This window comes from Podarcis bocagei (genome assembly GCF_964188305.1).
Source record: "Podarcis bocagei genome assembly, chromosome: 5".
Classification (NCBI taxonomy): domain Eukaryota; kingdom Metazoa; phylum Chordata; class Lepidosauria; order Squamata; family Lacertidae; genus Podarcis; species Podarcis bocagei.
This window is the reverse complement of record NC_138129.1, coordinates 2907648-3048746: the sequence shown is the minus strand read 5'-3', so window position 1 is coordinate 3048746 and position 141099 is coordinate 2907648. Positions and strand designations below refer to the sequence as shown.

General features: G+C 47.5%; 6 protein-coding genes across 9 annotated transcripts in view; 5 read left to right on the top strand and 1 right to left on the bottom strand.

Moving 5' to 3' along the window:
* Positions 1–16232, top strand: part of BPIFB2 (BPI fold containing family B member 2) — a 22413-nt gene extending 6181 nt beyond the window's left edge. Inside the window, exons 6-16 of the mRNA XM_081196446.1 lie at positions 333–390; positions 1753–1813; positions 4708–4799; positions 6937–7131; positions 8301–8342; positions 9455–9631; positions 11674–11741; positions 12371–12416; positions 14094–14157; positions 14306–14382; positions 15847–16232. Coding sequence (XP_081052572.1) covers positions 333–390; positions 1753–1813; positions 4708–4799; positions 6937–7131; positions 8301–8342; positions 9455–9631; positions 11674–11741; positions 12371–12416; positions 14094–14157; positions 14306–14382; positions 15847–15888 — 922 coding nt within the window. The 3' untranslated portion in view covers positions 15889–16232. The remainder of the gene's footprint in view (positions 1–332; positions 391–1752; positions 1814–4707; positions 4800–6936; positions 7132–8300; positions 8343–9454; positions 9632–11673; positions 11742–12370; positions 12417–14093; positions 14158–14305; positions 14383–15846) is intronic.
* Positions 16233–17125: 893 nt separating this feature from the next.
* LOC308587750 (BPI fold-containing family B member 4-like) lies at positions 17126–43794 on the bottom strand (the record flags this gene model as incomplete). Its single annotated transcript, XM_081195516.1, has 15 exons — positions 17126–18365; positions 20312–20388; positions 22250–22313; positions 23828–23870; positions 25454–25521; positions 25648–25815; positions 27164–27220; positions 31104–31280; positions 32417–32508; positions 34183–34246; positions 35081–35144; positions 36234–36389; positions 37180–37284; positions 41461–41569; positions 43677–43794. The coding sequence occupies 15 exons, from the start codon at positions 43792–43794 to the stop codon at positions 18342–18344; spliced, it is 1386 nt and encodes a 461-aa protein (XP_081051642.1). The 3' UTR covers positions 17126–18341.
* A 7789-nt stretch (positions 43795–51583) lies between these two features.
* Positions 51584–75686, top strand: LOC308588118 (BPI fold-containing family B member 6-like). The gene is made up of 16 exons (XM_081196412.1): positions 51584–51658; positions 54583–54763; positions 55979–56078; positions 61244–61348; positions 61964–62110; positions 63552–63615; positions 63760–63820; positions 65089–65180; positions 66697–66873; positions 67618–67662; positions 70228–70386; positions 70834–70907; positions 72036–72081; positions 73000–73063; positions 74278–74357; positions 75337–75686. The coding sequence occupies exons 2-16, from the start codon at positions 54634–54636 to the stop codon at positions 75421–75423; spliced, it is 1431 nt and encodes a 476-aa protein (XP_081052538.1). The 5' UTR covers positions 51584–51658; positions 54583–54633; the 3' UTR covers positions 75424–75686.
* An 8886-nt stretch (positions 75687–84572) lies between these two features.
* On the top strand, positions 84573–106046 carry LOC308588070 (BPI fold-containing family B member 3-like). Of its 3 annotated transcripts, none has more exons than XM_081196281.1 (17): positions 84573–84638; positions 85792–85916; positions 87539–87637; positions 87806–88004; positions 88121–88225; positions 89644–89784; positions 89881–89944; positions 90774–90834; positions 94959–95053; positions 95909–96085; positions 99619–99672; positions 99776–99943; positions 100602–100669; positions 102733–102775; positions 103634–103697; positions 103802–103878; positions 105730–106046. In XM_081196281.1, the coding sequence occupies exons 2-17, from the start codon at positions 85805–85807 to the stop codon at positions 105766–105768; spliced, it is 1566 nt and encodes a 521-aa protein (XP_081052407.1). In that variant the 5' UTR covers positions 84573–84638; positions 85792–85804; the 3' UTR covers positions 105769–106046. The 3 variants fall into 3 exon arrangements, with proteins under 3 accessions (XP_081052407.1, XP_081052406.1, XP_081052405.1); XM_081196280.1 differs by having other exon boundaries at positions 87692–88004; XM_081196279.1 differs by having other exon boundaries at positions 87539–88004.
* A 3772-nt stretch (positions 106047–109818) lies between these two features.
* LOC308588053 (BPI fold-containing family B member 4-like) lies at positions 109819–130728 on the top strand. 2 transcript variants are annotated; one of them, XM_081196246.1, is made up of 16 exons: positions 109819–109942; positions 110131–110262; positions 111995–112532; positions 114269–114373; positions 116049–116192; positions 117078–117138; positions 117496–117556; positions 118783–118874; positions 123024–123236; positions 124456–124509; positions 124972–125142; positions 125496–125563; positions 125908–125950; positions 127744–127807; positions 129607–129683; positions 130378–130728. In XM_081196246.1, the coding sequence occupies exons 2-16, from the start codon at positions 110151–110153 to the stop codon at positions 130399–130401; spliced, it is 1827 nt and encodes a 608-aa protein (XP_081052372.1). In that variant the 5' UTR covers positions 109819–109942; positions 110131–110150; the 3' UTR covers positions 130402–130728. The 2 variants fall into 2 exon arrangements, with proteins under 2 accessions (XP_081052372.1, XP_081052373.1); XM_081196247.1 differs by having other exon boundaries at positions 110128–110262.
* Positions 130729–140440: 9712 nt separating this feature from the next.
* Positions 140441–141099, top strand: part of LOC308588169 (uncharacterized protein) — a 17613-nt gene continuing 16954 nt past the window's right edge. The window contains exon 1 of the mRNA XM_081196533.1: positions 140441–140581. The gene's annotated coding sequence lies outside the window, so the exon portion shown is untranslated. The remainder of the gene's footprint in view (positions 140582–141099) is intronic.

Sequence of the window (141099 nt, the reverse complement as noted above, 5' to 3'; positions counted from 1 at the left end):
AAGAGGTACCACTCTGGCGGGAAGGTAAACGGCATCTCCGTGCGCTGCTCTGGTTCGCCAGAAGCGGCCTAGTCATGCTGGCCACATGACCCAGAAGCTGTATGCCGGCTCCCTCGGCCAATAAAGCGAGATGAGCACCGCAACCACAGAGTCGTCCACGACTGGACCTAATGGTCAGGGGTCCCTTTACCTTTTTATTGTGGATGATTACCCCTTGATTCTCTTCTAATGGAAAAAAAAATATGCATATGAAAGTTGTATGCAAGAGAAAAATGGAAAGTGCTTGAACACTTGCTCTTTCTGATTCTTCTCCTCTGTGTCCTGTTCTCCAGTTTGCTGGGCTTCCTGAAACCCCTTCAGAACCACATCCGTGCTGTCTTGGTTGACAAGGTAAACTGCTTTGCTCATTCCTGTCCATTTTAGCGCGCACACACACACACACACACACACACACACACACACACACACGAAAGGTCTTTGCTCTGGACCTGATCATGAGGCAATATGAGGCAGTCATCTCAAGCAACCGAGTGTCTTGCAGTGTTGCTGTCGACAAAGTGTGTTGGGATGTGAGTGGCAGGACGCCTTTGACTAGGGTTACCAGACGCCCCCGTTTCCCGGAGACAGTCCCCGGATTTGTGAATAAGTCCCCGGACAAATTCCATCCCCGGAATGTCCCCGGGTTTCATCTAATGTCCCTGGGAAACGCAGCAGCGGCAGTCTCAGCAGCCCAGAGCAGTTGGTTCTGGCTGGCTTCAGGAGCTGCTCAGAAGTCCCCATATGACGGTGGTGCAGGAGCTCAAAGACGCAGCTTCCGGGCTGCCTACACCTTCCCTGACCCCAGCAACTAAGCTGTGGAGGGAGGCTTCACGCTGCCTATCAGAGCTTGCATGCAAGCAGGAGGGGACAGGGATCTCTCAGTTAGGCAATGGGGAGCCTCCCTTCCCAGCTGAGGGATCCCCACCCCCTCCTGCTTGCACACAAGTAGGAATGAGATTCGGGCTGCTCCGATGGGAAGGGAGCCATTACGCTACCTGAGCCTCGCCACTGCCACCACTCTCTGCCCTCCTTCTCCACCTTCCATGCCTGACCCATCGCACACCGCTTCCCCACCACAAGCACCACTGAACAACCAACAACTCAGGGGCTGCCCAGGCTCATGGAGACAGGAGATAGAAGCCTCGGAGGAAGGGGAAACGTGGAGGTTGAGGTCAAGGTGGTGGCCGCCCCTCTGGCACTGCCATCACTGCAGCATCAATGTCCCGAACGTGTAGTAATTAATTAAAGTGTCCCCGGATTCGTTAAAAAATAAATAAAATCTGGTAACCTTACTTTTGACTTGCCTCTTTTCCTCCCTCACCTCCCTCTCCCTAAGGACAGTAAGACATGGACGGAAGGGTAAAGCAATCAAAGATGTAGAAGGGTTGGGGGAAATCGAGTCAGTGGCCTTATGACCCCCTCTAGCTCCCACAATTTAAGAAGGATACAGACAAGCTGGAGGGTGTACAGGGGAGGGTGACCAAGGGTCTGCAAACGAAGCCTGATGACTAACGGTTGAGGGAGTTGGGTATGTTTAGCCTGGGAAAGAGGAGACTGAGAGCAGATATGAGAGCCATCTTCAAACACATTGCCACAAGGCCCACCTGATAGTGACCTGTTGATGAAACTCCCGCGTGACGAGACAAAGAGCTAACCCCTTGCAGCTGACTCACTGACCCTCCTTCCCCACCCCTCACTTTCCCTTTCACACAGATGTGCCTGAGCCTCTCCAGCGTGGTCCTGGGACTGAATGCCAAGCTGGGCACTTTGGTTGGTAAGTTGCCACACGAAGGGAGGAGCTTCTGGGTTCCCCTGCCCGCCCATCCCATAAAACTCATAGCAGAATCGAGGGCTATCTGTGCACCACACATTGTGGAAACGCAGAGTAAAAAAATATTCTATTATTTTCGATAACATCATCATCATCATCAACAACAACAACAACAACAATAATAAATTAAGAAGTGCGCCACCTCCCAATGGTGAAACAGCCATGCCATGCATTTCAATGCATTTAAATTGACAAGTGTGAATGCAAGGCCCATTACAAAATGCACCAGAGAAAGGACTTCTTCACAGCTTAGGACCCTCATACCTATGGGGCTGCCTCTCCCGGTATGCCCCGTGGAGGACCTTAAGGTCCATAAATAGTAGCACCCTAGAGGTCCAGGGCCCTAAGGAAGTCAGATTAACCTCAACCAGAGCCAGGGCCTTTTCTACACTGGCTCCTGCCTGGTGGAACGCTCTGTCTCACGAAACCAGGGCCCTGCGGGATCTGATTTCTTTCCGCAGGACCTGTAAGACAGAGTTGTTCCATCTGGCCTTTGGCTTGGAATCAACTTGATCCCCTCCCCCTCTTTCCTTCTTCCTTCTGTGATGGAACTCCTATTTGGGGACTTCCCTGGCTTTTTTCTGGCCCACGTAGGACCAGTCTGGATAGTTGGCCTTGGTGAAGACCTGACATTTTCATCCCCCCAAAAGTTTTTGAGTTTCTGCTGAAATGAGGCTGCATTTTAATGTTGTATTTCAATCTTGTTTTTAAGTTGTATTTCAATCAAGGGTTTTATATCTGGTATTAGCCGCTCTGAGCCCAGTCTTGGCTGGGGAGGGCGTGGTATAAATAAACTACTACTACTTCTTCTTCTTCTTCTTCTTCTTCTTCTTCTTCTTCTTCTTCTTATTATTATTATTATTATTATTATTATTATTATTATTATTATTATTATTCTGAAACGCATAGTTAAACTATGGAGCTCCCTTCCACAGTAAGGGCTACTAGCCTAGATGGCTTTAAATGAGGACTGGGCAAATTCATGGAGGAGGGGAGGGCTATTGATGGCTACTAGGCAGGATGGCCTTACTCCACAGCTGGAGGTAGTGATGCTTCTGAATTCCAGGCGCTAGAAGCCACAGGAGGGGAGGATGCTCAAATCCTGTTCAGTTGCTGTGAGAAGAGGATGCTGGACTAGATGGAACAAAGGCCTGATCCAGTGAGCTCTTTATATATCCTTAGAATTTCTCATGATGGCATCGGAAAATGCCAATGATGAGAGGAAAGGTGAAGAAAGGGGGAACAGCCTGAGTCTTTTACATAACTTGCTTGCAAAGGGATTGGGCAGAAAGCCAACTCACCCGATAGGTGTGGAGACCTTGTTGATGCAAGGTAGAGCTCAGTTTACCTGTTGGAGGAGGAACGTCCTCTTTGCTCCGCTCCAGAGCCCAGTGTCGGTTTCTCCTGAGCCCCTCTGTCCTGTTTTGATCCCTCTTAATGGGAAAATTAAATATGCTTTAAGGGCCGTGTAAGGAGGAAGGTCAATATTGACCAGCACATGCTCAGTCAACAGAAGATTACAAGAGCCACCTTCCTGCAACAAGGTCCTGGAGCTGAGCCAGCTGGGAAGATATTTCGGAGAACTGCAGTGGCCTGTGTGTTTATGTGTGTTCCTGGTGAATGTTAGGGAGCCTTGAAGGCTCCTTTTCTTTTGAATATCAGAGATATTTTGCTGAGAAAACAGCTGCAAGGTTCATTCCCTGACTGGCTCTCTGTTGGCCTACTGGCTTTGACCAGGTCCATACTGGTTCTCTTGTGAGATCTTGGGGCTGTGAGGTTTTGTGTGGGTTCTCATAGGCAGTTCCAACAGCAAGCCGACAGATCTGGGCCAAGGGCAGAGCTTCTCCATGTTCAGGATGCCCACACAGCCCCATTGGGTAGATCTCATGCATCCCTTATAGAAGGTTCAACTTCACTCCTCCCTTCTGAGGCTGCTGAGATAGCAAAGACCACTGCAAGGCAGAGTAGAACCTAATTTGTTATCAACACAAAAATATGATGCTTCAGTGTGCAGGGTCAGTCCACTGAGCCGTCTAGTGGCTGTATGATTATAGTTCGATAACAAATTATTTTGCATTCTTTCTTATTTCCCCAGTTAGAGATTGCAAGCTAGGCAGGGATTCTCCCCACCGTTAAAAAACCCCACAACTTTATTGAAAATTGTAAAAACATTTGCCAAACACAAAGTGTTGTCTCCCAAGACGAATGCATGTACAGATGTTACGTCTTGTATGCAGCCATCCATACGGCATCAAAACAAACTTTTCTATTACAGATTAAGCTCACATCCACAGGATAGGCTTCAGTCTAAAGCGTTCAGGTCATTTCTCCATAGTGGTGTACTTTTAAATCTTACTCTTCTTACTCACAACATTTATACCCTGCTCTGCAGTAAAAAAAAAAAGGCCAGAGTGGCTTATAAAAACCAGTACTAAGTCCGCGGTCCCTGACGTCAAGCTCTAAAAAGGCACAACACACAAGGAAAGAGGAAGGTGCGAGAAGGAGGAAAAAGCAAATTCATGCAGAAGTTCTTAAAAGTTGCAGCTGATGCCCGTGGCAGTTCTTAGTGTCTTCACAGAATCATAGGACTTTGGAGTTGGGGGGACCCCAAGGGTCATCTAGTCTAGCCTGCTGCAATGCTGGATTCTTAAATTGCAATTTAACCTGTATTTTAAATTGGTCCCCCCCCCTTCTCCCTCTCTTTCCCCCCTATTATGTTTTTACTGTGATTTTATTTTATTGGTGTTAGCCGCCCTGAGCCTGGCTCTGGCCGGGGAGGGCAGGATATAAATAAATAACCCAATGTCCTTTTTGTGCCATCATTTTGCCCCCTGCAGGCCTGAATTCCATCAACCCCATGTCAAGCCTCCAGTACGCCATGATGGAAGATCCTGAGATCACCGAAGATTACATCGATTTGGATTTAAACGTAGGTTCCCTACACCCCACCCCAAGCCTGCAGGGCTCCCACTTAGCCCGGGAACCAGACCTCGCATGAACACTGATGTGCCATATAGCTCAGGAGCAGGACAGCTGCCCTGCATGTAGAAGGTCCCAAGAAGATCTCCAGTTAGGAGCAAGGAAGTCTTCTGCTAATGGGCATTGTAGACCCGCCTTCCCCAACCTGGTGCCCAACAGATCTTTTGGACCACAAGACATATCTGACATAGCCAGCTGGACTCATAGTCCAAAATGACCAGAGGGGATCAGGTCGTAGAAGATGGATGGAAACAATATTGATGGATCCTCGGTTTGTCTTGCAGGATAACCTGGAAAATGATGACCAAAAGTCCAGATGTAGCATTATTATCAATTGACGATGGGGTGGGAGGTTCACAGGACGTGAAGGACTTGCTCACAAATGTATTGACAGCTGCACAAATCATGATAGCCAGGAAGTGGAAGGAGCAAGCAGAATATAAAATGGAAGAATGGTACAAGGAGGTGTGGGATATAGCTATTAATGATAAATTAGTGTGGGCCATTAAGGTAAGACGGGGAATATGCAGGAGAGATGATTTTGAGGAGATATGGAGAGTGTTTGGAGAATTTGTACTGTTAAAACGGAAAGGGGTCAAGCCATCGCAAGAGGTGTTGAAATTTTGGGAGGTTGGATAGTTACAATGGAATGGTCTTGGTGGTGGAGTACACGATTTTATTCTTATATATGTATAAGAAAAAGGAAGAAAATGAATAATCCCCTTGGCTAAGTTTTTGCACAGCTCTTACAACTCTGGCACATGTTGCCATACAACTCTGGTCCTCTCATTGGCTTGATCTAGCAGAACTCTTATCATGTTCAGAGAATGGCAACCAAAATCACCCAGGGAATGGAGAAACTCCCCCATGAGGAAAGGTTGCAGCACTTGAGATTTTTCCCCCTTCAAGTTTAGTTTAGAGAAAAGGTGACTAAGAAGCAGGTGTGATGAGGCCCTAACTACTGAAGGTAAAATAAAGGTAAAGGGACCCCTGACCGTTAGGTCTAGCCATGGCTGACTCTGGGGTTGCTGTGCTCATCTCGCTTTACTGGCCGAGGAAGCCGGCGTACAGCTTCTGGGTCATGTGGCCAGCATGACTAAGCTGCTTCTGGCGAACCAGAGCAGCGCACGGAAATGCCGTTTACCTTCCCGCTGGAGCGGTACGTATTTATCTACTTGCACTTTGAGGTGCTTTCAAACTGCTAGGTTGGCAGGAGCAGGGACCGAGCAATGGGAGCTCACCCCATCACGGGGATTCGAACCGCCGACCTTCTGATCGGCAAGTCCTAGGCTCTGTGGTTTAACCCACAGCGCCACCCGTGTCCCGTACTGAAGGCAATGGGGCCCTTTATATGTCCAGCTGTCCTTTGTCAACAACAAATTGTCACTGTTTTTTGTGTTGAATATATGCTATATGGTAATTTATGGACCTAATAGGTATCTAAAGCCATTTGCACATGTTGCCCTGCAACCAGTCCATGCAGAATGTAGGCACCCTATATATAGAAATGAGCAAACTAATGATATTTTAGGGAGCAGGCTAGCAGGCGGGCCCATGACTTACATCATAGGAGCCTACACAACACAAAACACTGTTGCTGTATGTAGGTTTTATTTTATTAGTTTTTTAATCTTATATTTTGGAAATGTTCGTTCATTTTCTTTCCTTTAAGTGTTTTTTGTTGCCCCCAAGAGAGTGGGGCCCTAAGCTAGAGCTTGTTTAGCTTATACGTAAATCTGGCACTGCTAAGAAGCGACATGATGGAAGCTCATTAAAAGCTCCCCCCCCTTTCATAACACAAGAACACCCAACGAAGCGGAACGAGATTCAAGACAGATAAATGGAAGTCCTTCCATTGTGTAATTGTGGAACTCATTGCCACAGGAGGTCATGATGAACCCAGATGGCTTCAAAAGAGGATTGGGCAAATCCATGGAGGAGAATAAGGCTACCAGGACTATTAGCCAGGATGGCGATGCCGTACACCCACAACTGGAGTCAGGAAATGTTTCTGCGTACCAGTCATTGGAAAACGCAGGAAGGGAGATGGCACTTAATTCTCTCTGTCTCTTTCCAAATCTCCGCAGGCTGTCATTGCGCTGATGGGGAAGCCAGTCGACTTCGAACCTGCCGGCCCTCTGCCCCCTTTCTCTCTGCCACCCCCAGAGACGGTTTCCGACGACTCCATGGTGAACATGGGCCTCTCGGAGCATCTCTTTGCCAGCCTTTTCGCCAGCCTGGAGCAATCGGGAGCCCTGAACCTCCAAATCGGAGGCCAGTCGGTCAGTAGAGGGAGTGTTATTTGTGCGTAGTGAATGCCACCCTAAGCCGAGGCGAGCCCAAACCTGTTTATTTATTTCCCAACATTTATACCCTCCTTGATTGCAATACACACGCACTCACACTCAAAGTGGTTTATGGAAAATATAAAACAATGGAATCGCCAATGAGAAGAAGTCACAGCAATAATTTAATTATTTAAATACCCTTTATTCATTAAAAAAAAAATATTTGCCTACTGCTGTGTGATTTTAAAAAATCTATCAAAGCAGTTTTTTGTTGTTGTTGTTGATGATGATGTTTATTTAAATCCCTCCTTTTCCCCTGTCAAGTGGCTTACAGATAAAATAGAAACTGCTAAACACAGGAAAACAATATTTAAGAAGGAATTAAACATCACACACACACGTTTAAACTTCCATGTATGTTTGTTTGTGTTGTTGTTGTTGATGATGATGTTTATTTAAATCCCTCCTTTTCCCCTGTCAAGGACTCAAAGTGGCTTACAGATAAAATAGAAACTGCTAAACACAGGAAAACAACATTTAAGAAGGAATTAAACATCACACACACACACACACACACACACACACACACACACACGTTTAAACTTCCGTGTGTGTGTGTGTGTGTGTGTGTGTGTGTGTATCTACACACTATTCTAAAAGAAAAAAAAGTGTTTGGAGATAATGCAGAAATGAATCATAGAATCATAGAATCATAGAGTTGGAAGAGACCACAAGGGCCATTGAGTCCAACCCCCTGCCAAGCAGGAAACACCATCAGAGCACTCCTGACATATGGTTGTCAAGCCTCTGCTTAAAGACCTCCAAAGGAGGAGACTCCACCACACTCCCTGGCAGCAAATTCCACTGTCAAACAGCTCTTACTGTCAGGAAGTTCTTCCTAATGTTTAGGTGGAATCTTCTTTCTTGTAGTTTGGATCCATTGCTCCGTGTCTGCTTCTCCGGAGCAGCAGAAAACAACCTTTCTCCCTCCTCTATGTGACATCCTTTTCTATATTTGAACATGGCTATCATATCACCCCAATGGGACAGACTTCTGGAAACAGACAAACCTGGCATGCCCTGGACTCTCAGAGCAGGGGGACAGAGGAGAGACCCAAGCTGTTCCTAAGGCCCGAGACTGAGAATTCTTTGCTTCTTTTCAGAGCCATCTCACCACCTCCATGCTGGAGCAGGCCATCCCCTCGGTAAGTGATGCCCAGGAACCGATGCAGGCCTGGCGAACCCTTTATTTGATATGAGAGGTATTTTAGCTGGGTGGAAGGATGTCAGGGGCCGCATTCCAGTAGTGGGTGGGGCCAAACCCACTCGCAATAACACCCCTCTTTCTCTCTCTCCATCACACACCTTTTCTGTGGAGAGACTGAATTGCTGTGGTTTTTTTGCGCTTTAGCCTTAAAGAGCAGTTTTTTTTGCAGAAAAAGCTCTGCAAAAGAAAAAGGGAAAAAAAGGAGGGGAAAGGAGTGCTCAGATGTGGAGTTTTTAAGTTTTTAAGAGCAGGCCAAATGGTAAGGTGGAATAAGTCCTTAAGGGAGTCTGAGGGAGAAGGTAGAGGCAGTGGTGTAGCAGGGGTTGCCAGTGCCCAGAGACCATAGCTGTCAACTTTTCCCTTTTCTTGCGAGGGATCCTATTCGGAATAAGGGAATTTCCCTTTAAAAAAGGGAAACGTTGACAGCTATGCCAGGGACGGGGTACGCATGTACCTGCAACTGCCTAAAGGCATCCGCGTCACCCAGGAGATTGCAGCTGCAGAGATAAGAAAAGAAGAAGAAGAGTTTGGATTTGATATCCCACTTTATCACTACCTGAAGGAGTCTCAAAGCAGCTAACAATCTCCTTTTCCCCTTCCTCCCCCACAACAAACACTCTGTGAGGTGAGTGGGGCTGAGAGACTTCAGAGAAGTGTGACTAGCCCAAGGTCACCCAGCGGCTGCAGGTGGAGGAGCGGAGACACGAACCCAGTTCCCCAGATTACGAGTCTATCGCTCTTAACCACTACACCACACTGGCTCTCAGTGGAAGAGTTGTTCCATTGTCTGGAGAGGTCACTTTCTGGTTCGCATGGAGAAGCCATTTTCAACGGAGCCCAGCGACGGAAGCGTGCAGCTGTATTGAGGCAGCGCCGGGTGTTGACATTTTGCGCCCTGAGTAACCGCCCCTTGTGGTTCCCCCCACTACGTCATTGGGTAGAGCGTCTCTGCCAGGGCTAAAGGGGCCTAATTCAGCATAAGGCAGCTTCGGGTGTGCGATGGGCCACAACAATGCAAATAACAACCCCCTCCTTCCACTCCCACTATAGATCTCAAAGCGTTACCCCCAGGCTGTTGCCTTGATGCTCAACGTGGTGGTCAGCAAGCTCCCCATCATCAGCTTCCATGAGGGCGCAGCGATCCTGCGCCTCAGTCCTGTCATCCAGGTGGGCGTGGCTGAATCCGGATCTTTCCAACAGTCGCAGGCACTCTTCACCTTGGGCGTGGTGAGTAAAAACACCTAGCGTTTGTTTCCTTGTTCTCCTGCCTTGGCGACTTGCAGCTCTCAGGGAGATGATGGCTTGCTCGGCACGAAGGTTGGATGTCGAAGCTCTTCCTGGACACCAGCCGTTGTGCTGGGCTCCATCTGAATGCAGCTGGGACGAATCTCACAGTGCAAATGCACATCTTTGTGTGAAGCTCATCTACAATGGTTGTACATCCATATGGATCTCCTAAGGGACCATCTCACCTCATACAGTGGTGCCTCGCAAGACGAAATTAATTCGTTCCGCAAGTTTTTTCTTCTTGCGAGTTTTTCGTCTTGCGAAGCACGGTTTCCCATAGGAATGCATTGAAAATCAATCAATGCGTTCCTATGGAGACCGTCCGGGGACAGAGGGGAAGCGCCGCTCTGTCCCCTTTTGAAGCAAGGGGCGGAGAGGAGAAGATCGCTTCTCCCCCTTGCCACCCCTTGGTTCGAAAGGGGTCCGGGGAGAGAGGGGAAGACGCGCTGCGCTTCCCGCTGTCCCCGGAGCTTGCGGGGCAAGCTTCGTTTTGCGAAGCAAGCCCATAGGGAAATTCGTCTTGCGAAGCAACTCGAAAATGAAAAAACCTTTCGTTTTGCGAGTTTTTCATCTCTCGAGGCGTTCGTCTTGCGGGGCACCACTGTATATCCCTGCGCTGCAGCTATGCTCCTCAGATGAGGGCACTGCTGAGACCACCATGTGACCTAGGGATGTGCTTAGTATGTACTAGAAGCTGGGCTTTTAGTGTTGCAGCTCCAGCCCTCTGGAACGAGTTGCCAGCTCAAATAAGACAAATGTGTAGCACATTTATATTTTATGCATTGTCCTCTTGAAAATCAAGCAAGCGATGCATTGAAGAAGAAGTCTTCTCTTGAAATCTGACCTGGTCATTTTAGGGAAAATTAATTCTACTATTGTAGAAACGGGGCTATTTCTTTTAGTTTACCAAGTCTGCAATTTTTATTTGCAGTCTGCTATCTGTATTTTACCTTACTACCCGACTCTTTGGCAGCTTTCAGTTGTCAAGTGGTTTATAAATATTTGCACTTGTCCATCGACACTCTGGAGACTGAGTGTGCCTGCCCATGTAGGATTTTAAAATATAGGATTTCTGCTCTCAGTGGGCAATGGGTTGGGCGAGCTGTGGGTGGGTCAGGGAGCTGAAGCAAGCTGCACAGGTGGGGTGTGTGTGTGCGGCAGGTTGGGTGAGGTGTAAAAGGAAGAGGGTTGGCAGTGGGTGGGGTGGGTTCGGCAGGGTGTGTGGTGTGTGTGACAAGCAACACAATCACAGCTGGCAGCTCCTATTATTGCAACAGTTGTGCCTTGGTTGTGGAGCGCCTTGGTACTCGTACGTTTTAGCCCGAACTTTCGAAACCTGGAAGTGAGTGTTCAGCTTTTAGAACTTTTTTTGGAAGCCCAACGTCTGATGCGGCTTCCGCTATTGTTTCCGGTGCGCCTGCGCAATCGGAAGCCAATCAGAAGCCGCGCCTTGATTTCGGAATTCGAACGGACTTCCTGAACGCATTCTGTTCAAAAACCAAGGTACGACTGTACAGTCATACCTCGGGTTGAAGTTGCTTCAGGTTGAGCACTTTCGGGTTGCGCTCCGTGGCGACCTGGAAGTAACGGAACGCGTTACTTCCGGGTTTCGCCAGTCGCGCATACACAGATGGTCAAAATGATGTCATGCGCATGTGTGGAAGCAGCAAATCGCAACCCATGCATGCACAGACGCGCAGTCGCCAGTTGCGTTCGCTTCAGGATGCGAACGGGGCTCCAGAACGGATCCTGTTCGAATCCTGAGGTACCACTGTATATTACTATTACTATTACCATTACTATTACTATTACTATTGCTATTACTATTAAAATTTGAATACCACCCTTCATTTGAAGATCATAGCATGGTTCACAACATAAAAGTATTATAAACAAACAAGGAAACAAACAAACAAACGAAGGATAGAGCCTTTGTAGCTTTCTCTCATGAAAACGATCCCTTCCCGGTCTTCTGTTTGCAGGACCTGACCTTAGCTGTCAAGCTGGATGTCACCATTACAAGTCTCCATCTGACAGTTGCCGTCCATGGGTGAGTTCAGCCAGACATTTTACTTTCCTTTTTTATTATTATATAATAATATTTATTCCTTTTACAACAATTTAAACACTTACAAAAAAAACAACAAAGAAAAAACAGTACATTAAAATACAAAAACACTACATAGAAATTAACAAAACAAAACGAAAACAACTTACAAACACATCAAAAAAGAAAAAAAAAGAAAAAACTTCCAATATCTTATCTTTCTTTCACATATTTCCACGGCCTCCTCACACCTCCCTTTTTGTATTCCACTTCTATTAATTATTTCAGCAATTCCTTTCCATCTTCCCCTGTTTTCTATCCTATAATTATCTTAACACATTTTAACCTTATTTTCCTTTAATACTCTATTAATCTATTTATACTTAATTCCTTATAACATTTCTACTGAAGCCATATAACTTCATTCCAACAGACATTTTACTTTCCTTACCATTTTACTTCCTGCCTCACCCCCCACCCCGCCTGATGGGGGCCAACTGTTTTCTGCTTTCATTGTGGCGAAGGATGAAAGGGACAGCCCAGTCCCCGTCCTTTCCTGATGGTCCTGAGTGTCCAGTTCAGTGGTGCAGCTGATGCCATCATGGCTCATGTCGTTCTGCTTTGTCTTGCAGAGATGTTGGTCTGGAGGTGGAGTCTTCTAGCGTGGAGATAACAGAGGTACGCCACCCGCCGTTTGCCTTCCTTGCTGCGCTCCATGGACGCAGCCAGGATTTTTGCTTGGGGGGGATTTAGCTGGGGTGGTGGTGGTTTGCTGTGTATTTTACGCCCATGTTGTGCTCCCAAGTGGGTCCAATAGATGTTCTGAGCCTGTTTAGGCCATGTCTTCTGCAGCATCCCAAGACTCTAGGGGGCTCTGGGTGCCTGAGCACCCACAAAAAAATTGTTGTGGGTGCTCAGCTCCCACACCGCAGGGTCCCTGACGCAACCTCTGAGGTTCTACAGCAGGGGTCAGCAAAATTTTCTCTGGCCGGCTTTCAACAAAATATTAAAATACAGCAATGCACCAAACATTAAAAGCTTCCCTAAACAGGGCTGCTTTCAGATGTCTTCTAAAAGTCTGGTAGTTGTTGTTCTCTTTGACATCTGGTGGGATTCCAGATGTGTAAAAGTTGTGTAAAAGCCCCAGGTCTGACCCTTAGAGTCATCTCTAACCTTTGGCCTCTCCTACTGTATGTTGATCCTCTGTTGTTTCACCAGTAATGAATTGTAGCCTCTCTGTAGAGAGTTGTTTCATTCTTACTCTATGTGCAAGTGTATCCGGGGGTCAGGCAGCCCAAACCTCCCTTGCTTATGGGGGAAGGACCACAGGGCAGTGGGTGGCACACCCGTTTTGCTTGCAATAAGTCACAGGTTCACTTCCTGGCAGAATAATAATAATAATAATAATAATAATAATAATAATAATAATAATAATTTATTTATACCCCACCCATCTGGCTGGGTTTCCCCAGCCACTCTGGGTGGCTCCCAACAGAATATTAAAAATGCAATACAGCATTAAACATTAAAAGCTTCCCTAAACAGGGCTGCCTTCAGATGTCTTTTAAAAGTAAGATAGTTGTTTATTTACTTGAAATCTGCTGGGAGGGTGTTCCACAGGGTGGGCACCACTACCGAGAAGGCCCTCTGCCTGGTTCTCTGTAACCTCGCTTCTCGCAGGGAGGGAACCGCCAGAAGGCCCTCGGAGCTGGATCTCAGTCTCCGGGCTGGACGACAGCATCTGCTGGTAGGGCTGTGAAAGAGCCATGAGTCTACAACCGCTGCAAGACATGGAAGAATCTGTCCATTTCGGCTGCTATGGTTTCTCTTTCTTCCATTCTTAAATTCAGTTCTCCACATTTTGCAGCAATTTGTGATGTTTCATAAAGTGAAACTTCTCTAGCGTCTTAGTGCAAATTTTGCCTAATAAACACATTTGTATATGCAGTTTTGACTAAAGAGGCATTTTTTTGCAAGCAATTTCCCCACATGCAATGTATTTTTTGCCTCTTATATCTTCATTTTCATGCACTCTTCCCCTTCAGCACATGCATTCTTGTAAACGTTGGTTGCTTTGAGAACTGCATTGCAAAATTCAGGCGAGCGCGGATTTCAAAGCTTAGTCCCGTGTATCATTCTGCCATTTGTTTCTGAACGTGTGAATTGGATAGAATAGACTTTCGGTGCTTCGTCAATCAAATTTCTTCCCCATCCCTAGTTGCTGTCAGTCAGAGCAGATGAAATTGTGCTAGGAAGACCGGCGGTCTGACTCTGCGTAAGGGAGCTTGCTTTGCTCCTCTGTGATCACTCATGCCAAGATCTGGGACCAACCCATTGCCTTTTCTCCCCTGGCAGATCTCCTATTTGAGACGTGTGGTCCTCTCTGAATTTCAGGATGCTTTCCTGGCTCACGTGAACGGTAATGCAGGCAAATCGCTTCAACAGCAGCTCCACTGAGGAGCTCAGCACCTAGAGGGAGGGGGGCTGTATGAAGAACATGGGCCCTTGCCCCACAGTTGCCCCATCAAGTTGGGGGTGTTGACCATGTTGTCGTTTTTGCTTTGCAGCTGCTCTGAGACTGGGGATCTCTCTTCCCAAGCTCAACAACGTCCAGTACATCGAGCCCGAGATCGAGATTCATGAGGTGAGACTCCTTGGGCTGTGCTGCCTCCGTCCTTTCCTTCAGCCCCACTTATTTAGCTAAGACTGACCTGCCTGAGGGTTTCCCCACAACGGGCATCTGGTTGGCTACTGTGAGAACAGGAAGCGGGACTAGATTCTGGGCCCATTGGCCTGGTGCAGCTGATGTTCTTCTGAGTGGTCCATGATGAACACAACAGCTGAAGATACTCAAGGTCTTCTCCTTAAACTCTGAGCATAACTGAGGTCAGATTGACCCACCTTTGGAAAACATGGGAGCCTGTCCATAGTAGTAGCAATAATAATAATAATTTATTATTTATACCCCACCCATCTGGCTGAGTTTCCCCAGCCTCTCTGGGCAGCTCCCAATCGAGTGTTAAATACAATACAGCATTAAATATCAAAAACTTCCCTAAACAGGGCTGCCTTCAGATGTCTTTTAAAAATAAGATAGCTGCTTGTTTCCTTCACATCTGTAAGGGAGGGCGTTCCACAGGGCAGGCGCCACTACCGAGAAGGCCCTCTGTCTGGTTTCCTGTTACATTACTTCTTGCAATGAGGGAACCGCCAGAAGGCCCTCGGCGCTGGACCTCAGTGTCCAGGCAGAACGATGGGGCTGGAGATGCTCCTTCAGGTATACTGGACCAAGGCCGTTTAGGGCTTTAAAGGTCAGCACCAACACTTTGAATTGTGCTTGGAAATGTACTGGGAGCCAACACAGATCTCTCAGGATCTGTGTTTGTGGTTTTGGCGGCCGCTCCCAGTCACCACATTCTGGATTACGTAATTGCAGTTTCCAGATCACCTTCAAAGGTAGCCCCACGCAGAGCGCATTGCAGTGGTCCAAGCAGGAGATAACCAGAGCATGCACCAGTCTGGCAAGACAGTTTGTGGGCAGGGAGGGTCTCTTCCTGCGTACCAGATGGAGCTGATAAACAGCAGCCCTGGACACAGAATTGACCTGCGCCTCCATGGACAGCTGTGAGTCCAGAATGACTCCCAGGCTACACACCTGGTCCTTCAGGGGCACAGTTACCCCATTCAGGACCAGGGAGTCCTCCACACCAGCCCGCTTCCTGTCCCCCCCTCCTGTCTGGGCAGAAGGATGGGGGTGGAGACGCTCCTTCAGGTATACAGGACCGAGGCCATTTAGGGCTTTAAAGGTCAGCACCAACACTTTGAATTGTGTTCGGAAACATACTGGGAGCCAAATGTTGTTGGACCACATACGACTCCCATCATTGCTGCCCCTTGGCCATGCTGGTTGGGCCGATGGGATTTGGAGTGCAATGCCATCTGAAGGGGCACTGCGCTGGCTCCTGAGTGCATCTTGCACCCGGTCTCCTGAGCCCCAGAAATAAACTGCGTCTGTGTAGGATAATTTGAACACCTTTCCATATTGTTCCTCTACCCAAGATCCCTCTGGCAGTATGTCTTGACTCCCCCCTTGCCTTTTAACTTACAGGGTTATGCTCAGGTCAACTGTGACCTTGACTACCAGCCCTGAGCTGAAAAGAAGAGCACAGAGGCAGCCAAGTCCTCCTCTGCAAGGCACATTTATCTCTGCTCTTTGCACCTGCAAATCCTTTCGCTTTTGAATGAAGGAGAGTCTACCTTTCTTCGCTGCATGAAACAGAGGAAACACACCTGGTGGTTTGGCAGCAGGCAATGAACAGGGGTGCGATCTGGAACCCATTCGCTCAGAAATAAGGCCTGCCAATTTAAAGGAAACTTACTTCCCAGTAACGCACGGGTTCATGCATTCATTAGGTGTTCTGCTTTCTCATTTCTTTTCCTGTAAATGTTGTTGAGTGAAATAAATACTATGGGCGGCAATAGAGCCAAAGCAAAGTGTGTTGATTTCAATGGATTCTTAACTTTTCTTGAGGAAATCAATGGGATTTGCAAGTGCTGAAATGCAACTGGATCATGTCCATCATTTTGCCTCATTAAAATACTCTTTCTGATCTCAATTGGTTGGGGTGTTGCAGCCGTTTTCAGAATGAAATAGGCAACCTTCATGCCCTGTAGGGTTTTAGCCAATGAAGTTTTCCAGTTACAGCACAAGGGCTTTCGCCTGCACAGTGGGACTTCCTCTTCCCATACACCCCATATCTATTTTAGGGGTTCCCCCAGTCCCTAGTTTTCCTGGTGGGAGATGTATAAGGCCCAGAGTTAAAATACGAGAGGGCCACGTCCGGCTCCTTTGCAGAGGGTGCTCAAGAGGAACCCTTGAGCGGATCTTGGCCATGCCTGATCCACAAGTTGGATTATAGCAGCTATCTCCCTCCACATGCTGCTCCCTCCTTACTTTTAAAAAGCGCACGGTGGCATTTTTATTTTCCAGGTGTTTTAGGGGCATCACAACCGCCTCCTCCCCTGGGTCTCCTTCCACTTTAATTCCAGCATCTTTCCCCTTCGTCTTTGCTTACAGCAGCCCTTGCGCCAGACAGTGATGCAAAGAGTTGCTGTATAAATGACGACATTAGTCACGTAATAGTGAAGGGCGTTTATGGTTTAATACCCCCCTGGAGCCCATAGCCGGGAGAGTAACTGTCCGCAGGGGCCCACAGCAGTCGTTGCCTTGATGTTTTATGGATATCAGCCCTGAAATACTGAATGGAGCAGCTGTTTCTGGTTGCGGCCAAAGGAGCCAAAGCAGTCGCAAGTATGACGGGCAGCATCACAAAACAGAAACACTCTCTGGCCATTGAGAAAAGCGAAGAAGTTTTATTGTGAAGAGAGACACCATGAGCGTAGAATATCACCCACAATCCAGTGCTCAAAGCTTAAAAAGCATCTGAATTGTACGGGTGACTGTGGGACAGGAAACCTTAGCTGACACCTGTCTATCTCGGGAGGCAGTGGAGAAGTGTGCCTTTGGGCATGAAGTTTAACAGTGCCTTTGAATAAGGTCATTTGAAAACTGTGCATATCAAACTATTGTTTTCTCCCTCTGGGGCGATTCCTCTGATTCATAGAGTGGAGTGGTGAAGGTCATACCTCAGGGGGAGGCTTGCATGTTTGAATGCCGCACCCCCCCACAAAATTGTGCCTCCCTCCCTGCACACAGAAATGTAGCATGCCAAGAAGAAGCCTATGCTGAACTCTTCGTTTCAATCTGCTATCTTTCTATGCCTAGGGAGATGCTCTGTTTCCATAGGAGAGCTCTAAGATGTGAGATCTTTCACCTGCAATCTGGAATAATTGAGCTACCTGGTCTCCTGTGTTTTACGCTTCTGCTCCTTTGCATTCGACCCGCAGCCTAACACAGAGAAGATGAGTTTGGATTTGATATCCTGCTTTATCATTACCCTAAGGAGTCTCAAAGCGACTAACAAACTCCTCACTCTGTGAGGTGAGTGAGGCTGAGAGACTTCAAAGAAGTGTGACTAGCCCACGGACACCCAGCAGCTGCATGTGGAAGAGCAGGGAAGCGAACCTGGTTCACCAGATTACGAGTCCACCGCTCTGAACCACTACACCACACTGGTTCCCTGAAGCACACTGAAGCACATTCAGACCCAGACTCATGCTAAAATTCAGCATGGGTTTGCAATGCCAAACTTAAGAGTCCACTCTTACCTTTCTAATATTATTTTTTGTATCCATCTTTCCCGTTAATGGAAAACACCCAAGGCCTAACCACCTACAGACTATGCAAAGGCTCCTGCCTCCTATTTGAGAGTGTCCTGCTCCTAGCATCTAGCATTTGTGCAAATCACCCTCAACTTGACCCCAGGCAGGAAACAAAGTGCAAAATGTTATTGTTGTTTTTATTATTATTATTATAATTTATATACTGCCCTATACCCGGGGGTCTCAGGGCAGTTCACAGTTAGGAAAACAAAGGATAAGATAGGTATAGGTTCTTCTTTCTTGCTAAGATATCCCTCTTGACTTTCTGCCGCAGCCGAAACCAGGTGGAATGTCTTCGGATGCGAGGTCCCCTTGGCCATCTCACACACACAATGCCAGCATCCCCTGCAGACGTTGGAAAAGCGAAAAGTTTAGCTCATTGTTGCCCATAAATAACAGATGGTGACATCTGGGAGAAAAGCATTTTCTCTTGGGAAGAAAAGCAATGACAAACCTAGACAGCATCCTAAAAAGCAGAGACATCACCTTGCCAACAAAGATTCGTATAGTTAAAGCTATGGTTTTCCCAGTAGTGATGTATGGAAGTGAGAGCTGGACCATAAAGAAGGTTGATTGCCGAAGAATGGATGCTTTTGAATTATGGTGCTGGAGGAGACTCTTGAGAGTCCCATGGACTGCAAGAAGATCAAACCTCTCCATTCTGAGGGAAATCAGCCCTGAGTGCTCCCTGGAAGGACAGATCCTGAAGCTGAGGCTCCAAGACTTTGGCCACCTCATGAGAAGAGAAGACTCCCTGAGAAAGACCCTGATGTTGGGAAAGATGGAGGGCACAAGGAGAAGGGGACAACAGAAGACGAGATGGTGGGACAGTGTTACAGAAGCGACCAACATGAGTTTGACCAAGCTGCGGGAGGCAGTGGAAGACAGGAGGGCCTGGCGTGCTCTGGTCCAGGGGGTCACAAAGAGTCAGACATGACTAAACGACTAAACAACAACTCCCATAAATAAATGGTGGGGATCGTATTAGGACAGGCCTACATAATTTAGGAAGAAGCTGAGTGCTGGAGGAAGCTCTAAGCAGTGAAGAGCAGAAGATCCAGGAGTCTTCATGCCTTCTCTCTGCATTCCAGCCCATGGAAACTAGGGATAGAAGAATCTATCCATTTCAATTCCTCTCCATTTTTCCCAATCAGCTATCCACGTCAGTTTGTAATTTTATTTAAAGTCCTCCTGCTGGGAATTTCTGGGAATTGCAGCAGGGGAGAGTGCTCCTGCTGTCTGCTGGGTTGGCTGCTGTGAGAACAGGCTGCTGGACTAGTATGGAAACGTACTGGGAGCCAATGTAGGTCTTTCAAGACCGGTGTTATATGGTCTCGGTGGCTGCTCCCAGTCACCAGTCTAGCTGCCGCATTCTGGATTAATTGCAGTTTCCAGGTCACCTTCACAGGTAGCCCCACGTAGAGCGCATTGCAGTAGTCCAAGCGGGAGATAACCAGAGCATGCACCACTCTGGCGAGACAGTTCGCAGGCTGGTAGGGTCTTAGCCTGCGTACCAGGTGGAGCTGGTAGACAGCTGCCCTGGACACAGAGTTAACCTGCGCCTCCATGGACAGCCGTGAGTCCAAAATGACTCCCAGGCTGCGCACCTGGTCCTTCAGAGGCACAGTTACCCTATTCAGGACCAGGGAGTCCCCCACACCAGCCCGCCCCCTGTCCGCCCAAAACAGTACAGTCATACCTCGGGTTACAGATGCTTCGGGTTGTGCGATTTCGGGTTGCACACCGCACCAAACCCAGAAGTACTGGATGGGTTACTTCAAGGTGTTGGCACTTGCGCATGCGCAGAAGTGCTAAAACATGCTTTGCGCATGCACAGAAGTGCCGAATCGCAACCTGCAAATGTGCAGACATGGCACTGCGGATTGCGAACACTGCAGGTTGCGAACATGCTTCCCAAACGGATCATGTTCGCAACCCGAGCGTCCACTGTACTTCTGTCTTGTCAGGATTCAACCTCAATCTGTTAACCTCCATCTTATGTTATTATTATGGGATATGCATCTCCATCCAGAGCCACTAGTTCTTACTCATAGTTTGCCACAGCTAGAGCTGAATCAGGGCTGTAGAGAACACGGTCCGCTAGGGAAGTTATATATAAGGAATATTTCTCCTGGAAAGCAGATTATTTGGCTGGTCCAGTAGTCCCAGCATGTGGAAATTCATGGAAAAGCATCTTACGTGTGGGATTTGCTAATGGGGAGAATATGGAGCAGAGAGCCCAGACATGTTTGGATGCGTGGCTGGAAGGAAGGTATCACTGGCAGACTTACCTGTGTAAAGTGAATCGCTGGATAATTCCAGCGAATGTGCAGCACTGGAGGCAGAGGGATCCCGACGTCCAGGCACTCTGAAAAAAGCAACCAGAATAAGCACCATAGCAAAGAAGAGCAGAGAGGAGCATTTTCTTTGGGTCATGTCTGAGCCATAGTCTAGACCAGCATTCCCAAAACTTTTCATTGGCCTAGGCAAGTCAAACCGCTGCATTAGCAACACTGAAGTGATCTCCTCGGGTGTGATGGCCTGGGACTCTGGCTCGGACTCAGACCCAGAGGAGTCTCAGTCCGCACCGGATCCTTTGCCTCAGACAGCATCTGAACCAAGTCTGGGGCCTGATCCTGAAGAGCCCCAGTCTGCACAGGTTCCCCTGCAGCAAACACCAGCTGGGCCGAGTCAAGGGCCTGATCCTGCCCTGGCTCCAGATGCAGGGATGACCTCGTTACCTCCAGCTGGGCCATCACTTACAGCTGCTCCACTACCAGTTGGGCCAGCAGAGGATGAGGCGGCCCCTGGGTCTAGTAACCCACCAACGTCTCCCAAGCTGCAGAGACTGAGGTCTGAGAGAAGGAGAGACCTGAGTACTCACAGGAGGAGTGCTCGTCTTCGGGCGAGACAGGGAGGTGAGTCACTGGGGGATCAGGACTGCCCAGACAGAGATAAAAGGCTGCTGGACCCCGCCCCAGGTTGCGGGAGCAATGTTGCTGTTTGCCTGATCCTGCCTGTGATCCTGTGCCTGACCTTGCCTGGTTTCCTGCCTCGTGTCCTGCCTCGGCCCTGTTGGACTGACTCATCGTGGAACTCTTGGATTCGGGACCAGACCTGGACCACGTTACTTGGGTTACCCCTGGGCCCAGCACACCGGGGCACAAGCCTGGGCAGTGTCCCCGGAGGTCCTGGGATGCTCACACAACAAGACCGCCCTCTCAGCCTCACTGATGTGGTCGAAAGGGAAGCAGAACAAGACCTTTGGCATCAGTTGGGCTGCAGGAGTTGCCGAAAGGAGGCGTACAAGGCACCATCCAAATGAAACGCACCAACAAAAATGGAGAACAGATTTTTTTGAAAACGAGAAGCATTTTTACTTGGTATTATAGGTCAGGATATTGATAGGCAAGATGTTAAATTGTTTTTATCTGCAACAACTGCGGCAAGAGTATTGTTAGCCCAGAAATGGAAGCAAGAAGAAATTCCGACGAAAGAAGAATGGCAGACAAAATTAATGGACTACGCAGAATTGGACAAAATGACAGGAAGGATTCGAAACCTGCGGGACCAGAGATTTACAGAAGATTGGAAGAAGTATATGAACTATTTGAAAGCAACTGTAACCAACAAATTACGCTAGTAGGACTACAAGAAGTTTGTAAGGAGGAATATGTGAAGTGCTACAAAGTAGATAAAGAATAGAGATATTGGTTTCTGAGTTTTAAATGTAACAGGGAAAATAAGAAATGTATACTAAGAGATTACATTGGAAAATTTTCAGACAGGACTGATGGAAGTCAAAAAAATTGAATAAGATGTAAAAGTATGTTTAATTACTGTTGAAAATGGTGTGTTAAAAAAACTAATAAAAATTATATATATAAAAAACCAAAAATGGAGAATCTAAAGGCTCTTATGCATCGGTGTTGCAGTTGTGGCTCCATGAACATGGGAAGGTCGAGATCAGTATTAGAGCTTATCTGTACTTCCAGCTGCTTTCTCCAAGGAAAACTGCTCTTTAGTGCTCCATCGGAGCAAACAGCTATTTGAATTTTCTCCAGATTGCCATTTGCTCTGATTTAGAGCTAGGTGGGTTTTCCCTGGAAAAGGAGCAGGACAGGGAAAGCCACTTGGACCCGTTCTTTCTAGGCACAGTGCATGTGGAAGTGTGAGAGGGCTTTTCATGTATAGAGGGTGTGCCAGAGATGGGACTTGAGTTGCCTTACCGTTGACTTGTGGCACAAACGTTTCTGCTATAAGCAACTTCATCAACTTCACGAGGACAGAGACCTGTAAGACAGAACAACGGAGGCAGTGATCTAGGAATCAAACTGGCAGAGGATGTATGCGCCATCACAAGGGGGATTCAGACTGGATCCGGCTCAAGAGGGGCGTTTTATCCGAGGTGCATGAGCTGGGGCGGTTTCTATCAGTGCAAATGACCTCCTCAACAACTGCTTCTTGTGAGATGAGTTGATAGATCCCCATGGAAGATTTAAGTCTCGGGTGGTTTGCAATGCCTCCATAATCAACACCTCTCCAGGAAATACAATCTAGAGAAGATTGTGTCAATTGCACGGCAGCAAAAAAGGGTCCTCCAGTGGAATTCATCCAGAGTCAGGATCCTTTCCATTCACAGCTTAGCAGTCGCTTCTTTGGCTCTGAGTGGTGCTGTGGGTTAAACCACAGAGCCTAGGGCTTGCCGATCAGAAGGTCGGTGGTTTGAATCCCTGCAATGGGGTGAGCTCCCGTTGCTCGGTCCCTGCTCCTGCCAACCTAGCAGTTCGAAAGCACATCAAAGTGCAAGTAGATAAATAGGTACCGCTCCGGCAGGAAGGTAAACGGCGTTTCCGTGCGCTGCTCTGGTTCGCCAGAAGTGGCTTCGTCATGCTGGGCACATGACCCGGAAGCTGTACTCCGGCTCCCTCGGCCAGTAAAGCGAGATGAGTGCCACAACCCCAGAGTCGGCCACGACTGGACCTAATGGTCAGGGGTCCCTTTACCTTTACCATACCCACCTACACCAGTTTAGCATTTAGGCAGCTATTCCCAGGTTTGCACTCACTGGGGCATTTGCAGCAACAGTGGACCACTCCCCCTCCACCAGTTTATGTACCTCCCCCCAACGGACTGTGCACATGCAGCCAGAGACTACACCTGTGTGGAAACTGCCTCTGTTCTTCCCTCTTCAGTTCTCTCCTGGTTCTGGGATACTGTGCTGCAGGAGATGGAGGGGAAGCACCTGGCCCTTCACTTGCCAGACCTGCTTCCTCCTCCTCTTCTGACCCATCCTGTGCCCCACCTTCTGGCCCTGAAGCTTCCTCTGCCTCCGACTCTCGTCTCCTGGCTGGTACACTTCCCTACAAATTACTGGACCCCTCTCCTGAGTCAGAGACCTGCCCCTAACCCCCTGAAGCTCTCTGGAGCCAAACTTCATCTCCCTTCCACAAACACTGCTCCACCTCTCTGTTTTGCCTGGCTTCCCATGGCCAAGATGAAGCTTCTAGAACAGGCATAGGCAAACTCGGCCCTCCAGATGCTTTGGGACTACAACTCCCATCATCCCCAGCTAATGATGGGAGTTGTAGTCCCAAAAACATCTGAAGGGCTGAGTTTGCCTATGCCTGTTCTAGGGGGCCCCTATTTAAGCAAATGTTTGCGTGTCAGATCGTTCTGTCTCTCTGTCTAGCTAGCTGTGCCTCTATTTCTGCTCCTTTAATACTGTAAGCAATTCCTGTCCCTGTGGAAGGTGCAATCAAGGCGTCAAATCAATTCGGTCAATCACTAAATGGAAAAGAGCTTACGTTAACAGGTCCAACTTGGGAAGAAACCAGGAGCAGCTCAAGACTGTGGAAAGAAGAATTTGTACATAAGGGTCAAGGGAGACATGACGGTGGACCCAAGTGAGCCAGTTACATCCCAAAAGAAAGGACGGACGTGACAATTCACGTCATGCTGCCTCCCAGGACTGGCCAAAATAGGGAACTGCTGGACGCCCAGCCACACAGGCAACTAATCCAGAATGCGGCAGCTAGACTGGTGACTGGGAGCGGCCGCCGAGACCATATAACACCGGTCATGAAAGACCAACATTGGCTCCCAGTAAGTTTCCGAGCACAATTCAAAGTGTTGATGCTGACCTTGAAAGCCCTAAACGGTCTTGGTCCAGTATATCTGAAGGAGCATCTCCAGCCCCATCGTTCAGCCTGGACACTGAGGTCCAGCTCCGAGGGCCTTCTGGCGGTTCCCTCACTGCGAGAAGCCAAGTTACAGGGAAGCAGGCAGAGGGCCTTCTTGGTGGTGGCACCCGTCCTGTGGAATGCCCTCCCACCAGATGTCAAAGAGACAAACAACTACCAGTCTTTTAGAAGACATGTGAAGGCAGCCCTGTTTAGGGAAGCTTTTAATGTTTAATAGACTATTGTATTTTAATTTTTTTTTTGGAAGCCCAGCCAGAGTGGCTGGGGAAACCCAGCCAGGTGGGCGGGGTATAAATAATAAATTATTATTATTATTATTATTATTATTATTATTATTATTAGGAAGGCTCTTTATCCCAATAGACCAGAGTAAGTGAGGTGATATCCCTTGAACCTTATAAAGGCTTCTGGTTCCAGGTCAGGCTTGCTTTCTGGTCTGGACAAGACTGTTGGGCTTCTTTCACTCCAAGCTCAACCGCACAGCAGCAGGGCCTGACTGCAGCCAACGGGAGCTATAGTACAAAAGATCTGGAGGGCACCAGGTTGAGGAAGTCTGCTCTATTGAAGGACCACACATATTTGCTATTGGGTCCCTGAAGCACAGATTCACACAAAGCGGCAAAACGTCCTTGCAGGTTATTAACAGGATTTTTATTTGAAGTGCATATGCAAAACAAAGGTATAGGGTGATCAGTACGCAACCTGCACACAGTAGTCAGGGTGCGCCCCCTTTATATAGATTTGCAGAATAGAATACCACCTGATCTCCTGTAAGCCACCTGATTTCTTGTAAACCGAAAGTTTTGGCAACTTCCATGGGCTTGTCCCCCCTTTCCTTCCTGCACCAGCCTCTCCACGCCATGAGCCTCAACACGTGTTCAAATGTGAAACATGTGATTTATACTGATAGCAATAAGATGGGGCTTTGTCTCCTGCATTTTACTCCTCCCGACTGGGGCCCATTCAAACTTGCTCTTATCTTTATTGCCTAAGCTAGACATTCCAACGAGAGGCCCATTTGCACCGTAACATTTAAGCAAGAAAAAGCTTTGTTCTTCTGGCTGGTGAAAAACCTCAACCCTCTGGAAATACCTCGCCTTAAACAGTTTTTGGGATCATATAGAGAACAATATTCTAATGGCCCCTTCACTATAACATCCAAAGAAGTCCACCCCTGCTCTGCTTCGACTCCCTGAGACTAAGCGATCGTGCAACAGTGAGGCAAGATACCTGGCCAGTTTCGTAGTGAAGAACAGTCTGCCGCCGAAAACAGAGGCATGGACACTCAGTTTTAAGTTCTGCAATCAGACAAGGGGGGAGGAAAACTAATCAGATGGTGGGGAGACTGGAAAAGTCCTTTCTCCCTGCCATTCCCTGGACTTGAAAGCCAAGCCACGCAGAAAACTCTTGATTCCAACACTTACGGCCTTCATGACAAAGAGCCCAACGAGGGACCCGGACGGACCTTTCGCCAACAAGGCAATCTCGACGGAAAGCTCAATGACGGCTCTCTTGGGCTCCAGGATAATCCTCCGGATCCCGACCAAAGAGATGGTGATTTTCAGCGGCGCCTTCAGCGGACACTTGGGGCACTGTGAAGGGTGCAGGCAGAAAGGATATTTTTGATGCGTTTCTCTCTCCTGGTTTTAACGTATCTGTGCGGGGCTTATTATCTGTTTGTTTGGCTGTAAGTTGCTTTGCTGGGCAAGAAAAAGCGATGGACAAATTGGACCAATAGACGAAAATAAAAGATGCCTGTACGTGGGCATGTGGTTGTGGCGAGTCACTGGGGCACCCCATCGAAGGATCTTTTTCCCAAGGTCCCTCAGACCTGCAGCTGGTGGAGGTTGGTTCATTAAGGCAAATAGGGCACTGCCCCACAAACATCAGCCTGCCCCCAATTGCCTGCCTCCCTAAGTTATAACCAGTCTAGGGCAGGGTTTCCCAGGCTTAGGTTTCCAGGTCTTTGGACTACAGTTCCCATCATCCCTGACCACTGGTCCTGCTAGCTAGGGATGATGGGAGTTGTAGTCCAAAAACAGTCAGAGACCCAAGTTTGGGAAACCCTGGTCTAGGGCAGGCAGAGGCAAACTCCGGCCCTCTGTTTGGAACTACAATTCCCATCATCCCTAGCTAACGGGACCAGTGGTCAGGGATGATGGAATTGTAGTCCCAAACATCTGGAGGGCCGGAGATTTCCTAGTTTCCTGCTCTTCCTTGGCCTCAGCAGAACTCAGCTGGGAAAAGGAAGATGGGGGGGGGCATTGACTCTGCTTGTCTGTGGCTCTGGCTCCCCCTACTGTTGGCCTCCTTGCCTTCCGCCTGCCAGTCTCACATTGCACCAACCACAGCTGTCTGCAGCAATGCTTCCCCTTTTTAGATGCCCGGCCAAAGACTTGTCTGCTTCAGCAAGCCTTTGATTCTTTTTGCTGGGGGCTTTTTGCACATTTTCTACCCCCGCCCCCGCTGCTTGTGACACGGCTGCTGTGCCCTTTATGAACTCGAGAGCCAGTGTGGTGTAGTGGTTAAGAGCGGTAGTCACGTAATCTGGGAAACCGGGTTCGTGTCTCCGCTCCTCCACATGCAGCTGCTGGGTGACCTTGGGCCAGTCACACTTCTGTGAAGTCTCTCAGCCCCACTCACCTCACAGAGTGTTTGTTGTGGGGGAGGAAGGGAAAGGAGAATGTTAGCCGCTTTGAGACTCCTTAAAGGGAGTGAAAGGCGGGGTATCAAATCCAAACTCTTCTCTTCTCTCCTCCACAGTTTCCTAAATAAATGTTTTTCTTGGATGTTTCCTGCTAAGGGTGATTTGCTGCCACCTTGCTTTGCTGTGCTTTTTTTTGTTTTCCCTTCGGTGGTTTTTATCGCTATCCTTATCGACGGTGTGGCTTTTGAAGATAAAACAAGGCACACACTTCTTAAAAGCAAACACCCGCTCACCTTTTGATGTGACAGAAGAGACGCAATGGCGGTCGTCAGCTCGCTGGCAGCGGAGAACTGTTGGCACAAAATGGCGTTGCGTTGAAAATGGAAGAACTTTTTAAAAGACAGAAGTACTGTTTTGGGGGGACAGGAGGCGGGCAGATGTGGAGGACTCCCTGGTCCTGAATGGGGTAACTGTGCCCCTGAAGGACCAGGTGCGCAGCCTGGGAGTCATTTTGGACTTACAGCTGTCCATGGAGGCACAGGTCAATTCTGTGTCCAGGGCAGCTGTTTACCAACTCCATCTAGTACTCAGGCTGAGACCCTATCTGCCTGCGGACTGCCTCACCAGAGTGGTGCATGCTCTGGTTATCTCCCGCTTGGACTATTGCAGTGCACTCCATGTGGGGCTACCCAGAAACTACAACTAATCCAGAATGCGGCAGCTAGACTGGTGACTGGGAGCGGCCACCGAGACCACATAACACCGGTCTTGAAAGATCTACATTGGTTCCCAGTACATTTCCGAGCACAATTCAAAGTGTTGGTGCTGATCTTTAAAGCCCTAAATGGCCTCGGTCCAGTATATCTGTAGGAGCGTCTCCACCTCCATCGTTCTGCCTGGACTCTGAGGTCCAGCGCCGAGGGCCTTCTGGTGGTTACCTCGCTGCGAGAAGCAAAGCTACAGGGGACCAGGCAGAGGGCCTTCTTGGTGGTGGCGCCCGCCCTGTAGAACACCCTCGCACCAGATGTCAAAGAGAAAAACAACTACCAGACTTTTAGAAGATATCTGAAGGCAGCCCTGTTTAGGGAAGCTTTTAATGTTTAATAGGTTTTGTATTTTAATATTCTGTTGGAAGTCGCCTGGGGGGCTGGGGAGACCCAGCCAGATGGGCAGGGGTATAAATAATAAATATTATTATTATTATTATTATTATTATTATTATTATTATTATTATTATTATTAAAAAAGCTTCATTTAAATTAAGTGGGTCGTTGTTGCACTGCAAAGACCCTCTCAGTTTGACCCTCCACCATGCAAGGCAGTTCATGGGGTGCTCTGACGTGTCAGAATGCCCTTCCCTAAGGACATAGCAGAAGGAACAGCTGAATCCATTTGGCTTTCTGCGATGAAGGGTGACACGAGGCCTCTCCTTATTCTTTCATACCCAGCCATCCGATGGCGGAAAGCGTTTAACTGTGTTGAGATGTTTTAACTATAATGTTGTAGCATCGGCATGTTTGCTTCCCTGGGCTCCTTTGGTGGAAGGGAGGGATATAAATTTAGTGAATAAATAAATGAAATCTTTTTTTTTTAAAAAAAGCTACTGCACTGTCAACTGAAACGTGCATAAACATTGGCAACAGGATAGATAAGTGTCCTCTCCTAAAAATGTTTAAAATAACCTTTGTTAAAAAACCAGAAGCCTTTTGTTTAGGAATTTTAGGTACCAACATCCCAAAAGATCAGAAAAGACTTTTATGTATGGGACAACAGCCCACAGATGAAAAGAAGGCAAAGTCGCTACCAGAGAGGAATGGCAAGTTAAGCTGATGGACTACGCCGAAATGGCAAAACTGACTGGAAAACTCAGGAACCAAGAGGACAAAAACTTTAAAAAATAAATAAATAGTGGTGCAATTGAATTCCGACAAGCACACAGAGCGCGAACAAGACTGAGTGTATGGGGGGGGGGCTTGTTTAATTTCACTGCACACAGGTGGTGTAGTGACAATATCGGTTTATTATTTATTATTATAACTTTAAAAAAAGATGGGGATAATTTTTAAGTTATTTAAGAGACCACTGCAAGCAGATGGAAACATCAGCAGAATTTTGATCTCTCTTGTAATGTAACAAATACCATGGATAATGTGGATTGATGTAGAATATAGATTATGGAATAATATGCAGTTGTAAATGTTGATAATGAGACCCACGGAGGAGATGGGGGGAAGTCGCGAGATTCGGAGTAATCTCTATATATGGAATATCTTAAAGTTTTAAGTGTCTGTATGCTTATCACATTTATAAGTTTTAAATTTATTGTTGTACATTGATTTAACTGTATGTTTTCTTTCTGGGAATGTACCCCCAAGTGTGTTTTATAAGCTGGTCTCCGACGGTAATAAATTATCTATCTATCTATCTATCTATCTATCTATCTATCATCTATCTATCTATCATCTATATCTATCATCTATCTATCTGTCTATCTCAGTGTTTCCCAACCACTGTTCCGCGGCACACTAGTGTGCCGCGAGATGTTGCCTGGTGTGCTGCGGGAAAAATTAAAAAATTCGAAATATTTTTTTTTAAAGTCAAATTTTTGATTGGGGCGCCGTCACTAGATGACCCCTGGGGTTCCCTCCCTCCCTTCCGCTCTGCGCCTCCCTCCTCCTCCTCCTCCTCCGGGGAGGCCCTTCCTGGCTCTCGGCCAAGGCTTGGCGGCTGCCACTCACTCACTCGCTCGCCCACCCGTCCTTCCATCCCTGCACCCGGCCTCTCCCCCTCCGTCCCCGGCGCGGGGGCTGCCGGGATCCGTAGTCCCCTCGCCCTTGGGCTCCGCGCCCGCGCGGGGTGCGCAAACTACGTTTCCCAGCGTGGCCTGGCGGGCCGGGCGTTTTGTTTGAAGCGCTCTTCTCCCGGCCATGGAATGAGCGCAGCGGCGGCGGCCGGGCGGGCAGGGGCTCTTCCGCGCAGACCCCGCGCAGCCTGCCTGCGCCCCCGCGGAGATCGGGCGGCAGGATGGAGCCCGGGGATCCCCGCGGAGGCGGAGCGGCGGAGGCGGAGGCTGCCCCCCAGGTAGGGCTGCGTCGGGGTGTGTGTGTTATTTTTGCAATGCTGCATCCGCGCCGGAGGGGACGCATCGGACCGCGGGGAGACCCCTTGGCGGGCGTGCAAGGCAATGCATGCGTGCAGGCGTTGCATGGAGTGCAGTGCAATGCAATGGCAACGCGGCGCCCTGCATGCATGCATGCAACTTCCACCGGCGCTCCGGACTTGGCAGGTGAGGGGGGTCCCCAGTGGGCGGCAGAGAGAGCCGGGAGGGCGAAGGGGAGCCGGGGGGAGCAGCGCTGCTCCGAGCCGAGCCCGGGGGGAAACTTCGGCGTCGTTGCGCCGGGTGTTGGAAGCGGAGGCTGGCGGGGGCCCCTCACCTGCAAAACCTGGTCGCCTCTCATATATTTCGTGCATTGCATTCATCGCTCGCTTTCTCCTCCAAGGAGCTCCCGGGGGCGCGCGTGGTTCTCCCCATGTTATCCTCGCAACAACAGCCCTGCGAGGTGGGTCAGGCGAGTGGCCCAAGGGAGCACCCAGGGATTGTCCTGGCCAGGTGGGGTGATTTGAACCCTTCTCTCTGCCCGGTCTTCGTCCTCATTTAGCCCCCACATGTGCATGACTGTGCATGACTGAGGTTTCCCCCCCTCGTCTTGGCTATGGTGTGAGTCTGTGCTGTTAATTAATGGGGTTCTGCCTTCGGAGAAGATGAGCCAGCCCTCAAGGAGGTGATTATGTAATTTGCTAGCAATTCATGTCCCTCCTGGCGTGACGCTGCGCGCTGACGTCACGGGGCTGTAATGGTGGTGTGCCTCGAGATTTTTTTCATGAAACAAGTGTGCCTTTGCCCAAAAAAGGTTGGGAAACACTGGTCTATCTATCTATCTATCTATCTATCTATCTATCTATCTATCATCTATCTATCTATCTATCTATCTATCTATCTATCTATCTATCCATCTATGGAAATATGTTTGGACTGTTATAATTTTGTATTTGTAAAATCAAATAAAAATGATTAGAAAAATAAAGAAAAGCTAAGCGTCCTCTTCTGCACCCAAAGGCGAAAGGCTAGCTGGGTGCTGGGGTCACATGACTCAGTCTCTGCCTCCACCTGCAAATTTTGATGAGCCAAGCAGAGAAATTTGCAACCCTTCTACCTGACGTGCCGCCACTCACCACTTCCGGGGTGGAAATGAACTCTTGCACCCGGATCTGGATCAGAACCATGAGGATGGCGTCCAGGCTTGCCTGAGACATCCCTAGGCAGAAGCCATGGTGATGCAAGACAGGGAGGGTGACAGGCCCTGCGCCGACAGGGAGGGTAATGTATCGTCCCCCAGTTCGGATGATCATCTGGAAAGCGGTTGGAGAAAGAGCGAAAAAGCACAGCGCTGTTACTCAAAATAATGGTAGCCTTTATCACTTTAGCGGGTGGCGCTGTGGGTTAAACCACAGAGCCTAGGGCTTGCTGATCAGAAGGTCGGCGGTTCGAATCCCCGTGACGGGGTGAGCTCCCGTTGCTCGGTCCCTGCTCCTGCCCACCTAGCAGTTCGAAAGCACGTCAAAGTGCAAGTAGATAAATAGGTACCGCTCCAGCGGGAAGGTAAACAGTGTTTCTGTGCGCTGCTCTGGTTCGCCAGAAGTGGCTTAGTCCTGCTGGCCACATGACCCGGAAGCTGTACACTGGTTCCCTTGGCCAATAAAGCGAGATGAGCGCCGCAACCCCAGAGACTGGACCTAATGGTCAGGGGTCCCTTTACCTTTATCACTCTCCAGCCCACAGTCTTGGAATCCTGCTACAGTGGTACCTCGGGTTGCAGACACTTCAGGTTACAGACTCTGCTAACCCAGAAATATTACCTCAGGTTAAGAACTTTGCTTCACGATGAGAACAGAAATCATGCTCCGGCGGCGCAGCGGCAGCAGGAGGCCCTATTAGCTAAAGTGGTGCTTCAGGTTAAGAACAGTTTCAGGTTAAGAACAGACCTCCAGAACGAATTAAGTTCTTAACCCGAGGTGCCACTGTATCTGGGAGTTGGATCTCAGCAGTTTCTTGACATGCTGAATATACCCGCCAAAGAATCTAAGAGCGCAAAAATACCTCTCCTCCCCCCATGTGATGTTCTGGGGGTTGTCCCAACACCCCACATCAATTGGAGGTGGGGGAAGGGTGCAGGTGAGTAAGGAAGCCTTGTTGGGCTAGCAGAAGTCCTAGGACAGGCTAGTGGGATTGGTGAGTTAAACTGGCCGGTTTTGGCTGCCACGGCTAACGGCCGCCGACCAAACCGGTTCCGTGAATCCTTTAAAAAGAGCCTTTTTTTGGGGGGGGGGAGCAGCCAGCGCAACATCCCATGGCTGTGAATATTCCCTAGGTTAATTCTGAGTGGAAGGCGGATCTCCTCTGTGTACGTTTTGTATGGAGCTCAGCTTCCCTTCAGGGGGGGAGAGACCCTGGGCAGGGCGGCTTTGAAGTCACACACGCTCCTTACGTTGAATTCCAGCGCGACGTAGTTTGAAGTTATCAATGGCAGGCTGGCGAGCTGATATTGCATGGTAGCCACGGTGCCCACGGAGTAAAACACTGCAAGGAAGAAAACACAGCGATGGTGTTACAGTCTCATTAACACACATTTCAGACGCACAGGTCCTTGCCAGCAATACCATATGTTGTCTACAGTATCCAGCTGCTGATAGCCGGGCTTCAGAACGAGGGTATGGCTCTATATCTTGTTCACAAGGAGCCATTTCCTGCTAAGCGCGGGCATCACGTACAGACCACGCTTCATTTGCCTGGCACAAGGGATGCATTTAGTGCATGGCACAGGGAGTGAAGATAAGGAAAGGATCATAGCGCTCTATGTGGGGCTGCCTTTGAAGGTGACCTGGAAACTACAACTAATCCAGAATGCGGCAGCTAGACTGGTGACTGGGAGACCATATAACACCAGCCTTGAAAGACCTACATTGGCTCCCAGTACGTTTCTGAGTACAATTCAAAGTGTTGGTGCTGACCTTTAAAGCCCTAAACGGCCTCGGCCCAGTATACCTGAAGGAGCGTCTCCACCTCCATCGTTCTACCCGGACACTGAGGTCCAGCACCGAGGGCCTTCTGGCGGTTCCCTCACTGCAAGAAGTGAGGCTACAGGGAATCAGGCAGAGGGCCGTCTTGGTGGTGGCACCCGCCCTGTGGAACGCCCTCCCACCAGATGTCAAAGAGAACAACAATCACCAGACTTTTAGAAGACATCTGAAGGCAGCCCTGTTTAGGGAAGCTTTTAATGTTTAACAGACCACTGTATTTTAATACTTTGTTGGAAGCCGCCCAGAGTGGCTGGGGAAACCCAGCCAGATGGGTGGCGTATAAATAATATATTATAATTATTATTATCATCATCATTATTATTATTATCATCAGTGCATTCTATCTGGGGGCACCTGGACCACTCCAAAGGAGTGGCAAAACATCTCTTTTTGTTGACCCCCAGTTAGAGCTGTTGCTGAGTAGGGTTGAATGAAGAATAATCACTGTACATAATAGGAAAAACAGGGAAACTCTTTTAGGCCCTTGTGTGCCCACATTTAGCCAGGAAGGTTCGCTTTTGGATGACCCAGCTTTTGGATGACCCAGCTGGCTGTAACAGATTATTATTTACAATAAGAAATTGCTTTGGGGATTTTTTAGTGGGCATCAATAGAGAAATTTAACTAAACTAACAGCAATGACAATAATGAGTTATTGCTTAATTCCAAAATAGGCTTCTAAGTGGTTTACAAAGCATAAGAACCAGAGTACTGCAAACTCTACTTTAACCACTGAATATTGGTCCAATACACCAAATGTTAAGACTAACAATAGGAAACTGTGTTTTTATGCTCTTGGGAAACTTTTTCACCCTATTAATAAACCAAGGTGAAAGAAGGACCTCTCTGCTCTCATGCAAAGAATACAGTATATGTGGGCAGGTCAGGAACTGGTGTTGCCTCTTGGCACCCACTGGGAGCAGTTTGTGAAATTATCTGTGTTTCCTTTATGCCTATTTATCTACCACGGCCTTGTAGCTGAATGTATGCATTTAACCAGTGCATTTATAAAGCACTGATGCTGCTGACAACGGAAGTTGATGCTGCCCATAAGCACTGAGGCCCAGGAACCTTTCGTGGCTCCTTTTCTAGAAGAAAGAGGAACAAACATTCAAGAAGTTGGCAAGGAGAACGAAGGAGAGAGACGTTTGGGCAGCTAGTCAAAGTAACTCACCATTGGCAGTGCATAGAAAATCGACCCCTGAGACGTTGATGACCACTTCCACCGCTGTGCACACCTGAAATGCAAGGCAAGTGATTTAATACAAAGGAGAAGCCTTGGTTTCCCACCCTTGAGCTTGTTTGCTTCTGGGTTGTCTTCAAAACGTCTCCAGGAGTAAGAATTCATGCTCTTTGAATCGATCACTGGACCCCACTATTGCTCTGTCCATGGCTCTGTTCTCCCTCTCTGGCCATTTTAACTTGGAATTTAGGCTTTGCGCTTATGCCTTATACTGTAGTTCCCATGGAGTGATCCTCAACCCCTTTTGATTGTCGTCGTACTGGAGGAGACTCTTGAGAGTCCCATGGACTGCAAGAAGATCAAACCTCTCCATTCTGAAGGAAATCAGCCCTGAGTGCTCCCTGGAAGGACAGATTCTGAACTGAGGCGCCAAGACTTTGGCCACCTCATGAGAAGAGAAGACTCCCTGGAAAAGACCCTGACGAGAAGGGGATGATAGAGGACGAGATGGTTGGACAGTGTTCTCAAAGCAACTAACATGAGTTTGAGCAAACTGCGGGAGGCAGTGGAAGACAGAAGTGCCTGGTGTGCTCTGGTCCAGGGGGTCATGAAGAGTCGGACACGACTAAATGACTAAACAACAACACTCCAGTTATACACAAGTTGTGGCTTCTCCAACAGAGCAAACAATGGCTGATACAGGATGCCAGCTGGAAAATTGACTGAGCCTCCCATTTTAATTTTTATTTAAAAAGCAGCCGAAGACATCATTGTAGGGGCATCTTGTCTACATTGGTAATCTGCAAATATATGTATTATGATATTCCCAAGACTTATTAAACCCTCTTTCATGGCTGAAACACACAGGGTCCATGGAGCTGCAACTCACCGTCTTGTGGAATGATGCTGTAAGGATGGTCGTTACAATGGGCCTCACTTTATTCACCAACAAGCTGCAGGAAAAAGCAAGTAAGAAAAGAGGGAAGGAAAGGGTCTGGGATGGCAGCAGCTTGTTATAAGCTCATTCTGAAGCCCACATTCTTCGTGAGTGCAAAGCTTATCTTACAGATGTGTAGGACACTTCCAAGAACTGGAGAAGTTGGGCTGCATCGTGTTTTCCCCGCATTGCAATTTTTGCTGGTACCTGCTCTTGTGATTTATTGCCTCCCTGAATGAGGCAGAATTAACCCTGGACCAATACAGTTACCAAGGGCTGCAGGAACTGAGAGAAGCACTGGCTGGTTCACGGTTTCCCCCCCATTGCGAATTTTACATAGCACGCATGCACGCGCGCGCGCACACACACACACACACACACCATGATTCATGATATATTGCCAGGTCAAAAATTATGAAACCGATATCACAATATGGATTTCATACCTCAGGTCATACCTCGGGTTAAAGTTGCTTCAGGTTGAGCATTTTTTGGTTGTGCTCCGCGGAGACCCGGAAGTAACAGAACACGTTACTTCTGGGTTTCGCCATGCGCGCATGCGCAGATGCTCAAAATGACATCACGCACATGCGCAGAAGCGGCAAATCGTGATCCACGCATGCGCAGACGCAGGTTGCATCCCGTTCGCATCCAGAGGTACCACTGTATCAATATATTGCCCAGCCCTAATCTCTAGTCATGCTGCCAGAAGAAGCAAAGTTCCTTCTTCTGCCACTAATGATATTTTTGCATTGCTTGGAATGTAAACATGCTTTCAGTATTGTTATTGATATTGTAGTACTGTACTGTACTGCACTGTTATATTTTACATTTCTATCCTACTCTTCCTCCTAAAGAAGCCCAGGATGACAAGCAGCAAGCAATGAAACAAAATAAAGAATGTCTCAAAACTTCTTCGAATGGTTATCCTTTGATCATCCCACAACACCACCTTTGGGCAGTGAAGCCGAGTGTGTGCTGCGGCTGGGAAGGGATCTGGTTTCCTGAAAGGATTCCGGGACCAACTTTGGCAGCTCTCTCAGTCAAAAGCATGCACACGAAACTGTAGGAACGAGCACGTTGAGCGAATTGCGTCAGCACTTACTGCGAAGGGCAGATGATCCTTGCGATTGCGAATTCACTCTTGCACACTTGCATTCTGATGTGGAAGCCGCCCGCAAAATAGCTCTCAAACCTGACTTCTGCTTTTATGTCTACGTCTAGGATGATGTCAATCCGCTCAAAGTGTTTGCCGAAAAAGCTAGGAGACGAAAAGACATGGAACAGAACCCCAGTGAGATTCCTCCCCCACTGCATTCCTTAACCGCCAGCCAAAACACTGTGTTTCTGGGCAAAGCATTATGTTTTTAATCCAGCAGAGAGCATCAGTATTTGGGGTTCTATGGCTTGTGTCCAAAGCTTGCCCTATATAGAGACCTCTGGCCTGTGCTCCTACTTAAAATGATCAGCTGGTAGCTGCCTTATGGTGAACCTAAGCATATATAGTCCAAGGGCTGAGCTCCAGCAAGTCATTGCCACCCAGTGGTGTTAGCCAGTTTTGCTCAGACTTATGGGTTCAGTAGCAGATCTCTGAAGGCCAGTGGCTGCGAACAAACACCAGGAAGGAGCTAACACCTTCCTGCCCTGTTCGTGAGCATCCTAAAAAGGCTTCTGTTGGAACCAGAATGTCAAGGTCAATGGGCCTTTGGTCTGACCAGTGGGGCTTGTCCTATGGCTTTCTGTCCCCGGTGGATGGCACATTTCTTAACGACTGCTTGCTCCCAGGTCACAGTCTTGTGGACCCCCACCTGAACTGGCAGTGCCACTTGGACAGAACACTTTAAAACAACAACAACCACAACAACAACAACAACAGGGGAACAAAATGTTCAACCCTGCAAGTGATAAATCGTGCCTTCCAGACCCTCCCCTACAATATCCACAGAGGAACGCCTTAACTTGGGAAGCAACCCACCCACCCACCCAAAACAAAGGCAACCAGTAGCAATGAAATAGGCGGAAAGCATGCAGGGGGAGGGGGTGAAACTCACAATTTACCGCTGAGATGAAATCTGGCCTTGATGCACACTAAGGAATCTACCTTTTCATACAGCTCCAGACTGACTGATGGAGTGAAGACCCTCACGACATGCAACCTGAAGATTGAAAAACAGGCAGCAGAGAGAAATGAAGTGGGCATTCAGTTGGCCATGGCTGACTATATATTGGGGGGGGGGACTAATGCTGGGGTGGTGGCGATGCAGGAGGCTCACTCAAATTCAAGAGCATGAGATAATCCACTTTACAGCTGGGAGCCGGTGGTCAAGCAGTGGTGAGGAACCTGGAGCCCTTCAGATGTTAGGATCCAGCTCCTATAGAAGGCTCAGTCAATGTAGCCTATTATTATTATTATTATTATTATTATTATTATTATTATTATTATTATTCAGTGATGGTGGTAGCTTTGCCATTTGCCCCCTCCTGCAAACTGGTAAGAACTTAAGAACATAAGAAGAACATTGGATGGATCAGGGCCACCCAGCCCAGCATCTTGCTCTCCCTGTGACCGACCAGACGCCTTTGAGAAAGCATAGGAGCAAACTGAATCTGAGCAAACACCCTCTCCGTGGCATGGATTGCAATATTGCTCAATTGCACCCAAGGGCGGAAACAGGGGAAAGAGCTCCAGATGGTTCTTTTTACGCTCACTTCAAACTTTCACTTGTCCTTTAAGATATCTGAGATCAACAAGAGCCTGGACTTGGGAGAAGCGTTTGTGTACACAAGAGGTAAAAGAGATCCTTTATTTCGGGTAGGCTCCGTGCCAACCTCTCAGGTCAGAGGTCATGGCAGCCTGTCCGTTGTCTTGTCACAGGACAACAACAATTCTCTTCTCTGAGTGGCCATGTACTGGGGGCGGCCGCCGAGACCATATAACACCGGTCTTGAAAGACCTACATTGGCTCCCAGTACGTTTCCGAGCACAATTCAAAGTGTTGGTGCTGACCTTGAAAGCCCTAAACGGCCTCGGTCCAGTAGACCTGAAGGAGCGTCTCCACCTCCATCGTTCTGCCCGGACGCTGAGGTCCAACGCCGAGGGCCTTCTGGCGGTTCCCTCATTGCGAGAAGCAAAGCTACAGGGAACCAGGTAGAGGGCCTTCTCGGTAGTGGCGCCTGCCCTGTGGAACGCCCTTCCAGCAGATGTCAAAGCGATAAACAACTACCTGACATTCAGAAGACATCTTAAGGCAGCCCTGTTCAGGGAAGTTTTTAACGTGTGATATTTTATTGTATTTTTGGTTTCTATGGAAGCCGCCCAGAGTGGCTGGGGAGGCCCAGCCAGATGGGCGGGGTATAAATAATAAATTATTATTATTATTATTATTATTATTATTATTATTATTATTGGCAACCCACAACTCACTGAAAGTGGTCCTGAGGTGGTTTTTGTTTAACTAAAAGTATGGGACTTCCTCCCACAGGAGACAGTGGTTGTCACCAACTTGGATGGCTATAAAAGAGGTTGAGACAAAGTCATGGAGGAGAGACCTATTGGGGGCTCCTAGCCAGAAAGGCCCTGATCCGCCTCCACAATCGGAGGCCGCACTGCTTCTGAGTACCACTTCCTGGAAACCTCAGGGAGGGAGATTTGTTCCTGTGTTCGGATCCTGCTTGCAGTTTCCCCACAATGGGAATCTGCTTGGCCCCAGTGAGAACAGGATGCTGGCTTAGACGGTCCCTTTGGCCTGATGCAGATGATGCTCTTCTGAGTGGTCCATGGTGAACACAACAGCTGAAAACGCTTAAGGTCTTCTCCTTGAGTGGCGTGGGCTGGAATTTTATTGACATGCCAATAAAGGTTTGACACTGAGCATGCAAGCCTTGCTCCACTTGGGTGCAACTGTACTGAACTCATGCAATTAAAGGGAAGGGGAAGGATTGCCAGGGAGGATACATGACAGAAATTTATAAAATCATGCATGAACTGGAGAACGTATCTAGAGACAGATTTTCCCCTCTCCATCTCCTATAGCATCAAAACGAGGGGGTAGGGATGCATGAATTGGTCAACTTTATATTCACCCAAATTCTCTCTCTCCCCCCCCCCCCAATCTTAAGTTAATTTCACCAGATTTCCACATCAGCCTGCAATTTCCATGCCTGTCGTTTAAACCCTTCTTACAGGATTTACTATAATGTAAAAATAACACCAGAAAATTACGCTGGTATCCTTCAGAGAAGAAAATGAAGAACCAAAGTGGCAGTGAGTGGGGGGAGTTTTTAAGTCCTTCTCCAGGCCTTGCAGGGTCCCAGGTGTGGGCAGGTTCTCCCAGCACCTGCAATGCACATTTCTCAAAAGATTGGTGCAGCTTAAAGAGGGATGTGTGCACTTTGCTCCTTTAGCCGGGAGGTCTCTTGGGGATAGGAAATGGAGGCAGTGAGAGATTTTACTTTCTTGGGCTCCATGATCACTGCAAATGGTGACAGCAGCCACAAAATTAAAAGACGCCTGCTTCTTGGGAGAAAGGCGATGACAAACCTAAACAGCATCTTAAAAAGCAGAGACATCACCTTGCCAAAAAAGGTCCGTATAGTTAAAGCTATGGTTTTCCCAGTAGTGATGTATGGAAGTGAGAGCTGGACCATAAAGGTTGAGGTTGAATCCTGACAAGACAGAAGTACTGTTTTTGGGGGACAGGAGGCGGGCAGGTGTGGAGGATTCCCTGGTCCTGAATGGGGTAACTGTGCCCCTGAAGGACCAGGTGCGCAGCCCGGGAGTCATTTTGGACTCACAGCTGTCCATGGAGGCACAGGTCAAATCTGTGTCCAGGGCAGCTGTTTACCAGCTCCATCTGGTACGCAGGCTGAGACCCTATCTGCCTGCGGACTGTCTCGCCAGAGTGGTGCATGCTCTGGTTATCTCCTGCAATGCACTCTACGTGGGGCTACCTTTGAAGGTGACTCGGAAACTACAACTAATCCAGAATGCGGCAGCTAGACTGGTGACTGGGGGCGGCTGCCGAGACCATATAACACTGGTCTTGAAAGACCTACATTGGCTCCCAGTACGTTTCCGAGCACAATTCAAAGTGTTGGTGCTGACCTTTAAACGGCCTCGGTCCAGTATACCTGAAGGAGCGTCTCCACCTCCATCATTCTGCCCGGACGCTGAGGTCCAGCGCCGAGGGCCTTCTGGCGGTTCCCTCATTGCGAGAAGCAAAGCTACAGGGGACCAGGCAGAGGGCCTTCTCGGTAGTGGCACCCACCCTGTGGAACGCCCTTCCAGCAGATGTCAAAGCGATAAACAACTACCTGACATTCAAAAGACATCTTAAGGGAGCCCTGTTCAGGGAAGTTTTTAACGTGTGATATTTTATTGTATTTTTGGTTTCTGTGGAAGCCGCCCAGAGTGGCTGGGGAGGCCCAGCCAGATGGGCGGGGTATAAATAATAAATTATTATTATTATTATTATTATTATTAAAGAAGGCTGATCGCTGAAGAATGGATGCTTTTGAATTTTGGTGCTGGAGAAGACTCTTGAGAGTCCCATGGACTGCAAGAAGATCAAACCTCTCCATTCTGAAGGAAATCAGCCCTGAGCGCTCACTGGAAGGACAAATCCTGAAGCTGAGGCTCCAATACTTTGGCCACCTCATGAGAAGAGAAGACTCCCTGGGAAAGACCCTGATGTCGGGAAAGATGGAGGGCACAAGGAGAAGGGGACGACAGAGGACGAGATGGTTGGACAGTGTTCTCGAAGCTACAAACATGAGTCTGACCAAACTGCGGGAGGCAGTGGAAGACAGGAGTGCCTGGCGTGCTCTGGTCCAGGGGGTCATGAAGAGTCAGAGATGACTAAGTGACTAAACAACAACAACATCAATTGCCTTGTGCCAAGTGACCACTTGCACCCATTGACCCATTGGCCACCTTGATCTTGGAGGTTGTCTTCTTTGTTGTTGTTGTTTTTTTGGGGTGAGGATGGGGCTTGGCTCCTTTGGGCATCAAAGTTTGTTTTTATTTGCCTGCCATGTTCTCTTTGCACCTCATCTGGCTTTGAGTTTGGACTAACAAAAGCCAAAGGAGATTAAGCAGTCAGGTGCTAAAAGAAATAAATAAATTCAAATGTATTCCTGGCGAGCCCTGAACAAAGCCAGCCAAGAACTACATTGAATTATATTTAAAATCACAGCATGTTCCCTGCTGTTCTAGAAAATGAGATAAAGGCCCTCTTGTAACCATCACAAGGCCTCCTTTGGGTCCGATTCTTTTCCTCGATTCCCCTTCCATTCTGAAATATGGCGCTGCAAATGCCTCATCATTTACTTACTCCTTAATCCAGTTTTCCGGGTGCTTATCTTTGTGAGGGACATCTGGGAACTGAATGGCCAAGAAGTGGCTCTGGAGAAGCTCATTCCGAAGGAAGACGGAGGAGACATCTGAAACATACAGGAACAGGATCACGGCATAGGATCTTGTGGGTGGAAAATAATTCGCTTGGCATGGGTTGTCTGTTATTACATACTATGCAGCTTCACCCCCGGCAACTATTAAACACACACACACACACACACACACACACACACACACACACACACACCATTTTCAGTGTTTACTGAACACTGAGATACATTATATTGTATTTCTCTACCAGTTTTCTCTCACCAAAGCAGTGCTCTCAGGTAAAAAGGTAAAGGGACCCCTGACCATTAGGTCCAGTTGTGACCGACTCTGGGGTTGCGGCGCTCATCTCGTTTTTTTGGCCAAGGGAGCCAGTGTACAGCTTCCGGGTCATGTGGCCAGCATGACTAAGCCGCTTCTGGTGAACCAGAGCAGCTCATGGAAACGCCGTTTACCTTCCTGCCAAAGCGGTACCTATTTATCTACTTGCACTTTGACGTGCTTTCTAACTGCTAGGTTGGCAGGAGTGGGGACCGAGCAACGGGAGCTCACCCTGTCACGGGGATTCAAACCACCGACCTTCTGATCAGCAAGTCCTAGGCTCTGTGGTTTAACCCACAGCGCCACCCAAGTCCCAGGTAAATCAAAGTAAATGTTCAATGAGCCATTCAGCCTTATTGCAATGACTTTCAGGAAATGTTATGCTGGAAACTGGTTCAAGAAATCTTGTTTCTTTTTTGCCAGGGCTCAGGGCCCTGTAGATGACGTGATGGAAGGATTGGGGTGGTGAACTTTGGAGCAGAGGAGAAGATACGCGAAGGGCACAGTCTCGCAGCCCATTCCTATCCATGTCTACTCAACAGTAAATGTATCTAGGATTGCAACCTTAGCTGATTAGGCAGATGACATGCTAAGGGAGCTGCAAAAAAAAAATTGTAGAAATTCTAACTCGGCTAAATTTTACCCAAAAGACTCTGGGATTCCTAAAAGCAGGTGATGACACACCTTTCTCGACCTTTTTTAAAATTGCTGTTATTTTTTTAAAAATGGGGTTTTTGTTGCTGCGTATTTTAGTGGGTTTGATTCATTGCATACTACAGTGGTACCTCAGGTTAAGAACTTAATTCATTCCAGAGGTCTGTTCTTAACCTGAAACTATTCTTAACCTGTTCTTAACTTTAGCTAACCTTTATTCTTAACCTGTTCTTAACTTTAGGCCTCCTGCTGCCGCTGCACCGCTGCGCTGCGATTCCTGTTCTTATCCTGAAGCAAAGTTCTTAACCTGAGGTACTATTTCTGGGTTAGCGGAGTCTGTAACCTGAAGTGTCTGTAACCTGAAGCATCTGTAACCCAAGGTACCACTGTACTTGAATTAGGGAGCTTTATATTGCAATGTTTGCGAAATTGGCTTTTGCACTTGTAAAGTATGTAGATGCCACTTTTGGCAGCAGTCAAGAATAACAGTGATAGCAAGATGCAAGATGTGCTGTAAGCCAAGGTCAACTCACCGCTCTTCCACCTGAACATCACAGCTCAGCTCAGTCTCCTCTGTCCACAAACCTGCTCTTCAAAACAACTGTGATGGCCTTCCTTAAATACCCAGATTGCCTTCCTGTCCACTACCACACCCAGCACAAATTTCTCCACCTTGATCTTTGAAACGTTGCCATGCCAACTCCTCTGTTCTCGTAACTCAAACTATCTCCCCTCCAGGACTCCCTATTTCTCCAGCTCAACCAAACTCAGCTCCCTGAAGCATCCTTGGGCTGCCTTGAAGGTCTCTGCTGCTTAAACTTTGTGGTTGACGCTTATCCCTGAAAGATGCTTCCCAGAACATGCCTCTTTTTCTTCTCCCAAGCCCCTTTCCATAGCTCCCACAAAGCTCTTGGCTTTAACCCCTAAGTCTTTCTGACTGCCGCTCCGTCAAACGCCTTGCACCCTGGTGGTGCCAAGGAAAGAAATAAGCAGGTGTCGGCAACGGGCAGCAAATCACCCCCCTTCCTGAAGAAATCCATGGAAATCAATAAAAAGGTTCTTTCACAAGTTTAGGTGGTACCAGTTTTCAACGGATGTGATTCGGAGCAAGCAGAAAAGGGAGCTACTCGCGCCTAACCAGTGCAAACATGAGTCACGAAGAATTCTTACATTTGTGAGCAATGGCCGGACTGACGATGGACACGATCCCATGTGAAAGTCCTTTTGGGCCTCCTTGCGAGGGGCTGACCAGGCTGCAGAGAACAAGCAGCCCCAAGAAACTCCACATCTTCGAGCCTGGAGACCTGCTGGGAAAGTTGGGTCAGGTCATCACCCCTGCTGTGCAAAGAAGCAGTAATCTGGTAAAAAGCTCCTGAGAGAGATCTCTGGGGCTGACAAATCCCGTTCTCCTAGTCACTGGAGACTTGATTTGAACCAGGCTCATTGGCCACACACAGATTTATAAGCAAGGAGATCCACAGGATTTTGCAGAATTCCTGATACAATGGAGAGATCCCGCCACACGTGCGCCTTTGTGTGTGTAAGTGTGTGCATATGGGATTCTCTGTACGTATTCTAATGAGTAGGTTAAAGTAGGAGTGTACTCACACTATGCTTTTCTCATTTACATCCTTTTTAGCCCTTTTAAATATCTGAAAAGGACGCCTCCTGTCACTTACTCAAGCGGGGAAAAATGTTGGTAAAGGTTCTATCTATCATCTAGCTATCTAATTTTTATTAAATTTTCTGTTTTGCAATTTAAAATTCTCATTTTACATCCTTACGATACCAGTGACTTCCCTTCTTCTCTTTCCATGGTTCACTTTACATATCATAAATCCCTGCATATTTTACAAAAAACTATACCAATCAGTATTCCATTATTGTATCCATCAAACTTATTTACACTTTTGAGTTTATCTTAATGCTGCCGGCGTTTTCAGGTGTACACAATTATCTCCCCTATATTCAATAAACATTTTCCAATCTTCTTTAAATGTATGTTCTTCTTGTTCTCTTGTACTATAAGTCTGCGAGTTGTGCATATTCTGTCAATTTAAGTTGCCATTTCCACATTCACCTTGAATTGCACATTTTTTGGGGAATACGAGGGCCACGCTCCACTGTGAAACATCTCTACAACGAAAGGGCCCTGTCTGTTTCTCTACTGTTATCGCTTTGGTTATTAGCATGCAAAGTTCTCTGCATGTATTCATGTCATTGGTTTGATCCTTCCAAAAACTGACAACCTTCATTGCAAGCAAAACCTTCAGTGAAAAGACCTCTCAAATCTCTGCTGAGTTATCAGGTTTGTGGTCCCATTGATTGGCTGGGGGAAATGTGCCAACAAGTGGCCCTAAACCACACCATGCAGTTTCAAGCATGCATGGGACTCAAATGATTCTTTTTGTTCTATTCTGTGACACTCCCGCCCAGTGGCGTAGCGTGGGTTGTCAGCACCCGGGGCAAGGCAAGTAATTTGCGCCCCCTAACCCGTGGATTTGTGCCCCCTAACCCTAACCCCCAGATGTTGCGCCTGGTGCGGCCGCCCCCCCTGCACCCCCATGCTATGCCACTGCTCCCGCCCCACTCCCTTTCAGAGCCTTCGCACAGAAATCGCAGCATCTTGCAATTAATGCTGCTGTCTAGAGTAGAGGCTTACCTGCCCAGGTTGCTTTCCAACCAACCCTCTGCCCCATTCCCCCCACTCATCGGCCAATTCAACCATCTACCTGCAACTTTCCTTACCTTTGTCCTTACTGGAAACAAAATATAAAAAATTCCTTCCACTAGCACCTTAGAGACCAACTAAGTTTGTTATTGGTATGACCAACACGGCTACCTACCTGTAACTAGAACTTTGTCCTGACTGGTCACTCCTGAACTTCCTGACCTTCCTAGGCTGGAGAAAGCAATTTCCTCTGAGCTTTATATAGCGGCCACAACTGGACTGATACAGTGATAAACATCAGCCGGGTAGCTCCTCCTGGCTCCATTGTAAAGACGTTGCAGGGGATCTAAATGTCCTTTGATGTAGGCCATATGTAACACAATGTGATTTACATTGTTCTCCAATGCCTTCAATTGTGTTGCTTAGCGGGCCGAAGATTTAAGTAAAATATTAAGCTGGTGCCATGGAAAATGCACTTCTTTTGAATGGACTTCAAATGCCAGCAATAATTTTTGAAACCAGCTCTACTAAACGTGTACCTATATTTATTATTATGTACTTAATTTCTGTCCTGCCCTTCGTTTGAGGATCACAGGACAGTTTGCAATATACAACACAAAAATGTCTAACAAAGTCAAAAAGAAAGCAACCCCCAAATCCAAACTCTTCTTCTTCTACTACTAATAACAATGTCTCAGACTTCTCTGGGCTTCACTACCTAATCAGAGCATTTGCTTCAATCGTATTCCTTTGGCTGGTGGACGTCCAGCAATACTGTTTTGGAATTATAAGGATGGTTTTCAGGTTTGACAAGGACAACATCCAAAACCTTGTCTATTATCATAGAATCATAGAATCATAGAGTTGGAAGAGACCACAAGGGCCATCGAGTCCAACCCCCTGCCAAGCAGGAAACACCATCAGAGCACTCCTGACATATGGTTGTCAAGCCTCTGCTTAAAGACCTCCAAAGTAGGAGACTCCACCACACTCCTTGGCAGCAAATTCCACTGTCGAACAGCTCTTACTGTCAGGAAGTTCTTCCTAATGTTTAGGTGGAATCTTCTTTCTTGTAGTTTGGATCCATTGCTCCGTGTCCGCTTCTCTGGAGCAGCAGAAAACAACCTTTCTCCCTCCTCTATGTGACATCATTTTATATATTTGAACATGGCTATCATATCACCCCTTAACCTCCTCTTCTCCAGGCTAAACATGCCCAGCTCCCTTAGCCGTTCCTCATAAGGCATCGTTTCCAGGCCTTTGACCATTTTGGTTGCCCTCCTCTGGACACGTTCCAGTTTGTCAGTGTCCTTCTTGAATTGTGGTGCCCAGAACTGGACACAGTACTCCAGGTGACGTCTAACCAGAGCAGAATACAGTGGCACTATTACTTCCCTTGATCTAGATGCTGTACTCCTAAGATGTTAAGATGTTTCTGCTCTGGTTCTCCAGTCATTTGAGGCAGCTTATTAATATATTTTGAATTATGGTGCTGGAGGAGGCTCCTGAGAGTCCCATGGACTGCAATAAGATCAAACCTATCCATTCTGAAGGAAATCAGCCCTGAGTGCTCACTGGAAGGACAGATCCTGAAGCTGAGGCTCCAAGACTTTGGCCACCTCCTGAGAAGAGAAGACTCCCTGGAAAAGACCCTGATGCTGGGAAAGATGGAGGGCGCAAGGAGAAGGGGACGACAGAGGACGAGATGGTTGGACAGTGTTCTCGAAGCTACCAGCATGAGTTTGACCAGACTGTGGGAGGCAGTGGAAGACAGGAGTGCCTGGCGTGCTCTGGTCCAGGGGGTCATGAAGAGTTGGACACGACTAAACAACAACAACAACAACAACATTAATATACAGTGGTACCTCGGTTTTCAAATGATTTCAAACGCTTTTCAGAAGCTGAACATGCCACGCAGCTTCCATATTGAGTTTTCCGGAAGTAAATGCATCTGGAAGTGAATGCTTTGGTTTTTGAGCGTTTCAGAAGTCGAACGGTCTTCCAGAATGGATTACATTCAAAAACCAAGGTACCACTGTAGTGCAAACTAGGAGAGATGCTCCTGAGACCTCCATTAGGCAAGATTTTCTGAATGTCTTAGACAATCAAGGCCTTAACCGATTTGCTCTTTGCAAACTGGACTTTGCTACCCTAACTCTTCCAGTTCCCATTTTCTTCTGCTGCCCTTTCTCTCTTCTCCCCTTTCTTCTTGCATGAGAAGTTGTCAAAGCAGAGGCAAAGACCCGCTCACAGAATATGTCAGGAAATTTAAACCACTTTCAAAACTGGCTCATTGTTGCTGCACCAATGCAAAAAAACATGGGAGATGTGACTCTGTGAGAGATCAGTTTCTCATTTTTCTTAGAATGACAAATGTAGGGGAACTGCACCACAGCATGGCCTCCTTCTCCTGGCTTTCTCAAGACTGGAGGTGTGCTAGACCTCTTCTCCAATTTGTCCCCCCCCACCTCCCCCCAACAACCTCCATAAACTCCCATCAGTACTGGCCTACAGATTCCTGCTTCTTGCAGATTACACAGAGTGAATCCCCTTTTCTCACCATACTACCTGTTCTTACTCTCTGAGTACATAGACAAAGCCAACAGCTGCAGCCAGGTTTCCATGACACAAGCAAAGCACGCCAAGAACCAGAGATCACTATCACCTCTGTTGCACCATGCGCTGCCTGTGATGTTATCATCAATAGTGCACAAGTTCAAAAGCACCTCGGAAACAATGGGCTCTGCACTCATGGGCCGTGGAGATGATGTTCCACAATGCACTTCCATGCACAGATGCGGAAGCTTCATGTGCACTTGGCAGCATGAGGCGCAGACCTCTGGCGTGTGATGGGTGCAAAAGATGGGCGCTGCAGAGTCTGTGCCCTTGGGCTGTGTGGCTCCATGTGTGGGATGGCTGTGGCCATTGCCTGTTGTGGATTGTGGCTGTTGCTCGATGCTGGTGGGACTGTGGGCTGCCTCTGTCATGGAGTAAAGCAAAACATTTCAGGGGTGAGGGAAGAAGGCAGGAATGTGCATCTGAGTGGTTCTGCAAGGATTCTTAAAGTGTTGGCCATAGCAAGGGGCTATGATGCAGTGGCGTAGCGTGGGGGGTGCAGGGGGGGCCAGCCGCACCGGGCGCAACATCTGGGGGTTAGGGTTAGGGGGCGCAAATCCATGGGTTAGGGGGCGCAAATTACTTGCCTTGCCCCGGGTGCTGACAACCCACGCTACGCCACTGCTATGATGTTTCAGCTTCATGTTGGGACACACACACGTGCTTAGCATCTTTAAACCTCTTTTGTTGACCACTAGCATTACACTTTCCCTTTTTAAGTTCAGAATAGAGTAATTGCTTTGGAAGATGATAGTCAGGCATCCGCACAACATGACCAGTCCAAGGAAGTTGGTGTTGAAGGATCATTGCTTCAACACTGGTGATCTTTGCTTCTTCCAGTACACTGGCATTAGTTCGCCTGTCTTCCCAAATGATGTGTAAAAATTTTCAGAGACACTGTTGATAGAATCTTTCAAGGAGTTGGAGATGGCAGTTATGAGTGGTCCATGTTTCACAAGCATACAGTAAGGTTGACAGTACAATAGCTTTGTAAACAAGCATTTTGGTTTCCCTGCGAATGTCCTCAAACACTCTGCACTTCAGCCGGGAGAAAGCTGCACTCGCAGAGCTCAGGCGATGCTCTGCTCTGTGATCCGTAGAATAAATCCAGAGGAACAGTGGTGGTGGTGAAATAATAATAAAATATAGCCAATAATACTTCCTCCTCTTTCGGTCAAGAAGGTGGGGAAGGCAGTTATTCCGTAAACTTCGCATTAGGCAAAAAGAGAGCTTTTTACACTTACAGCTCAAATGAGGTTGTTGCGACATTGTTGTTTTTAAATCTGCAGAGACCGGAAGAGGTGAAAGGGGATCTCACGATGGCACCAAATCACGCTGAAATGTTTTTGACATCCTTACTGCACAGAGTGTCGGTGCCCAGGGACTTCCTGTCTTCGCAGAGAAGGATATGGAGTGATTGTATTACATACCACAAAGTCATCTTTAGTGTTCTACAGAGTTCTCTTAAACCCCTGCTAATTGTGAAATCTTAAAGCCCTATCAGATAAAGGTGGAAATCTTCTAAGGTGGAATTTAAGCCACATGTCATGCTAAGAGGAGGCAGAATGCAAAAAGTCGTCGTGGTGACTTTGGGGCTAGCAGGTACATTATGCATTGGGAGTTTGTAGGAAAGTGCTTGTTTTATCAGAGGACAGGCAGAAGGAGGGCAGGAAGAGACAGAGATAGAGATAGAGATAGAGAGAGAGAGAGAGAGAGAGAGAGAGAGAGAGAGAGAGAGAGAGAGAGAGAAAGGAGTTGGGAGTGCAGTGGAGAATAAACCAAGCTAGTGAAAGAAGAGCAAAGGATAAAGTTGTGCAGCAATAAAACTGCAAGCACATTTGCAAAGATAAACAGGGTCTGACATGGTTCCAAATTGGATGAGGGACTGCTTGTTGAAATTCCAGACAACCCTCTGGGTCTCTTCTATGATTCTATGAACAGGAGTGCAGCTATACAGCTGCAAATAAAACGTTTTGACTGTGTTGTCAAGTGCAATATACAATTGTGACACTAGGCGGCAGCTCTGAGCTACAGCAAATTCAATGCATTTTTCAAAACTATTTTTTATTTTATTTTTTAAAAAAACATTTTCACAATGTTTTGAACATGCCTGCAGATTCCACCCTAATTGCTGGCATATATACAAATGTGTAACCTTTATCTGGGCCGCAGAACCGTACATGTTGAGAATACAGTTTCTAGAGGTAGAAGAAGAGGAGTTTGGATTTGATATCCTGCTTTATCACTCCCCTTCAGGAGTCTCAAAGCGGCTAACATTCTCCTCTCCCTTCCTTCCCCACAACAAACACTCTGTGAGGTGAGTGGGGCTGAGAGACTTCAGAGAAGTGTGACTGGCCCAAGGTCACCCAGCAGCTGCATGTGGAGGAGCGGGGAAGCAAACCCCGTTCACCAGATTACGAGTCTACCGCTCTTAACCACTACACCACACTGGCTCTGGTACATGATGCAGTTCTGTTATGAATGTTAAACTGTCCAGCCCTGAACTGGGTAGGAGACCTCTGGGACTGGAACCACAAGATCAGTTGCTCCAGGTTCCTTGGAGGAAGGACAGGTAGGGTTGAAACAATGAAACAGTACTCCTTGAGAACATAAGGAGAGTCTTCTGGATCAGGTCAACGGCCTGCAATGGTCTAGCTTTGTGTTCTCTCATGATGACAACTAGATACCCCAAAGTGAGCACAAGATCACGCTCCTTTTCTCCAATTTTCAGCAACCGGGGTTCAGAACCATTACTGCCTCTGATCTTGGAGAAACAGCCACGTTAAATGTTGGCTAATCTCACCGGGAGAATCTGCGAGTAGAAAGAAGAGGACTACCAAGAAGATTGGAAGAAATTTAAAGACTATTTGAATAAATATTCTAATATTAAAGATATGTAACGACTTGAAAGAACCAATCAGGCCTAGGACTAAATTAGACTTAAATGTATAAATAAGTAAATGTACAATAAGAAAGGTAAAGAAATTGGAATACGACTGTAATATTGTTTTATGAAATAATGATATTGGAAACTGCTACATTCAAATTAAGAGGAAATTCAGATGGAGGAGATTAGAGGAAGTCAACTAAAATGTTTATGAAAATGGATTTTAATTAATTAATTGAGTTTCTTCCCCCCCCCTCTCTTTAGGTATGTTAAGTTTGTTTTTCTTTTTTCTCCTTTTTCACTTCTTTATTGTGTTGTTGTTGTTGTTGTGTTGTTGCATATTCTCTTTTTTGTTACGTCTATTGAAAATTAATAAATATTATTGTGGAAAAAAATAAATAAATGTTAAGGAGGTGGCATCTATTTAATGTGAAACAGTTTATAGGACCAGGCTGGAGTGGGGGAAAGTGTTGGCTGCTTTCTCCGTCAAATGGAGGAGGGACAGGGATGGGAAACCATAATAAGTAAACCAATAAAACCATAGCAGGGGAGAGGAGCCAGGGCTGGTGAACCCCTGGTGAGAAAGTGCGAGCCACGTGTCGCACGCTGCACGTGTGTGCCGCCCTCCTCTCTGGACAGCCCCGTTTTCCACCCATCTCCTCCTGCTCTTTTTAGCGTCACCTGCTGGGCTCCTGTGGCCTGATCCTGTGCCTTGCCTCTGTGTGCCTCCCAGAGAGTCATATGATCCCTGGCACTTGGCGACTTCTCCAAAATTTTCCAATATGTCAGTAAAAATATTTACCTTGGAAGATGCCACCGTGCGCTCACTTTGCACATCCCAGTGCTTATCGAAGCTCTGAATTGGTTCTTTCATTCCTGGTGTGAGTATATAATATCTGGCGCTTCCCTATCATCAAAGAGGAGATTAGGAGGTGAAGCTCTGTCTGCTCCTGAGGAATCTCCAGTCCAGCAGGACAGGTAAGTGAGCGATGCAGTTGTCCAAAGACACCTCTGATGGTAGGAGATCTACAAGAAAGAGAAAGGTTCTGGAGACGGCCTTTGAGGCTAGAGACTTTGCTGATTTCGCATTCTCTGCACAAAAAGTCCTTTTCATCGAGTGCGATTATGAAACAAGCCTGTAATTACTACTAAATCCAAAATGGCTCGTATGTCACCATTTGCTTGCAGCTAATTCAGAGAGCTTCCAAACCGTCGTTAATTGGCAGGAGGGAAACAAGCACATATCAGAAATTTAGGTTTGCAAGATTAGCGTGGTACAAAGCGCTCTGCTACCAGTCACTTTCAGACAACTTTTAAAAAATGAACATCCGTTCTGATTTGCTTGTAGGGAGATTAGGTGATGCTGCATCAAAAGCAAGCATTTCCAGCATTTATTGTCGGGCAAATGATATATTTTTGCAAGCTTGACTGGAGTCATGTACCACCTGTACATCATTTTCATAATATTCTCTCTTAAGGCATTACATGCCGGGATTAAATTTACGGCATGTAATGCCTTAAGAGAGAATATTATGAAAATGATGTACAGGTGGTACATGACTCCAGTCAAGCTTGCAAAAATATATCATTTGCCCGACAATAAATGCTGGAAATGTAAGGAAACTGAAGGCACATTCTTTCACCTTTGGTGGACGTGCCCAAGGATTAAGGCTTTCTGGGAAATGATCTATAATGAAATGAAAAAGGTATTTAAATATACCTTTCTGAAGAAACCAGAGGCTTTTCTCCTGGGCATAGTTGGCCAATCGGTGTTAAAGAAGGATAGAACTTTCTTTATGTACGCTACAGCAGCAGCAAGAATTCTCGTTGCAAAGCACTGGAAGACACAAGAGTTACCCACCTTGGAAGAATGGCAAATGCAACTAATAGACTACATGGAAATGACGGAGATGACTGGCAGAATTCGAGACCAGGGAGAAGAGCTTGTGGAAGAAGATTGGAGGAAATTTAAAATTTATTTACAGAAACATTGTAAAATTTTTGAATGCTGATGGCGTTGAAATGAACTGAAGGGTTTCTAGCAACAAGGTAAAATGTAAGATGGGATTGATAATAGATAAGCTAAATTGGATATGAATTTGCTGAACCAATTTTAAAAAAAGGGATACAAAAAAGGGAGGCATGAGGAAGTCAGGAAAATAAGTCAACTAAAGATGAGAAATTAAAAAAGAGGGAGTTTTGTTTTTATGTCTTTCTTCCCCCCCCTTTTTCTTCTTCTTCCCTTTTTGTGTTTAATGTTTGTATTTTTGTATTTTGTGATGTTGTATTTTTCTGTTTTGTACTTTTTTCTGAATTATTTTATTGATAAAACTTAATAAAATATTAATTAAAAAAAAGCAAGCATGCGCCAGTCCAGTGCATTTCCCTGTAACTTTCCTTCTTGCAAAAGAGTCCAATCTTTTGGGGAAGCAGGTTTGTTTTGCAAGAATTCCAGATCAGCTTGAATTGCCCTGAATTTGCCAGGGTGTGATTGAATCCGGCTTGAAAATAGCGACAGCCCAGAAGCACCCACCCTGGAGCAACAAATCCACTTTCGTGGCTAGGAAAGGGACGTGGGAAATGTGCACAAAAGTGTGAAAATAGTGAACCATTTACAGGAAGGCATAGAATCGCCTCACAAGCAAATCGGAACAGAAGCTCAATAAAGCATAGACGTCGTCTGACCTCCGCAGAAGCTTTGTGTAAGCGAATCAAGAAGGCTCATTCTCATATAACTGGCCCCCAAATAAATCAGAATGAATGCTAAGTAAATACAGGACTGTGTCTAACCTCCAAGTAAGCCTTAGGCAAACAAAACATGGCAAATATGGTAAACAGGTCATTTGGACAAACCCTAAAATTTTGCATCAATTAGAATTTAGTTTGATGATAATAATAATAAAATTTTATTTATATCTCCCACCCTCCCCAGCTGAAGCCGGGCTCAGATTTTGTTTAGTGTGGCAGCACCTGCACTTCAGGACTTTGTGCCTTTTGACACCCACTAAAAATATTTTTCTTTAGGCAAGCCTATCTCGGCACGGAGATGCTTTAATGTGCTTTTAGCTTATGCTTGATTTTAATTTTTTCTTGACTGTTTATTGTTATGAAATTGTTGCATGTCATGTGCTCTAATGCAAACAGAGCTATATCTCAGTGCAAACATGTCAAACAGTTTAAAGATGAAAATGAATAAAAACCACGTTGCAAAAATCATCCTTTAAATACTTAGTTCTAACTTTCTAGTCAACAGATTTAAGTTTTTTATTTTACATTTTTGTAAACCACTCAGAAGTGGGTTTTTTAAACAATCAAGTGATATATAAACCTTGCTAAATAAATAAATGAAATATGGTGGGAAACAGAAAACGGTAGTAGATAGGTCTTTCAGAGGTTTGCTCTGCTTTATAAGGCATGTACAAAGTGAATCTAGGACTGCAGTGAAGCATTCCACTCCTATCTTATTCAGGGACTGGACCTCTACTCTGTATAGCGTTTTGAGAATTCTGTCCCATTGCATCTGGTTTTCATCTTTTTGTAAATCACTTCGAGATTCTTGTGAATATAAAGCAGTTAAGAAATATTCTAAATAAATAAATAATTTCCACGGGGGAGGAAAGTGGAGCTGATTGATTCATAGATATTCTCAAAAGTAATTGCGGCTGCGTAAGAGCTCATTTGCTTCCCCCCGCAGACAAGTTAAAAATACAGCAATGGTGACTTAATGTTTTTGTGACTTAGACATTTAATTGAATGAAGAAATTCTGGCGACACATTTGAACTCACCCTCAAAGTCCCTCATTTTGGGTTCTAAATCTCAACCACCGTAATTCATTCACAAGCCAAACTAATAACGTGTTGTTGTGGGTTTGTTTTTTCCACGTTTGCTCCTTCCACCTCAGGTCCTCGGTCTCGTCTTCTCCCTTTTCTTCTGTCCGTGGTGGTGACGCATCATGGGGCTCTGTCTCAAGGCATCGCAGGTCTGCCTGCTGCTGCTGTTCTGCAGCTGGGCAGCCCTTTCTGACGAAACCTCCGAGTGCCGTCAGCCCATGGTGAAAATTGATAAACATACAATAATGGTCGGTAAGTGACATAAACTTAAACATAAACTTGTTTGATGTACAAATATGTCTCTCCTGGGAAGCAGTCGATCTGCCATGACTCCCAAACCAGTCCCTTTCGCTACCCTGAGAAAGAAGCGAATGAGGAAGGGAACAGGCTGTTCCACTCTGGGTGGGGGAGAAAGACCCTCATCCCCTTTCCCAGGCTTCTCCTGAACCGAGGATGTAGCTTGCTCAGACTCAGAGAACCAGTTCTTCCCTTACACACCATAAACGCAACATAAACCTAGCTCCCTAGGGAGGCAGGGCCAACCACGGGATAGAGGGACTCAGCTCTTTGCTGAGACAACATCTTCTGAAGCTCAGCCATTGGGAGCTGCTCAGGGAGATCTGCCTTCACCTTTGCCTGGACTTGACTCAGCCTTCTTGCCTGGTTAGACTAGACCAGCTTGACCAGGTTTTGGCTTCCGCTTCCCCTGCAAGCCCCACGCTTCAAGAGAAAAGGAAATATACCTCCCCAAAATCACCTCCAATGCAACTCAGTTAAAATGATTTAAATGGGAATCAAACATATCTTTCTGTTTTTGTGGTCCTTTAGAGACACATCAGATTTTCATACCAGACAGGCACATTGTTGCTGTTGTTTAGTCATGTCTGCCTCTTCGTGACCCCCTGGACCAGAGCATGCCAGGCCCTCGTTTACCTTCCCGCCAGAGCGGTACCTATTTATCTACTTGCACTTTGACGTGCTTTCGAACTGCTACGTGCGCAGGAGCAGGGACTGAGCAATGGGAGCTCACCCCGTCGCGGGGATTCGAACCACTGACCTTCTGATCAGCAAGTCCTAGGCTCTGTGGTTTAACCCACAGCGCCACCCGTGTCCCTAAAGTCATCATGTACCCAAACCGTATAAGGAAGCTTTACAAAGCCAGGTTTAAAATCTTGGTTAAACAAGAACCCTGACTAGACTTAACTCTTTAAAGGGGGGAAATTTAGAGAGGGGATGTCCTGCTAATAAGACGCTAAATGGAGGCTGGATGATGATCTGTCAAGGATTCTTTAGTTGTGATTCCTGCATTGCAGGGGGTTAGGCTAGACTCTTGGTGTCCCTTACAACTGCACAGTTCTACAATTCTAATAGTAATGGAGGAATGGCCTTACCTGTGGGCTGCTTCATAGTGAGCTATGGCAACCGGGCTCTGCTGGTCTAATTCACGGGCTGGCATATCTCTTTCAGCTGCCAAGAAATCCATGACTGACAGCAACATTATGGAGGAACTGGCAGAAGCTGCGGCCAAAAACCAGGGTGGCGCGAAAGCTATCAAAGGCATCAAAGGGTGAGGCATTTTGGGGAGGGGGGGGTGCTATGTCAGCCTATACCAACTGGAAGCGGACCTGGCATGCCAGTGCGCCAGTAGAAATGTGTCGAGAAGACCTCCTCTGGCGATCCCTTGCAGCCGCGTAAGATTGTCTTCCATGAATATGGTCTTAATGGTGTGTCTGTAGGTGGCTGTGGAGGCCAGTTCTGGATCCACACGTCCTTCCACAGTGGGGACATTGGTTTCCAGGTGGGAGTTGATCACGGTGTGGATTTGCCAAGCGTGCCTTCCTCCTAGCATGTTTCTCCCTTGTGTCCTGAGTTCGAGTGTCTTCAAAGCCCAGGACACCCTTGGTAAAGCGCTCGCAGGCCAGTGTTACCACATTATCAGTGTTTATACCACATTTTTAAAGATTTGCCCTGAGTGAGTCTTTAAACTTTCCATTTTAAAGTTCGGAATAGAGTATTTGCTTTGGAAGATGATCATCAAGTATCTGCACGGCATGACCAATCCAACGAAGTTGATATTGAAGAATCATTGCTTCAACACTGGTGATCTTTGCTTCTTCCAGTACACTGGCATTAGTTCACCTGTCTTCCCAAGTGATATAAAATATATGAAAAAATATGTAAAAGTGCAGCTTTCTCCCGATTGAAGTGCAGAGTGTTTGAAGACATGGACATTTGCAGGGAAACCAAAATACAAAACAAAATACAAAGCTATTGTACTACGAACCTTACTGTATGCTTGTGAAACACGGGCCACTTACAAACACCATCTCCAACTCCTCAAAAGATTCCATCAATGGTGTCTCCGAAAAATTATACATATCACTTGGGAAGACAGGCGAACTAATGCCAGCGTACTGGAAGAAGTTGAGAAGATCAGCACATATTTTAACTTGGCCCACGGAATACTGTCCCTGTATGCGAAAACTATAAGTGACAGCCTCTTGCAATGACCTGTTTTAATGTTTTAATGCTGTATTTTAATCTTGTTCTTAAGTTGTATTTCAATCAATTTGTTTTTCTATCGGGTGTTAGCCGCCCTGAGCCCGGTCTTGGCTGGGGAGGGTGGGATATAAATAAAATTTATTATTATTATTATTATTTGGAAAGCGCTGTCCTGTCACACAAACATTTGGGTCGGTATGGGGAAGGAATTTTATTTAAAAATGTATTGACTGCTGCTGCTTTGCCGGTGGGTCTTGGGAAGGACTGCTCCCCCCTGAAGCCCATTCTCCACCTTGGGCCTGGGGGTGGGCCCCATACTCACCTCCGCAGCTTATGGGGCTCCAGGGAGGCCTTGGGTGTGTGGGGTGGGGTGGGTGTTTAGTTGGGTGGGGGAATTTGTTTAATTTAATTATGTTGTGTTTGTAACTTTGTTTTTTTGTTTTTATAGTTTTATTGTTCTGTTAGTTTGTTTTTTGTATAGGCTTTAATTTGATTTTAAGGGGAGGGGTCAGGGCTGCCTGGGAGTGGGTCCCAGCAAACAAAATGGCTGGGGAAGGTTCCACGGGGGGGGGGGGGATGCACTCGGACAACCGATCTCAGTGATCACGGGTAGGAGGAGGAGTTACGCTAAGACCAGACCATGTCATTACCGAGGAAGCAGGCTTAGTCGTTGTTTGAGGACTATCCCTGCCTCCAGGTCTGGTCCTGACCGGAAGGATACTGGAATCAACAAGGGAAACCCACATGACCTGAAAGTGTTGCTGTGCAATGCCAGGTCAATGATGAATAAAACCACTGCCATCCACGACCTGATTGTGGATGGAGGATTTGACCTGGCATGTGTGACAGAGACCTGGTTGGATGAAGCAGATGGGCCTGTCCTTGCCGCTGCATGTCCACCAGGTTTCTCTTACGCACAGCAACCCAGGTCATGTGGGCGGGGAGGGGGGGTTGCAGTGATTTTTAGGAAGTCATTAGTTTGCACCAGGCGTCCTATTGGGAAGACCCAGTTCTCTGAGTGCATGTTCTGGAAGTTGGGCAATAGGGGCAGTACAGGATTCCTTTTGGTGTATCGACCTCCCCGCTGCACCAAGGATTCCCTGTCCGAGCTGCTTCAGGTCATGGCGGATGTCCTCCTGGAGACACCTAGTTTGGTTGTCCTAGGGGATTTTAACATCCATGCCGACACGACCTTACAAGGGGCCGCTCGGGACTTCGTGGAAAGCATGGCCTCCATGGGGCTGTCCCTGAATAAGTCTGGCCCAACCCATAGCCGTGGACATGCCTTGGACCTGGTGTTTACCTCTATGGATGTTGGTGATCTGACACTAAGTAAAAGCGAAACGAAAGAAGTGCCATGGTCAGATCACTTCCTGGTGCAACTGGACTTCTCTGCGACCCATCCCCTCTGCAGGGAGGTGGGACCAATTCGGATGGTCCGCCCCCGCCACTTAATGGATCCAAATGGTTTCCAGAGAGTGGTAGGGGATGCTTTATCCCATGTTGATGGCCATTCAGCTGATTCCCTGGTGGCCCACTAGAATGTGGAGTTAACCAGGGCTATTGACTGTTTGGCTCCGAAGCGCCTTCTCCGATTGCATGGAGCCCGGACAGCCCCGTGGTTTTCCACGGATCTGAGGGCAATGAAACAATCGTTGAGACGGCTAGAGCGCCGGTGGCGGATAACTCATTCAGAATCTGACCGGACACAGGTTAGAGCTCAACGTCGAGCCTACCAAGTGGCGATAGCGACGGTGAAGAAGAATTTCTTCACCGCCTCTATTGCATCTGCAGAAAACAGCAGCAGGAGACTTTTTCAGGTGGTTCACAATTTAGCGGAACCACCTGCAACATCGGGGCCCAGTAGGGGCAACATGATCTCCTGCAATGACTTTGCAAAGTTTTTTGCAGATAAAGTCGCTCAGATTCGAGAAGAGGTAGACTCCACCGTGGGAGCAGGGCCGGGGCGGGAGAGTGCTAGAGTTCTGTCTAGTCAAGTTGTGTGGGATCAATTCCAATCTGTTACCCCCGAGGATGTGGACAGGCTGCTTGGATGAGTGAAACCAACCACTTGTCTCCTTGATCCTTGCCCATCCTGGCTTATAAAAGCTATCTGGGAAGGACTGGGCGATGGGCTTCGTGGGGTGGTGAATGCTTCCCTCCGTGAGGGAGCCTTCCCAGACTCGCTGAAAGAGGCGGTTATTAAACCGCTTCTTAAAAAACCTTCTTTAGATGCGGCCACGATAGCCAACTATCGCCCAGTCTCAAATCTTCCATTCTTGGGCAAGGTGATTGAGCGAGTGGTTGCTGAACAACTCCAGGCCCGCCTGGAAGAAGCGGACCATTTGGATCCCTTCCAATCGGGATTCAGGCCTCATCATGGGACTGAAACTGCCTTGGTCACACTGGTTGATGATCTCCGGCGGGCTAGGGGCAAAGGCGAGAGCTGTTTCCTAGTTCTGCTGGATCTCTCAGCGGCGTTTGATACCATCGACCATAACATCCTTCTGGACCGTCTTGAGGGGCTGGGAGCTGGGGGCACTGTCATACAGTGGTTCCGCTCCTTCCTCCTGGGCCGTGTTCAGAAAGTGGTGGGGGGGATGAGTGTTCAGACCCTTGGGCCCTCACTTGTGGGGTGCCTCAGGGTTCTGTCCTCTCCCCCATGCTTTTCAACATCTATATGAAGCCGCTGGGAGAGATCATCAGGGGATTTGGGCTGGGTGTTCATCAGTATGTGGATGATACCCAGCTCCACCTCTCTTTCAAATCAGAACCAGTGAAGGCAGTGAAGGTCCTGTGTGAGTGCCTGGAGGCGGTTGGAGGTTGGATGGCGGCTAACAGATTGAGGTTGAATCCTGACAAGACAGAAGTACTGTTTTGGGGGGACAGGAGGCGGGCAGGTGTGGAGGATTCCCTGGTTCTGAATGGGGTAACTGTGCCCCTGAAGGACCAGGTGCGCAGCCTGGGAGTCATTTTGGACTCACAGCTGTCCATGGAGGCACAGGTCAAATCTGTATCCAGGGCAGCTGTTTACCAGCTCCATCTGGTACGCAGGCTGAGACCCTATCTGCCTGCGGACTGTCTCGCCAGAGTGGTGCATGCTCTGGTTATCTCCCGCCTGGATTACTGCAATGCGCTCTATGTGGGGCTACCTTTGAAGGTGACCCGGAAACTACAACTAATCCAGAATGCGGCAGCTAGACTGGTGACTGGGAGTGGCTGCCAGGACCACATAACACCGGTCTTGAAAGACCTACATTGGCTCCCAGTACGTTTCCGAGCACAATTCAAAGTGTTGGTGCTGACCTTTAAAGCCCTAAACGGCCTTGGTCCAGTATATCTGAAGGAGCGTCTCCTCCCCCATCGTTCTACCCGGACACTGAGGTCCAGCACCGAGGGCCTTCTGGCACTTCCCTCACTGAGAGAAGCAAAGTTACAGGGAACCAGGCAGAGGGCCTTCTTGGTAGTGGCGCCTTCCCTGTGGAACACCCTCCCACCAGATGTCAAAGAGAACAACAACTACCAGGCTTTTAGAAGACATCTGAAGGCAGCCCTGTTTCGGGAAGCTTTTAATGTTTGATGTATTATAGTATTTTAATATTCTTTTGGAAACCGCCCAGAGTGGCTGGAGAAGCCCAGCCAGATGGGCGGGGTATAAATAATAAATTATTATTATTATATTATTATTATTATTATAGTAACAGTGTCTATAAAAATGCATACTTTATTGGGGATGGGTAAATACAACAATGCACTATATTAGGGAAAACTGCTTTGCCAAAAATATGTAAATTTGGCAGAAGCACATAGAAGTCTGTGCAGATTAGGAAAAATTTTCCCCACAGTGCTAATGATTTTTTTTGCGGTGACTTTTTAAAGAATAAATAAGTGATGTGGAAAATAAAGACTAGAAATAAAGAGAAGCTGATATATTTCTCCTAATTTATTCCCCAATGAGTTGCATTTTTTTATTTTATTTATTAAATTTCTATAACGCTGTCCACCTGAGGACCCCAGGGTGGTTTACACTATAAAAAACACAAAAAATGCATAATATAGTAACCTCCCCCCACCCCCCACCCAGATTTTGTTTTGGGGTCCCAGCGCTTTCCCCCAGAAAACCTTCATTTTACTATTGAATCAGAGCTTTACGCGGATGGCTGCTTAGACTCCATGCCTGTTCTTTCCATGGTCTCTCTGCTTCAATGCATTGTGTCTTTTGTCCCATAGGCTGAAAGTTAAAGATATCCAGCCCCCCGAGATTGAAATACAGTTGCAAGTACCTAGGGACATCAAAATGCCAGTGGTAACTCAGATAACAATTGCTGGGAAAAGGTGAGCCAGAGCTTGCTTCCAAATACAGGGCAAGATCTCAGAGGGTGGTTCAGAGAAAGACACAGCAGCAGCCCAGTCCTTTAGGTGACCCCAAGGGTGGACTAGGTCAGGGGTGGCCAACATGGTGACCCCCAGAGTTTGATGGGCTCACTTGCGTGGCAAGTCCCCTCCCCAAGTGAAATGAAGACACTGGACACGTTATTTAAGGTTAATGGGCATAAGAAGGCCACAACTTTATTGATTACAGAATTGAAAGGTATTGGCCTTAGGCATTGGCTCCTATCGACTACCCGGAAGGGTTATCAACAAGCCGTGGGAGTCCTGTTGAAGTACGCCAACTAGGATCCCACGGGTGTCACCGCTCGGGGGCTTGCCGGGGGCCCTTACCTCCCTAGGTTTCGGACAAGGCAACGCCCCCCGGAGTCCTCTACCGGACTACCCTTTTCCTTGGGGGAAGGTGATGGCGCTTCCTCCCCCCCCCCATTCATTTGCATAACAATAACCCCTGCCAGTAGATTCTGAATTTAGACAACGGTTTGGTCACTGTGAAGTGTGAGGGAGGGCCAAGTATGTCAGAAACTGCTGTACCTAAGAACCAGATTTCATTTTGTGCAGCTTCATTGGTGGCACCATGGAGATCACGGTGAAATCAAAAATGACAACAGTCAGCTGCATGGAATACGATGAGAATAAAGAACTCAGGTTGAAAGCAAAGAATTGTATGGTGGAGCTGGTAAGCTGCAAAACCAACCTTCCCAGCAGGTGAGTCCCAACAAGATTCCAAGGAAGAGCTTTGAATTCTGCTCTGGCCAGCAGTCCAGTTCTCTGCAGTCCATATTCTCTGAGTATGCAGAATAGGGGTGTTTTCGTCCTGTGTTTTTTGATGGCAGCATACAGTCGAAAGGTTTCCCATCGCTATTGGTCTGCAAGGCATTTCCTGAGCAGGCAAAGCTGCTCTGTGTTGCCAGTTGCCCCGTCTTAGGACCCAGACTCCCCCTGCCAACTGCTATCAGAAGGGGCAGAGAAGGAAATTGTGTTCATCATTGTGGCGATCACACAGGGTCCCCAGACATTTGAGCTTCCTGCAGCCAATGGGAAGCCGGCCAGCGTCGCCAAAGGCGGTCCCCGCTCTGCTCCACGCTGGTATAGTGCGGTGCATGGAAGCCCATGGGCCTTAGGTTGTCAACTCCTGCCATAGATGGTTTCATTAGCCAAAGGCCTGCGAGAAGAGGGATGTTTTTGCCTGGTGTTTAAAGACATGCGATGAAGACACCATGTGAACCTCCTTAGCATGCTTTCAACCAGAGGGTAGAAAACAGGTCATGATTCGCAGGAGGTACCGTATTTTTCGCTCTATAGGACGCACCTTTTCCCCTCCAAAAATTAGGGGGAAATGTGTGTGCGTCCTATAGAGGGAATGCAGGCTGTGCGGCTAAGTCCAAAGCCAGAACCCCGCTGCTCTGCGGAGGCTTCAAAGGCTGCGCTCTTGGGGCTCCAGGCAGCTATCCGCAAGCCTTCTGAGCGCAGCAGGAGTTCCCGCTGCACTTGGAAAGCTTGCGGATAGCTGCCTGTTCTGGGGGTCGGGGGAAGCTCGGGCTTCCCCCGCCCCAGCCCCATGGCTGAAAATGAAGCCAAGACAGCGAGCGGGATCCACCCCGCTCACTGTCTTGGCTTCTGCCAAAGCTGTGTGCAGCCTCTCCCGGCTGGAGAGGAAGCCAAGACAGCCAGCGGGATGGATCCCACTTGCTGTCTTGGCTTCTTTGCTTTTTGGGGCTGGGGGGGGGGGAAATAAGATTTTTTTTTCTTGATTTCCCCCCCTAAAAACTAGGTGCGCCCAATGGTCCGGTGCGCCTTATGGAGCGAAAAATACGGTATTTGTATTTGCTCCCCAGCAGAGATAAAAGTAGCTTCCCTGGAGACTGGGGTTGGGCTGTTGGCACAGGACAAGTGGAAGTGTGGACAAGCTGTTAGATACCCTCTGGAGGAAAAAGACCCCCCAAAAACTTCAATTCATTGGTGAACAGAAGTTCCCTGGGCATTGCTGGTCTCAAAACCTATGAGGATGGCTGTGTATCAATGGCAACTCTTATTAAAAGCAGCCACATTCATAGGTTTTGATGCCAGGAAAGAAGCGAATGTCTCTTGTTCTCAGCTCAGATCTCCCAACACCTCGTGTTCACGAAGTCCCTTTACCTCCCCACAGCATGCTTCCGAAGATTGTGAACAAATTTCTTAATTCTACCCTCACTAAAGTCCTCCCCGGCATGGTGAGTCTGATGGACCTGAAAGAGAACTTACGGGGGTGGTCTGTTGAGGTTGTGCAGAAATATGCTTGGTGCACAGCTCACATGAAAACATGTTAATAGCAGCTGAGTCCGCTTCAATGCCCTTCGGGTTTCTCTCTCTTCTAGATGTGCCCAGCAGCAGACAAAGTGCTTCTACACATAGAAGAGAAAATGAAGAAAGCATTTGGTAAGCTCAGCTGGCACCTTCTACGCCAGCCTTGGTCAACCTGTGCCCTCTGGGAGTGTTGGTCTTCAGCTCCCAGCCAGTGTAGTCCAAAATGCCTGCAGGGCACCAGGTTGACCAAGGCTGTTTGTTCTATACTGCTCCTTTTATCTCTTAAAAACTGGTGGCTCGGTTCAGGTCAGTGCCCCAGGTATGTGGCGAACTAGGACCAAGATGACCCACAAGCTTTATGAATGAAGGACCCTGTTCATTCCGCTATATATAACCCAGGTGGTTATCTGAATATGGATTTAAACAAACAGCTCCTCCAGTGGTCCTCAACCTGTCCACAGTTCTTTCCACTTTGACTTACTTGCCAAGGAAATCCTGCGCATTGCAATGGGAATCTTGCAAGTGGGCATTCGGCAGAGAATGTGACTAAAGTCAGACGGAGCCGTAGCTTTGGAAAAAAGCTCAGGCACCAAAGCTATGGCCTCTGGCATCCTTCTTTCTTAGCAACCTGTTCTGGCTTATCATAGAATCTATGACAGAGTTGGAAGGGACCCCAAGAGTCATCCAGTCAACCCCCTCCCCTGTAATAGTAATAATAATAATAATAATAATAATAATAATAATAATAATAATTTATTATTTGTACCCTGCCCATCTGGCTGGGTTTGCCCAGCCACTCTGGGCAGCTTCCAACAAAGATTAAAAATACAGCAAAATGAAGGAATCTCAACTAAAGCATCCATGGCATCCATGGTCTTCCAACCTCTGCTTAAAAACCTCCACAACCTCCCAAGGGAGACGACACATACCTTTCCTCCATTCTTTCCAGGCACAGCCTGTGGTTTAAAGCTCAGTGTCCATGTACCCTTGTTTTTGCTCTGGGCTTTCCCCATGAAAACCTGCTCTTTAAAACTCAATCGGAGCAAACAGCAATCTGAGGGAAACCCAAAGACGTTTGCTCCAATTGAGCGCTAAAGAGCAGATTTTTGCAGGGAAAGCTCAGGGTGATGATGATGATGTTTGGACTTGGAGCTTTCAAGCATGGACCTGTGCCTGGAAAGGGCAGGGCAAAAGGTGAGTGCAGATAAGCCCCGAGTCAGATTTATTCATGGAGGAAAACATTATTCTGCCAGGACTTAGCTTAAGGACTTAGGAATTGCTTTGCAAGAGTGGACAGGCTTCCGGGAAGCCTCAGGCAAGGTGCGAAGGCAATAGTTACATCACCCACGGTTATTTGCCCTGTCAGATGCTGCAAATCATTTTCCATGTCATTTTCCCAGAGGAATGCCCTATTGGTGAGCGGGGAACAATGCAGTATACAATGGACGGGCTGCCAGAAGTATATGATGATTCCTTGAACATGAAGTTCAAGGTAAGTGTGGATAGCTCTGCTGTGTGCCAGTTATATCTTCTTGCACTTAGTATCACTTTTCATGATCTTTCACAGCCTCCCCCCTTTCTATGAATTGAAATAGCCCAGTGAAGGCTCTTAAAGGAGCGAACCAAGAGGTGTTCCCATTCTGCAGCCTGTACCCCTTGACTTTGACAAAAGCAGGGGATCTGCTCAGCTGTGAAGTAGAGGCAGAAGGTTATAGGAACATGTGAAAAGCCCTGCTGGATCATACCAAAGCCCCGTCTAGTCCAACATCTTGTTAGCCAGTTTTATTTGGAACCGTGGAGTCATAGAATTGTAGAGTTCAGTATATCTGAAAGAGCGTCTCCACCCCCATCGTTCTGCCTGGACACTGAGGTCCAGCGCTAAGGGCCTTCTGGTGGTTCCCTCACTGTGAGAAGTGAAGTTACAGGGAACCAGGCAGAGGGCCTTCTTGGTGGCAGCATCTGCCCTGTGGAAAGCCCTCCCACCAGATGTCAAAGAGAACAACAGCTACCAGAATTTTAGAAGACATCTGAAGGCAGCCCTTTTTAGGGAAGTTTTTAATGTTTGATGTATTTTAATATTTTGTTGGAAGCCGCCCAGAGTGGCTGGGGAAGCCCAGCCAGATGGGCGGGGTATAAATTATTATTATTATTATTATTATTATTATTATTATTATTATTATTATTATTGAGTTGGAAGGGACCCTGAGGGTCATTCAGTCCAACTGCCTGCAATGTGGGAATAACAGCTAAAGAATCCATGACAGATGGCATTCCAACCACTGCTGAAAAACCTCCAAGGAAGGGGAGTCCATCACCTTCCAAGGGAGACCATTCCACTGTCAGAAAGTTCTTCCTGACTTCAGTCAGAATCTCCTTCCTTGTACCATGAGTGCTACCCATAGAGCAGGAGAAAACAAGCTTGCTCCATCTTCCATGGGACAACCCTATAAATATTTGAAGATGGCTCTCGTACCATCTCTCAGTCTCCTCTTTTCCAGGCTAAACATTCCCAACCCCCTCCACCATTCCTTATGGTGAGAGCCAGCGTGGTGTAGTGGTTAAGATCGGTAGACTCGTAATCTGGGGAACCAGGTTCACTTCCTTGCTCCTCCCCATGCAGCTGCTGGGTGACCTTGGGCTAGTCACACTTCTCGGTGGCCCCCCAAATTTCTTACCCAGCCTTCACCGTAAGAATAGTTTGGTCCCTGAAAATATGTATCTGAAGTGTCAAAGGCCAGGGCAAAGAGGTTCATGTTCAGCATGCAATGGAAACTAGATAATGAAGGAGCCAGGTCTACCTCTGTGGGGAGGGAATGCCACAAGTCAGGGGCTGCCACAGAGAAGGCCCTGTCAAGGAGGATGTAATTCACCCACATACTTGGAAATGACCAAAAGAACAAAGAAAAAAGAAGGTGGCCAAGGTCCTACATCCCATCGAATGTAAATGTGGATTATGTTTTTGGGTAGTTTTCAAATGATGCAACCATTATTCTTACCTTCTCCTTTAGCCGGTGGTCCGTGACAGAGATGGAAATGAAATTCCAAATGTCTGTGAAGCACCAGGTTCTGAAGGGTCTTCCGCAAGACTTGATGGCATTACTCAAGTCATCATACCAACGGGTATCCTGAACACTGTGCTGGAACTATTCAAGAAAGACATGGACTGCGACGCTACTAGTGACTCGGTGAGTGAGCAGATATTTGATTCCTTGAATCTGTTGGCATGTCCACTTCTGTGCCTGTGACAGAATTTCCTCTAAAGGTGATGCACCATTAATTCTGACTGGAGAACGTCAGTGGTGGCTGCTGTCAGAGCAGAGGTCCTCCTGACAGTGGCGTTTCTGCAGCTCACCTGGATGGGGCAAAGAAGACCAGTGGTGAGGTCAAGGCTATATGGATGAACCACTGGAATTGGCTCTGTTGGTTCCGACTTTGTCGCTGCCCCGCCTAGGGATGGGGGTCAATTTCAGTTTCTTGTAGGTTCTCATATTTCTGGTCTTCAGTCTTCAGACACAGCCAGAGATCAGGGATATCAGAGGTAGGAAGTGGATGGAGTTTTGCTGAGTGGCACTTTGAGGCAAGCAAGAGTGGATAATTTGAAAGCGTTCACAACTAGAACTGCTGGTTTTAGGTTCTTTTTTATTACTGGAGCCATTTGGCTGCTTGCAAGCTTTCCGGAATTTGCCATCTGATGATGGGTTTGTACCTTTGAAAAAGAAACATTTCCACTTGCATTTGCTAATAATGATTTCCATTGACCGAGCCTAGGCTCCACCACTACTGAAAGCAGAATTCCCTGCTTTTGTGGCATCTCTTCACGTTGCTCCCCTGGGCTCTGCCTTTGAAAGAAGCTGTTCCTACTTTTGGACGGAGCCACTGCTGCGTTTAAAGCTGTCCATTCATGTGGTTTTTCCTCACTCTTTTGGCAGATTTCTGATCTAACAGTGGGCAAGATGAAAGAAATGATACCAGGGGTGAGTTCTCACTGCTTATCACAACACTGCTGTCAGGGAACTGCCATCAGGTCAGAGGCGAGAGGGGGAAGGACAGTTGTGTTATGGGGAACCTCTGAAGGTCTTGCGAAGCAGCTCCTCCTCTGGCGAGGAGGAAAGACCCACCTCCAGTGGAGAGGAGGTGGTGGGACCAGGGGATGCTAGGGAGAGCCTCAGTGCCGAGGCAGAGGAAGCCGGAGAGGAGAGAAGGACCCCTTTGCCAGCGCCCAGTCTGTGCAGTAGGTTTCGGTGCAAGGAGAGGAGGAGAAAGATGGGGGTCACGCGACTGTTATGCTGGGGGAGGTACAAGGACCGCCCACTCCCAGATTCTGCTAGTGACTGAGCCAGACATGAACTTGTGACGCTCTTCACTGTAAATTGGTAAAGGTAAAGGGACCCCTGACCATTAGGTCCAGTCGTGGCCGACTCTGGGGTTACGGCGCTCATCTCGCTTTATTGGCCGAGGGAGCCGGCATACAGCTTCCGGGTCATGTGGCCAGCAGGACTAAGCCACTTCTGGTGAACCAGAGCAGCACACGGAAACGCCGTTTACCTTCCCGCCGGAGTGGTACCTATTTATCTACTTGCACTTTGACGTGCTTTCGAACTGCTAGGTTGGCAGGAGCAGGGACCGAGCAACGGGAGCTCACCCCATCGCAGGGATTCGAACCCCCGACCTTCTGATCGGCAAGTCCTGGGCTCTGTGGTTTAACCCACAGCGCCACCTGCATCCCTTCCCTGTAAATAGGTTGCACTAAGAATAAAGCCTGGAAAAGACAGGTCAGAGTCTTGCCTGTTTGCAACCACACCACCACCTGACAACTGCCCTTGAGAGATCTGGGGGAAGAAAGGCTGCGTCTGGTCGTTCTTCAGGAAGGTTGAATTCTGAGGGTGCAGAAACCCCTGTGAAACCACCCTTTGATTTGCAGCCACAACAAGGGTGCCAACCTGACTAAAATATTAGGGGGGCAGGTAAGCCCCACCCACACAACCAATCACATGATGTAGTGTTCACACACCATTTGAGTGGCCATGCCCATCAGCTTTGAGGTGACTCAGCCCCCTCAAATATTTTTTCCCCTTTTCTTTTTTATTGGTTTTCACATATTACATTACAATACAGATGTACCAAAGCCAACACCATTTCCTCCCCATCCATTATATTATTTCCTCCATCCATCATATTATCCTTTTCTCCCTCCTCCCACTTCCCTCCGCCCCCACTCGATTTCCTCCACATTATACAATTCACAATAATCTTTGCATTCTACAATCTTCTCAAATCATCTATATATTCTTATTATCTGTCTTTACTAATTTTTCTTCCATCCAGTACTTCACATTTTAATCTAGGCATATTAGCGTATCGTTTTCTGAGCAATATCTTGTCATATATTCATCAAAACATTTCCACTCCTTTTTAAATTTTTGATTTGATTGATTTGATTCGACAGACTTCCAGCGAGGCACTCTCACAAATGGGTTGGGGAAAGTGCTCAGACCTTCACACCCACCCACCCCTCAAATATTTTTGCGGGGCTGAATACCCCGTGGCCCCTAGGCGCTGGCTCCTATGACCCACAGTGTGATTGGGTGAAAAATTTATTCCCTTGACATTCTGCTGCAGATTCATTGTGAAAACCTCACATCTTCTCAACCAATTAACAAATGATCCGAAGAACTCAGTATAAGAAGGACATCTTCTGGATCAGGCCAATGGCCCATTTGGGCCAGCCAGATGCCCATTATGGAAAACCTGAAAACGCTTCCACTTGCCCCACTACTTCCCTCCCGGAATTGGAACACAACGTCAGTCGGCTTTTCTGCAGAAACCGGGGGCAGGGACAGCAGCCAAGAAAACTATCACAGAGCCTTAGAGAAGCATCTTCAGACAACACAAGCTTAATGATAGGTTTCCAAAAACAAACGTGGCGCATGTTCTCAGAATGCACTCAATATCCCCCCCCCCCGAAACAGAAAGTGCCAGAACACTGGCCCTTCTTAGCTCAAGAATGACCAGCATCTTAAATATAAATGTAATGGGGCAGTCGAAAGTTGTTCAGGGCTGAGAGCACGACACCCTGTGCTTTTCTTTGGTCTTTGATAACATTTGGTATCCCCCACTACAGTGGTACCTCCAGATGCAAACGGGATCCGTTCCGGAGCCCCGTTCGCACCCTGAAGCGAAAGCAACCTGCCTCTGCACGTGTGCAGCTCGCGTTTCACCGCTTCCGCACATGCGTGTGACATCATTTAGACCGTCTGCGCATGCGCGAGCGGCAAAAGCAGGAAGTAACGCACTCCGTTGCTTCTGGGTCGCCGCAGAACGCAACCTGAAAATACTTAACTTGAAGCACATATATCCTGAGGTATGACTGTATTTAAAAAAGGCCTTTGGGAAATATTGAATGGGTGGCAATACCTGAGTCGACAGAGGAGGAGGAGGAGGAGGAGGAGGACTAGACTTGGAATAAGAATACCTGCAAGAGCTTTTGGTTCTCTCCTCCCTTACACTGCTGCTTTTAATTGCATTCTGACTTCCTGCAGCTTCCAGATATGGACCCCTCAAAGAAAGTGAAGTTGGAAATCAGATCTGTAGAAACACCCAAGGTTCGCATCGAAGACGGCAAAAGTGTCATGGCAGTCCATTCGACAATAGACGTCAAAACAGACCCAGAGAACGAGCCTGTCTGCACCATAGACATGGTAGGCAGAATTTATGTCTCACTCCCAGGGGCCAGCAGTTCCTGACATGTTATACTTGCGCTGTCTCCCCTGCTGGGCTTTCCCCCCACAAGGCCCCCCTGCCCCCTCCCCAAAACATATTCAGAATTTGAATGAACTGAGCAGGTATTTCCACCCCAGGTTTTCCAGGTGCCTGGTGCCACATTTTAGAAACTGGCTGATAAAGTTAAAAACAAGTCACTAGGATTTCTGGCCTCATTGCTAATTTGCACATCAACAGTTGAACACCTCCCTCACGCACGCACACACAGCCCTTTTAAACTCAAATTTACAAATTAAAAGTTTCACATTTCTCTAAGTACATTTGCAAAGGGTGGAGCCTTTGTCATTTTCTCCCCCTGCTGCAGACTTGCGTCACTTTGGAGGGCAATGTGCTCACTTGGGCTTCCTTCTGTTGTTCCATTGCAGGAGCACAAATGGGATGCTGGCTATGAACAGCTCAATGATACCATGAAAGTCTTCTTGCAACCGGAAACGGGCAGGTACTGAGCTGAGTATTCTTCCCGTCCTTCAACAAATCCTCAGTTGAAGAAGATGGTCTGCGGGCCTTTTCCAAGTCTATGGCTGTTTTTATACATGAGGTTTAAAACTTTGTTTTTTTCTAGGGATGTAAGAAGCACCCCTGGGCCCATTCAAACCTCTTAAACATTCTCGTTTCTTTTATCACATTTCTTGTTATGTGAAATTTCAGTGGCAGGTCTGAACATGTGCACTTAAAACCTTGATTAGTCATTCTGCTCATTAGAATCACAATTGCTGCTTCCTTTCAGTAGCAGAGAGGGCACAGTTCATGGCATTTTCCTCTCACACTCATGAAGACCGCCCCGCCCCCATTTTGGTGGCATACATGAGGCTGGGCTTTTCCCCCACAAGGCATCCCTTCCAGATCCATATTTCCACCCTGTTTCAGTTTTGCTGGCATCCAATCAGTGATCTGTTCCATTGCATCCTGTCGTTTGCATTTTCTGTATACAGTACAAGATACATACTCTTTACACCAGGCATGGCCAAACTTGGCCCTCCAGCTGTTTTGGGACTACAACTCCCATCATCCCTGTTAGCTAGGGATGATGGGAATTGTAGTCCCAAAACATCTGGATGGCCGAGTTTGGCCATGCCTGCTTTACACTAAATAGACACTTTTCAATTCTGTTTGATGTGTTCACTAGGATGACACAATTTATGGGTGAATCTTTTATGAAGTACATGTATTTTCACATGTACATAAAAAACCCAAAGCAAAATGTGTGCTGTCCGACTGGGGGTTCTAGTCTAATCCAAAAGCTAGTTTGGGAATGTTGGATCCGGTTGGTCCTCTCCAAAAATGGATGGAAATGAATTCCTTCCTCTCTCAAGCTCCCCGCCCCTTCCTCTGCATTGTGTGAAGGGGAGAGGGCCTTCCTTTTGTCCGTCTTGAATCTACAGCCCTTTTGTGGAAGAAGTACGGGGCGTTGAGGAAGGATTTGAAGGGAGGTGAGAGGAGGAAAGCAGTAGTGGAAACCTTCAATACGACAAATAATGAAATATCACTAAGCACAAGAAAGCAGCCAAGGAGGAAGCGATGGAGACATTGGCATGTCCTCTCATGCTGCCTTTCTTTCGTTTTGCAGGACAACAGCAATATCTGTGACTTCTCCCTCAGTCGGCGACATTAATGTAAGTGTGAGGTTGTCTTGGGCTACTCAAGAGCACACACGGAATTGCTGTCTTATCTCTTGAAGGATTTCAGGCATGGTGGGGAACTTCAGGTCCTGGAACCAAATACATCGCCTAGACCACCCCACCTCTGCTCTTCTCCCCACCCTCTTTGAGAATCTGGAGATAAAAATTCTTCAGGAAATAGTGTGAGAGATTCCCTGGTATACAATCGCATGCAGCCTGAAGAGGAATTCTTCAATATGGCGGGTCCCAGGAGGCTGTGCCTCAACATCTCAAGAGGCTTTCTAAAGAATTCCCACAGAGTGCTCTGGGAACTTTTCCCCTTCTAACGTTTGTTCCGTCCTGATCAGTGATCCAAAACCTGCCTTGCCTGTGTGTAAGGTCTCAGGTTTGATGCCCACTGTTGAAAGGATCTCAGGTTGTAGATCTCAGCCATGGGAGGGAGGCAGCCCATCCATTTGTCCTCCAGCACAAAGCAACTTCCCCTCTTATAATAATGATCCATACTTAAAGGTAAAGGGACCCCTGACCATTAGGGCCAGTTGTGGCCGACTCTGGGGTTGCGGCGCTCATCTCGCTTTATTGGCCGAGGGAGCCGGCGTACAGCTTCCGGGTCATGTGGCCAGCAGGACTAAGCTGCTTCTGGTGAACCAGAGCAGCGCACGGAAACGCCGTTTCCCTTCCTGCCAGAGTGGTACCTATTTATCTACTTGCATGTTGACGTGCTTTTGAACTGCTAGGTTAGCAGGAGCAGGGACCGAGCAACGGGAGCTCACCCTGTCGCGGGGATTCGAACCACCAATCGGCAAGTCCTAGGCTCAGCGGTTTAACCCACAGTGCCACCCACGTCCCATACTTAGGGATCTATACTTAGGGGCCATCAACTCACCAACTCTCCTCTTCCTCTTGTTTTAGGAAGACCAACTAAAGGAATATATGCAGAATGCCATAGCCAGCAATTGCGTCCCAGGGATGAATGGTAAGATGATAATAATAATAATAATTTATAATAATGTATTTATTTATACCCCGCCCATCTGGCTGGGTTTCCAGCAACTCTGGGCGACTTCCAACAAAATATTAAAATACAACAGTCCTTCAGATATTAAAAGCTTCCCAAAACAGGGCTGCCTTCAGATGTGATGTTTGCTTAGGGTGGTTGCCATATTTCAAACAGTGAAAATCTGGACAGAAAAGTTGTAGATCTTTTTTTTTTTTTTAGTTTTGCACAAAGTTGTTGAGCTGTGTTGGCAAATTTCCTGTTTTTGAGGGAAATCACCAAAAACTACACTGCTGACATGGGTTGCCATACGTACAGATTTCCCCAGACATTTTTTCGATTCCCACCCAGACGTTGCTTCTGACTGCAGTATTCTGGATATGTCCGAAAGGGCTCATTCCTACGTACGTTTTGCTCCATGCTTTCTAGGCCCAGGTCCACGTTTTCCCCAGTCTGTGTCTGAGTGCTCCTCGCCCCTCCAATCTCCCTAGAAAAACCTGCTCTTTAACTCTGACTCAGAACAAATGGCAACTTGGGTTTTCCGCCTGAAGGTGGCGCATAGGCAGGAGAAGGGTTTTGGCAGTGCAATGACTTCAGCCTTCAGAAGTAAGACCACAGCTGTCAACTTACAGATTTGAAAATAAGGGACCAGCAGCCTCGAAAATAAGGGATCAGCAGCCAAAATAAGGGATTTTCAGAGCACAGGTATGTTCAACTTCTGAGCCCCTCCAAGCCAAAGGCAGAAAGCCCAGCCAGCAGCCAAACGAAGCCTCAAGCGGTGGTTCCCACAGCGCAGCAACCCGGCAAAGGGGATGCAGCAAGGAATACCACCATCCCCTCTCCGCTAGGAAGCGCTGAGCAAAGGCGAGTCCCCAGGCAACGCGGCCGATTTGATTGGCACAAGGCATGCAAGCTCCACCCCCCAGTTGTTCTTAGACTCCTTATTGGGTGAGCAATGCAGACAAGCAACACAGTTGGAGCCTCCCTCCTCCCTGGCTGGCAGGGAGGGAGGGAGAGGAGCTGCTTCCTTCGAAACCCGGGAAATTTAAGGGACATCATTAATAAGGGACAGCAGCGGGACACAGTGCTGGGATAAGGGAGTTTCCCACCAAATAAGGGACGGTTGACAGCTATGAGTAAGACTTTACCACTCTCTCTAAAGCCAACGCGACTTTCTTCTTTGCACTTTCCAGATGCCCTGGAAAAGAACCAGATGAAAATGCCCAACCTGATGGGGGCTGACTATAATCATCCTGAATTCAAGATGGTGGAGGTCAGTGTGGGGCAATGCGCTTGCCAGCCTTGCGTTGGCTTTTCCTTCCTGCGTGGTTGTCTGATGAACAAGCAGGCTGGTTTTAGCTTGAGCTATGGGATCCCTGCATTGCAGGGGGTTGGACTAGATGACCCCCAGGGTCCCTTCCAACTCAACAGTCCTACGATTCCATGACCCCTGCACTCCAGCCACTTGGAAACAGCCTGAACTTTGTGTGCTGTGTTTCGTTGGTGTCATGGTGGTGGCACTTGTGCCCCCTTTCTGATAAAAATACTTTGCAGAGATGAGGGGAGCAAAAAATAGGGGGTCAAGGTTTTGGGATACTGCCGGGGAGACGGGGCATTTGGCAGGCCCCCAGCTGGCTCCAGCCACCGGACAACAGCTGGGCAATCTCCAGTTACAGCATTAATCAGTGGCATGAGCCTCAGATACGTTTAGAGACTCGGCACGCTCTTATCAGCAGAGTGAATAAATCCTCACAACAGAAGTGGCGGATAGAGACATGTGTGCGCGTTATTTACAGGTGTTTATTCAGCATAGTTCAGGAACAAAGGAAAAACATGTCTGCTTCCCTTCGTCTCCAGCAAACAGCAATAGCAAAAGCAACATACAACGAAAGTTCCCAGCAGACTTGTGCTGGAAGTAAATAGGCATGTGACACACAACGGGCATGCCTGTTCCTCTTAAGGTGGAACGGAACTATATCCTAACACAAGGAGGGTCAGAGAGTGAGAAATGTTCCTATTTCCATCTGAGGAATGTTGGAGGTATGATATTAGCTGTGCCCCCCCCCAAATGAATTCAGGACAAGATCCAGAGAGGATCTGAGTTGGTCCAGGGTGGGTTGGCCTGATTTTTTGGGTGAGGGGCAGATTGAGGCCATGGGGCAGATTGAGTTGTGGTTGAAAGGACACACAGAGCCCTTGTTTTTGTTTTTTTAAATGGCAACACTAATGGCTTTCCCCCACCACCTTTGCAGGGTCGCGTGATCATTGAAGTGGACCACAGCAACGTTGAGGACGATTCCATGGTGCACTTGGAGAAGTTTAAAAACATGTCTGTTTAAAAACAGGCCAGAAACCGGCACCTGCCTCCAAGAGGTGCTCACCCAGCCACTTGATCCAAAACGAAAACAGCACATCCACCTAGAATGGGTCCCTTCCAACTCTACAATTCGATCTGGAGTGGGCAGCAATTGGAGAACTCTTCTTCCTCGCCTGCCTGATAAACGCTCACCCCCATTCCCAGTTCTCTAGGCTGTAACTCTCTGTCCAGAGGCTAGGAATGATATTTTGCAGGTTCCTTCAATAAAATAACCCATGTTTCCTCTTCTGCATTTCTTTTGTTTTCCTTTGGCCAGAAGCCTGCCAGGAATCTGTGGATGTTCAGAAACATGAACGTCATGTCAATGAGGTGGGCTCAGTGTCCACGCAATTCTGCAGACAGAAGCAGGCAAGCTTTTCCAGCGGTTCACTATTGTCTGCTTCCTGTGAGATTTTGCTCTGTTATTTATTTTTTAAAAGACATTCATATACTGCTTAATCCCTCACACTTCTATCCTGTGGACAGAAAGACAAATCATGCATGAAACGAACTGAAAAAACTATATCGCAAACTGAAACACTACCTTAAAATGCCTGATGGAACAAGATCCACAGGCTTCGGTCCACAACACTGAACAGATGGCCTCTAGAAGTTACAAGACATATTTCAAAAAGTAAAGGACCAGGATGCCCCAAAATTGTTGATTTTTTTTTAATAGGATACACCAAAATCACACACAATTGATTGACTTGCCTAAGATCCAGGTTAAAGTGCCACCTTTCGGAAATCCACCCAGATGTCAATTCCGCCTTTGAAATCCCAGTAATGTCCAGGAAAACCTGGATGTATGGCAGAATTGCAACACATGCGTTTGGGCCAATGGGTGCCACAGAGACAGCCCCAAAGGTCTCAGTTATTGGGATGGTATGTAAGGGATCAGGTAGTCTTGAAAAGAAGAAGGTAAAAAACCGTGAGCATAAGAACATGAGAAGAACATCTGCTGAGTCAGGTCAATGGTCCATCTAGTGCAGCATCCTCTTCTCACAGTGGCCAAGGAGATGCCTGTGGAGAACCCATAAATGGGATTCAAGCAGAAGACCAACTCTCCCCTGCTGTGGTTTCCAGGAACTGGGATCCAGAAGCATTTCTGCCTCCAACTGTGGAAGCAGAGCAGAGCCACCTTGGCTAGTATGCATCAATTGTCCTCTCCTCCTCCATAACTTTGTCTCATCCTCTTTTAAAGCCATCCAGATTCGTAGCCATCACTGGGGGAGGGAGTTCCAAAGCTTAACGATGCATAATATCAACACCATTTGGATCCCTTCCAGTCGGGATTCAGGCCTCATCATGGGACTGAAACTGCCTTGGTCGCACTGGTCGATGATCTCTGGTGGTCTAGGGACAAAGGTGAGAGCTGTTTCCTAGTTCTCTCAGCGGCTTTTGACACCATCGACCAAAGCATCCTTCTGGACCGTCTTGAGGGGCTGGGAGCTGGGGGCACTGTCATACAGTGATTCCGCTCCTTCCTCCTGGGCCGTGTTCAGAAAGTGGAGGGGGGATGAGTGTTCAGACCCCTTGGCTCTTACTTGTGGGGGGCCTCAGGGTTCTGTCCTCTCCCCCATGCTTTTCAACATCTACATGCAGCTGCTGGGCTGAGGTCCAGTGCCAAGGGCCTTCTGGCGGTTCTCTCCCTGCGAGAAGCCAAGTTACAGGGAACCAGGCAGAGGACCTTCTCGGTAGTGGCACCCGCCCTGTGGAACGCCCTCCCACCAGATGTCAAAGAGAAGAACAACTACCAGAATTTTAGAAGACATCTGAAGGCAGCCCTGTTTAGGGAAGCTTTTAATGTTTAACGGACCTCTGTATTTTAATACTTTGTTGGAAGCCACCCAGAGTGGCTGGGGAAACCCAGCCAGATGGGCGGGGTATAAATAATAAATTATATTCTATCCTATCACCACATCAAATCAACAATAAACTGAAAACAGATTGAAGCATACCCCCACCTCCTGGGTGGCTTTCTGTGGTCAGGAGGAGTTTTTGTGGACAGTGAGCTAGGACCGCGATCCAAATCTGACCCGCTCCTTCCCATTCTGCTGTTGAGCCGGCCCTTAGCTGGCGCCCTTGAAGACTTCCTCTCTCTGAGAAGGTCTTTGCATACGTTTCGCCAGAAAGCTCTCGCAGCATAACACAGAGGACTATCTCGTTTCTTCTGTGTCATGGAGAAGCCTTCTTTGAAAATCACGCAACTACTTTTTCAGAGGAGGAACGTACGAGAGACAACTTCTGCAACTCATTCGGGCACAGTTACGGTTACTGTCACAGCTCTTTGTTTCCTTTGACTGATTGGTGCAGCTGTATTCTTGAAAATTAATAAAGACTATATATATATGAAGGACTCAAAAGGATGACGTTGAAAAGTTTTTTGCCCTTGGGAATATAGGGAAGCAGTGCCTAAAAAATCCAGAGGAACCATCCTTAAACCTTCTCACCAGTATATTTATTATTATTTATTTTATTTTTAAAAAAATTGTATACTGCCCTTCATCCTAAGATCACAGGGCTGTTCACAACATAAAAATACAAAACGAGAACACAAAATACATAAGAAAGCAAAGACAAAGACCAACTAATGGCTCTTCTAGGGCCCAAGGCCAGGCTCAAGGGAGCAGAGGCGGACTCTTGGCTCTTTCTCCAGTTATTGCTCATTTATTTGGTTTTCAGTTGCTGCCTGCCTTCTCCCCTTTCACACCATTACCATGAACCCTCCCCATATTTTTTATTGTTTTAGGGCAAAATAAAGTCAAGATACATATAGAGCCATTAAATAACTCATCCTTTTTCTGATATTGTGTGTAAGCTACAGAGGAATAGAAATTGCTCCACCTGATAGTTGTTGTTGTTGCTGTTTAGTCGTGTCTGACTCTTCGTGACCTCCTGGACCAGAGCACGCCAGGCACTCCTGTCTTCCACTGCCTCCCACAGTCTGGTCAAACTCATGCTGGTAGCTTCGAGAACACTGTCCCACCATCTCGTCCTCCGTCGTCCCCTTCTCCTTGTGCCCTCCATCTTTCCCAGCATCAGGGTCTTTTCCAGGGAGTCTTCTCTTCTCATGAGGTGGCCAAAGTCTTGGAGCCTCAGCTTCATGATCTGTCCTTCCAATGAGCACTTATGGCTGATTTCCTTCAGAATGGAGAGGTTTGATCTTCTCGCAGTCCATGGGACTCTCAAGAGTCTCCTCCAGCACTAGAATTCAAAAGCACTTACATAACTAGCAAGACCTTTTTCCAACTCTGTGGAGCACCTTGAACCTGTGGACCTGGAAGCAGGCACTGTGACCCTTGGCACCGTGGTGGTAGCTCACACGTGGAGGGAGATGCCAGCCTTTTCTCTAATGCCCTGCGGCACCACCAAGATGGATGGCCAGAGGACGGTATTTTAGCTGCAAGAAACCTGATAGTATTATCGCTTATTTATGGTCATCAAGGAGCAACATGGCCCCTCTACAAACCCTCACTCAGTGGAGATAACATAAGTTATAACCACAATAACATAAATGCAAAACCACAAATAACATAAATGCAAAAAGGAAAGCAGGTGTCACCAAAATCATGCTTCCTGCCTGCACCCCTCACAAGCCACCTACATTCTTGCAAGGCGCTCAGACAGGGCTGTGTCTCATATATATGTTTATTCGGGTGTAAAAGGATCATTCGGAGTTGGATTTCCTCGGCTATGCAATTATGGGTCCAGCGGCTGTAAGGAGAAAATGAACTAATCCTTTGCAGTTAAGCGTAGTGTTCGTAATAATAGCAATAATCTTTATTATTTCTACCTCAGCCATCTGTCTGAGTTGCCCCTGCCTCTCTGGGCAGCTTCCAACATGTATAAAAACATAAGAAAACATCAAACATTAAAAACCTCCCCACATAGGGCTGCCTTCAGATTTAGAAGATATCTGAAGGCAGCCCTATGTGGGGAGGTTTTAGAAAAGGTTTTAGAAAAGTTGCGTAGTTCTTTATTTCCTTGACATATGACGGGAGGGTGTTCCACAGGGAGGGTGACACCACCAAGAAGGCCCTGTAACATCTCTTCTCACAGTGAGGGAACCAGCAGAAGACTCGGGGGGGGGGGGGTTTCCAGGCTGAATGATGGGGGTGGAGATGTTCCTTCAGGTATATTGGGCCAAGGCCATTTAGCGTTTTAAAAGTCAACACCAACTCTTTGAATTGTGCTCGGAAACATAGGTAAAGGGACCCCTGACCATTAGGTCCAGTCGTACTGGGAGCCAATGTAGATCCTTTAGGACCAGTGTTATGTGGTCCCAGTGCTGTGGATCTTTTTCAGCCCAGCTCCTTCGCACAGAGTTCCCCCTTTGCGAAGCCTTTGCCCAGGCCTCTGACTCTTCAGAGCGGCTTTTCCAAACAGGAGCCTGCTTCCCAGGAAGACCTTGGAAAGGTCACCACCGGGGAGGGACAGGACATTCCGCTTTTGCAACCAGGCGTCATCGCCTCCATCATCACACACGCCATGCCAGAGTTTGTAAGCAACCCGGTGACCTTTATCGCAGGACGGCTGACAGTGGCCTCCCGCCCTCTTACGTGGATCTGGCTCCAATCCTGATGGGGATCAAAGGCCTCGATAACATGATACGGCCCTTGTCAGCAAACCATTGTGCACCTCTCTCTCTCTCTCTCTCTCTCTCTCTCTCTCTCTCTCTCTCTCTCTCTCTCTCTCCTCCTCTGACACCGAAACTCATGGAGCTTGCAACGTCTCAGCTGGGACAATGGCCACCTTAATAAGCTCCTTGTCACCTGAGCAGAACCTTGTGGCAGCAGCAGCAGCAAGGCTTGTTTGCCCGGAAGATCAGCTGTTCCTCTGAGCCAGAAAGCGATTGGGTACAAGCCAACGCTTTTGCGTATCAGCCTTGCTGCCCACCAGAAGCAGAACAAAGCCCTGCCGTTTCTGGGGTATAGGGACTGGGAAAGAGTAACCCTAAAGGGGAGCCGGAGAAAGGATTGAATGAATAAATGATTGATCCCCTTTCTATACTGCCCTTCCTCCCCTCAGAGTGCAGAGCGACGAACCACAGAGAAATGCAATCTAAAAATCGCATTTCAAAAATGAAAAATGCAAAGCAATGCCGGCTGCTGAAATTCCAGTAAACATGTGAAACATCTTTTTTTTAAAAAAAAAAAATCGAATCTTATATTTTATTAGAAAATTTTATTTACAAACAAACACATAGACACAAAAAAATTTTCATATTACCCTACCATCCTAAATTACTGACATTAAAACACCCTTGTGACTTCCCTCCACCGTCCCTCACCCTCCTAAATATTATATTATAATATTTCACGTTGCAATTTTTATCTAAATTTATAGTTCTTAACTCTTTTAACTATTTTTTTTTAAACCAGCTTTACAAACATTAATCCAAACATATCAACATGTTAGTTTTTGAGCAATACTTGGACATATAATCTTCAAACCATTTCCATTGTATTTTTATTTTCTGGTTTGATCAGTACCTTATTCCTGCAGTTAATCTTGCCAATTCTATAAATCCAATTAGTTTATTTATCCAGTCATCCTTTGTGGGTATATATTTCCCTTTCCAGTTTTGTGCAAGGAGTAGAATAATAACTTCCTATCTTTACCTATTATACTCAGTAAATATGCCTCTGGTTTTTTCTCTAAACAAAAACTAGAGAAAAAACATGTGGAACCAGTGGCGTAGCGTGGGGGGTGCAGGGGGGCCGGCCGCACCGGGTGCAACATCTGGGGGGGGGTGCGCTCGCACTTGCAGCTCTCTGCCCCTACCTGGCTCACTCACTCACTCTCACTGCAGTGTTGGCTGTGCGAATCCGATCCGAGCCGCTGGGTCGCCGCCCACTGTGGAGAGGGTGGGTGCCTGGCGTGCGGTGCGGAGAGAGAGCGAGGGAGGGACTATCTGGGGGAGGGACAGTGCAGCGGCCGCCCAGCGCAGCGGCTGAGCGCGGGAGAGAACCACACCAGACCAGCCCAGGCAGCAGCAAGAAGAAGCTGGCAGCGGCGGCAGGTTAGGGGTTAGTGGGCGCAAATTACTTGCCTTGCCCCGGGTGCTGACAACCCACGCTACGCCACTGTGTGGAACATCTATGTATTTATACATATATCCATATTTCAAAGTTGGAAGGGACCCTGAGGATCATCTAGTCCAACCCTCTGCAGTGCAGGAATCTTTTGCGCAACATGGGACTCGAACCCACAACCTTAAGAGTCTCATGCTCTCCTGCCTGAGCTATCCCAGTATGTGTGTATCTATAACTTCTTTTAAAAAGGGCCTCCCCTCTTAGAAATCAGGATAGTTCAGTCGGAAGAGCACGAGACTCTTAATCTTAGGGTTGTGGGTTCGAAACCCATGTTGCTCAAAAGATTGCTGGGGTTTGGGCTAGATGAGCCTTGGGAGGACCCATTTCAGCTCTACAGTTCTATCATTCCACAGGCCTTCAAACTGCCCCAGGGCAAGAAAAGAACAGCTCCCTAGTTTGTGTCGTTTGCTTGGCAGATGCAAAACTTCGAGCAGGGCACCGACCCACCTGCCCCCAAATTTCTATCTGAGGATGTGTCAGTGATGCACCCAGCCAGGTTCCCAAGGGCTCTGCGCTGCCCAAGAGAAGGCCAATGCCAGCCCTTCTGCATGAGGTAAAGGTAAAGGGACCCCTGACCATTAGGTCCAGTCGTGGCCGACTCTGGGGTTGTGGCGCTCATCTCGCTTTATTGGCCGAGGGAGCCAGCGTACAGCTTCCAGGTCATGTGGCCAGCATGACTAAGCCGCTTCTGGCAAACCAGAGCAGCGCACGGAAACACTGTTTACCTTCCCGCCGGAGTGGTACCTATTTATCTACTTGCACTTTGACATGCTTTCGAACTGCTAGGTTGGCAGGAGCAGGGACCCAGCAACGGGAGCTCACCCCGTCGTGGGGATTCGAACCGCCGACCTTCTGATTGGCAAGCCCTAGGCTCTGTGGTTTAACCCACAAAGCCACCCGTGTCCCATTTCTGCATGAGGCTGCGTGGCAAAAGGGGAGGAAGCAAAGCGAGAGCTCCAAGGGGAAGGAACTGTGTGCCAGGAGGAAAAGGAGGCGGAGTTGGCCAACCTGACGGTTTTGGTTTCTCTCCATTTCTTGGTTTTCTAAAATCATAAATGTAGGTTGTCTGCCCAAGGGCAGGGATTGCCTTATTACTTATTTTTCTCAGAATTGCAGTAGCTCAGTGAGCCCAGTCCTGTTCCAAGCAGAGGAACTTCCACTAACAGACCTGCCTCTGGAGTTGCCCCCTGCTCCTTCTACTGGCCCTGATTTTCCTGGAATGCAGAAAAAAGAGTGGCGAAGCTGCTCCCTGCCTTGCAGATTCATCTCCCCGCCAGGAAAAGCTTCTGTTTAGTTTCTGCATGGCTGGTTGCTCTCAAAGGTGGAGGAGCAGAGCTCCCTTTAAAAGGTTAAGAGGTGTGAGCAATAAAGCAGATTGATTGAGAGGCATGTTTTGTTTCCACATTTTGAATGACAATGCAAATGGTGATTTTTTAAAATTTCAGTCTGTCCACTGTACTATAGAGGGTCCCCATCCCTCCCCTCCCATTGCCCCTTTCTTCCTTCACTTGTCATTTTTCACTTCACTCGATTTCTTTTTTCCTGGACAAGCGAGGTTGTTTGACAAACCCACAAGACGCACCTGACCATAAGACACACCTAGTTTTTAAAGGAGGAAAACAAGAAAAAAAATATTCTGAATGAAACCGTGGATGTATGGTTTTTTGTGGTTCATGCTGTGGCCACAGACATGTGATTTGACGGTGAGTTTGGGGTAGTCCAATGCAAAAATCCTGAGAATCCATGTGGATCCGTGCTTTGTAACCACATTTTTGCGCCATTGTGGCCCCACACAACAGTGGGTGAGTGATTTTTTGGGTGCAGGCTGTAGCCATGGACATGCTATGTGATCTGATGGTGAATTTGGGGTGACCCAATGCAAAAATCCTGAGGATCCATGGGCTTTTACCTCCCCCCTCCTAGGCAGCCTCCTTTATCTCTAGTGTCCCTTATCTCTCTCCTGCTCCCACTGATCAGCTGCTTCCTTTCAACAGTCCCTTCCCTCTTGTTTGCCTTAGTGTCTTTTCCTTAGCTGGAGTAGTTTTTTGCTCCTCCTTTTCTTCTAATTTCTTTCCTCATTGATTTAGTCTTCCTGTCTCCTCTCCTTGCAGGTTTGCTGTCTTTACCTCCCCGCTCTCAGGCAGCCTCCTTTATTGCTAGCATCCCTTATCTCCCTCCCGATCGCTTACAATCAGCGGCTTTGTTTCAACACCCACTTCCCTCTTTCAAAAAAAAAAAAAAAAAGCATGATCTGCTTTTTGTCCCTGGGCAATTCGGCTCCAGGGACCACACATCCACTCTATTAGATGCACAGACATTCCCCCTTACTTTTAAAGAAGAAAAAAGTGTGTCTTATGGAGTGAAAAATACGGTATATTTGGATCAGGGCAATAGCCCATGGAGTGCAGCCTCCTGTTTTCCCAGTGGTGAAGCAGATCCCTGTTGGAAACCCGCAGACAGGATTCGAACACAAGATGGCTCTCCCCTCCTGTGGTTTCCAGCAACTCTCATTTGGAAGGACTACTGCCTCCAGCTGTTGAGGCAGAGCATAGTCATCCTGGCTCCCAGCTACTGATACTGAAAAGGCCACGGTGCATTACGGATCTCCGAGGGCTGTTGCGCAGAAAGCATGAAATCAATGCTTGACCCCATCCTGCATAAGCCCTGGTGCAAACAAGGCCATAATCCCTTAAGTATTGTGGTCAGCGTCTGATGCTAACTCTTGCTTCACCAACGCCTAGCATGGAACACCCAATCTTGGCTTTTCCCTAGGTAGGCAGGAATGATTGACTTGGCCCCTTGGGAATTGGCACCCCAGATTAACGTTGAACCAAATACACCTCCTTAGATGTTCGATACACATTGCTCAACGATTTACACAGCTTTTCAGATTTCTAAGGAAATGTTTGCATTGGACATAAATCGCAAACCACTTGCTATTTTACACCCGAGCAAATATCATGAGTTGTCCACAAACAATCCAGTTTTCCTCATTCCTGACACAGATATTAGATATATAAGGACCACATATAAGGTCTGAAGCATCTTCCTCAGACGGCAACAGGTGAGGAGCATCTTGGGACGCCTCAAGCTGAGCAAGGTAAGAGATGAGACGCCAAGGTTTGCTTCTCCCAAAGTAACCGCCGAGTTTGATTTCACAGCTTGGAAAGGATCTTGTGAGCGCTGGTGGTCTCAGGCTGCGATCAGTTCAGTTCCGTTCACATTTGGATGTGAATCTAACCCATTCACACATCTCAAAATGATACGGGAACTGAAACAGAGCTGTCTTTGAGATGGCCACTTTTGTGGCACAGTGCAAAAATTAGGGAACAGGGTGCAGAATGATACTTATATTAGTGAAGAAAAGTGTACAAAATGCATTAAGTTAAGGGAAATTGCTTGCAAAAATGTCTCTCTTGGGCAAAATGGCATACCAAAATGTGCATGGAGGAATGCACAATAGAATGCAAAAGAGTTATGAAAACTTCAAAAAATGGCAAAATGATGCAGGAATCTGCCAACTTAAGACTGAAAAAGAAGAAGAGAAAAACCGAGAGACTCCTAAACTGACAGATTTGTTGATCCTTACTCTTACATGGAATATGTCTCGTTTAACTCAATGGGACTCGCTTCTGGGAGACATTTATGGAAGGTGGTCTGTCAAATTCATTTCATGAAGGTTGGGCTTAATACGTTGTTGAATTGTTAACCAAACAGAGTTTGGCTTTTGTGGGGAAAGCTTTTCCGGTGGGGAAAACACCGGATCCATTAGTCCTGCTCCAGTCGAGAGGCTGTAACTGAGCAGCAGAATACCTGTGGCTGCTTTGCATGCAGGATTCAACCCTTGGGGTCTCCAGCCATCAGGACTGGGGCAGACCTCAGGGGGGGTGAGGATGGAGACGTGCTGTGTGTCAGAATTAGGCATCCCCAGTTAAGATGGCCCAAAGGTCCGACTCAGCATAAGGCAGGTTTGTACACAATAACAGCAGCTAGAAGCTACGATGAATTTGTGTGGGGACAGTCCCCAAGCCAGGGTTTTAAATTCAAATATTCTCAATGATAGAAATAGGTGGTTTCAGGGCTTAGAAAAACATCACAAGATATAATCGGTTGCACTTAGCAAGTCAATGCATAAAATGGTTTTCTTAAAAATGCATGGACAAATCTTCTGTCCTTCCTTCCTTCCTTCCTTCCTTCCTTCCTTCCTTCCTTCCTTCCTTCCTTCCTTTTGACAACCAGTAATATTTTCTTAGGTACCAGATCAAGATGCTAAAAGCTTGGACTGTCCTCCTCTTTTGCGGCCTCCTGCCCTCCACCCAAGCTCTTGCTGACGATGTCCTTTCGATGGCACTGCTGCATAAGGATGTCCTGGAGAATGGTGAGCTCTGGAACTTTCTGATTTTTCTAAAATATGAAAATTGAGAGAAATGGCCAAGGGAACCACCCGACTCTTGAATGAGCATTTGCAGAGAAGCAGGAACTGGCAGCCTCCTCTTCAAAACAGGAGTGGCTACAATGGTCTTGGCGCTTGTGTGCCCAGGTGTGCCTCTGCTACGGGCTTCATCCCCTGATGGGCCAGCACAGCCACTGAGACCCTCAGATCTGCACAGGTGTTTCACGGGATTGTACAGCTGGAAGGGACACCAAGGGCCATCTAGTCCAACCCCCCTGCCATGCAGAAATCAAAAGCGAACAGGATAACGCATGCACAGCAGATGTGATATGCCCTTCCCCAGGCTGCCATTCAGGTTTATACAGACTCCTTCATTTCTAAAATTAGGGGGACCGTCTCAAGCCAGACAATTGCTTTGCCCCATCCCAGCAGTTTATTTATTCAGCAATTAAAATATTTATATACCACTACACAGGTGGTGCTGTGGGTTAAACCACAGAGCCTAGGACTTGCTGATCAGAAGGTCGGCGGTTCGAATCCCCACAACGGGGTGAGCTCCAGTTGCTCGGTCCCTGCTCCTGCCAACCTAGCAGTTCGAAAGCACGTCAAAGTGCAAGTAGATAAATAGGTATCACTCCAGCGGGAAGGTAAACGTCGTTTCCATGCACTGCTCTGGTTCGCCAGAAGCGGCTTAGTCATGCTGGCCACCTGACCCGGAAGCTGTACGCCGGCTCCCTCGGCCAGTAAAGCGAGATGAGCGCCGCAACCCCAGAGTCGTCCACGACTGGACCTAATGGTCAGGGGTCCCTTTACCTTTATTCAGTAAAAAAAAAAACAGGGTGGTTTACAACACCAGTGCATAAAACCATACAAATATTAAAATCAGAAATCGCTCCCTATTGTCAGTTCCTGATACCTCGGGTTAAATACTTAATTCGTCCCGGAGGTCCGTTCTTAACCTGAAGCTGTTCTTAACCTGAAGCACCACTTTAGTTAATGGGGCCTCCTGCTGCTGCCACACCGCCGTGGTGCGATTTCTGTTCTCATCCTGAAGCAAAGTTCTTAACCCGAGGTACTATTTCTGGGTTAGCGGAGTCTGTAACCTGAAGCGTCTGTAACCCGAGGTACCACTGTATGTGAATGGTAATTGCAATATGAAAGGAGATTCTGAGTCAACATCTGGAAGAACTTTCTAATGGTAAGAGCTGTTAGACAGTGGAACAGGCTCCCTTGGGAGGTGGTGGACTCTGTTTCGTTGGAGGTTTTAAGCAGAGGCTGGGTAGCCATGGGTCAGGGATTTGTTCGCTACGACTCCTGCATTGCAGGGGGCTGAACTAGAAGACCGCTTGAGGGTCTCTTGCAACTCTATGAAATGTCCTTGCCTGGACTCATACAGTCGAAGGATCCAGGCAGTTTATTGCCTGGGACGTGGAAAGAGGCAGGCTTAATAAACCAGGTTCAGTCCACCCAACCTCTAGTGGAAAGCATGCTAATGAGATAGTTGTTTGTTTTGTGTCCTTGTATAGAGTTGATGAGGACAATGTCAATGCTGACTTGTATTTCCTTGACTTCTGTCCCCTGTGCTCAATGCTGTCTCTTCCTTCCAGGCATCTCAGATACACTGGCCAAAGGCAACCTGCTCCAGGGACTCTTGGGGCAAGCGCTTGGTGGAGACCTTCTAGGAGGGATCCTTGGAGGCCAAGGAGGTCCTCTCGGCTTGGTCGGAGGCTTGGCTGGAGGTGCCCTTGGAGGCCAAGGAGGAGGTCCTCTTGACTTGGTAGGAGGCTTGGCTGGAGGTGCCCTTGGAGGCCAAGGAGGAGGTCCTCTCGGCTTGGTAGGAGGCTTGGCTGGTGGTGCCCTTGGAGGCCAAGGAGGAGGTCCTCTCGGCTTGGTCGGAGGCTTGGCTGGAGGTGCCCTTGGAGGCCAAGGAGGAGGTCCTCTCGGCTTGGTCGGAGGCTTGGCTGGAGGAGTTCTTGGAGGCCAAGGTGGAGGACCTCTTGGGATTGTCGGTGGTGCCCTGGGAGGCAAAGGAGGTCTCCTCGGTGGTGTCCTTGGACGTGAAGGTCTCCTTGGGTGAGTTATCTCTTTTACTGAGAAAAACACAGGGGGCAGAACTCAACGCTTCCCTATGGCAAGATGCAGATGTTGCTTTAGCTTCTGCTCCTGACTGTCTCTCCTTCACCCTCCAGCTTGAAGTTGGTGGACGTCGTCCTTCCCAAGGTCTCACTGAAATTCCTGAAAGGCGTTGGGGTCGGATTGAACATCTATACCAAAGTTGCTCTCAAGGGAGATACGTGAGTTGACTTCCATGGGACGTAGCAAGCAGGGAGAGCGATGGCTCAGTGGCTGAGCACCTGCTATGTAGGCAGAAGAATCCAAGTTCAATCTCTAGCAGCATCTCCAGGTTGGGCTGAGAAACCCTGGAGAGCCACTGCCAGTCAGTGTAGGCAAAGCTGAGCTAAATGGACCAATGGTCATGACTCTGCATAAGGCAGCCTTCCATGTTCCTGTTGAGAAGGGCCAATAATTTTCTCCTCTTATTCATCCTCCAAAAGTGTATGAGGATTTTAATTTCATCAGGAATTTTCCAGGTGTTCTCTTATCCTAGCCAGTTCAAGATAGAGTCTTTGATGATGATGATGATGATGATGATGATGATAAAAAAAAACTTAAACAGCATTGAAGTATCCTGAAGATTTATTTGGGACACAATCTCCTGCTTCAAATACATGGTTGGGTTGCTTGGGTTGGGTTGCTTGGGTTGGGGGATAGGTTTCCATGTACAGGTGGCGATCCTTCACTCAAAGCAGCTCCCTCATTCACTTCTATGGAATAAGCCAATGTAGCTGCTCGTTCGCGGATTGGGTCCCCATCACTGAATGTGGATCACCATATCTACGAGTGATTCCATGAACACATCTATGCACACACATATCTCTGGATCCAACTTCAATTCTACTTAAGTGCCCATGTGCACAGGGTCATAGACTCATAGACGTGTGGAGTCAGGAGGGACTCACAGGGTCATCTAGTCCTGCCTCCTGGAATGCAGGAATCACAAGAGGTTGCTTCTTGATTTCCACAGAGGGAGAAAGAGGGCACCCAACCTTTTCCACGTGAAAAGAAGATCTGCAGAGAGTAGCATCTGTGCAGGACTCACAGATAGTGTACAAGAGGGATCTGCAACACATTATTGTAGTTCTAGCCAGCCAGCCATGCCCTTTCCAGGATACTCCATCCCCCTTCCCTCAGTTCCCCAACCCTCCCCCCAGCTGTCAGTCATCATTCTATGGCCACTGAGCACAGTCATTCCTTCTTATTGGGCTGTTGGGAGCGGGTCTCCCCTAGCTTCAATTTGTATCTATCTCTCTAAACCATTTGTGTACTTGGGTTCACCAAGCATTCATGGCTGGTGCCATTTCGGGTACTTAAAGACCAATACTTGGGAGAACTGAGACCGCAGTTACACAGTGTAATGGGAGATAACTTCCATTATCCATCTTTGTCAAAATAATAGATTTCAAAACATGCTGGGGAAAACAAAACCACATCCAGGATAGGAGTTGTAGGACCTGCAGGGCATTTTTGATATTTGTGCCCCAAGCAATGCCTGACAAAGAAGCCATTGCAATCTGGGTACCCGCAGAGTACATTTTGAAACTGGACCTGGTTCAGTGATCGATCTCATCTTCACCTCTTCTCTGTCTTCCAGGCTTTTGGGTGGGCTGCTGAATCTTCTGGTGGAAGTGAACATCACAGCAAATGCACGTCTGGTCCAGGACAAGTCAGGCACTCCCATCCTAGTTGTGGAAAACTGCAAGACCAACCTGGGTAACATTCAGATCCTGTCTGGGTGAGTGACCAGAGGTCCTGAGGAACAAAGCCACTGTGGCTACTAGACACTGAAACGCCTTACAGACTCACGGTCCCCAATTATTTTCTTCCTTAGGTTCCTTCCACTCAACTTGGACAGGGTCTTGACTAATCTCCTGAGCAATGTCCTCCCTGGAGTGGTGAGTCTTCCGAGAATTTGCCAGCTCAGTTGTCGATCACTTTCTTTGCATCATAGTTTTGCTGAATTTAGGAGAGGCATTGCTATTCAGAGTAGACTGCACAGGATCAGATGGAGCAACAGACATAGTTAAGGCGGCTGCAAATACTGATACAAGGCAAAAGGATACCCTAGGAATTTTATTTGTTTATTATTTATTGCATTTATGCCCCCACCTTCTTCTGCAAGAAGCTCAAGGTGGCACACTGGGTTCTCCTCTTCTTCGCTGAATCCCAACAATCCTGTGAGTTAGGCTAGGGTGAGAGGCAGTGACTGGCCCAAGGTCGTACCCAGTGAGCGTCATTGTTGAGCAGGAATTCGAACCCTGGTCTCTCAGGTCCTAGTCCAACTCTCTAACCACTACACCACACTGGCTCACACTGGCTCCACCCTTGAAGTGGAGACTGCCAATATGGGGAATCTTTGGCTCTCCAGCTGTTCCTGAACCACAACTCCCATCATCCTCGACCATTGCCCATATTTCTAGGACTGATGGGAGCTGTAGTTCAGTAGAAGCTGGAGGCCAAAGGTTCCCTACCTCTGAGTTAGAGTTTTACCCTTCTGGCAATCAGGATGACCAATAGCTGCTACAAGTAAAAGGTTCACCCCTTGTTGTCCTGGTTGTCTGCCATTGCATCTCTGGGATGCCACCAGAATAAGCAGATGAGAATTTCTTTCTTGCAAGCGGCCGGCATGCTGCACAGGGAGATTTATTTTCAGATAACACAACAAAGGATGTGGGGACCATTCAGTTCAGTGGCTTCACTCCTGCTCCTTTCCCTTTGTTGCAGCTGTGTCCAGTTGTAGATCTTGTGCTGAATATTGTGAACACCCTTCTTGGCACGGTCAACAGTAAGTTTTCCATGACCTCCACCTTCCCCATCTCCTTTGGATCATCAACTAGCGTATATAATATTGCACAGCTTGCTGTCTCCCCACTTTGAAGTGTCAGAGCGCCCCACCACCACTGCTGCTTCCCCCAGGAACAAACGGCAGTTAGGGTTTTCTGCAATTTGGGTTTGCTCTGATTCAGCGATATAAAGCAGGTGTCAGGGGTTCAGAGACAGAGGCACAGGTGAGGGGGGAGACGGAGAGCGATGGGGAAGAATCCCAGGACAGTGAGGAAGAGGATGACAATGACTTGAGGTCTTCCATGAGTCTCTCAAGTGAATCGGAGGATTCCCAGAAGGGGGCGCCCCTAGTCAGGCCAAGGGGGGTCACAGGGGGGACCTGCCAGGAGCAGGGAAGCAGCAGGGAAACCCCGAGTGGGAGTGGGAGATCGGGGCCGGCTTCCCAGCAGGAACGAAGTGAAGAGAGTGGAGTTCCCAGTGTGACACACGGAGCGGAGCAGGAAGGAGACAGGGGAAGGAGATCGGGGCAGAACGTCCTGCCGGAAGGGGAGGAGAGTAGTACAGGGAGTAGTGTAAGTGTCAAGAGGAAGGTCAGGGGTAGCGAACGCGCGCCAAGTTCAAATGTGGAGGCGCGCGGAAATGGAGAGAGCTCGGAGGAGGAGCCTGGCCCCAAAGCACGAAGGAGGGAGGAACAGGCATCTGAGGAATCCGCTTCAGGAGAGAGCAGGAGGGAAGGGACCCAGGGGGGCAGAAAGATGGCCTTTCAGCTGATTCCCTGGTGGCCCGCTGGAATGTGGAGTTAACCAGGGCTATTGACTGTTTGGCTCCGAAGCGCCCTCTCCGATTGCATGGAGCCCGGACAGCCCCGTGGTTTTCCACGGATCTGAGGGCAATGAAACAATCGTTGAGACGGCTAGAGCGCCGGTGGCGGACGACCCATTCTGAAGCTGACCGGACACAGGTTAGAGCTCAGTGTCGAGCCTACCAAGTGGCGGTAGCGACGGCGAAGAAGGCTTTCTTCGCCGCCTCTATTGCATCTGCAGAAAACAGCAGCAGGAGACTTTTTCAGGTGGTCCGCAATTTAGCGGAACCACCTGCTACATCGGGGCCCAGTACGGGCCACATGATCTCCTGCAATGATTTTGCAAAGTTTTTTGCAGATAAAGTCGCTCAGATTCGGGAAGAGGTAGACGCCACCGTGGGAGCAGGGCCGGGGCGGGAGAGTGCTAGAGTCCTGTCTAGTCAAATTGCGTGGGATCAATTCCAATCTGTTACCTCCGAGGATGTGGACAGGCTGCTTGGACGAGTGAAACCAACCACCTGTCTCCTTGATCCTTGCCCATCCTGGCTTATAAAAGCTAGCCGGGAAGGGCTGGGCGATGGGCTTCGTGGGGTGGTGAATGCTTCCCTCCGTGAGGGAGCCTTCCCAGACCCGCTGAAAGAGGCGGTTATTAAACCGCTTCTTAAAAAACCATCTTTAGATGCGGCCACGATGGCCAACTATCGCCCAGTCTCAAATCTTCCATTCTTGGGCAAGGTGATTGAGCGAGTGGTTGCTGAACAACTCCAGGCCCGCCTGGAAGAAGCGGACCATTTGGATCCCTTCCAATCGGGATTCAGGCCTCATCACGGGACTGAAACTGCCTTGGTCGCACTGGTTGATGATCTCCGGCGGGCTAGGGACAAAGGTGAGAGCTGTTTCCTAGTTCTGCTGGATCTCTCAGCGGCGTTTGATACCATCGACCATAACATCCTTCTGGACCGTCTTGAGGGGCTGGGAGCTGGGGGCACTGTCATACAGTGGTTCCGCTCCTTCCTCCTGGGCCGTGTTCAGAAAGTGGTGGTGGGGGATGAGTGTTCAGACCCCTGGGCTCTCACTTGTGGGGTGCCTCAGGGTTCTGTCCTCTCCCCCATGCTTTTCAACATCTACATGCAGCCACTGGGAGAGATCATCAGGGGGTTTGGGCTGGGTGTTCATCAGTATGCAGATGATACCCAGCTCTACCTTTCTTTCAAATCAGAACCAGTGAAGGCGGTGACAGTCCTGTGTCAGTGTCTGGAGGCGGTTGGAGGATGGATGGCGGCAAACAGATTGAGATTGAATCCTGACAAGACAGAAGTACTGTTTCTGGGGGACAGGAGGCGGGCAGGTGTGGGGGATTCCCTGGTCCTGAATGGGGTAACCGTGCCCCTGAAGGACCAGGTGCGCAGCCTGGGAGTCATTTTGGACTCACAGCTGTCCATGGAGGCACAGGTTAAATCCGTGTCCAGGGCAGCTGTGTATCAGCTCCATCTGGTACGTAGGCTGAGACCCTATCTGCCCGCGGACTGCCTCGCCAGAGTGGTGCATGCTCTGGTTATCTCCCGCTTGGACTACTGCAATGCGCTCTACGTGGGGCTACCTTTGAAGGTGACGCGGAAACTACAACTAATCCAGAATGCGGCAGCTAGACTGGTGACTGGGAGCGGCCGCCGAGACCATATAACACCGGTCTTGAAAGACTTACATTGGCTCCCAGTACGTTTCCGAGCACAATTCAAAGTGTTGGTGCTGACCTTTAAAGCCCTAAACGGCCTCGGTCCAGTATACCTGAAGGAGCGTCTCCACCCCCATCGTTCTACCCGGACACTGAGGTCCAGCACCGAGGGCCTTCTGGCGGTTCCCTCATTGCGAGAAGCCAAGTTACAGGGAACCAGGCAGAGGGCCTTCTCGGTAGTGGCGCCCTCCCTGTGGAATGCCCTCCCACCAGATGTCAAAGAGAACAACAACTACCAGACTTTTAGAAGACATCTGAAGGCAGCCCTGTTTAGGGAAGCTTTTAATGTTTGATGTACCATAGTATTTTAATATTCTTTTGGAAGCCGCCCAGAGTGGCTGGGGAAACCCAGCCAGATGGGCGGGGTATAAATAATAAATTATTATTATTATTATTATAAAGACCCTGCGGAAAAGGAAAGACAGGAAGAGGTGGACTAGCACAAGCCTCTTAAGTTGGTGCAGGGGCGGGACCGATTCAGAGGGGACTTAAAACGTCTAGGCTAAGAGACACGGGGCTGCGCGCCTCGGTTGTGGAACCAATAATGAACTGCAATAAACATCCTTGTATATAAGAAGAACTTGGCGTTGGTCTTTTGTGAGCTGAGACCTGAGGCAGCCCTGACAGCAGGTTTTCGCAGGGCAAGTGCCGGGGCAAAAAAACAAACAAAACAAACGCTTGGACGCAGAGCTTTAAAGCGAGGACCCGTGCTTAGAAATGAGGCACAAAACAAGACAGGATGATGATCCCTTAATGTACAGGGTTGTTGCATTGTTGGCTGAGACATTGCTTGCGAAAGGGTTTGAGCCGTCTAAAAGCACAAGTGAAATGCTTAGCTATGTGTTGTGTATAGTCCCACCTCTTTTTGTCGTTGTTGTTGTTTAGTCCTTTAGTCATGTCCGACTCTTCGTGACCCCATGGACCAGAGCACACCAGGCCGTCCTGTCTTCCACTGCCTCCCGCAGTTTGGTCAAACTCATGCTGGTAGCTTCGAGAACACTGTCCCACCATCTCGTCCTCCGTCGTCCCCTTCTCCTTGTGCCCTCCATCTTTCCCAACATCAGGGTCTTTCCCAGGGAGTCTTCTCTTCTCATGAGGTGGCCAGAGTATTGGAGCCTCAGCTTCAGGATCTGTCTTTCCAGTGAGCACTCAGGGCTGATTTCCTTCCAAATGGAGAGGTTTGATCTTCTTGCAGTCCATGGGACTCTCAAGAGTCTCCTCCAGCACCAGAATTCAAAAGCATCAGCCTTCTTTATGGTCCAGCTCTCATTTCCATACATCACTACTGGGAAAACCAGAGCTTTACCTATACTTGTTGGCAAGGTGATGTCTCTGCTTTTTAAGATGCTGTCTAGGTTTGTCATTGCTTTTCTACAAAGTCTAGTACCTTGCTTCATTTAAAGATTTTCAGAGACTTTGAAACTAAAGATTTCATTTTGTACTTGTTATTGTTTGAAGGAATTCTACAAAGATTGTCTATTGCATATGTACATGGTCATCGTGTTGCCTAGACATTGCCGACGTTCTCTTTGCAACACAGGGGTTTGTTTGGTTACTTACTCCTTACTCTTTTTTATTTCCTCCACAGGTGTCTGCCCATTAGGTACGCTGGGAAAACTACATTACACCCTGGCTGGCCTGCCGTGGTTCAGCGATGAACAACAAATCGTGCTGAATCTGAATGTAAGGCACCTTGATTGATTGATTGATTGATTGATTGATTGCATTTATATCCCACCTCTTCCTCCAAGCCGCTCAAGGTGGCCTACATGCTTCTCCTCCTCCCCATTTGAGTCTCAGAACAACAACCCTGTGAGGTGGGCTAGGCTGAGAGAGAAGCAGAGAATAACAACAGCTAGTTATCAACCCATCTAGCAGCTCAGCCCCAGGGAAAATCCTGATGTGAAAGCCTTCACATTAAGCCATTCCCCATTTCGGTGTCAATTAAACAATTCCAGGCATAGGCAAACTCGGCCCTCCAGATGTTTTGGGACTACAACTCCCATCATCCCTGACCACTGGTCCTCTTAGCTAGGGTTGATGGGAGTTGTAGTCCCAAAACATCTGGAGGGCCGAGCATCTTTCATTACATACCGATACAATGCTTTGCAGAGTTAAAGAAAGAAAGAGGAAAATGATGTAAAAAGTATAAAGATAGAGGTAATCTACGTTAGACACAACAGCTTAGAAAGAGTAAAAATTTCGAGGTCTTAGAACAAAGGAAAGAAGTCAATATGTGTATATGTATGTAATGATTAGATTATAAGGATGATATGGTTTTATTTGTAGATGTGTGTTTTTGTGTTTTTGTGTTCTTTTTTCTGTTTTGTTTTGTTTTCTTCTTTGTACTGTTTTATTTTGGATTCAATGTTTGTAATTTTTGTTGTAATTTTGCATTGAAAATAGTTTTTTTTAAAAAAAACAAAAACATCTGGAGGGCCGAGTTTGCCTATGCCTGAATTATACTTAACAGACGTCCAGTTCTGTGGACCCGAAATGTCTCTGATCTTCTGATTTTTCCTTTTATGTTTCTTCCAGGTCTTAGTGCTTGATAATGAAGGCAACTCCATCAAGCTTCCCCCAAGCAAGCTGCCCTCTCTTCCTCCAGCTGGGGACCACACTTCCCAGTTGCTTCTCTCTGGTGACCTCATTTCCTCCTTGCTGCAGCTGGTAATGAAGAATGGGCAACTCAACGTAGACATCACTGACCAAGCGGTGAGTCGCCTGCCCCAGAAATGATAGTCCTTGAAGAGTCTGCAGAGGATAATAATAATAATAATAATAATAATAATAATAATAATAATAATAATAATTTATTATTTATACACCGCCTATCTGGCTGGGTTTCCCCAGCCACTCTGGGCGGCTTCCAACAAAGTATTAAAATACAGTGGTCTGTCAAACATTAAGAGCTTCCCTAAACAGGGCTGCCTTCAGATGTCTTGTAAAAGTCTGGTAGTTGTTCTTCTCTTTGACATCTGGTGGGAGGGCGTTTCACAGGGCGGGTGCCACTACCGAGAAGGCCCTGTTATGTACTGAGTTGCTCTGGGCTCCTTGGGAGGAGTGGAGGGATATAAATTTAACAAATAAACACACAATTTGACAAATAAGTAAATATACTGTATACTGTAAATATACATTCCTGTTATGTGCTGAGTTGAATAGGATCCAAAATGTAGCAGTCTGATTGGTCCTCGAACAATAGGACCCAGAATGCAGCAGTCTGATTGGTCCACAGGTGCCACCCAATCCAACTCCAGGTGGAAGTGAATCCACAACCTGATTGGCCTACAGGAGCACCCCGGAATTAGCCAATCACTTGGGGGCCATTGTGTAAAGAATGTATATAAAGCAGACATTCTGGGGGAACTTCCATTCCTCCTCACCACTATGAGCTGAATAAGAGCATGAAATCCACTCTCAACTCCGAGTAGATTTCAGCCCTCTGCCTGGTTCCCTGTAACTTGGCTTCTCACAGTGAGGGAACTGCCAGAAGGCCCTCAGCGCTGGACCTGAGTGTCCAGGCAGAACGATGGGGGTGGAGAGGCTCCTTCGGGTATACTGGGCTGAGGCCATTTATGGACCGAGGATGTGGCCCAGGCAGATGGAAAGGAAGAGCCTGGAAGCTAAATGGCCAAACACTCAAACAGCATGGGGTGGGGGAGACGGGCTTTCTTGACCCCCTTCTCCTCCAGAGCTTTCCCCACTAAAATAATATGTACATGATTTCTGCTGGATGAGGCAGAGCAGTTGTCTGTGAGAAGCCAGCGATCAGGATTTGAACACAGGAGCAACTGTCCCCTCCTGTGGTTTCCAGGGAGAGGCATTCAGAAGCATTGCTGCCTCCCATTGTGGAGGCAGAGGTGAGCCATTCATCATCATCATCATCATCATCATCATCATCATCATCATTTATTATTTATACCCCACCCATCTGGCTGAGTTTCCCCAGCCACTCTGGGCGGCTCCCAATCAAATGTTAAAAACAATACAGCATTAAATATTCAAAACTTCCCTAAACAGGGCTGCCTTCAGGTGTCTTTTAAAAATAGGATAGAATAATAATAATTGGATTCCCATGAGTTTTAGTGCTAAGGGGATGGGGAAAGAAAAACATTTTCTCTATCCACTTTTCCGTTCCGTCCATCATGGTATAAGCTTCGATCCTATCTCCTCTTACTTGTCTTTTCTCTGAACTAAAAAATCCCCAAATGCCGCAACCTTTGGGGTTGCCCTTTTCTGAACCTTTTCCAACTCTACAATATCCTTCTTTTGTTAAAAAAAACTTCTTTTATTCAAAATTAAAACAAAACATATTATCCACAAACATATCATCCTTATTCCCTCCCCCTCGCTCCCCCCACAGAACCCCCCACCCCCCTGACTTCCCTCAGTTCCAGTCTTAGATTTCTCTAAAAATGCTGTTTTCTGCATGTTACACAGCTGCATAGATCCTCAAACTATTTAGCTGATTATTATCAATAAAAAGTTTGTGAATGTTTATTCAAAGCCAGCCAAGGAGTCCAATTCGCTTTGTTGCATCTTCAGGTACTTTGTAAAGGGTTCCCATTCATCTTTAAAGTCACAGTTATCCTTGTCCCGTAGCTTGTATGTCAGTTTTGCCAGTTCTGCATAGTCCATCAATTTTTCTTGCCATGATTCTTTAGTCGGGGTTTCTTCAGTCTTCCATCCTTGTGCTAATAGTACAATATCCTTTTTGAGGTGGGGTGACCGGAATTGTAGACAGTATTCTACATGTGGTCAAGCCCAGAGCTTTTTTCAGCCAGAACTCACCTGAACTCAGTGCCGGCACATCTCAGGTGAGCACCATTGCCATTGATTTGTATAATGGACCAGCTGTGGAGCCTCAGTCCCACCTAAGCCACTATGCTGCTTGCCTTCTATCAGTGTGCCATTGAGAGCGTGCTCACTTATGGCTTATGTGTGTGGTACGGAAGCTGTGCTACCCAGGACAGGATGGGGTTGTGCAGAGTTGTTAAGGCAGCAGAGAGCATTGTTGGCTGCCCACTCTCCACCTTAGAGCAGATTTATGCCACAAGGTGCCATAGGAAGGCACTGGACATAGTAAAAGATCCATCGCATCCTGGTCACTGTCTCTTCGAGCTCTTGCCGTCGGGACGGAGATACAGGACAATGAAGACAAGAACGAGCCGTCTTAAGAACAGCTTCTTCCCCAGAGCGATCTCGGCCCTGAATGGGAAGTCCGGACTTTGAAAGTCATCTAATCTCCCTTGCTGTATTATATTGTATTGTTTAATTAGTGTTTTTATGGAGCAGTCAAGTAATTTCGTTGTCCCCGAAGGGGGCAATGACAATAAAGATATTATTATTATTATTATTATTATTATTATTATTATTATTATTATTATTAGAGTAATATATAATCAATAAAGCATTTGCCATCCATAAAACAGTACTAAATAAATAGCAATTAAAAATAAGCTAAACCGCTATTATGTTCGTACACGCACATTGTTGTTGTTTAGTCATTTAGTTGTGTCCGCCTCTTTGTGAGCCCCTGGACAATAGCATGCCAGGCCCTCCTGTCTTCCATTGCCTCCTGCAGTTTGGTCAAACCCATGCTGGTCGCTTCGAGAACACTGTCCCACCATCTCGTCCTCCGTCATCCCCTTCTCCTTGTGCCCTCCATCTTTCCCAGCATCAGGGTCTTTTCCAGGGAGTCTTCTCTTCTCATGAGGTGGCCAAAGTCTTGGAGCCTCAGCTTCAGGATCTGTCCTTCCAGTGAGCACTCAGGGCTGATTTCCTTCAGAATGGATAGGTTTGATCTTCTTGCAGTCCATGGGACTCTCAAGAGTCTCCTCCAGCACCATAATTCAAAAGCATCCATTCTTTGGCGATCAGCCTTCTTTATGGTCCAGCTCTCACTTCCATACATCACTACTGGGAAAACCATAGCTTTAATGAGACGGACCTTTGTTGGCAAGGTGATGTCTCTGCTTTTTAAGATGCTGTCTAGGTTTGTCATTGCTTTTCTCCCAAGAAGCAGGCGTCTTTTAATTTCGTGACACAAACATATATAGCCATTAATTCTCAGCCTCAGTTTTGCACCTGTAAATTGGGAACTACCCCTCTCCCCGTCTTTCTTTGTTTTGAGAGGATGAACATGAAGGAAATCACCACGTCAGGCTGAATGGGGAAAGATTAGGGTGGCACTTAGAAGACATTCCCCTTTTAAAATTCTTTGCATCCATCTTGCTTTCCCCCAGCTCCGTGGAGCCATCCCACTGACAACGTCTGCACTTCAATCTGTGCTACCTCAGGTAAGGATGCCCTATTGGGCATATCGCTTTTGGTGTGTGTATGTGAAGTGATTTGCCCCTGCGCCCTGAGTGCGAATCATTCTCCCTGTCCCATTTTTTACAGCTGTCCCGGCTTCTGCCAACAAGCCTGCCCCTGGTGGTCAAGATCCGGATCAGCGACCTCCCGGGAGTGTCTTTGCAAAACGGGAAGCTCACGGTGACCCTCGCTGCTGCCGTTGATGTTTTCGCCCTCGCAGACTCCGGTCCTGAGCTTCTCTTTGGGTTGAATGCTGTAAGTAATGGGCTGGGGTGAATGGCGCATAGCTTGAAACTCCAACGCCTGGCCTGCCCTGGGTATCTAGCCGATGCAGTTGAAAATTCGTAAGAACATCAGAACAGCTTTGCCGGATCAGGCCGGTGACCCGTCTAGTCCAGGATCCTGTTCTCACAGTGGCTGACCAGATGCCTGTGGGAAATTCGCAAGCAGGATTCGAACGCAAGACCCCTCTCCCTTCCTGTGGTTTCCAGCAACTGATATTCAGAAGCATTGTGGAGGCAAAGGTGGTAGTCATTGCTAGCACTCTTGGCTCAATATTTCTTTTCAAAGAACCTTTGCTTGGATGTCAGTAATCCCATCCCACCCCTAATTGTCTCTGTGTTGGGTTTATTTATTTTTTTAAATGACACTTAGGTGTCCTTGAAAGCCACCAGGATTCCTCTTTCTAGGTGTGGCAGTTCCTTTTAGCCGAAAGGAAGGAGGGCATACAACAAAGAACCCTCCCTGACCTCAGTGGGGAACAGAACAGAGCAGAATCGTAGAATCATAGAAGGACCCCGACTCTAGTCATCTAGGCCAACCCCCTGCAACGCAGGAATCTCAACCCAAAGCTGGTTTTGCAAAAGCGAAAGGAAAGGGGCCAGTCTCTTACCCAGTCATCTTGCATTTACAGCAAATCGACTTGAGTGGATCTGTCCGCATTTCAGGAGCAAAATTGGCCGTCTCCTTATCTCTTGACAAGTAAGTGGATCTTGATGCTCTAGCCCAGAGGTCAGCAAACTTTTTCAGCAGGGGGCCGGTCCACTGTCCCTCAGACCTTGTGGGGGGGCGGACTATATATCTCTATCTATCTATCTATCTATCTATCATCTCTAATAGAGATATAGAGATATAGAGATCTCTCCATCTCTATCTCTATCTCTATCTCTATCTCTATCTATCTCTATCTCTATCTCTATCTCTATCTCTATCTCTATCTCTATCTCTATCTCTATCTCTATCTCTATCTCTATCTCTATCTCTATCTCTATCTCTCTATCTCTCTATTTCTCTCTCTCTATCTCTATTTCTATCTATATCATCTCTCTCTATCATCTATCTATATCTCTATCTATCTATCATCTATCTATCTATCTATCTATCTATCTATCTATCTATCTATCATCTATCATCTATCTATCTATCTATCTATCTATCTATATCTATCTATCTATCTATCTATCTATCTATCTATCTATCTATCTATCATCTATCTATCTATCTATCTATCTATCATCATCATCATCTCTATCTATCTATCTATCTATCTATCTATCATCTATCTATCTATCTATCTATCTATCTATCATCTATCTATCTATCTATCATCTATCTATCTATCATCTATCTATCTATCTATCTATCTATCTATCTATCTATCATCTATCTATCTATCTATCTATCTATCTATCTATCTATCATCTATCTATCTCTCTATCTCTCTATCTCTCTATCTCTCTATCTCTATCTATCATTCATCTATCTATCTATCTATCTATCTATCTATCTATCTATCTATCTATCTATCTATCATCTATCTATCTATCTATCTATCTATCATCTATCTATCTATCTATCTATCATCTATCTATATCACTATCATCTCTAATAGAGATATAGAGATCTCTATATCTCTATCTCTATCTCTATCTCTATCTCTATCATCTATATCTATATATCTCTATCTCTCTATCTCTCTATCTCTCTATCTCTATCTCTATTTCTATCTATATCATCTCTCTCTCTATCATCTATCTATCTATCTATCTATCTATCTATCTATCTATCATCTATCTATCTATCTATCTATCTATCTCTATCTCTATTTCTATTTCTATTTCTATCTATATCATCTCTCTCTCTCTCTCTCTCATCTCTCTCTCTCTCTCTCTCTCTCTCTCTCTCTCTCTCTCTCTCTCTCTCTCTCTCTCTCTCTCTCTACGAATTCCTATGCCCCACAAATAACCCAGAGATGCATTTTAAATAAAAGCACACATTCTACTCATGTTAAAAAGCGCTGATTCCTGGACCATCCACCGGCCGGATTTAGGTGTTTGGGCCGGATCCAGCCCCCGGGCCTTAGTTTGCCTACCCATGCTCTGGATCCCTAGGTTATGGTGCAGAATAACAAACGGCATTTGGACAGGACTGGAGTTAAGGTGGTGTCGGTGGTTCTTCCACACAGGGACACTGAGCCGAGGGTGGGGTGGGGGGGCGCCAAAATAGTAGCAGTAGCAGTAGTAGCAAAACCTATATTTATATGGGTACCTACTGAGAAGATCCATTAAAAAGCAACTGTACCAAAAGGAATTGTTGTGAAAATAAGAAATGTTTAGGGGTCTCATCAAATTTTGTCCTTGCTTGGGGCCACATTACCAAAATCTGTCCCTGATTTGGAGAAAGTCTCCCTTTAGACCAGTGGTTCCCAAAGTGGGTGATGCTGCCCCCTGGAGGGCAGTGGGATTACCTAGGGGTTGCTAAGAGGTAAGGGGGGGCAGGGGGGGACCAGAGGTGTAGTCCATGATTCTCGATTCTGCACTGTGTTTATAGTCCCCTTTCTTCCTGATCTTTTCTCGGCCGTGCTCTGGAAGCTCTGCAGACCAGCCTTCCCCAACATGATGTCCTCTACATGTCTTGGACTACAGTTCCCATCAGTCGCAACCAGTTGTAGTCCAAGATGACTAGGGGTCATCAGATGGTGGAGGACTTTCTGTGCCAGATGTGCAGCCTAGCACCCAATGCTTTCCTTTCCTTTCCCTTCACAGCGTCAGCCTCAACGTCTCGTCTTCCCAGATCGGCTCCTTTGATGTAAGACTCCCTTCCACCAAATACTGCAGTGGACCCCTTGGAGAAGATTTTGAGGGAGCAGGGTGGGGTGGAGTGGGGAGAAGAAGTCCTGTCCCATGAGCAGAACTCCCAAGGTCTCTGCATCTCACCTGGAACTTGAAAGAGAAAGAGATGGCTGAACTTGTCCAGGATTGGGGGTTTCTGCTGGAGCAGAGGTGGAGATGGCATCTGGGGCAGCCACACAAACCCTTGGGTGCTTGAGCTACAAAGGGTGAAGTCCCATCATAGAATTGTGAAGTTGGAAGGGTCCTCCAGGGTCATCCAGTCCAACCCCCTGCAATTCAGGAATCTCAGCCAGAGAATCCCTGGCAGATGGATGGCCACCCAACCTCTGCTTAGGAACCTCATCACCTCCTGAAGAAGTCATACAGTCATACCTCAGGTTACAGACGCTTTGGGTTGTGTGATTTCAGGTTGTGCACCGTGCCGAAACCGAATTGGTTACTTCCGGGTTTCGGCGCTTTCGCGTGTGCAGAAGCACTAAATCTCTCTTTGCACATGTGCAGAAGCGCCAAATCGCAACCCTCGTATGGGCAGATGTGGCGCTGCGGGTTGCGAACGTGCTTCCCACACGGATCACGTTCGCAACCCGAGCGCCCACTGTACTGTCAGAAAGTTCTTCCTAATGTTTAGCTGGGAAATATTTGAAGTAAGCAATCCAGCAGGTCACATCTCCATAGCTGTCAGCTTTTCCCTTTTCTTGCGAGGAATCCTATTCGGAATAAGGGAATTTCCCTTAAAAAAAGGGAAACGTTGACAGCTATGCACATCTCTTTCTCTCACCAACTGATGATGCAGAAGTTTCTCTTTCTTTTGCAGGTTGCCGTGCTCAAAACCTGGATCACAAACCTTCTCAGAATTGGATACCTGCCTGTGATCAACGGTAAAAGAACCGTATTTGTAGCAGTAGGCGTTCGGTTTCAGCATTGCCTTTGGGATGCAAAACCCATTCTGCATGTCTAGCGTTGTTTCTTGGTTTTCTTCCAGGTGCCCTGGAGATAGGAATCCCACTCCCTAACCTCTTCAACCTGAACTTCGCCGCTGGGGATGTCAGCATTGTTGATGTAAGATCTCAGCTGCTCATTTCTTGAAAACCGGGCTTTAACGTGGGCTGAGCACCACCTTGAACAAATCTGTAACATGTTCCACACTGCACCTGAGAACCCACAACTTAGTGGGTTGTATTCAGTGCTAAAGGACCCCTGACCATTAGGTCCAGTCGTGGCCGACTCTGGGGTTGTGGCGCTCATCTCGCTTTACTGGCTGAGGGAGCCAGCGTACAGCTTCCGGGTCATGTGGCAAGCATGACTAAGCCGCTTCTGGCAAACCAGAGCAGCGCACGGAAACTCCGTTTACCTTCCCACTGGAGTGGTACCTATTTATCTACTTGCACTTTGAGGTGCTTTCGAACTGCTAGGTTGGCAGGAGCAGGGACCGAGCAACGGGAGCTCACCCCATTGCAGGGATTCGAACCACCGACCTTCTGATTGGCAAACCCTAGGCTCTGTGGTTTAACTCAAAGTAAACTCCGTTGAGGCTAATGGATGTGAAGTTCATTAATTTCAATGGGGTTTACTCTAAATAGGGCTCAGTTTAAAACGGTCCAGTGATTGACACATGACCTGCATGTCAGGGGAGGAAGAGGGGCAGAGGAAAGCATGCTTTCTACTGCTGGAGAGAGGAGAGCGGGTGGCTTATGATGTAAGGAGCTTCATATGTCTTTATTTGATGAGATTGACTGATGTGATAGTAGGAGAAATGTAACAGACAAGAGGCCAAGAAAATCAAAGGGATTTCAGATTCAGGAGCAAAGCATGCTTTTAATTCAGTCAGGACAGATCTATCCCTTCCAGTGTTTCTGTTTCTATTTTCTCCAGTCTTAAATCCAGTTCTCCATGTTGGGATACTGCCAGGGAGACAAATGCCATCATGCCTCCACGCCGGTCTCCCGTAGAACAGTATCAGTCAATTAGCGACACCTGTCCACATTCCAGGGCTCATGCACGCCCTTTTTGCAGAGTTCGCACAATGAAAGATTCACCCAGGAGAGCAGCATATTTACAGCTTTATTCAGCGTTGGTCAGAACAAAGGAAAAAACATGACTGCCTGCCTGCGTGTCAGGCAACAGAGAGAAACAAAAGCTATATACAAAACAGAAACTTCTTGTGAGCAGGAAATACGCAGGCTGTGACTCACAACAGCCTGTCCCCTTTTTAAGGTGGAATGGAAATATCCTAACATCCTCCCCCTTTCCGTGTAACCTCTAGTACCTGTGGTTCAACCCAACTGCAACCTCTGTACATAAACCTTAAGTTGTTCTCTGTTAACAACCTTAGACAACAGATCAGCAGGAATTTCATTTCCTGGCATGTAGGACACCTGAATGAGTCCTTTCTGAATACACTCTCTTGCACGATGTAGCTTAATCTGCAAGTACTTGGTTCTTTGCTTGCAACTCTCTGAGTTCAGCAAAGCCAAACAGGATCTATTGTCTTGATACACTTGCATAGGACATTTCACAGAAACTCTGATGTCCTGAGCCGTTGAGCCTCCCTGACAGTATCCCAACACTCCATAGTTCCACAGCAGGTTTTCTTAAAACTGATAACTTAATTAATGAATTGTATGCCTTTCACTGCTACTTTCTCTTAATACTGCCATTTGTAATGGAGTTCTGACTAATACACACATATTAGTATGCTATGTTCAAGAACATATGCCTTTTTCGCACACTTTCCTCCAATATATGCAGTTTCTGTTATTTTGCTGGAGAACTGCACCACGAAAATGGGGTATGTGCAAATTTAGCAGGGTAGCCATGTGTTGGGCTCACATAGTGATTGGAGATGTTCCAGTTTCTCATTGAAATGCAGCCAGGTTTCTTCTGTAACTGTGATGCTTTTCTTCTCGGCAGAATGCATTGCTGGCGAGCGTGACTCCTAAACTCCTCTAGAGCAGACGTATCTGCACAGCTGCAGAAATGAGCTCCGAGGCAGAAGTCTCCTCCTCGCTCCTTGCTGTTCCCGGTGACATCTTGGCCCAGGAATCTGACTGCAGAAGAGTCTTCTCTCATCCTTCTTCATCATCTCATTGAGCTGCAGAGCTGCCTTTAGAATGACCTCAGCTATGTTTCCTCTAGTTCTGCCTTGGCAAGAACTCTGGGCTGCTTGTGTACTGTCTGGGGTGCTTCTTGACTTCCTCACTCAGTAAAAATATGTCACTTTCTCAGCATTTATAGCCTGTCTGTGTTTTTCTTCCACTTTCAATACACTTTGAAGACCTTTTCATCTCTCCTCCCAGCTACAGTTTTAGCCAAACCATCCCTCCTCACCTGTAGCCCCCTAAAATATTAGTAAAGGGAGACATGGGACCACTGCTACTTCTCCATATTAATTTTATTCCATAAAACTTATATACCACTTGATTATAGAAAAACAACAACACCCTAACAACACTCAAAGTGGTTTACAAAGCAGAGATGCTTCAAAGAGCACTTTTGCAAAGGGCTTCAAACCCCACTCATCAGCAGAAGAGCAAGGATTGAATCCTGCTGGGCGCAGTGGGCACAGCTAATTCAGGATCAAACCCTGTCCTCCTGCCCATCAGCTGGCATCACCAGCGATGTGGTGTGGTGTAGTGGTTAGAGTATTGGACTATTAGGACCTGGGAAACCATCACTGGTAGTTGTTGTTCTCTTTGACAGGGCATTCCACAGGGTGGGTGCCACTGCCAAGAAGGCCCTCTGCCTGGTTCCCTGTAGCTTTGCTTCTCACAATGAGGGAACCGCCAGAAGGCCCTCGGTGCTGGACCTCAGCATCCAGGCAGAGAGATGGGGGTGGAGACGCTCCTTCAGGTCTACTGGACTGAGGCTGTTTAGGGCTTTAAAGGTCAGCACCAACACTTTGAATTGTGCTCAGAAACGTACTGGGAGCCAATGTAGGTCTTTCAAGACCGGTGTTATGTGGTCTTGGCGGCTGCTCCCAGTCACCAGTCTAGCTGCCACATTCTGGATTAGTTAATGGTGATGTGATTATAGCCTGTCTTGTCTGTTGTCCACTGGCCCATTTCAATGTGCTTTCTCTTGGAATTAAAGTCAGTATTCACCAGCCTCTCCCACAGATTTTCTTACGTGGAGAAAAGGAGCTGATGAGCTTTGAAATTGCTTTTTGTTTGGGAAGGTAATTCCGCTCTCCCCTCACAACCCCTGTTGTGTAACCCTCATTTGATCAGGGAACTAATTGCTGGGTTTTATCTCGCCAGGGTATTAACTGTTCATTTCACCAGGACAAGGATATCATTATGGTCTGGTGGCAGTTTGCAGCTGATGCTAATCTCAGCATGTCTCTGAGAACGGTTTTTGCAGGGACTGGAACCCAAAGCTGTCAAAACAGGGCGTCAGCTTTATCAGCGCTGGGGTACAGACTTGAGATCCTCTCAGGCTAATCTTCAGGAAACGGACACTCGGGTTCAAGGACAGGAAATCCCTGAAATGGAACACTTCGCTGGTGCCCATGATGGACATCACAGTTGGGGGGCGGGGAGGAGATTTTCAGCTCTGAGTCTAGTTCTTTATATTAGGATCATAGCTGTCAGCTTACAGATTTGAAAATAAGGGACCAGCAGCCTCGAAAATAAGGGATCAGCAGCCAAAATAAGGGATCGACAATTACTTTGATAAAATACATATTTTGTTGCGTGCAAATGGCTTTAGGTACCTATTAGGTCCATAAATTACCATATAGCATATATTCAACACAAAAAAGCAGCAACAATTTGTTGTTGACAAAGGACAGCTGGACATAGAAAGGGCCCCATTTCCTTCAGTAGCTTATTTAAGAGACATCATCAATAAGGGACAGCAGCGGGACATGGCGCTGGGATAAGGGACTGTCCCGCCAAATAAGGGACGTTTGACAGCTATGATTAGGATTCATCCATATTATTTAATATTTTTCAACAATTGCTCTCTGCTGAGCCTATATATCATTTCTCACTCCCCTTATTTCTGAGCAGAAGAGACAGCCATTCAAAGAGTCCATTGCCTCGTGAGGAGAGCACATTTGAGGCTTAGAAGTCATAAGAACATAAGGAGAACTGGCTGGTGGATCAGGCCCATGACCCATCTAGGCCAGCATCTTGCTCTCACAGGGGCCAAGCAGATGCCTGCAGGAAACCCGCAAGTAGGATTCGAACACGAGAGCAGCCCTCTCCCCTCCTGGGGCTTCCAGCACCTGGGATTCAGAAGTATTTCTGCCTCCAGCGGTGGAGACCGAGTAGAAACATCCTGGCTAGGAGCCAGGGATCACATTCACCTGGTGCTTTACCAACTGCACTGGCTCCCGGTGGAGTACAGGGTCAGGTTTAAGGTGCTGGTCTTGACCTTTAAAGCCCTATGCGGCCTAGGACCCTCCTACCTACGGGACCCCCTCTCCTGGTAAGCCCCATGGAGGACCTTAAGGTCCACAAATGACAACACTTTGGAGGTCCTGAGTCGCATGGTGGTTAGATTGGTCTCAACTAGGGCCAGGGCCTTTTCAGTACTGGCCCCGACTTGGTGGAACGCTCTGTCACAAGAGACCAGAGCCCTGCAGGACTTGACATCTTTCCACAGGGCCTGCAAGACAGAGCTGTTCCGCCTGGCCTTTGGTTTCGACTCGGCCTGACCCTTATGTCTTCTCTCCGCTTATGGTTTTGATCTATGGCCTACTTTTAAAATGAGGCTGCATTTTAAATTGCATTTTAACCTGTATTTTAAATTGGTTTTTTTCTTTCTTTCCCCTATTATGTTTTTACTGTAATTTTACTAGTGTTAGCCACCCTGAGCCCAGCTCTGGCCAGGGAGGGCGGGGTATAAATAAAATTTATCATCATCATCATCAATAGCCCTCTCCTCCTCTGTGAATTTGTCTCATCCCTGTTTAAAGGTTTTTAAAGACTGGTGGCCACCAGTCCTGTGGCAGTGAGTTCCCTAGTTCAAAAGCACTTTCTTTTATCAGTCCTGAATTTTCCATCTTTTTTTTGTAATAACATGCAATGATATCCAGTAAGCAGCTCTCTGGTGAAAGCAAAAACCTTTAACCAGAAAACTATGCAAACAGTGGGTCCTTCCATCACTATGTGGTTTGTTAAGGAGAGCCAATACAGTTGTACCTTGGTTTTCAAACAGCTTAGTTCTCAAACGTTTCGGCTCCCGAATATTGCAAACCTGGAAGTGACTGTTCCAGTTTGGGAAATATTTTTGGAAGCCGAACATCCGACGGGGCTTCCTGCAGCCAATCAGAAGCTGTGCTTTGGTTTCTGACCATTTTGGAAGTCGAACGGACTTCCGGAATGGATTCTGTTTGACTTCCAAGGTACGACTGTACTCTGAATATAAAGCAGTGTGAGGGTTGGACTAGATGACTCTTGGGTCCCTTCCAACTCTACTCCAATGATTCTATGAGACTTGGAGCACCGGCACTGTTTTCCTAATCTCCATAATCAGCAGTGCCATCAGGGCATTAATTGAGCGCAGAAGTCCTGGTCCCCACCTGGAGAATGCGTAGGAGGCCTCCAAGCACAGCAGAGTTGACTTACCATATTCCAAAGTAAGTGAAATAAAACTCCTGACCTTACAAAGACCATAAAGTCCAAAGTCTTAAATTACCGAAATGTGCCGCTGTCCACAATGAGATCTATCTAGATAAGCCCTGAAAGGCGAGAACTATTTGCCTGCCCTGTTCGAAGCAGAAAGAGATTGCAGAAACGAGGATCCCTGTGGGCTGAGAGACAGTTCCTCCTCCATCGTTCCTGCCAAACGCAGAGAAAGACATCCTGGAACCTGGAGTGAGGGCACTTGATCCCTCTTGCTCAACTCCCGTTCCAGATTTGCAAATAATTATTTTTACTGGAATATGGCAAACCGCATACTGAGCCCGTTATCTCCACGTCCCTGGCGCTGGTTTCATGCCCGCCCCGCCGCTCGCCACTGATATAAATGGCCGTTGCCACCTCTGCTTTTTCAGAGCCAGGAGAAGGCAAGCCCAAGGAGGCAATGGACAGCACCAAACACTCTCCGTGATCGAGAATTGGCGGAAGCAGGGCTGATTTCTCTCCTTTAGCCCTTAGTTTCAGAGAGGTGCACTCAGGTAACTCAGATCTGGTCTGCAAGAACACCCTCTGCAGAGTTTAACCAATTTACCTTTTAATGAGTTTATTTTGTAAAATAAATAAATAAATAAATAATGCTCCGCTTGCTTGTAAACAACAACAACAACCCTCAAAGTGGGTTGCAAGAAAGGTAAAACAATGAATAAGAATAAAATTATCTCAGCAGGTGTGGCGGCTTCAGCCAAGATGTTAGCCGTCTGGTGTGTTGCCATCTTCAGCTGCCTGCTGATGGGATCAGAGAGCCAGCTGCTTCCAACAGATGCTGTCATCCGGGTCAATAAGGGCGTATTGCATAACGGTAAGTCTATCCATGCTAGGATTGGAATGGACCTCACAGACCAAGGTCCACCAGTTTATCTCCTATCCTAAGAAATTCTGGGTGTGCAAATATCCTAAGGAAAGTGTTGACCTTACTAACATTTCCAAAATTCCTTGGCTGCATTAGCTGAGCCAGAATTCCCAGTATTTCGTGTAAGATTTCACTTTGGGTGAGCTTTGCAGTCACTCTAAGGAGTGGGTCGAGTTCCAGAGCATTCGGGAGCCTGCAAAGCAACGAACCTCAAAGGGTTCAGACAAGAGTGAGGCAGCGTTGGCTGAATGTGGGCCAAAAAATGAATGCAGACAAGACATTCATGTGTTATGTGTTTTTGTTTGTTTACAAAAATATTTATATGCTGCTATACAGTCATACCTCGGGTTGAATGTGCTTCAGGTAGAGCACTTTCGGGTTGCTCTCCGCGGCAACCTGGAAGTAACAGAGTGTGTTACTTCTGGGTTTCACCACTCACGCATGCGCAGACACTCAAAATGACGTCACGTGCATGCGCGGAAGCAGCAAAACGCGACCCGCGCACGGGCAGACACGCTGTCACATCTTACGTTCTATTCAGGATGCGAACGGGGCTCTGGAACGGATCCTGTTCACATCCTGAGGTACCACTGTATTGCAGAAACATATAGAAGAGGTTTTTAACAGTAAAAAGAGGACAAAACCATACAAGCACAATAAGTTAAAAACAGCAAAGTTAAGAAAACAAAAAACCTGTAATCCACTCTTAATTACCTGCCTGGGCCTGGATGAACAGAAAAGTTGTCAGCAGGCAGTTAAAAGGTGGCGCAGAAGGCGCCTGGCGAATCTCTAGTGGCAGAGAGTTCCACAGCCCTGGGCTGATGACGCTAAAGGCTCGGTTTCTCATTGTTGTCAAACGAGCCTCACTAGGGATGTTCCTGCCGGTGATCTCAGTGGTTGAGCTGGGATATAAGTTGCTAGTTCTCAAGCATGGGCTCCAAAACTGCATATACAGAAGCTCTGTTGGGATGCTTCCAAGGAAACGGGGGCAACTGGCAGGCCCCCAGCTGGCTCCAGCCCACCGGCCGGTAGCCGGAAGATCTCCGGTCCTTGGATCAGCATGTAACTGCGATTTGAGCTTCAGAATCCTTCAGAAGCTGAGCACGCAAGCCAGCAGAGTAAAAAAACTCTTCGCAACAGAAGGGCAGATAGAGGCTGCGTAAAGCATATTTACAAGCAGTTTATTTCAGGACAAAGAAAACATGTCTTCTCCCCTTTGTGTCCAAGCAAAAGGGCATAAGCAAAAGCTATACACGAAACGGAAGTTCCCAGCAAGCTGTGCTGGAGTGTAAACAGGCATGTGACATACAACAATTCCACACATCTGTTAAGGTGGAACAGAATATCGTAACCAGCTCTCCCCCCCCCCCCACTCAAGAGAAGCAAAGCCCACCCCATCTCTGCTGAATTATAATGTGCTTCTCTCTTCCTTAGCAGGTCACGCAAGCCACTATTTTGAATAATGCTGTTTTTGTAGGGCAGGGGGCCCTGGAGCCGAGTTTATGGAACCGGGGTGGGGGGGGAGTTTGGGAGCCCCTAATCTAACCCATTGAGCTCTGCCCTTTGCAACCCAGCCAGCATGTGCCATTCGTGGAAGAGCTTCCCTCGAGACCCAGCAGGGAAACCCTCCGGCTCCACCGTCCTGTCTGCCCTGACCTCTTTTTCCGACTTGCTTCCACAGCCGTCTCCAGCTCAATGGCGCAGAGCAATGCCCTCCAAGGAGCCATGAGAGAACTTCCAGTCGGAGGCGGCGGGGACGGTGGCTTGCTGGGTGGCGTCCTTGGTGGCGGTGGTGGTGGTGGTCTCCTGGGAGGTGTCACTGGGGGCTTACTCGGAGGAGGTGGTGGTGGTGGCCTTCTGGGAGGCGTCCTTGGTGGTGGTGGTGCCGGCGGGGGTCTCCTGGGTGGGGTCACCGGAGGCTTGCTTGGTGGCGGAGGAGGTGGCGGTGACCCTGTGGGGATGCAAGCTGCCTATGCTGCCCCTCCGGTTCCTGGGGGCAATGGCGGGGCTGGTAGTGGTCCGGGTGCTAGTGGGCTGCTAGCTCCGGGAGGCCTGCTGGGCAGTGGAGGTCTGCTTGGCACTGCAGGGATTCTGGGCGGCGGTGGCGGGCTCCTGGGCAATGGGGGCCTCCTGGGCAACGGAGGGCTTCTTGGAGGCGGAGGCGTGCTTGGCATCCTGGGAGAAGGAGGCTTACTCAGCACTGTCCAGGGACTCACAGGGTAAGCAGGAGAGTCGTAATCCTTGCAACAATTAATCGGTGGCTTGTACAGGGTGGCCACACGGGAACAGGGCCTTTTCTGCAGTGGCTCCCTGTTTGTAGAATGCTCTTCCCAGGCAGAAACCTCCCTTAACTATCTGTGGCCTTTTAGAAGTGGGTAGGATGTTTGCAATGTGTTGTCCCCCCTGGTTTTAGTGTAGTTTTAGTGGCTGGATCTACACTCATGGTTTTTAATGCTAAGAAAGAGTTAAGGAATGGTTCCAATAACCATATAGCCACATGACGTTCTGCTCTTCAACGTTATCAAAATGTGACACCAGAGGGCACTGCAGAGCAACCAGAAACCAGGGAGGCAGCGGGGAGAAAGCAAAAGAGAATGTTTCCTGTTTTGACGTTTTTAGAACGATATTCCTAATACCGTTCTCATAACGTTTAAAAGGTGAGTGTAGATCCAGCCTGTGTGGCGGGTTTGTTTGTTTGTAAGTAGCTTTGCGTTGCCTTGGGCCTTTGCGTTGCCTTGCTTCTGAATACCAGTTGCTGCAAATTGCAGGAGGCCAGAGGGCTCCTGTGCCTGGATCCTGCTTGTGGGTTTCCCATAAGAAGCATCTTATGGGATGCTTCTTATGAGAGCAGGATGCTGGACGAGGTGGGACCCCTTGGGCCTGATCCAGCAGGCAGCTCTTTTTCCCTTCTCATCTTCCAGTAAAATATTATCTACACCAGTAGTTCCCAAACCTTTCTTCCCACGGACCACTTTCAAATTATTGAGGGTCTTGGAGGAGCACCTAATCGAAGCTGACTGGCTATCAATGGCTCCTGCATAGCCATGTTGACTGCAAACTGCCTCCAGTGTGAGAGGAGAGCTGCATGACCCTTGAGGCCAGTTTCTGGATACCACTAGCAGGAGTTGACTGCTGCTCCAAGCCCTACCTGTAATAATATAATAATAATAATAAATTTTATTTATACCCCGCCCTCCCCAGCCAGAGCCGGGCTCAGGGCTGCTAACATAAATAAAATCACAGTAAAAACATTACAGGGGGGGAAAGAGAAGGGGGAAAAGAAACCAATTTAAAATACAGGTTAAAATGCAATTTAAAATGCAGCCTCGTTTTAAAGTAGCCGATAAATCAAGACCATAAGGGGAGGGAAACATAAGGGTCAGGCCAAGTCCAAACCAAAGGCCAGGCGGAACAGCTCTGTCTTGCAGGCCCTGCGGAAAGATGTCAAGTCCTGCAGGGCCTTGGTCTCTTGGGACAGAGCGTTCCACCAAGTCGGGGCCAGTACTGAAAGGGCCCTGGCCCTAGTTGAGACCAATCTAACCTCCTTGAGGCTTGGGACCTCCAAAGTGTTGTCATTTGTGGAACTTAAGGTCCTCCGCTGGGCATACCAGGAGAGGGGGTCCCGTAGGTACGTGGGTCCTAGGCCGCATAGGGCTTTAAAGGTCAAAACCAACACCTTAAACCTGACCCTGTATTCCACCGGGAGCCAGTGCAGCTGGTAAAACACTGGATGTGAGCTTCCTGGAGGCACCTAGGGAAACAGGATGCTCATCTACAGGAGTATTTGGTCTGATCCAGTAGGGTCTTCTTCTTGCATGCTTACATTTAGTAGGTAAAAACGATTTTCTGATCTCCAGTCCAAATGTGTCCACATCCATTTTTTAGAGGGTGGTTCTCGTGGGTCATAAGAGAGAGCTTTGTCTGGACGGCCTCACTGCCTGCTTCTTCCTTGTAGGCTACGAATTGTGGAGCTGACCCTTCCCAGGATCAACCTTAGACTCTTGCCTGGAATTGGAGTCCACTTGGATTTATATACCAGGGTAGCGCTCAACGGTAAGAGGTAAGCAAAGCACCTTGACCCCTGCAATTTAATGCACATGTTGCCGGCAGCTTCCTGGCTCTGGTTGAGGTTCTTCTTCTTAATAATAATAAAAAAATAATTTATTATTTTTACCCTGTCCATCTGGCTGGGTCTCCCCAGCCACTCTGGGTGGCTTCCAACAAAGATTAAAAATACATTAAAATGTCACACATTAAAAACTTCCCTGAACAGGGCTGCCTTCAGATGTCTTCTAAAAGTCAGGTAGTTGTTTTTGTCTTTGACATCTGATGGGAGGGCGTTCCACAGGGTGGGCGCCACTACCGAGAAGGCCCTCTGCCTGGTTCCCTGTAGCTTTGCTTCTCTCAGTGAGGGAACCGCCAGAAGGCCCTTGGCGCTGGACCTCAGTGTCCAGGCAGAACGATGGGGGTGGAGACACTCCTTCTTCTAACCATTACTGCAGAGGATCTTGTTTGCCCAAAGGATCCCTAGTTTCTTAACCATATGGTACAGGAAGGAGGAGTTGCACCATACCAGCTGCTCTTTAGACTGGCCAGAGGTTTACACTGGGCTACTTGCACTCCTCCAGCCTCCAGCTCTTGAGTGGTGATGGTCTTCATTCTGGACTCGCTTTCAGGAGCTAGGAGGAAGAATGACTCTGAATATAGCAGTTTGGAGGGAGCAACCATGGGAGTGGGTACTTTCAGGAAGACCTGGCAGTGGGCTTCCTGAATGCATCTGTTATTGGCCAGCGAGGGAGACAGGATTCTGCTCTAGATATACTTATGGCCTGATCCAGCATCTGGGCTCTTCTTCTGTTCTTCTGTTAGCTGCAGTGCAGAAAAGGGTCAATTTACACTCCACACAATGACCAGTAGCCTTGTACCCAGTGTTGCTTGGAAATTATAAGAAAAAAACAAACAAACCTCAGTGGTTAAAATCAGTGCAATTTTGAAAGGTTTGATCTTCCATCTTGATTCAAGCTGGCACTCATTTGTATTCAAGCACAGAAGAAAACCTGTCCCTTGATCTGAGGAACTACCATGATAAATTCGGTTATGATATCTTACGAAGTGTCCGAATGCACAACAAACAGCTTTCCGCAATATATAGTAGGTTAGTTTAGAAACCCCCAGAGCAATTCACAAATCAAATTGTCAAACACATGACAGAATGTAACATAAAAATCATCTTCAACCTTGAAACAGCAAGTTGGAACCATTCCATATAGACTGTTTTCCAGTTTTCCTCAGCCTAATTGGCAATAACCTCAACGGCTGAGTGAAAAATATGTGCTCAATAGCCACAATATGAGTGATGGATCTCCAGAGGCAGAGAGTTTCACTACGAGGGGAATGCAACAGAAAAGGCCTTTGACAGGCTCGCTGGTCCTTGGGCTTCACCTAGTGGTGGCATCCCAAACAGACCCCCCTCCAATGAAAAAGCTTCAACTGGCTCATTCATCTTACAGATGTGGGAAGTGCAACCTCCTCCCAACAACTTAAAAGCAGCCTTCACCAACCTAGTGCCCTCCAGATGTTTGGAACCACAGCTGCTTCAGTCAGCATGGCTGTATGATGATGGGGATGGTGGGAGATGTCATCCAAAACCTTTGGAGGACCCCAGGATGGGGAAGGCTATTAAAAGCATTATGCAAAGAAGCTTCACCAGACTATCTCTTTTCGTTCCAATGCAGCCTCCTTGGGTTCCTTGACATCGCAGTGGAGGTGAACCTCACGGCCATTGTCCGCCTGACCATGGATGGCACCGGCTACCCCAAGCTGGTGATCGACCATTGTGACACCCTTCTTGGAGGCATTAAAGTCAGGCTCCTTAGAGGGTGAGCTGCACCTGACATCTTATGGCATTGGGATGGAGCGACTCCCCTTATTTATTCCAGGGATGAGGTTGGTGGGCCAGATCCTGATTTCCCCTGATATCCCCTGGGTGGGTGTTATGCACTGTTGAAGAGGACCTAAAATGCAGCAGTCTGATTGGTCCTAGAACAATAGGATTCAGAATACAGCAGTCTGATTGGTCCTAGAACAATAGGATTCAGAATGCAACAGTCTGATTGGTCCTAGAACAATAGGATCCAGAATGCAGCAGTCTGATTGGTCCTAGAACAATAGGATCAAGAATGCAACAGTCTGATTGGCCCTAGAACAATAGGATCCAGAATGCAGCAGTCTGATTGGTCCACAGGAGCCACCCAATCCAGCTCCAGGTGGAAGTGAATCCGCAACCTGATTGGCCTACAGGAGAATCCCGGAATTAGCCAATCACGTGGGGCCCATTGTGTAAATAATGTATATAAAGCAGACATTCTGGGGGAACTTCCATTCCTCCTCACCACTATGAACTGAATAAAGAGCATGAAATCCGCTCTTGACTCTGAGTATATTTCGGTCACTTTGACACAGCAGCAGATGAAGCACTCCCCTTTGCAGACCAGCTTTAAACCCAAGCTGGTTTGCAAAGGAGAAAGTTCCCTTTGCTCATGCTTAGGGGTATTTGAGAATTTCGGTAACACTCTTGCAGTTTTCATGTCCATCTATGTTCAGGACTGAAAATCAGTCAAGCAAATTCATTGGTTTTCATTCACATCTTGCTTGTTTTTAAGACTGCAGACAATACTTAATTACTTCTTTTTTACACTGTTTGGGTGGTTTTTGGGGGGATAATTTTTTCCTTTCTCTCTCTCTCTCCCCCCCCCCCGCTCCAGCCTACTCCCTATTGTGGATAATTTATTGGCACGTGTCCTTAACAAGCTCCTTCCAGAACTGGTAAGTGATCAGCCAGGGCAGGTATCATCCAATGTGCAATGGGATCTGGCTCAGGAAATGCATTAGGATAGAAATGTAGAAATTCAGTGTAGTTCCTGGCTTGGGGACCAAACTCTGCCCTTGTGAGATAAGTCTTTGATGTCTGGAGAAATGAGATGAATAAAGAGAATTGTAAGATGCACGTATTAAATTTTGGAAAATGCATAAATAAAAATAAATAAAAAAGAGATAGTCTTTGATGAAACTTAAAATAGGAAGAAAAAATAAATAACTGCAAGCACAATTGCTTTGCATGTATTACCATTTGATTCCAGACATTTTGCCAGAAATATCTCATTAGAACATTGATTTTTTCAGCTGTGTCCAGTCCTAGACATCACCCTGGGTCTAGTGAACGATCAGCTGGGACTTGTGAACTGTAAGTGTCTCTTGCGGTTCCTTCTGTCTTCCCATTCTTTCATATGGATGATCTCACTGCTCCTGCAACCTGGGGCGGGGTCCGACAGCCTTTTATCTCTGTCAGGGTAACAGCGGTCCTGATCCCCTGGCGACTCACCTCCCTGTCTCACCCAAAGGTGAGCACTCCTCCTGCGAGTACTCAGGTCTCCCCTTCTCTCAGACCTGTGTCTCTGCAGCTGGGGAGATGTCGGCAGGTTACTAGACCCAGGGGCCACCTCAGCCTCCCCTGACCCAACCGGTAGTGGAGCAGCTGTAAGCGATGGCCCAGCTGGAGGCAACGAGGTCATCCTTGCATCTGGAGCCAGGGCAGGATCAGGCCCCTGACTCAGCCCAGCTGGTGCTTGTTGCAGGGGAACCTGTGCAGACTGAGACTCTTCAGGATCAGGCCCCAGACTTGGTTCAGGTGATGCCTGAGGCAAAGGATCCGGCACGGACTGAGACTCCTCTGGTTCCGAGTCTGAGCCCAAGTCCCAGGCCATCACATCCAGTGAAGGGGAGTCCATGTCAGGGACCAGGCAGAGGAGGAATGGTGAAGACCTCCTCCCCAGCCTGACGCTTCCAGAGAAGAAGAAGATAGTTCAGAATTACAGCAGGGGTTTGAGGGAGGTCACATCTCAGAGGAAGATGAGGAGGAAAGCTGGGAAATAATGGGAGAGGTGGAGGAAGAAGAAGAACCACCAGGAGGGCGACAGCTGACAGACACAGTGTCTTTGGAAAGCATTCCAGACCACCACCATCTCCGCTCCCAGAACCCGGCGAGCCTTGAAAGTAGGAGAGCAAGGGCTCAGAAGCAAAGGACCCTCAGCACTACCCGTAGAGGAGATGGTGATGAATAAGGAAGTGGGAGGAAAATGGGGTGGAGAGTCACTCAGGACAACACCATTATTCCAAGAGGCTGTGTTCCAAGCCTCTCTCCGTAAATATTGAATAAAAAGCAGATGGTCAGAACTTTTCCTCGTCTTATCCGTTCCTGGCAACCTGCTGTGGGGTTGTGTTCTTGGCCACCTGACAGCCCACCACCTTCCCAGGGGTGTCTATCCCACTGTCAAACGACTCTTGCCATCAGAAAGTTCTTCCTAATGTTAAGTCAGAATCCCCTGATTATGAGAAGCCTGGGGAGCTATTGACAATCCAAAGCATGAGAAATCCTAAATTCTTCCTCCTTCCCTTTCTCTTTCCTCCCAGCTCTGGTCCCTCTGGGTATATTGGGAAGTGTCCAGTACACTGTCTCCAGCCTTCCACTCGTGACGGGACATTTCCTGGAAATTGATTTGAATGTAAGTCCAAGTTTGCTGAGATGGATCTTGATGGTGGGGTGGCCCCTGCGTGGATTGGCTCGGACTCCGCAAAGTCACCTGTTTTGCTTGACTGTGGGTCTTGGCCAACTTCCGCCATGGGAGTGGGCTTTGAGTCTGGCTCTCCTTGCTCTGCTTTTATTGAATTCACTAGAGAGGAAGACAATGGGAGAGGGATGAATCCTTTGTCCTATTAGTTTCCTCTGTCACTGTTTGCAAAGCACAGTCATACCTCATGTTACGTTTGCTTCAGGTTGAGGATTTTCAGGTTGCGTCCCACAGTGGCCTGGAAGTAACAGAATGGGTTACTTCCTGGTTTCGCCGCTTGCGCATGCGTGCAAAATGACGTCACATGCAAGCGCAGAAGCAGCGAATCGCAACCTGCGCATGTGCAGATGCGCAGATGCACAGATGCAGGTTTTGTTCTGTTCAGGTTGCGAACGGGTCTCCAGAGCGGATCCCGTTCGCAACCAGAGGTACCACTGTATCAGGCAATGGATAGGAAAGCCAGGGAACATGGATGCATTGGGTGTCATGAGCCAAAGACTAAGGCAGAGAGTCTCAAACTTTCAGTCTTGCTAAATGAAAGCCACAACCCTGTCGCAGCTCTCAGGAATCCCAGGGTATGTTTCAGAGCCTTGATCCTGGAGAAGCACAGAACATGGATGGTGGCTTAAGGGCAAGGTGCAGGCACCAGGTCCTTCTTCCTCAGAGTCTCAGATAAAATTTTGCAGTTGTTTCAAGTGTCAGAAAAGATTTGCAGATGATGCCCAGCTATACCGGATTATGAAAACTCAGACTGTGAAGAACTCCAAAAGGTTATCTCCAAACAGGGCAAAAAAAGCAGAGGCATGAAAATTGGGTCTTATTTGGGGAAGGGGAATCACAGCTCCTTGCTGAGGTATGGGAGGGACTCGTGGACCAAGGGCCAGTTTGTCCAGGGGTCCGTCTGCACCTCCACTTAATTCATTTTGTGCCCTACGTCTTCCCTCATTATTTTGCAAGAACAAAAGACATTCCTACTGCCAGGATGGCATTTTGATTTCCCATCTTTTCGCTAACTGGTAGTAAAGCGAAAAGCGATCTTAAGAATCTGCTGGTGAGGTCACACTGGTGGACACTTCCTCCGCTATCTCTGCTTGGTTGAGTTCCACCTCCCTTCTGCCTCCACCTCCTTTGTAGGACTCTAGTCCTCATTGTCGCTTCTGGGAGTGACCCTGTTCATTTCTGGTCGGTAGGCGGTTGTGGCGGTGGCTGCCTAGAGCCAAAAAGAGTTGTGTTTTGTCCACCTTCCCCAAAGACATGCTATTAGCTCTTTCAGAAAAATCAGATGTGTACAATATCAATGGCATGCACAAGTTTTCCAGCTGGGCAAATAATAATAATAATAATAATAATAATAATAATAATAATAATAATAATAATATTTCATTTATATCCCGCCCTCCCCAGCAGAAGCGGGGCTCAGAGCGGCTAACATAAAAATCACAATCAATTAATTAAAATACATTCTAAAATCAATTCAGAATAAAATCAATTCAGAATAAAATCAATTCAGAATAAAATTAATGGCAACCATTGGGCTAGAGTTCTGTGAAGATTACCAAAGGAGGGGGTCAGGCTGTGCCTTGGCCAAAGTCCTGGTGGAACAGCTCTGTCTTGCAGGCCCTGCAGAAAGATGTCAAGTCCTGCAGGGCCCTGGTCTCTAGTGGCAGAGCGTTCCACCAAGTCGGGGCCACAGCTGAAAAGGCCCTGGTCTGGTTGAGGCCAGCCTAACCTCCCTGTGGCCCAGGATCTCCAAGATTTTTTTGTTTGAAGACTGTAAGGTCCTCCGTGGGACATACCAGGAGAGGGGGTCCTGTAGGTACGAGGGTCCTAGGCTGTATAGGGCTTTAAACAAGGAGGTGGGGAGTGTTGGGGAGGCCATTCCTTCTTTCGCTTCCAGGTGTGTGTGTGAGAGAGAAGCTTTGTGTCTCTTTTTCCTTCCTTCCCTTCCTCCAAGGGGAGGGCAAAGCTTTCTTTCTCTCCCCTGGGGATGGAGAGAGGGAAATCTAAGCACAAAGGTGGAAGGGATGGAAGGAAGTCAATGGGGTTCACAATGCACAAAGTTCCTCAGGGTTTGGGAACCCCATGCCTTAAACCCGCCTGTCTATTTCCGGGTGGAAATCTTCTCTATTCCTGTTTTGCAGCATGCTTTTTTTTGGGGGGGGGGGAGTGATAACAAATGGTGCATGTGCTTTGTTGTGTGTGTGTGTGTGTGTGTGTGTGTGTGTGTGTGTGTGTACAAGCACCGATGAAGAAAGGAGGGGCAGGTCCACAAGCAGACAGACGGGTGGAGGGAATTAAAACCAAGATAAATCCATTGAAGCCCTAACTCCAGGTTTCAAAACTTTTGTTCTCTGTGCACAAAGCGGTCAGGTATGGACCTGTGGAGGTCAGCAGAGGACAAAAGGAAAGCAGAAAACATGGATGTTCAGGTGCGGTGAGGATGAGCCCTAGGAAAGGGGTGTGATAAGCAGTTCTTTGCCTTGACGGGGTCAGCCTGAAGTATTAATAATAATAATAATAATAATAATAATAATAATAATAATTTATTATTTGTACCCCGCCCATCTGGCTGGGTTTCCCCAGCCACTCTGGGCGGCTTCCATAGAAACCAAAATACAGTAAAATATCACAGATTAAAAACTTCCCTGAACAGGGCTGCCTTCAGTTGTCTTTTAAAAGTAAAATAGTTGTTTATTGCTTTGACATCTGCTGGGAGGGCGTTCCACAGGGCAGGTGCCACTACCGAGAAGGCCCTCTGCCTGGTTCCCTGTAACCTTACTTCTCACAATGAGGGAACCACCAGAAGGCCCTCGGCGCTGGACCTCAGCGTCCGGGCAGAACGATGGTGGTGGAGACGCTCCTTCAGGTATACTGGGCTGAGGCTGTTTAGGGCTTTAAAGGTCAACACCAGCACTTTGAATTGTGCTCGGAAACGTACTGGGAACCAATGTAGGTCTTTCAAGACTGGTGTTATGTGGTCTCGGCAGCCGCTCCCAGTCACCAGTCTAGCTATGCATTCTGGATTAGTTGTAGTTTCCGAGTCACCTTCAAAGGTAGCCCCACGTAGAGCGCATTGCAGTAGCGCTTCAAGTCACAGATCTCCTTCCAGGCTGGCTCTGGACAAATTTGTGACACCTGGGCCAGTTGCATTGCCTGAGGACATGTCCCAGCCTTGGATGCAGAAGGGGCAGCTGTTTATGCCATGCCGTTGCATGGCATCTTTTGCCCTTTGGCAAAGGATAATGGGATAATGTCCCTCTTAAATAAGAACATAAGGATAGCCTGTTGGATCAGGCCCATGCCCCATCTAGTCCAGTGTCCTGTTCTCACAGCAGCCAACCAGATGCCCATTTTGGGAAACTCACGAGGAGGACCCAAGGGCAAGAGCAAATTTCTCCTCTCCTGTGGTGTTCAGAAGCATCGCTGCCTTCAACTGTGGAGGGCAGAACAGAGCCATTGTGGTTAGTAGCCAAAGACAGTGCAAGACTTCACTGGCACCCCAATAAATTTAGCAGCTCTGGGCAAAAAGCCTGGGTTGACTGTGGGGATGAGCCAGGCTGGGAAATTTCACACCCAGGCCTTCAAGCTGCCAGGATTATTAGACTAGTGTTTCCTGCCACCTTCCTTAAAAAGGTAAAGGGACCGCTGACCGTTAGGTCCAGTCGTGGACGACTCTGGGGTTGCGGCGCTCATCTCGCTTTATTGTCCGAGGGAGCCGGCGCACAGCTTCCGGGCCATGTGGCCAGCATAATGAAGCCGCTTCTGGCGAACCAGAGCAGTGCACGGAAACGCTGTTTACCTTCCCGCCAGAGTAGTACCTATTTATCTACTTGCACTTTGAGGTGCTTTCGAACTGCTAGGTTGGCAGGAGCAGGGACCGAGCAATGGGAGCTCACCCCGTTGCGGGGATTTGAACTGCCGACCTTCTGATCGGCAAGCCCTAGGCTCTGTGGTTTAACCCACAGTGCCACCTGCCACCTTTCGTAGATGACCTTGAAAACCGCCTCAAAGCTAGGATTCCATCCCATCATGCACGCAGCAAAATGGGACCGCCTGCTTCACATCCTTGTTCCTTCCCTCTAGACTGTGGTTGGGCAGGTGGCCGGACCCCTCCTCAACTACCCGCTTGGGAAGCCAGAAGCTCCCCCAATGCCGCCAAGGGTGCCCATGCCCCCCATGCCCCCCATGGCCGACAAAACCAACTCCCAGCTGGGGCTCTCGGTGAACTTCCTCAGCTCCGTCGTGGCTGTTCTGCAGAAGCAAGAGGCCCTCAACATCGACATCTCGGATGGGATGGTGAGTTGGGAAGCGGATGCTGGGGGGGGGGGATCTCTGGGCACCTCCCAGCCAGGGCGGGAAGCTGAAGGCACAGGGGGTGAAATCTACTCGGAGTCGAGAGTGGATTTCCTGCTCTTCATTCAGCTCATAATGGTGAGGAGGAATGGAAGTTCCCCTGAAATGTCTGCTTTATATACATTATTTACACAGTGGGCCCCACGTGATTGGCTAATTCTGGCATTCTCCTGTAGGCCAATCAGGTTGCGGATTCATTTCTACCTGGATTGGGTGGCTTCTGTGGACCAATCAGACTGCTGCATTCTGGATCCTATTGTTCTAGGACCAATCAGACTGCTGCATTCTGGACCCTATTGTTCTAGGACCAATCAGACTGCTGCATTCTGGATCCTATTGTTCTAGGACCAATCAGACTGCTGCATTCTGGACCCTATTGTTCTAGGACCAATCAGACTGCTGCATTTTGTATCCTATTCAACTCAGTACATAACAGGGGGGAATTCAGAAAACTAGACCCTTGTTTTCCAAATTCGCCTGCCTCGTCCCAAGTGCCAAATCTTTGCTTTTGGTTATGTAGTTGCAAGGCAAGGCACTCTGCAGTGCAGAAATCCACTTCTCATTTTAATGTGAAGCTACTGAGTACTCCCCAAAACAGTATGTGAATGGAGCACACCATTCCTTTGAAATTCACCTTTGCTCTGATTTTGGGAAGCACTTCTCCACCCAAAAAATTCAGCAAGAGTGTATCTTGTGTACTGATTAGAGTGTCACACTAGTAACTGGGAGACCAGAGTTGAAATCCTCGTTTGGCTGTGAAGCCCAGTTGGTGTAACCTTGAGCCAGTCACTGCCTCTCAGCCTAATGTCCGTCACTGGGAAGTTGTGGGGTTTACAGGAGGTGGAGGAGAATGTGATCCTGTGGCAAGGACCCTGTAAAGAGCCTCACCGCGGCATTCTGCACCCGCTGGAGTTTCTGGGTCAGCTTCAAGGGCAGCCCTGCGTAGAGTGAGTTACAATAATCAAGCCTGGAGGTGACCGTCACATGGATCACTGTCCAATCCTCTTTGGAAGCCTTCCACCTTAGTCACCACCACTGCCTCCTGTGGCAGGGAGTTCCATAGGTTAACGGTGCACTGCATGAAGAAGTAAAATAACTAGCAAAGAGCTGGGGAGTCTGCGTTATCTTTTGCCCATTTTCTTTCCCCCTTCCTTCTCCCCAGTTCCCTGAGCTTCCTCCTCTGACGACATCGACTCTCGGGGCCTTGATTCCTTCGGTGAGTCCACTCACTTGACGCTGTGCTGCCCGGATCTGAGCTCTGCCCGGGGCAGCCTGGTGTGCTTCAGCTTAGTTTTACCTGCACAGGTGAACTTTGGAATCCAAGCAGCCTCCGGTGGTGGGGAAAGCTGCGCAAAGGGCGCTGCAATAATTCCATTGGCACCCAGTTAAAAACAACAAGAAGATTCTCCATTGCCTGGTTCCTGCATAAAACATAACTAACAACTGCAAGAACAAAAGGACTGTTTGCCACTAAGATGTCATTGCAAAAATACCTGTACAGGTATCATAAATTCGAAGAAAACCACCCATTAGACCTTTAGCCCTGCATAAATTCTTTCACTTCAGTCTCAAGAGATTTTAAGGGAGATCTACAGCAGGCTTCCCCAACCCGGTGCCCTCCAGACACAGGTGGGCTATAAACGCAACAAGCAAGTAACAAAGCGAACGTGGTTTGCAGGTGTTCCAGATGTTCCCAGAGCCGCGCTCCCTCCTTCTGAAGGTGTCGGTCCCTGATGTTCCAACAGTGAAGCTGCAGAAAGACAAGGGCCTGATCCACCTCATGGCCAGCGCTGAAATACTGGCGTCGAAGCCAAATGACGCTCATCAATCTCTCTGCACCCTGGAAATTGTGAGTATCGAGAAATGACGGCATCACACCTTCCCACTTTCACTCCCTCCCTCTGGGTTATATTGGGATGCACATTCTGTGTTTCAGGCTCCGGCTGAGGAACTTAGTAGTGTTAGAAACACTATAATTATGGCCATTTGGCAAGTATTTATCTGACTCTGGCAGCGTGATATGGACAGATTGAAGATGCGATGGAGCCACCACCGGTGTGGCCCTGCAATGGGAAAGTCAAGACAGGGGGTGACTCTCGAGTCACTGAGTCATGGTTAGGGGACCCAGACTTTTCTAGGGCTTACGGGGAATCAGGAAGGGCTTGGTTAAGAAACGAACCATTTCCCCATTTTTCACCGCAGGACACAACTTTGCTGGCCTCGTTTTCCGTTGAGGACAACAAATTGAAAATCAGCGTTGCTCTTGAGAAGTAAGTGTGGCATTTCTTAACTTATGGGCACTTATATTTTAAGTGTTATAATGGGATTGTTTTGTTACACATTTTAATTATGGAAGTTTATATTTCAACATTTGTGCAATTGGTTTTTAAACTTGTAAACTGCTTAGAAGCCTATTTTGTTTTAAAATGGTTTTTATTAATAAAAAGAACACTTGAAGATCTCACTCCTCATTCCTTCCCTGAGTTGTGCTTCCTCCCTTTAGAGGGGATGTGGGAAAGGCCTTTTGCATCTGATCTCTATTTCCCTCCCTGGAGTCAACTAAGGTTGGCTGAATCCTCAATGACAGCTCTCACTTTTTCTTCTTTTTCTGCAGGTCACATCTCTCAGTGGCTTCCTCGTCCATTGGGAAATTTGATGTAAGAATATGTTATATCTATCTATTTATTCAGAACATTTGTACCCCACTCTTCAGCCAAAAAAGGCTCCCAGAGTGGCTTACGTACAATCAAAGCAAGATGGTCCCTACTCAGAGGCTTAAAATCTAAAAAGCATGAGAAATGAACACGACACACAAGGAAAAAGGGACAAGGAGGGAAGAGGAGAAATAAAAGCTCAGGCACCAATTTCTAAGCTGTAGTTCCTGATGGGGCTGACCTGTGACAGCAGAGCTGATGGAGAGAACTCTGCTTCCCAGCTCTCCACTTATTATTTTAAAATTCCTAACCGGTGTGCAAAATATACAACATGAATAAATAAAATAGTATCATAAAAATGGAAACACTACATAAAAACAGTATAACCAGTACAGTGGACAGGTTGTGAATGTGATCTGTGCGGGAGGCACGTTCACAACCCACAGCGTTCGCAACCCGTCTGCGCACATGCGGGCTGCAATTCGGTGCTTCTGCGCATGTGCAAAGTGCGAGTTAGTACCGTATTTTTCGGACTATTGGACGCACCGGTCCATAGGACGCACCTAGATTTGGGGGGGGGGGAAATAAAGGGGAAAAAAATTTATCCCCCCCCGCCAGGCGCGGGGCTGGGGCGGGGAAGCCTGAGCTTCCCCCTCCCCCAGAACGGGACTCAGAGCCATGCCGAAGCTGCGCGCAGCTTTGGCATCGCTCTGGGAGCTTGCGGGGCTGGGGGAGGAGGAAGCCTTCCGCCAGCCTCCAAACCAAGTCGGGGGACAGCGGGAATGGCGCGCTATTCCGCGACCTGATCTGGAGGCTGGGGGTGGGAGAAGCAAGCCTGCTTCTCCCCCCCACCATCCCCACAACCTCCAGATCAGGTCGGGGAATCGCGGGATGGCAGCGCTCCGCCATCCCGCTATTCCACGACCTGATCTGGAGGCTGGGGGTGGGAGAAGCAAGCCTGCTTCTCCCCCCCACCATCCCCACAACCTCCAGATCAGGTCGGGGAATCGCGGGATGGCAGCGCTCTGCCATCCCGCTATTCCACGACCTGATCTGGAGGCTGGGGGTGGGAGAAGCAAGCCTGCTTCTCCCCCCCACCATCCCCACAACCTCCAGATCAGGTCGGGGAATCGCGGGATGGCAGGCTTGCTTCTCCCACCCCCAGCCTCCAGATCAGGTCGGGGAATAGCGGGATGGCGGCGCTTCGCCATCCCCCTATCCCCCGAGCTTGTGGGGCTGGGGGGGGAGAAGCAGGCTTGCTTCTCCCCCGCCAGCCTCCAGATCAGGTCGGGGAATAGCGGGGTGGCGGCTCTGCACCTCCCCGCTGTCCCCAGCTTTTGGGTGCAGGCTGCTGCCCGCAAGCCTTGCGAGCCCGCGGGACATCCCGCCGGGCTTGCAAGACTTGGGATAGCTTCCTGAAGCCTGGAGAGTGAGAGGGGTCGGTGCGCACGGACCCCTCTCGCTCTCCAGGCTTCAGCAAAAGCCTGCATTCGCACCATAGGACGCACACACATTTCCCCTTCATTTTTGGAGGGGAAAAAGTGCGTCCTATAGTGCGAAAAATACGGTACTTCTGCTCATGCGCAACCACCAAAACCAGGAAGTAACCTGCTCTGGTACTTCCAGGTTCTGGTGGGTCCGTAACCCGAAAAAATGCAACCTGAAGCGTCTGTAACCTGAGGTATGGCTGTATATATATAATTTTATTGATGCTATCGCTACAGGTTTCTCATGCTCTTTGATGAGAACAATAAACTTATCAACTGAACTGAAAATCACTTCTTTTGTTGACGCAGGTCTCCCTCATGGAGGGGCTGGTCAGCAAGATCTTTGATGTTGCGTTCCTTCCCGCTATGAATGGTAAGGACGTTCTACAAAACCGTGATTTGACATTCCAACAACTTTCTTTTGTGCTGCATGAAAATTCAGAGCGGAACTAATTGCGTGCCAAGCCATGGGCAGTTCAGTCTGTTGTCCCGGAGACATCTTTTGCTCAGAGAGCTGATTTTGGATCCCTGAATAAAAATTGCTTTGCTGCAGGGATGGAGAAGAGCCACAGCTCAGGGAAATGAAATAATTAGAGAGGTGATTGGTTGCAAAATAAAAAATAAAAATGATGGGAAAATGTAGGTTGTTTCATAGAAGAAGATCGGACGTGAAGGGGTCCAGCTTAGCAGCAGGTGTAATAGCAATCTGGACAGTATTTTGACAGAAAACAGCAAGGATCATTCATAAATGTGCAAAGGTCTTCCACTCCCAAGTGGAACACTTATTCCAAGAAACGTTGACAGTCTTATCATTTTTTATAAATAGGATAAGGTTACCAGATGTCCCTGTTTCCTGGGGACAGTCCCCAGATTAACAAATCAGTCCCCATACAAAATCCTAACATTCCTGCTGAAGCTGAAAAGTGTCCCCGGATTCATTGAAAAAAATCTGGTAACCTTAAAATAGGGGCAGGTGTGAACCAGAAAGAATGCAAAATAGAGAAATTTGTTCTTGGAAGGCCCAGCTCATATTTGCTACAGCTCAGTACATTTTGGAGGCTCTGGTTTCCTGGTTTCAGGAGAAATCTGAAACTCCCAATTTCTGTAGAAGCCGCTTGCACAAATCTTGCTGCTCATCTGACACCAGGGACAGGTAGCCAGATTCCTACAACCTGCTTTAGGGATCCCACAGAATTTGAAAGCTTTAGATCACTCCTGGAAAAGAAGGCTCTCCCATCCCGAAAGGTGCTGACCTATTGGTCTTCCCATATCTTGTTACGTTTCCCTTTTGTGGGATGTGAAACACAAGAGCAGTCAAGTACAACATTCCTAGAGTGAAAATGTTTACACAAGGGGAGGAATGTTTGTCCAGCCAGCAGGTAAACTTCCTGTTTCCTTCTGGGCTGGGACAGACTTCCTCTGCATGTGACTAGAGGTGGGCGTGGCCTCACCTGTGCAGGTAACAACAAAAGCACAGGGCAGGGCAGCCATCTCTCTCTCTCTGACTACAAGCATCAAAGCAACATCTGCTTAACCAAAGATGCTTCCAGCCGAGAGAGAACAAAGAGACTGTCTCCTTATTAGATAGTTTCTAGGTATATGTTACTTTTCTAAGCTAAGTCTGCCTTCTGGGATCCGATTGTGAATAGAATGATGTGTGAGTAAACCTTTTTATACTTTTATAGAAGACTGTGTCGTGTCTTATCTTTTATGAGGGAAAAAGGGGGAAATACCAGAACAGTTATTATAGAGGCTTTAGTGAGCCTGAGCAAATGCATCCGCTGCAAGTTTAAAAAGGGGAATGTTACTCTGCTAAATTGTGAACTTGTTAACACAAGTTGGAAAGGCTATAATCAGTATATCCTCTCCTGCATCCCTGAACATTCCCACACCTTTGGGATCCCTCGTTCCTTCCCTCCCGGAGGGAATAATCAAATCTGCCTCTTTCTGCAGGTGATATTTTGTGGCAGATATCAGAACAAAACAATATTTATCAAAAAAGATCTATACTGCCAGCATTGTGGGGAAATACCATGGATGCAAACAGCAGAAAATCAGCAGTAAAATTGCATTTGTGAAGCATGTACAAAATAAATAAGATGAGACAACCTCATCACATACAGTTTCCCCTTCGTACTAGAAAACTAATATTTTTCTCCTTTCTGGCTGCAGGTGTGTTAGGTAATGGAGTTCCTCTCCCCAAGTTGCTGAATATAGACTTTGACAACGCTGACATTGATGTCATTGAAGTAAGTGCACCAACTCTGATCATTCCTGGCGGTATTCTGTCACAAGGCTTAATTGTCACGACAGGCTTAAGCTCATTCCCAAAGAAGCATTTGCCGCCTGAAGACTTTTAAATTGACTTACTAGCAGAAAGTGCCTGGAGTTCTTTGAGAATTCTTAGAAACCAAAAAGTACAGTTTGGAAATCAGTGGTTAAAATCGTATCAAGACATGGAGAAAATCCAACTCTTTGATCTCAGGAACTGTCATGCAAATTTCAGTTATGGTTTCTTAAATTTGGTTAAATTTGGCGTTTTGAAAGTTTCAGCCCACCATCTTGATTCAAAATGGCATCCAGTTATAGCCAAACACAGACAAAAATTTGTCCCTTGATGTCAGGAACCGTCATGCAGAATTTGGTCTTGAAATATTGCTTTATCCTGGATTAGATCGGCCTTTGGTCTGGTCCAGAGTCTGGGCTCTTTTTCTGTTCTTATGGGAAGAAGTTTTTGATGTGTGACACTTTAATGTATTTTTAATCTTTGTTGGGAGTCGCCCAGAGTGACTGGGGAAACCCAGCCAGATGGGCGGGGTACAAATAATAAATTATTATTATATTATTATTATTATTATGAGTCCACTAACAAGGACGTTGGACCAGAGCTGAGGGGGTCCCAGAAATGAGAACTGAAGCTCTTTGTTTCACCCTTTTTTGCAGGATCTGCTTGTGTTGTCTGCGTGAGTCGAAGAGGAGACCAGAAGGTACTCAGTGGAGCGCAAGGGCAGTCGCAGAAAAGGCCAGCTAGTTCCAGACCAATTTGCCCCACAACATCATCTTTCAAACTGTGCAATGCATTTGAATCAGGCCGGGCTCCTTCCAGGAAAACACAGACTGGGTTTTGAGTGCAGGAGGATTCCAGCAAGACCCTGTCACTCACAAGATCGTGGCATTTCCTCCGTCCCCTTCAGCTTTGCCATTTCCCAGAGGGTGCACACACATAAACACACAAACTGCGTTTCCTGCATTGTTTCAATAAAGCATTTCTCCTTTCCACTGCATTTGGAGTGACCTTGAGTCTCTTTGTTTTGTTTTTTAAAAATATTTATTAAGATTTTCAAAATATTAAAAAAGAAAAAAGAAAAAAGAAGAAAATACAAAAAAAAAATTGGTTAAAAAACAACTCAATCTTTCCATTACTTATTTTTCATTAGCTTGTTTACCGGACCTCCTCACGCCTCCCTTTTTTGTATTCCAGTTCAGTTTGTTGGTTCAGCAAATCCTTACCCTCTTTGTTTATCCTAGTCTTGAATCTTAAAATATTGTAACATTAAATTTTTACCTATTAATAATCCATTTTTCATATTCCCTTATAGTATTGCAGCTGAACACCACTTAATTTCTATCCAACATCATTCTAACATTCATTAATCTTACAATATTTCTGTAAATAGTCTTTAAATTTCTTCCAATCTTCTTCCACCGACTCTTCTCCCTGGTCTCGGATTCTGCCAGTCATTTCCGCCAGTTCCATATAGTCCATCACCTTCATCTGCCATTCTTCCAGAGTGGGTAGATCTTGTGTCTTCCAATACTTTGCAATGAGTATTCTTGCTGCTGTTGTGGCATACATAAAAAAAGTTCTGTCCTTCTTTGGCACCAATTGGCCGACTATGCCTAGGAGAAAGGCCTCTGGTTTCTTCAGAAAGGTATATTTAAATACCTTTTTCAATTCATTATATATCATCTCCCAGAAAGCCTTAATCCTTGGGCACGTCCACCAAAGGTGAAAGAATGTACCTTCAGTTTCTTTACATTTCCAACATTTATTATCGGGCAAATGATAGATTTTTGCAAGCTTGACTGGGGTCATGTACCACCTGTATACCATTTTCATAATATTCTCTCTTAAGGCATTGCATGCCGTAAACTTCATACCTGTGGTCCATAACTGTTCCCAGTCAGCCATCATTATGTTATGTCCAACATCTTGTGCCCATTTAATCATAGCAGATTTCACCGTTTCATCCTGAGTATTCCATTTCAACAGCAAGTTATACATCTTTGACAAAATCTTAGTTCTGTTTCTAATTTTGATTTTTCCACCTGGAAACCAATTTTCTTGTCCGAATTATATGCCTCCATTATCTGATGACCTTGAGTCTCTTTGGAGTCATTGCAACAACAACAACAAATTTTATTTATACCCCGCCCTCCCCATCCAAGACCGGGCTCAAGGCGGCTGATACCAAGTATAAAACAAATTGATTGAAATACAACTTAAAAACAAGATTAAAATACAACATTAAAGGTAAAGGTAAAGGTACCCCTGCCCGTATGGGCCAGTCGTGTCCAACTCTAGGGTTGTGCACCCATCTCACTTAAGAGGCCGGGGGCCAGCGCTGTCCGGAGACACTTCTGGGTCACGTGGCCAGCGTGACGAAGCTGCTCTGGTGAGCCAGCACCAGTGCAGCACACGGAAACGCCCTTTACCTTCCCGCCGGAGCGGTACCTATTTATCTATTTGCAGTTTGACATGCTTTTGAACTGCTAGATTGGCAGGAGCTGTACGCCGGCTCCCTCGGCCAATAAAGTGAAATGAGCACCGCAACCCCAGAGTCGGCCACGACTGGACCTAATGGTCAGGGGTCCCTTTATCTTTACCTTTTTACATCAAAAAGTAACATTCAACAATCATTAGAATAGTATTAAATAATAATAACATATAAAAGTTAAACAGAAGTCCATTCAACAGTTACAATAAATAATTTCTAAACTATAATCAGTAAGGCTGATCGCCAAAGAATGGATGCTTTTGAATTCTGGTGCTGGAGGAGACTCTTGTGAGTCCCATGGACTGCAAGAAGATCAAACCTCTCCATTCTTAAGGAAATCAGCCCTGAGTGCTCACTGGAAGGACAGATCCTGAAACTGAGGCTCCAAGACTTTGGCCACCTCATGAGAAGAGAAGACTCCCTGGAAAAGACCCTGATGTTGGGAAAGATGGAGGGCACAAGGAGAAGGGGACAACAGAGGACAAGATGGTTGGACAGTGTTCTCGAAGCTGCTAACATGAGTCTGACCAAACTGCGGGAGGCAGTGGAAGACAGGAGGGCCTGGCGTGGTCTGGTCCAGGGGGTCACGAAGAGTCGGACACGACTAAATGACTAAACAACAACAACATCCCAGACTCCTTCGCTCTGCCTTTGCTGTTTTTCACTTGTGGTGGGGAAAACTTTGGATGGGGGGCATACTGTCCCCCTTATCTTTCCACATAGGAGTGTGAGAGAGACAGCGGAAGACAGTGGGAGACAGGAGTGCTTGGCGTGCTCTGGTCCAGGGGGTCACGAAGAGTCAGACACGACTAAACGACTAAACAACAACAACAATAATCAGTAAAACAACTGCAAGCCACAGTACATAAAATAATATAATACAAATTGAGAAGCAGAGACTAGAGGGTGGAGCAAGGCAGGTGGAAGGAGGCCTTGTCTGATGGAGTCTCTCCCCTTCATGCCGCCTTTGTCTTCCTTGCGATGGGCTGCAACTCCCACCTGCCCCAACACGAGCACGTCGGGATCGAGTTCGGCTTGGCAGGCTCTGGCACAGGAGGTGGGGAACCTGGGGGCAGGAATGGTGGGAACTTGAGTCCTAGCTCCTGCCCAAAACCACAAAATCAGAGGCTCTCACGTGTGAGTAAGAAATATTTTTATTCAGGCAAGTGCCGTATTTTTCGCTCTATAACACGCACTCGACCATAACACGCATGTAGTTTTTAGAGGAGGAAAATCCGTAGGCATGCCACCCGTAGGCATTCCCTCCATAACACGCACAGACATTTCCCCTTACTTTTTAGGAGGAAAAAAGTGAGTGTTATGGTGCAAAAAATACAGTAATTTTACAGGCTCAGGGACAGCTAGAGAGCACCAGGTTGCAAAGACTGGCTGAGATTGAGTCTGGATTTTTTTTCTTTTATTTTGAAGAGGTGGGTATATTTCAGAAACGGGCACCCTGACCCGTAGATAATGTTTCAGCTTTTCTCTGTAGCCTTGGGTTTACTTGTACAGTGGTGCCTCGCAAGACGAAATTAATTCGTTCCGCAAGTCTCTTCGTCTTGCGGTTTTTTCGTCTTGCGATGCACGGTTTCCCATAGGAATGCATTGAAAATCAATTAATGCGTTCCTAGGGAAACCGACTTCAGACCAGGTCCGGGGACAGTCTGTCCCCCGACCTCTTCTGAAGGCTGGGGGGGGGGGACAAGGGCTTTTCTTCCCACCCCCAGCATTTTAAAAAACCCTGGGACAGCGGAGGACTTCTCCGCTGTCCGGGGCGATCTTAAAATGCTGGCGGGCGGCATTTTAAAATCGCCCCGGACAGCGGAGGACTTCTCTGCTGTCCGGGGCGATTTAAAAGCCCCTGGGAAGGCAGGCAGGGGGGACAAAGACTTTCGCCCCCTGCCCGCCTTCAGAAGGTGTTCCCGCCCCCCGCCCCGCTTCGGAACAGCTTTCCGAAGTGGGGCGGCTGGGGCAGGTGTCCCCGCCCCCCCTCCCCGCTTCGGAACAGCTTTCCGAAGTGGGGCGGCTGGGGCAGGTGTCCCCGCCCCCCCTCCCCGCTTCGGAACAGCTTTCCGAAGTGGGGCGGCTGGGGCAGGTGTCCCCGCCCCCCCTTCGGAACAGCGTTTTAAAATGCTGGGGGTCGGGAGCGAAGCGCTGCCGACCCCCAGCATTTTAAAATCTCCCCGTGTCCCGGGAAGATTTTAAAATGCTGGGGGTCGGGCTGCCTACCCCCAGCATTTTAAAACCTTCCCGGGACACGGGGAGATTTTAAAATGCTGGGGGTCGGCAGCGCTTCGCTCCTGACCCCCAGCATTTTAAAACCTCCCCGGGACACGGGGAGATTTTAAAAAGCTGGGGGTCGGCAGCGCTTCGCTCCCGACCCCCAGCATTTTAAAACCTTCCCGGGACACGGGGAGATTTTAAAAAGCTGGGGGTCGGCAGCGAACGCTTCGCTCCCGCCCGCCAGCATTTTAAGATCGCCCGGGGCAGGCGGGGGGGGGGAAGGCAGGCGGGGGGGAGCAAAGACTTTTGCCCCCCGCCGGCCTTCAGAAGAGGTCCTCTTCTGAAGGCTGGCTGTGGGCGAAAGTCTTTGCTCCCGACCGCCAGCATTTCCCTATGGGCTTTCGTCTTGTGATGCAAGCCCATAGGGAAATTCGTCTTGCGAAGCGCCTCCAAAACAGAAAACCCTTTCGTCTTGCGGGTTTTCCGTCTTGCGAGGCGTTCGTCTTGCGGGGCACCACTGTATGTTGGCCAGCCATGAGGACCATTTCCTTGAGCATCTCACTCCTTGACCAATAGGAGAAAAACAGGCTGAAGAGACGTATCATACAAAACTGGCATTCCCTCTACCAGCCACAAGAGGGCAGTCCCACCCTCTAATAATTCCCTCTGCCATGCAGAGCGGACTAGTAGTTTAAAAATAAAATAAAAATCTGTGCGTTAAATTTGAGGTTTTTAAAGGCAAATATTTGAAATGATGCTTGTGCCTTCTGGGAACTGTGATAAGAGCACCATATTTAATAGGTTAAATTAATTTAATTGTCTGCTGGTGCAAAGTTGGGTTATGACTCTATTAAGCTGGCTAGTTTGCTTAAGGTTACAATTAATTCAGGCAAAAGCTTTGACTCTGTTTAAAGGTCTGGCATGTGGAGGGGGAAGCAAACAGAGGGAAAGTCCAGTGGATCTTATTACAGGAAGCGGTGGACGCGAAAAAGGCAAATTCCATGCTATAGGGATCGTCAGGAAATAGACTGAAAATAAAAGTGCCAATAGCATAATGCGGTTCTACAAATTGATGGTGCAACCACATTTGGAGAACTGTGTTCAGTTCTGGTAGCCTCACCTCAAAAAGGGTATTGCAGAGTTGGAAAAGGTTTGGCTAAGGGCCACCGAAATGGTCAAAGGGTAGAGTGAAACCCCCTATGGAGAAAGGGGGCATCGTTTCGGATTTTTTTAGTTTGGAGAAAATGCGAGTCCAAGGTGACAGGATAGAAGTTTATAAAACTGTACATTTCATGGAGAAAGTAGAGAAAGTTTTCCTTTCTCTCTCTCTCTCATACCACTAAAACGTGTGGACACCCAGCAAAGTCGAATGTCAGAAAGTTAAGACAGATAAAGGAAAGTAGTTCTTTGCACAATGCTTCAAACTATGGAACTCACGGCTGCAGGAGCCAGAAATGATTAGGGAAGCTTTTGATGTTTAATAGGTTATGGTATTTTAGTGTTCTGTTGGAAGCCGCCCAGAGTGGCTGGGGAAACCCAGCCAGATGGGCGGGGTATAAATAATAATAATAAGAAGAATAATAAGAAGAATAAGAATAATTTGTTGTTGTTTAGTCTTTTAGTCGTGTCTGACTCTTTGTGGCCCCCTGGACCAGAGTGCCAGGCCCTCCTGTCTTCCACTGCCTCCCGCAGTCTGGTCAAACTCATGTTAGTAGCTTCTAGAACACTGTCCCACCATCTCGTCCTCTGTCGTCCCCTTCTCCTTGGGCCCTCCATCTTTCCCAGCATCAGGGTCTCAGCATCAACATCATCATCATCATTATTAAATGGCTACCAACCTGGATGGAAGTACTTTTTCACGCAGTGCAAAGTTGAACTATGGAACTCACTGCCACAGGAGGGATTATTGGTTGCCACAAACCTTTAAAACCTTTAAATGGGGATGAGACAGACTCATGGCAGAGGAGAGGGCTATTGATGGCTGCTAGTCAGGATGATTCTCCTGTCTCCACAGCTGGAGGCAGAAATGCTTCTGAATCCCAGTTTTGTGCTCAGATCCTGCGTCCAGGTTTCCCAATGAGGCATCTGGCTGCCCACATGATGGATCAGAGAAGCCAACTTCTGTTTTGAATTCCAGATGCCCCTTTCTTGGTCTGGCGCAAATCCTCATGTCAGAGTGCTGGACCAAAAGACTCTCACTCTGCAGGTAGCACACTCCCAAGGTAGAGAATTTCATAGCGAATACTATCTGCTAAGCAAATCAGTCTCTTAAGCTTAAGCCAAGAAATAGTATTCTCTATGAAATTGAATATCAATATACATATCAAGGCTTTGAGATTAGACCACTGAAGAAGCCCGGAAAACTACCGTATTTTTCTTTTTTTTATTTTTTTTTATTGATTTTACAGCATTTTTTAAACAATACAAACAGATAAAAAGACAAACAAACATGTATAATTTCATAACCTTTTTTTCATAACCCTCATTTCTCGTACTCCCCCATACCTCCCCTTTCTGCATCACAATTTCCAAAGTTATTTCAGCAGCTTCTAAATAATTTTTTTAATAATAATAATAATAATTTATTATTTATACCCCGCCCATCTGGCTGGGCCTCCCCAGCCACTCTGGGCGGCTTCCATAAAAACCAAAAATACAATAAAATATCACACGTTAAAAACTTCCCTGAACAGGGCTGCCTTAAGATGTCTCCTGAATGTCAGGTAGTTGTTTATCGCTTTGACATCTGCTGGAAGGGCGTTCGACAGGGCGGGCGCCACTACCGAGAAGGCCCTCTGCCTGGTTCCCTGTAGCTTTGCTTCTCGCAATGAGGGAACCGCCAGAAGGCCCTCGGCGCTGGACCTCAGCGTCCGGGCAGAATGATGGGGGTGGAGACGCTCCTTCATGTATACTGGACCGAGGCCGTTTAGGGCTTTAAAGGTCAGCACCAACACTTTGAATTGTGCTTGGAAACGTACTGGGAGCCAATGCAGGTCTTTCAAGACCGGTGTTATGTGGTCTCGGCGGCCGCCCCCAGTCACCAGTCTAGCTGCCGCATTCTGGATTAGTTGTAGTTTCCGAGTCACCTTCAAAGGTAGCCCCACGTAGAGCGCATTGCAGTAGTCCAAGCGGGAGATAACTAGAGCATGCACCACTCTGGCGAGACAGTCCGCAGGCAGATAGGGTCTCAGCCTACGTACCAGATGGAGCTGGTAAACAGCTGCCCTGGACACAGGGCACACATATTTTATCAAATATGTGTCCTCTTAGTCTTTTCTTCAACTTAATCTTATGTCACTGTAATCCCTTTTTCTTTCTCAACACCTCGACATTTTAGCATTCATCAATTTTATAATAGTTCTTAAGATAAATTTTAAACTTCTTCCAATCTTCTTCCGCCGTCTCTTTCCTCTGATCACAGATTCTGCCAGTCATCTCAGCCAGTGTCATGTAGTCCATCACTACCGTATTTTTCGCTCCATAAGACACACTTTTCCCCTCCTAAAAAGTAAGGGGGAATGTGTGTGCGTCTTATGGAGGGAGGCTCTGCTCAGCGCTCCCTTTAAAGAGCTGCGTGGAGCGTGTGTGCGGCTCCTGGGGGCTTTTCCCCGAGGAGGCAGACTCCGCGCACTCCGCGCACTCTTTAAAGGGAGCGTGGCTCTTGGGGGAGCCTTCATCCCACTGCCTGGGAGAGGCTGCGTGTTGCTATCCCAGAAGCCAGAACAGCAAGAAGCTATCCCAGAAGCCAGATCCCTCTTGCTGTTCTGGCTTCTGGGATTCAGAGGATTTTTTCCCCTTGTTTTCCTCCTCCAGAACTAGGTGCATCTTATGGTCTAGTGCGTCTTATAGAGCAAAAAATACAGTGCCTTGGGAGTGTGCTACCTGCAAGCCCCAGTAAAAGGGCCCCATTGGGGGCGAACAGCAGCCTTACTGGGACTGCCAGGGCGAAACTGGTGCAAAACGCCAGCGCCCTGTCTACAACTTCATCAGCATCCATCTACAACTTCACTAGCATCTCTCGGTATTGTGAACAACACCGAATTTACCTTTTGTTGGTATCTTCAAGACCTTACCTAAAAAGCTAAAGAAAACAAAAGACTGAGTTAAGCACTTGAAAAATCCATTGAAATCAGACATAGTTCATCATAGGTGGGTAGTTCGCAAGCCTCTGTGGCTTTGCATAAGTTTGTGTATTTTTCTCAGAAGATTGATAAAGAATGAGTAATCATTTTGGTAATTATTGTGTCTATCTTTAAGGAGTTGGCAGCCAATAGCACCATTATTACTTATTTCAGGTTCCGATGAATTACACTTCAGATTCAGCATGAAAGCCTTTTTGGCAATCTCAGAGTCGCTCTTCTCTCTCAAGTTGCATTGCTGAGATTAATGGGAAGAAGTAAGATTGTTCGTGCCGGGCAAATATTGTTCGTAGTGTTCCAAGAAAGCAGAAAGGGCAAATGATCAGGAAATGGCCCTAAATTCAGACTCTCTTCAGTTTTGTCCCTCCAGAAGAAGAAAAAAGACTTTCTAGTCCCTCTGGTACTTGAGAGACCACTTGAGGAAGGTGAAGTTGTGCTTTTAGGTGAGCACAGGATCATGTCTGTTTTATTTGGCTGTACATCATGTTCCCTTTCTCTCTGTCATAGTATCCGAGTGTCTTCCCAGGACTCAGGAAATTCCTGCTTCGGGCTTTTGTTTTTGACTCCACGATCTTCCTCTAGACTACAGCATGGGTAGGCAAACTAAGGTCTGGGGGCCAGATCCGGCCCAATCACCTTCTAAATCCAGCTCATGGATGGTCCAGGAATCAGTGTGTTTTTACATGAGTAGAATGTGTGCTTTTATTTAAAATGCATCTCTGGGTTATTTGTGGGGGATAGGAATTCGTTCATTTTGTTTTTCCCCAAAATATAGTCCGGCCCCCCACAAGGTCTGCGGGACCCTTGCTGAAAAAGTTTGCTGACCCCTGATTTAGAGGTTGCAGCCGATTCCCATCATTCTTTTGTGTTCTGGCATGGTCCAGAAGCAGAGAGAGGAAGACCCCCTGGGATCACGGGAAACAGGGAGGGGGTTCTTTGCATTGACAAAAACACACTGGGAACAATTTTGCCCCTGCTCTAGATCCCAGAAAAAATCACTCACCATCCAATAAGCAGATGCTACTTGCCTTTAAAAATAAAACGACACACTGAATGCAAAGATGTGGTTCCTGCATTGAGCTGCGATTCCTACATTTCAGAGGGCTGGACCAGAGTCTTTTCCAGGGAGTCTTCTCTTCTCATGAAGTGGTGAAAGTCTTGGAGCCTCAGCTTCAGGACCTGTCCTTCCAGGGAGCCCTCAGGGCTGATTTCCTTCAAAATGGAGAGGTTTGATCTTCTTGCAGTCCATGGGACTCTCAAGAGTCTCCTCCAGCACCAAAATTCAAAAGCATCCATTCTCCGGCAATCAGCCTTCTTTATGGTCCAGCTCTCACTTCCATACATCACTACTGGGAAAACCAGAGCTTTAACTATACAGACCTTTGTCGGCAAGGTGATGTCTCTGCTTTTTAAGATGCTGTCTAGGTTTGCCATCACCTTTCTCCCAAGGAGCAGGCGTCTTTTAATTTCGTGATTGCTGTCACCATCTGCAGTGATCATGGAGTCCAAGAAAGTAACATCTCTCACTGCCTCCATTTCTTCCCCTTCTATTTGCCAGAAGGTGATGGGCCCAGTGGCCATGATCTCCACTTTTTTGATGTTGAGCTTCAGACCATATTTTGCGCTCTCCTCTTTCACCCTCATTATTTAATTCTTCCTCACTTTCTGCCATCAAGGTTGTGTCATCTGCATATCTGAGGTTGTGACTAAATGACTAAACAACAACAACAACAAAGTTATGTAAGATCTCCAGGAAGCAGAAGTCCAGGTGCTGAAGGAGGCATCCCAGAGCGGTTTCAAGTGCCTCCTGTTTGCTTCTGAGTGTCGAAATCCATCCTTTGTGCAGGGCCTTGATACCATCTCTGAGTGCTGCCAATCCAGAACCCTCTTTTCCCCCTTATACCAGCCCTGGGCTTGGCTATATAAGGGCTCTTGTGCCAGAGCGGCAGCAGCGGCAGCAGATAAGGCAGCCCCGGAGACCTGTTTGCAAATGTCAAGGCGTCCCAGGTAAGAGACACAAAACTCCTAACACTTTTGCTGCAGCGTTTTCCGCTTCTCCCCCAAGCAAGGCACAGCAGGGTTGGCTTGGCTTGTTCTGTTTCCAAAGAGCGGCTGGGGGGGGCAGTTTGCGTAGGAATGCCTAAAGGGGGTCAGTTTTGCCTGTGAAATCGCCTCACCCCAAATGTGTCCACTCAGCCACTTCGATCGGCAGAATTGGCACTGCTGTATAACCCCCATTCTGCACTGGTAAGAACTCAGTTGTGGTGTGTCTACACTTTGGAACTCCCTGCCACATGAGGTCAAGAAAAAGCCTTCACGGTACTCTTTGTAGCACCTGCTAAAAACAGTCTTGTTTAGACAAGCCTGCCCAGCTTTTAGTATTCTAACTTTTTGTAGGTTTTAATCATAAAAATAATATTTTTTTATTTTTTAAAGTACTGTTGTATTTTTTTTATTGTTTTAAATTTTTGTAAACTGCTTTGAGGTTGTTGTTTTTACAGTCAAATGGTTTACAGAGGTTTGGA

Excerpts from the sequence above, each read along its gene's own strand:
- LOC308588118 (XM_081196412.1), top strand. The coding sequence starts at position 54,634 with ATGGGGCTCTGTCTCAAGGCATCGCAGGTCTGCCTGCTGCTGCTGTTC. Across the intron at positions 65,181-66,696 it reads CCTTGAACATGAAGTTCAAG|CCGGTGGTCCGTGACAGAGA; the intron begins GTAAGTGTGGAT and ends CTTCTCCTTTAG. Across the intron at positions 72,082-72,999 it reads CCTCAGTCGGCGACATTAAT|GAAGACCAACTAAAGGAATA; the intron begins GTAAGTGTGAGG and ends CTCTTGTTTTAG.
- LOC308588053 (XM_081196246.1), top strand. The coding sequence starts at position 110,151 with ATGTTAGCCGTCTGGTGTGTTGCCATCTTCAGCTGCCTGCTGATGGGA. Across the intron at positions 112,533-114,268 it reads ACTGTCCAGGGACTCACAGG|GCTACGAATTGTGGAGCTGA; the intron begins GTAAGCAGGAGA and ends TCTTCCTTGTAG. Across the intron at positions 127,808-129,606 it reads GTTCCTTCCCGCTATGAATG|GTGTGTTAGGTAATGGAGTT; the intron begins GTAAGGACGTTC and ends TTCTGGCTGCAG.
- LOC308588070 (XM_081196279.1), top strand. The coding sequence starts at position 85,805 with ATGCTAAAAGCTTGGACTGTCCTCCTCTTTTGCGGCCTCCTGCCCTCC. Across the intron at positions 88,005-88,120 it reads GGACGTGAAGGTCTCCTTGG|CTTGAAGTTGGTGGACGTCG; the intron begins GTGAGTTATCTC and ends TTCACCCTCCAG. Across the intron at positions 89,945-90,773 it reads GCAATGTCCTCCCTGGAGTG|CTGTGTCCAGTTGTAGATCT; the intron begins GTGAGTCTTCCG and ends CCTTTGTTGCAG.